At 41.9% G+C, this 109,054-nt stretch overlaps 3 protein-coding genes, 1 non-coding gene and 1 pseudogene across 6 annotated transcripts; 4 read left to right on the top strand and 1 right to left on the bottom strand.

The window, feature by feature from the left end:
- The first annotated feature begins 24,487 nt into the window (after positions 1 to 24,487).
- LOC149311418 (small ribosomal subunit protein eS7) lies at positions 24,488 to 33,691 on the top strand. The gene is made up of 7 exons (XM_089531017.1): positions 24,488 to 24,522; positions 26,680 to 26,761; positions 27,275 to 27,346; positions 28,986 to 29,129; positions 29,611 to 29,675; positions 31,563 to 31,713; positions 33,575 to 33,691. The coding sequence occupies exons 2-7, from the start codon at positions 26,687 to 26,689 to the stop codon at positions 33,650 to 33,652; spliced, it is 585 nt and encodes a 194-aa protein (XP_089387143.1). The 5' UTR covers positions 24,488 to 24,522; positions 26,680 to 26,686; the 3' UTR covers positions 33,653 to 33,691.
- LOC149311419 (small nucleolar RNA SNORA73 family) lies at positions 27,513 to 27,735 on the top strand. The gene has a single exon (XR_016281815.1). It is a non-coding gene; the product is annotated as a small nucleolar RNA SNORA73 family (small nucleolar RNA).
- A 10,457-nt stretch (positions 33,692 to 44,148) lies between the features above and the next one.
- On the top strand, positions 44,149 to 74,228 carry LOC149311416 (collectin-11). 2 transcript variants are annotated; one of them, XM_089531016.1, is made up of 7 exons: positions 44,149 to 44,229; positions 48,761 to 48,910; positions 55,887 to 55,958; positions 66,223 to 66,294; positions 67,545 to 67,598; positions 68,779 to 68,874; positions 69,054 to 74,228. In XM_089531016.1, exons 2-7 carry the CDS (start codon positions 48,781 to 48,783, stop codon positions 69,443 to 69,445), a joined length of 816 nt encoding a protein of 271 aa, XP_089387142.1. In that variant the 5' UTR covers positions 44,149 to 44,229; positions 48,761 to 48,780; the 3' UTR covers positions 69,446 to 74,228. The 2 variants fall into 2 exon arrangements, with proteins under 2 accessions (XP_089387142.1, XP_089387141.1); XM_089531015.1 differs by having other exon boundaries at positions 69,036 to 74,228.
- On the bottom strand, positions 65,108 to 65,289 carry LOC149311417 (signal recognition particle RNA; annotated as a pseudogene).
- Positions 74,229 to 88,655: 14,427 nt separating the features above from the next.
- On the top strand, positions 88,656 to 107,011 carry LOC149311415 (allantoicase-like). Of its 2 annotated transcripts, XM_089528568.1 has the most exons (11): positions 88,656 to 88,758; positions 90,858 to 90,908; positions 92,154 to 92,241; positions 93,957 to 94,082; positions 96,762 to 96,841; positions 97,732 to 97,864; positions 99,809 to 99,964; positions 101,542 to 101,615; positions 102,418 to 102,526; positions 104,300 to 104,421; positions 105,168 to 107,011. In XM_089528568.1, the coding sequence occupies exons 1-11, from the start codon at positions 88,669 to 88,671 to the stop codon at positions 105,315 to 105,317; spliced, it is 1,179 nt and encodes a 392-aa protein (XP_089384694.1). In that variant the 5' UTR covers positions 88,656 to 88,668; the 3' UTR covers positions 105,318 to 107,011. The 2 variants fall into 2 exon arrangements, with proteins under 2 accessions (XP_089384694.1, XP_089384695.1); XM_089528569.1 differs by lacking the exon at positions 93,957 to 94,082.
- The last annotated feature ends 2,043 nt before the right edge of the window (positions 107,012 to 109,054 follow it).

Here is a 109,054-nt window from a genome sequence, read left to right as displayed (position 1 = left end):
GACATAAATATCTAGTTGTAATCTACTGTCGGGGGTGGTGCTCATCTCTGTTACTAAGCGAAAGAGCCAGCGTTGTCAGCACTACTCTGGTGGTCATGCGACCAGCATAACTGCACAGAACGTTGTTACCTCTCCACTGTTTATCTACCCTTTTATCTACTTGACCTTGCATGCTTTCGAATGGCATTGACTACCCCTTTTACCCACTCGGTAGTCTGCTACCTATTGAGTGAGCCAGAAAGGAGTAGTATCTACCACACATGTGTTATGCTAATGTTGAGGTACAATAGATGCAAACTGCAGGAAAAGAGATTCCACCTCAACATTAGGAGGAACTTCCTACAATAAGGCAGTTGGACAGTGGAACATACTCCCTCAGAGTGTAGTGGAGTCTACTTTCTTGGAGGTCTTTAAACAGAGGCTGGATGGCCATCTGTCGATGGAGATGCTTTGACTGAGAATTCCTGCATGGCAGAATGGGGTTGGACTGGATGGCCCTTGTGGTCTCTTCCAACTCTATGATTCTATTCTATGTACTGGCTGTCCAAGAAGCTTGTCCATACTCCCAGGCTTTACGAACTGGGGAAAAATATTATAATTAAACAAGAAGGTTCTGAAGTTACTTTCCACAGGTCTGTTGGCAACTATAGTGTCCAAGTCGGAACAGATCCAAGCAGTTCTATCTTCCAATTGTATCCCATTGGCAGGTTATACGTTGTCTTGAGGACGCCTGTAAAGTGCCATGCAAATTTATGGTGCTATATAAATAAACAAAAAGAATAATGATAAGGACAGGCAAATTGTTCAGTGGGGGCTGTGAAGAGGTCTGAATTAACTTCGCATAGACTAGGAAGTCAAAGACCTCCTAGAACTTGAAACAGTTCCATTGGATGGCTCTTTGCAAATACAATGATAGTACAGAAAATTGTTTCCCTCCTCTTCCTCATAATGTCATGGAGGAGGCTTTGAAATTGGTTCTATCTAGCCTATGTTTGGTTGGATTTTCTGTTAATGTTACCAGAGTTGAAGTCTCGCCTCTTTCATTGCTGTCAGTTCCTTAAAAACAACAGTGGTTTAGTTGGGGTTCCACGCTGTGCGAAGGATTTTCCTACTGAGGATAGAGCAAGCTTGTTTTCTGCTAGCCCAGAGAATAGGACCCGAAGCAATGAATTCAATCTACAAGAAAAGAGATTCCACTTAAACATTAGGAAGGAAGTTCCTAATGAAAAGAGCCGTGGGACAGTGGAATATGCTGCCTCCGAAAGTGGTGGAGTCTCCTCCTTTGGAGGTCTTGAAACAGGGGCCGAATGGCCATCTGCTGGGAATGCTTTGACTGAGAGTTCTTGCATGGCAGGGGTTGGACTGGAAGGCCCTTGTGGTCTCTTCCAACTCTATGATTCTCTGAAAGCTCAGGACACATCATGCCTACCATCCTGGTCATTTTTTTCATTTCACAGCTCAACTGGCCTTTCACAGAACTGTGTGCTGAGGAAACAGGAAAAAAACCCGTGAACCATCAAATGATCATCCAGCTCTACCAGCCTCTGGGGTCAAGGAGCGATCTATATTGGTCCGCTAATCTTGTAAGGGCTACACATTCCAGCGGATCCAAACTACAGACAGATTAGCAGCCCACTACAGTAGGCCCTCCACATTCGCTGGGGTTAGGGGCACAGGATCCCCATGAAAGTGAAAAAACTGCAATTAAAAAACAACTACTATTTTACCTAAAGAGACCACCTCTCTAGGAAACTCTAGGTCCTCCAGCACAACCCTATGGTCAACATATGCCAAACGTTGGCCACAGAATCATGCTGGAGGACCTACAAATGCCTAGGAAGTGTTTTCTCTAGTCATCTCTAGATTCTCCAGCGCAGCTCTGTGGTCAGTTTCCAGCAGAATTTCCCTGGAGGACCTAGGGATTTCTAGAGAGAACATATTAGCCTGGAAGAAGTTAGAGCCCTCCCTCCAATCCATCTGTCTTGGTCCAGCCCTCAGAGGGAGAGAAGAACCACTGGACCTCATCCCCTTTCCCTCCACCATTCCCTTCTCCTTTTGTGTCATGTCTTTTAGATTGTAAGCCTGAGGGCAGGGAACTGTCTGATTAAAAATAATTGTAAGCTGCCCTGAGAGCCATTAGGGCTGAAGGGCGGGATATAAATACCTAAATAAATAAATAAATAAATATATTAATCAAATCTGCAAATAATCAAAACCGCAAATGTGAAAGGCCCACTGTACTTGCCTAAGGTTACTACGGCAAGTTAGAAGCATTCTAGTCTCTGAGAATTCAGGACTGACACGAGATGGAGACCTGTTGAGGTTACAAGCATCAATCGTTTGGTCAAAGTATGTCATTCATATAAAAAACAAAAATGTAAAATGGGGAAATAAGTTTGTAGCTGGAAATTATGTTCTCCAAGCCCTGCACTGAACAGAAAAGAGCCAAACTTTTCCCAACTCTCATTTTCTCAAACACAGCTTTTAGGAACACAAGGTTGTTGTAGTCTAACCCATCACAAGTCAGCACCGGCTGGGAAGGGCTTAATATATTGCAATATATGATCTTAGAGTATTTTAGTTGTTAAAATATATAATTTAAATGTAGCTGGAAGCCCTACTTGGGGAAAAAAGACATCCCAAGTCAGTTGCTCACATCGCATCCTGAGGGCAAGACAGCTCCCAGCTTAATACAACTGAAAGCCAATGCCATGTCTTCATTTCACTCAAACTTCATCTTGTTCTCTTTTTTAAATGTTTATACAACTTTATTTAATTTTTCTTGTTGCATTGTTGAATGTATCTCAAAGGTGATATTTTAAGGTCCTTGGGGCAAACTTTTGTCATACTGAAGATGAAGCAACTTTGTTTTTTGCTGCTCAAAAGAACAGGACATACAACAATGGATTCAAACTACAGGAAAAGAGATTCCACCTCAACATTAGGAGGAGCTTCCTTACAGTAAGAACTGTTTAATGGTGAAATATGTTGCTTTAAAGTGTGGTGCAGTCTCCTTCTTTGGAGGACTTTCAACAGAGGCTGGATGGCCATCTTTCAGGGGTGATTTGATGGCGTCTTTCTGCATGGCAGAATGGGATTGGATTGGGTGGTCCTTGGGGTCTCTTCTGGCTCTATGATTCTATGAATCCCTTCTACTCTGTATAAACTATGCATAGAACAATGCAAATAATGATGGTGATTGTGGACAATTTAAAAAGGATATTTTTCCAAAACATATTTATTGGTTTTTGAAAGCAGATTTTACAAGTAAATATCCAGACAAGTATCATCCACAGGTTCACAATGGGTTGAAATTGACTTGAAGGCAGTTAATCACAACAACAATCCAGACAATAGACAAAGACTGGCTTTGCTTCAGGAAGATGGCTGAATCACAGAGTTCTCACACCACAACAACGACAAAGCTTCTCGTTCCTGCAAGACAAGAATGCAAGAGGTAAGAGGGGTGGGCTCTGCCTTCCGCCAGCTTCAACCCAGACCCATCCCCAGCATCTGTCTGGAGACTTCATCCCTGGCTTCCACCCATGAAGATCCACTGGTTCATCATATTCACTCAGACAGACACAGACAAAGACAGACTCTCCGCTTCACTCACTCACACACACACAAACACACTAACACAGAGACACACATAGACACACACACACAGACACACGCAAACACACACACACTCAGTGTCAGAATTCAGAAGTATATGGATCTGTCATGATGGGATATAGTAATATGTTGATATAGTGATGTGGTAATATTTAGATACGGCAAAATAGGAGTACTGGCTAATGGTAAAACAGTGCTATGGTTGACCAGAGGGAAGCGTGAAAGAAGAAAGGCAAGCAGCAGAGGGGGACTGTAATCTGATTGAAATGCAAAATGGGAACAGATGGCCAATTACTGGAGAAGTTTGAGTATATGGCCCTGTTGGTTCCTGAGGAAAGACGTTGATGGTAAACAAAGGAATGCCTTCCTGGGAAAGATGGATTGATAGGTGATAAAGATTTGGAGGATAAATTTAAAGAATTCTTTGTTAAGCTAGAAAGAGCGCAGACTGGAGGCTGGACAAAGGACGGCTTGGGAAAAGAATCTGGGCACAAATCAGATTTGACACTTACTCATCTGCGAGAGAACCTCTGTTTGGAATTCAAATAAACTGTCAGTCAATTTCACTGCAATGTTTTCCTGACTTTTCAAATCTTGGTTCGTTGGCCCTGACAAAGTGTCACATTGGCCTCCAAAACCTCGTACGATGCAACTGTATTCGACCCGAGGCAAAACGGACCTGGAGGAGCCCTCCCAGGGCAAGCGAAGTGGAGGCCAGTGGCCACAGCCTGGGAAGGGCAGGAGAACTTTGGTCCAGGAGCTGGGGTGAGAAGACCCTGACATGCTGAGGAAGACACAGGGTGTGGCGGGCAGTTTGGGGCAGAAGCCCAATTGGCAGTGTGGAGGCAGAAGCACCCTCCACACCAGCCCGATCGATGTGCCTGTGGAAACCAGTCTTCAGTGGATCACAAGGAACAACTCTTTGGGTGTCAGCCCAAGCCCCTGCAATTTACACCCAGGACCTGACCTCCAGACAACTGGGAGTGCTGTTTGACTGGAGGGCAAGTCAGCTGTCCTGAAAACAGGAGGCAGTACACATGTGTGAGTGGAGTCCTAAATTTCTGAGCGAGGCTGTAAAAGTGAGGTGAATGACTTTTCATCTGGAAGATGAAGTGGCAGCCTGGCTCATACAACTTTTTGCTGCCAGAGCTGCTGAAATTCTGCCTGAATTTTTGATCGTGCTAATTTATGATTTATGAATGTATGATCGTTCGAGGAGCCCTTCCGGGTACAAAACACTCAAACCAAGTTGATGGTGCTCACGCAGGGAGGCTGCTCCATGACAGAATATGCAACCGAATTCCAAACGTTGGCTGTGCAAGTCCTGCATTTGCCTGAGGCAACCAAGTTACAGGATTTAAAGGTGGGCTGGCGCCCAGACCTGCTAAAGTGGGTTCAGAGGACAGACAACCCGCAGACCGTGAAGACAGTCAGGGACTGACGAGAGTCGAGGTCAGGCTGCCATGCAATCCATAAGACTCCAGAGAGTCAGGGACCAATGAGGGTGAATGTGAGGCTGCAAGCCAATCGGAATGAGTCTGGAATGTCATGAATATCGAAATCGGGCACGTATACAATTGGTATGACCCAGGAGAGTCAGGAATCGATGAGTTTCGAATTCAGGCTGCCATCCAATCGTTATGACTCCAGAGAGTCAGGGACCGATGAGGGTGAATGTCAGGCTGCAAGCCATTCGGTACGACTCTGAAACGTCATGGACGGATGAATATCGAAATCGGGCACCTATCCAATTGGTATGACGCAGGAGAGTCAGGGAACGACGAGGTTCGACGTCAGGCTGCCATCCAATCAGTAAGACTCCAGAGAGTCAGGCACCGATGAGGGTGAATGTCAGGCTGCAAGCCAATCGGTACGACTCTGAAAGGTCATGGACGGATGAATATCGAAATCGGGCACCTATCCAATTGGTATGACCCAGGAGAGTCAGGGACCGACGAGGTTCGAGGTCAGGCTGCCATCCAATCAGTAAGACTCCAGAGAGTCAGGCACCGATGAGGGTGAATCTCAGGCTGCAAGAAAATTGGTAAGACTCTTGAACGTCATGGACGCATGAATATCGAAATCGGGCACCTATCGAATTGGTATGACCCAGGAGAGTCAGGTACCAACGAGGTTCGATTTCAGGCTGCCATTCAGTCGATATGACCCCAGAGAGTCAGGTGCATACGAGGGTGAATGTGAGGCTGCAAGCCAATTGGCATGACTCTAGAACATCATGAATATCGAAATCGGGCACGTATACAATTGGTATGACTCAGGAGAGTCAGGAATCGACGAGTTTCGAATTCCGGCTGCCATCCAATCGGTATGACTCCAGAGAGTCAGGGACCGATGAGGGTGAATGTCAGGCTGCAAGCCATTCGGTACGATTCTCGAACATCATGGATCGATCAATATCGAAATCGGGCACGCATACAATTGGTATTACCCAGGAGAGTGAGGTACCGACGAGGATCGATTTCAGGCTGCCATTCAGTCGGTATGACCCCAGAGAGTCAGGTGCATATGAGGGTGAATGTGAGGATGCAAGCCAATCGGCATGACTCTGGAACGTCATGAATATCGAAATAGGGCACGTACACAATTGGTATGACCCAGGAGAATCAGGAATCGACGAGGTTCGAATTCAGGCTGCCATCCAATCGGTATGAGTCCAGAGAGTCAGGGACCGATGAGGGTGAATGTCAGGCTGCAAGCCATTCGGTATGACTTTGGAACGTCATGGACGTATGAATATGGAAATCGGGCACCTATCCAATTGGTATGACCCAGGAGAGTCAGGGACCGATGAGGGTCGATGTCAGGGTGCCATTCAGTCGATATGACCCCAGAGAGTCAGGGACATATGAGGGTGAATGTGAGGCTGCAAGCCAATTGGAATGACTCTGGAACGTCATGAATATCGAAATCGGGCACGTATACAATTGGTATGACCCAGGAGAGTCAGGAATCGATGAGTTTCGAATTCAGGCTGCCATCCAATCGGTATGACTCCAGAGAGTCAGGGACTGATGAGGGTGAATGTCAGCCGGCAAGCAAATTGGTACGAATCTGGAACGTCATGAACGGATGAATATCGAAATCGAGCACCTATCCAATTAGTATGACCCAGGAGAGTCAGGGACCGACGAGGGTGAATGTGAGGCTACCATCCTATCCGTGAGACTCCAGAGAGTCAGGGACCGATGAGGGTGAATGTCAGGCTGCAAGCCAATTGGTACGACACTGGAACGTCATGGACGGATGAATATCGAAATTGGGCACCTATCCAATTGGTATGACCCAGGAGAGTCAGGTACTCACGAGGTTCGATTTCAGGCTGCCATTCAGTCGATATGACCCCAGAGAGTCAGGTGCATATGAGGGTGAATGTGAGGCTGCAAGCCAATCGGCATGACTCTGGAATGTCATGAATATCGAAATCGGTCACGTATACAATTGGTATGACCCAGGAGAATCAGGAATCGACGAGTTTCTAATTCAGGCTGCCATCCAATCGGTATGACTCCAGAGAGTCAGTGACCGATGAGGGTGAATGTCAGGCTGCAAGCCATTCGGTACGATTCTTGAACGTCATGGATCGATCAATATCGAAATCAGGCACGTATAGAATTGGTATGACGCAGGAGAGTCAGGTACCGACTAGGATTGATTTCAGGCTGCCATTCAGTCGGTATGACCCCAGAGAGTCAGGTGCATATGAGGGTGAATGTGAGGCTGCAAGGCAATCGGCATGACTCTGGAACGTCATGAATATCAAAATCGGGGACGTATACATTTCGTATGACCCAGGAGAGTCAGGAACAGACGTGGTTCGAATTCAGGCTGCCATCCAATCGGTATGACTCCAGAGAGTCAGGGACCGATGAGGGTGAATGTAAGGCTGCAAGCCATTCGGTACGACTCTGGAACGTCATGGACGTATGAATATCGAAATCGGGCACCTATCCAATTGGTATGACCCAGGAGAGTCAGGTACCAACGAGGTTCGATTTCAGGCTGCCATTCAGTCGATATGACCCCAGAGAGTCAGGTGCATATGAGGGTGAATGTGAGGCTGCATGACAATTGGCATGACTCTGGAACGTCATGAATATGGAAATCGGACACGTATACAATTGGTATGAACCAGGAGAATCAGGAATCGACGAGTTTCGCATTCAGGCTGCCATCCAATTGGTATGACTCCAGAGTGTCAGGGACCGATGAGGGTGAATGTCAGGCTGCAAACCATTCGGTACGATTCTCGAACGTCATGGATGGATCTATATCGAAATCGGGCACGTATACAATTGGTATGGCCCAGGAGAGTCAGGGACCGACGAGGTTCGAGGTCAGGCTGCCATCCAATCAGTAAGACTCCAGAGAGTCAGGGACCGATGAGGGTTAATGTCAGCCTGCAAGTAAATTGGTACGAATCTGGAACGTCATGAACGGATGAATATCGAAATCGAGCACCTATCCAATTAGTATGACCCAGGAGAGTCAGGGACCAATGAGGGTGAATGTCACGCTGCCATCCTATCTGTGAGACTCCAGACAGTCAGGGACCGATGAGGGTGAATCTCAGGCTGCAAGCCATTCGGTATGACTTTGGAACGTCATGGACGTATGAATATGGAAATCGGGCACCTATCCAATTGGTATGACCCAGGAGAGTCAGGGACCGATGAGGGTCGATGTCAGGGTGCCATTCAGTCGATATGACCCCAGAGAGTCAGGGACATATGAGGGTGAATGTGAGGCTGCAAGCCAATTGGAATGACTCTGGAACGTCATGAATATCGAAATCGGGCACGTATACAATTGGTATGACCCAGGATGAGTCAGGAATCGACGAGTTTCGAATTCAGGCTGCCATCCAATCATTATGACTCCAGAGAGTCAGGGACCGATGAGGGTGAATGTAAGGCTGCAAGCCATTCGGTACGATTCTGGAACGTCATGGACAGATGAATATCGAAATCGGGCACCTATCCAATTGGTATGACGCAGGGGAGTCACGGACCGACGAGGTTCGACGTCAGGCTGCCATCCAATCAGTAAGACTACAGAGAGTCAGGGACCGATGAGGGTTAATGTCAGGCTGGAAGTAAATTAGTACGATTCTGGAACGTCATGAACGGATGAATATCTAAATCGGGCACGTATACCATTGGTATGTCCCAGGAGAGTCCGATGAGGGTTAATGTGAGCCTGCAAGTAAATTGGTACGAATCTGGAACGTCATGAACGGATGAATATCGAAATCAAGCACCTATCCAATTAGTATGACCCAGGAGAGTCAGGGACCGACGAGGGTGAATGTGAGGCTACCATCCTATCCGTGAGACTCCAGAGAGTCAGGGACCGATGAGGGTGAATGTCAGGCTGCAAGCCAATTGGTACGACACTGGAACGTCATGGACGGATGAATATCGAAATTGGGCACCTATCCAATTGGTATGACCCAGGAGAGTCAGGTACCGACGAGGTTCGATTTCAGGCTGCCATTCAGTCGATATGACCCCAGAGAGTCAGGTGCATATGAGGGTGAATGTGAGGCTGCAAGCCAATCGGCATGACTCTGGAATGTCATGAATATCGAAATCGGTCACGTATACAATTGGTATGACCCAGGAGAATCAGGAATCGACGAGTTTCTAATTCAGGCTACCATCCAATCGGTATGACTCCAGAGAGTCAGTGACCGATGAGGGTGAATGTCAGGCTGCAAGCCATTCGGTACGATTCTTGAACGTCATGGATCGATCAATATCGAAATCAGGCCCGTATAGAATTGGTATGACGCAGGAGAGTCAGGTACCGACTAGGATTGATTTCAGGCTGCCATTCAGTCGGTATGACCCCAGAGAGTCAGGTGCATATGAGGGTGAATGTGAGGCTGCAAGGCAATCGGCATGACTCTGGAATGTCATGAATATCGAAATCGGGGACGTATACATTTCGTATGACCCAGGAGAGTCAGGAACAGACGAGGTTCGAATTCAGGCTGCCATCCAATCGGTATGACTCCAGAGAGTCAGGGACCGATGAGGGTGAATGTAAGGCTGCAAGCCATTCGGTACGACTCTGGAACGTCATGGACGTATGAATATCGAAATCGGGCACCTATCCAATTGGTATGACCCAGGAGAGTCAGGTACCAACGAGGTTCGATTTCAGGCTGCCATTCAGTCGATATGACCCCAGAGAGTCAGGTGCATATGAGGGTGAATGTGAGGCTGCATGACAATTGGCATGACTCTGGAACGTCATGAATATGGAAATCGGACACGTATACAATTGGTATGACCCAGGAGAATCAGGAATCGACGAGTTTCGCATTCAGGCTGCCATCCAATCGGAATGACTCCAGAGTGTCAGGGACCGATGAGGGTGAATGTCAGGCTGCAAACCATTCGGTACGATTCTCGAACGTCATGGATGGATCTATATCGAAATCGGGCACGTATACAATTGGTATGGCCCAGGAGAGTCAGGGACCGACGAGGTTCGACGTCAGGCTGCCATCCAATCAGTAAGACTCCAGAGAGTCAGGGACCGAATAGGGTTAATGTCAGCCTGCAAGTAAATTGGTACGAATCTGGAACGTCATGAACGGATGAATATCGAAATCGAGCACCTATCCAAATAGTATGACCCAGGAGAGTCAGGGACCAATGAGGGTGAATGTCACGCTGCCATCCTATCTGTGAGATTCCAGACAGTCAGGGACCGATGAGGGTGAATCTCAGGCTGCAAGCCAATTGGTACGACACTGGAACGTCATGGACGGATGAATATCGAAATTGGGCACCTGTCCAATTGGTATGACCCAGGAGAGTCAGGGACCGACGAGGTTCGATTTCAGGCTGCCGTTCAGTCGATATGACCCCCGAGAGTCAGGTGCATATGAGGGTGAATGTGAGGCTTCAAGCCAATCGGCATGTCTCTGGAACGTCATGAATACCGAAATCGGGCACGTATACAATTGGTATGACCCAGGAGAATCAGGAATCGACGAGTTTCGAATTCAGGCTGCCATCCAATCGGTATGACTCCAGAGAGTCAGGGACCGATGAGGGTGAATGTAAGGCTGCAAGCCATTCGGTACGATTCTGGAACGTCATGGACAGATGAATATCGAAATCGGGCACCTATCCAATTGGTATGACGCAGGAGAGTCAGGGACTGACGAGGTTCAACGTCAGGCTGCCATCCAATCAGTAAGACTCCAGAGAGTCAGGGACCGATGAGGGTTAATGTGAGCCTGCAAGTAAATTGGTACGAATCTGGAACGTCATGAACGGATGAATATCGAAATCAAGCACCTATCCAATTAGTATGACCCAGGAGAGTCAGGGACCGACGAGGGTGAACGTGAGGCTACCATCCTATCCGTGAGACTCCAGAAAGTCAGGGACCGATGAGGGTGAATCTCAGGCTGCAAGCCATTCGGTACGCCTCTGGACCGTCATGGACGGATGAATATCGAAATTGGGCACCTATCCAATTGGTATGACCTAGGAGAGTCAGGGACCGACGAGGGTCGATTTCAGGGTGCCATTCAGTCGATATGACCCCAGAGAGTCAGGGACATGTGAGGGTGAATGTGAGGCTGCAAGGCAATCGGCATGACTCTGGAACGTCATGAATATTGAAATCGGGAACTTATACAATTGGTATGACCCAGGAGAATCAGGAACCGACGAGTTTCGAATTCAGGCTGCCATCCAATCGGTATGACTCCAGAGAGTCAGGGACCGATGAGGGTGAATGTAAGGCTGCAAGCCATTCGGTACAATTCTCGAACGTCATGGATCGATCAATATCGAAATCGGGCACGTATACAATTGGTATGACCCAGGAGAGTCAGGGACTGATGAGGGTCGATTTCAGGCTGTCATTCAGTCGATATGACTCCAGAGAGTCAGGGACATGTGAGGGTGAATGTGAGGCTGCAAGCCAATCGGCATGACTCTTGAACATCATGAGTATCGAAATCGGGCACGTATACATTTCGTATGACCGAGGAGAGTCAGGAACAGACGAGGTTCGATTTCAGGCTGCCATTCAGTCGATATGACCCCCCAGAGAGTCAGGTGCATATGAGGGTGAATGTGAGGCTGCAAGCCAATCGACATGACTCTGGAACGTCATGAGTATCGAAATCGGTCACGTATACAATTGGTATGACCCAGGAGAATCAGGAATCGACAAGTTTCGAATTCAGGATTCCATCCAATCGGTATGACTCCAGAGAGTCAGGGACCGATGAGGGTGAATCTGAGGCTGCAAGCCATTCGGTACGACTCTGGACCGTCATGGACGTATGAATATCGAAATCGGGCACCTATCCAATTGGTATGACCCAGGAGAGTCAGGGACCGATGACGGTCGATTTCAGGCTGTCATTCAGTCGATATGACTCCAGAGAGTCAGGGACATGTGAGGGTGAATGTGAGGCTGCAAGCCAATCGGCATGACTCTGGAACATCATGAATATCGAAATCGGGCACGTATACATTTCGTATGACCGAGGAGAGTCAGGAACAGACGAGGTTCGATTTCAGGCTGCCATTCAGTCGATATGACCCCAGAGAGTCAGGTGCATATGAGGGTGAATGTGAGGCTGCAAGCCAATCGACATGACTCTGGAACGTCATGAGTATCGAAATCGGGCACATATACAATTGGTATGACCCAGGAGAATCAGGAATCGACGAGTTTCGATTTCAGGCTTCCATCCAATCGGTACGACTCCAGAGAGTCAGGGACCGATGAGGGTGAATCTCAGGCTGCAAGCCATTCGGTACGACTCTGGACCGTCATGGACGTATGAATATCGAAATCGGGCACCTATCCAATTGGTATGACCCAGGAGAGTCAGGGACCGACGAGGGTCGATTTCAGGCTGCCATTCAATCGATATGATCCCAGAGAGTCAGGGACATGTGAGGGTGAATGTGAGGCTTCAAGCCAATCGACATGACTCTGGAACGTCATGAATATGGAAATCGGACACGTATACAATTGGTATGACCCAGGAGAATCAGGAATCGATGTGTTTCGAATTCAGGCTGCCATCCAATCGGTATGACTCCAGAGAGTCAGGGACCGATGAGGGTGAATGTCAGGCTGAAAGCCATTCGGTACGATTCTCGAACGTCATGGATGGATCAATATCGAAATCGGGCACGTATACAATTGGTATGACCCAGGAGAGTCTGGGACCGACGAGGTTCGAAGTCAGGCTGCCATCCAATCAGTAAGACTCCTGAGAGTCAGGGACCGATGAGGGTTAATGTCAGGCTGCAAGTAAATTGGTACGGATCTGGAACGTCATGAACCGATGAATATCGAAATCGGGCACGTATACAATTGGTATGTCCCAGGAGAGTCAGGGACCGAAGAGGGTGAATGTCAGGCTGCCATCCTATTCGTGAGACTCCAGAGAGTCAGGGTCCGATGAGGGTGAATGTCAGGCTGCAAGCCAATTGGTACGACATTGGAACGTCATGGACGGATGAATATCGAAATTGGGCACCTATCGAATTGGTATGACCCAGGAGAGTCAGGTACCGACGAGGTTCGATTTCAGGCTGCCATTCAGTCGATATGACCCCAGAGAGTCAGGTGCATATGAGGGTGAATGTGAGGCTGGAAGACAATCGGCATGACTCTGGAACGTCATGAATATCGAAATCGGTCACTTCTACAATTGGTATGACCCAGGGGAATCAGGAACCGACGAGTTTCGAATTCAGGCTGCCATCCAATCGGTATGACTCCAGAGAGTCAGGGACCGATGAGGGTGAATGTAAGGCTGCAAGCCATTCGGTACGATTCTCGAACGTCATGGATCGATCAATATCGAAATCGGGCATGTATACTATTGGTATGACCCAGGAGAGTCAGGGACCGATGAGGGTCGATTTCAGGCTGTCATTCAGTCGATATGACTCCAGAGAGTCAGGGACATGTGAGGGTGAATGTGAGGCTGCAAGCCAATCGGCATGACTCTGGAACATCATGAATATCGAAATCGGGCACGTATACATTTCGTATTACTGAGGAGAGTCAGGAACAGACGAGGTTCGATTTCAGGCTGCCATTCAGTCGATATGACCCCAGAGAGTCAGGTGCATATGAGGGTGAACGTGAGGCTGCAAGCCAATCGACATGACTCTGGAACGTCATGAGTATCGAAATCGGGCACATATACAATTGGTATGACCCAGGAGAATCAGGAATCGACGAGTTTCGAATTCAGGCTTCCATCCAATCGGTATGACTCCAGAGAGTCAGGGATCGATGAGGGTGAATCTCAGGCTGCAAGCCATTCGGTACGACTCTGGACCGTCATGGACGTATGAATATCGAAATCGGGCACCTATCCAATTGGTATGACCCAGGAGAGTCAGGGACCGACGAGGGTCGATTTCAGGCTGCCATTCAATCGATATGATCCCAGAGAGTCAGGGACATGTGAGGGTGAATTTGAGGCTGCAAGCCAATCGGCTTGACTCTGGAACGTCATGAGTATCGAAATCGGGCACATATACAATTGGTATGACCCAGGAGAATCAGGAATCGACGAGTTTCGATTTCAGGCTTCCATCCAATCGGTACGACTCCAGAGAGTCAGGGACCGATGAGGGTGAATCTCAGGCTGCAAGCCATTCGGTACGACTCTGGACCGTCATGGACGTATGAATATCGAAATCGGGCACCTATCCAATTGGTATGACCCAGGAGAGTCAGGGACCGACGAGGGTCGATTTCAGGCTGCCATTCAATCGATATGATCCCAGAGAGTCAGGGACATGTGAGGGTGAATGTGAGGCTTCAAGCCAATCGACATGACTCTGGAACGTCATGAATATGGAAATCGGACACGTATACAATTGGTATGACCCAGGAGAATCAGGAATCGATGTGTTTCGAATTCAGGCTGCCATCCAATCGGTATGACTCCAGAGAGTCAGGGACCGATGAGGGTGAATGTCAGGCTGAAAGCCATTCGGTACGATTCTCGAACGTCATGGATGGATCAATATCGAAATCGGGCACGTATACAATTGGTATGACCCAGGAGAGTCTGGGACCGACGAGGTTCGAAGTCAGGCTGCCATCCAATCAGTAAGACTCCTGAGAGTCAGGGACCGATGAGGGTTAATGTCAGGCTGCAAGTAAATTGGTACGGATCTGGAACGTCATGAACCGATGAATATCGAAATCGGGCACGTATACAATTGGTATGTCCCAGGAGAGTCAGGGACCGAAGAGGGTGAATGTCAGGCTGCCATCCTATTCGTGAGACTCCAGAGAGTCAGGGTCCGATGAGGGTGAATGTCAGGCTGCAAGCCAATTGGTACGACATTGGAACGTCATGGACGGATGAATATCGAAATTGGGCACCTATCGAATTGGTATGACCCAGGAGAGTCAGGTACCGACGAGGTTCGATTTCAGGCTGCCATTCAGTCGATATGACCCCAGAGAGTCAGGTGCATATGAGGGTGAATGTGAGGCTGGAAGACAATCGGCATGACTCTGGAACGTCATGAATATCGAAATCGGTCACTTCTACAATTGGTATGACCCAGGGGAATCAGGAACCGACGAGTTTCGAATTCAGGCTGCCATCCAATCGGTATGACTCCAGAGAGTCAGGGACCGATGAGGGTGAATGTAAGGCTGCAAGCCATTCGGTACGATTCTCGAACGTCATGGATCGATCAATATCGAAATCGGGCATGTATACTATTGGTATGACCCAGGAGAGTCAGGGACCGATGAGGGTCGATTTCAGGCTGTCATTCAGTCGATATGACTCCAGAGAGTCAGGGACATGTGAGGGTGAATGTGAGGCTGCAAGCCAATCGGCATGACTCTGGAACATCATGAATATCGAAATCGGGCACGTATACATTTCGTATTACTGAGGAGAGTCAGGAACAGACGAGGTTCGATTTCAGGCTGCCATTCAGTCGATATGACCCCAGAGAGTCAGGTGCATATGAGGGTGAACGTGAGGCTGCAAGCCAATCGACATGACTCTGGAACGTCATGAGTATCGAAATCGGGCACATATACAATTGGTATGACCCAGGAGAATCAGGAATCGACGAGTTTCGAATTCAGGCTTCCATCCAATCGGTATGACTCCAGAGAGTCAGGGATCGATGAGGGTGAATCTCAGGCTGCAAGCCATTCGGTACGACTCTGGACCGTCATGGACGTATGAATATCGAAATCGGGCACCTATCCAATTGGTATGACCCAGGAGAGTCAGGGACCGACGAGGGTCGATTTCAGGCTGCCATTCAATCGATATGATCCCAGAGAGTCAGGGACATGTGAGGGTGAATGTGAGGCTGCAAGCCAATCGGCTTGACTCTGGAACGTCATGAATATCGAAATCGGGCACGTATACAATTGGTATGACCCAGGAGAATCAGAAATCGACGAGTTTCGAATTCAGGCTGCCATCCAATCGGTATGACTCCAGAGAGTCAGGGACCGATGAGGGTGAATCTCAGGCTGCAAGCCATTCGGTACGACTCTGGACCGTCATGGATGTATGAATATCGAAATCGGGCACCTATCCAATTGGTATGACCCAGGAGAGTCTGGGACCGACGAGGGTCGATTTCGGGCTGCCATTCAGTCGATATGACCCCAGAGAGTCAGGGACATGTGAGGGTGAATGTGAGGCTGCAAGCCAATCGGCATGACTCTGGAACGTCATGAATATCGAAATCGGGCACGTATACATTTCGTATGACCCAGGAGAGTCAGGAACAGACGAGGTTCGAATTCAGGCTGCCATCCAATCGGTATGACTCCAGAGAGTCAGGGACCGATGAGGGTGAATGTCAGGCTGCAAGCCATTCGGTACGATTCTCGAACGTCATGGATGGATCAATATCGAAATCGGGCACGTATACAATTGGTATGACCCAGGAGAGTCTGGGACCGACGAGGTTCGACGTCAGGCTGCCATCCAATCAGTAAGACTCCAGAGAGTCAGGGACCGATGAGGGTGAATGTCAGCCTTCAAGTAAATTGGTACGAATCTGGAACGTCATGAACGGATGAATATCGAAATTGAGCACCTATCCAATTAGTATGACCCGGGAGAGTCAGGGACCGACGAGGGTGAATGTCAGGCTGCCATCCTATCCGTGAGACTCCAGAGAGTCAGGGACCGATGAGGGTGAATCTCAGGCTGCAAGTAAATTGGTACGAATCTGGAACGTCATGGACGTATGAATATCGAAATCGGGCACCTATCCAATTGGTATGACCCAGGAGAGTCAGGGACAGACGAGGGTCAATTTCAGGCTGCCATTCAATCGATATGATGCCAGAGAGTCAGGGACATGTGAGGGTGAATGTGAGGCTGCAAGCCAATCGGCATGACTCTGGAACATCATGAATATCGAAATCGGGCACGTATACATTTCATATGATCCAGGAGAGTCAGGAACAGACGAGGTTCGAATTCAGGCTGCCATCCAATCGGTATGACTCCAGAGAGTCAGGGACCGATGAAGGTGAATGTAGGGCTGCAAGCCATTCGGTACGACTCTGGAACGTCATGGACGTATGAATATCGAAATTGGGCACCTATCCAATTGGTATGACGCAGGAGAGTCAGGTACCGACGAGGTTCGATTTCAGGCTGCCATTCAGTCGATATGACCCCAGAGAGTCAGGTGCATATGAGGGTGAATGTGAGGCTGCAAGCCAATCGGCATGACTCTGGAACGTCATGAATATCGAAATAGGTCACGTATACAATTGGTATGACCCAGGAGAGTCAGGAATCGACGAGTTTCGAATTCAGGCTGCCATTCAATCGTCATGACTCCAGAGAGTCAGGGACCGATGAGGGTGAATGTCAGGCTGCAAGCCATTCGGTACGACTCTGACACGTCATGGACGGATGAATATCGAAATCGAGCACCTATCCAATTGGTATGACCCAGGAGAGTCCAAGACCGACGAGGTTTGACGTCAGGCTGCCATCCAATCGGTATAACCCCAGAGAGTCAGGGACATATGAGGGTGAATGTGAGGCTGCAAGCCAATCGGCATGACTCTGGAACGTCATGAATATCGAAATAGGGCACGTATACAATTGGTATGACCCAGGAGAATCAGGAATCGAGGAGTTTCGAATTGAGGCTGCCATCCACTCGGTATGACTAAGGAGATTCTGTGCGGACGAAGGTCCTGCAAGCGAATTGGTATGACTCCAGAGAGCCAGGGATCGATGAGGATCAACGTTGGGCTGCCATCCAATTAGTTTGACCCGTGAGGGTCATGGACTAATAAGGAGTGAAGATGGGCTGCCATCCAATTGGTTTAACCCCAGAGAGTCAGCAACCAGTGAAGTCTTAAGTCGGGAGCAGTCAATAATAACTCCTCCTCAGAGGTACGATGGCCCTTAGCCAGGCACAAAAGTAAGGCAAGTGACCATGAAGCAGATCCTGTCCAGCAAAAAGAGCAGCTCTAGCCAAGCAAAGAGCTAGACCAGTGTCCATTGAAACACGTTTCCTCAGAGATAGGAGGTGCAAAGTGCATCAGCAAGGCGGGCATCATTTTAAAGTTTCTCCTCAGGAGGTCAAAGGGACTTTACCAAGCGCATCAACGAAAGCAATTATTGGAGCAGTTAGAGTACAGTCGCACCTCCGTTTTTGTGGGGCATCTGTTCCACCCTCCCCTCCCCCCTCCGCCAAAATGGAAAGGCACCCCATTGGCTTGAATGTGGGCACACTCCTGTGGGTGGCTGCGAGTGCGGATCATGGGTGCATGGCCTATTATTTCCCCCTCCGTTTCCCACTCATGTATATGCAAGGGACATGGATTGCAAGTCCGTGGAAACAGAGGGGTGACTTTATATGACTTTGTTGTTTCCTGAGGAAAGACTTTGATGGTAAACAAAGCAATGCCTTCTTTCTTGGGAGAGGTGGATTGATAGGCGGTAGAGAGTTGGAGCAGCAAGTTGAAAGAGTTCTTTGTTAGGATAGAAAGAGGGCAGGCTGGGGTTGGACAAGTGGGGGCTTGGGAAGAGAATCCTTAAAGATGGGATGGTTGTGGACACAAACCAGATTTGACACTAACTCGTCTGGGAGTGAGGCTCTCTTTGGAATTCAAATAAACTGTCAATTTCACTGCAATGTTTTCCTGGCTTTTCAAATCTTGGTTCTTTGGTCCTGACACTCACACACTCACTCACTCCCACAATCATTCACACACTCATACACTCACACAGAGGGCAAGATCCTCCAAGAGCATCCTTCGCCAGAGACATCCACACACAGACATGCTCCAGTTTCAATCCACAGATATCTACTGGCTTCCATCAGCTGGCTTCTGATGGAGGACTTCCACCGGCTCATGTCTGCAAACCTCCTCTAGTTTCTGCCTTATGACATCCACCAGCTTCTGAATACAGACTCTACCAGTTTCTGTCCCCCAACATCCACCGGTTTCCACCAGGTCCATCAACTGACAACAGCCAGCTTCAGGGTCTGGATCTCCACTGGCCTCGGGCTGCAAACATGCCTCCCTCTTAGCAAGTCCACAAAAACAGTGAACTTGCCTTCTCCTTTGGGCCCAGAGGTGGCCAGCTTGACTTTCGTGGAGTGCCTTTATCCAGCGGCCCACTTGACTCCTCCGCCTGGCATCCACCATGGTCTGTCTGAGCGGCAACCTCCCTTGAGTCTGTGGCTGGGATGGGTCAGTAGAGTCCCAGGAGCATCATGGGTTGCCATGGTGGCATGAGCCACAATGGGACTGTTGACATCGCCATGGCAATGAGCTATTCTGATGTCAACAGTCCCCCAACATCAGAGTCTTGCTTCTTCTGCCCCATTTGGCCTTGCAATATGGCTCCAGATAATACATCTGACACTCAATCCAAAATAACTATACACCAAACAGTAGCACACAATCTTAGCTTTTGAATTAGAGTTAGGATGTAAGGCTCCCTCATTTGGGAGGCATTTCTGGCCATCACAATGTAGGCTTTTGACCAGGGTTAGGTCATTGGGGACCTTAGAGGTCTTGTTGAATTCCAGCTCTCAAACCAAACCAAAATTCTTTGGAAGCCAAGGATTGTCAAATATATCAATCAATCTCATTGCAATATAGTTAGAAAAACTGAACTTTAGTACAAGGAATAAACAGAGTCCATGAAAAGGTGTGCTTGCATATAAGATGTAAACATTAATTATTATACCAACAGAGTAAGGAGTAATCAGTGTGTTGCAAAAACATTGCATGGAATGATCAGCCAAAGAAACCGTGACCATTAAGCATCAAACGTCTACAAAACAGAAATAAGGAATATGGGCCCAGGGCAGTAAAAGACCAGGACAACATGAAATGTATCTATACAGGACTTCTACCAATTTATTTATTAATTAAAATATTTATATCCCGCCTTTGATCTGAAGATCCCAGAGTGGCTTGCAATAAAATGAAACAAGACATAATTACAAATGTTTTAAAAATATACCCATAGTGTAGGGGACTAGTGGGCTGTAGGGACATACAAATGGCTCTTTTGGATTAAGAGGGATGTTGTTAAGTGCAGTCACTGCTGGATCCTTGTTCTAACTTTAACAGCAATTAGCTTTACAAAAGACATTTATCCTGAGAGCGATGAAAATGCTGCCTTCTCTACCAAGGGGTTCTGGGGCTTCCCCAAACTACACATCCCAGGATAATGTAGGATGGATCCATGTTAATTGAAGTGGAGTCAAACTTGTTGGATGACACACACTTCCTCAGCCGATTTCAATCCATCTTCCGCACGGACCTATAGTACGTGCTCTGCACATACTAGGGTTAGAAACGGGTGTCACTTCCTGACACCCCTAACCCTAATACGCACGGAGCGTGCACAAAATGGCGGCGCCCATTCCACATGGGCGCTGCCATCTTGATGTAGCAGATGCGTTGCGTCCGCATGTGTGCAGCACACATGTTGCCGCGAGTGCACCATTGGCGCCTCACGCCGCCATAACCGCACCGCAAAGAGAAGCGCCATTTTGGCACTTCTTTTTTGCAGTACTGGGGAGCCCCGTGGTTTGGACACTGGCGCTCCTCCGTGCCGCAAATGTGTTTTGTGTATTTTTTTAATCTGTTGCAATTTTAGCCTGTCCTGCTACTGTAGAGTTTAAATATCAGTGTATAGAATTATAGAGATCTTGTAGCACCATTGAAGCTAAGTGAAAGAAAGAAGTTGGCAGCATGAGCTTTCCTAGACTTCAGTCTACTTCCTCAGATGCATTTGGATTTGGAGTTGCATTCTTCAAATGCATCTGAGGAAGGAGATTTTAGCCTAGGGAAGCTCATGCTGCCAACTTCTTTCTTTCTGTGAGTCTCAAAGCTGCTACAAGATCTCTCTATTTACTAATCATACAGATGAACACAGCTATATCTTTGAATTATAGAACTGGAGTGGGGTGTGTGTGTGTTGTGTATGGTTTTTTTGTTATTAATCTGTTGTATTTCTATACACTGAGACATGTTTCCCATTCCTGGTTTGTGCCCTGATTACATTCAGCCTCAATAACATATCAGTTATATTTCAATAACATATCAGTTATATTTCAATAACATATCAGTGTTATGTTATGGAAATATAACACTTATGTTATTGAAACTGAAATGTTCTCTACACTGATGTTTAAAGTCTACTCTATCCTATTACTGTAGAGTTTAAACATCAATTTATAGAATTGGAGGAGACCCCAAAGGTCATCCAGTCCAACCTTCACCACATAGGAATTTGTTGTTGTTGTTGTGTGCCATCAGGTTGTTTCCAACTTATGGCAACCCTCAAGTGAACCTATCATAGGGTCTTCTTGACACATTTCTTCAGAGAAGGTTTGTCAATGCTATCCTCTGAGGCTGAGAGAGTGTGACTTGCTGAAAGTCATTGAGTGGGTTTCATGGTCAAGCTGGGATTCAAACCCTGGTCTCCAGAGTCATAGTCCAATGTTCAAACCGCTATGCCCCACTGTCTGTCGCACAGGATTACACAATGTGAATACGGGTTGAGTGTCTTATCCGAAATGCTTTGGTCCAGAGGTCTTTTGGCTTTCAGCATTTTTTTGGATTTCAGAATTCCTTTATTTGAATATACTGGAAATAAGACCCAAGTCTAAACCCCAAATTCATTTTTGTTTCATAGAAAACCTTGTGAAAGGGTTGCCTTCGGGTTGCCATAAGTATGAAATGACTTGAAGACACACAACAACATTGCAACAAAGCTGGGTTTCCAACCTATCCCAAATCTTATATGCGACCCAGAATAGTTACTTCACACGTTTACAGTTAAACGAATGGCTCTGTCTCTCCCACTATGCCAGATATAAGTACCCAATCGTTGGGTTCCCCTTGCTTCTTTCACAGCTCTTCATTAACACTGAAAGTGTATCATTTGTGTGAGTGTGTGCCTTCAAGACTCCCTTTGACTTATGGGGACTCCATTAATTTCATAGGATTTTTTAAGGCAAGGAACATTCACAGGTGGTTTTGCCAGTTCCTTCTGAAATATAGCCTGCAGCTCCTGGTTTTCCTTGGTGGTCTCCCACCCTAGTACTAACCAGCATTGGTTTTGCTTAGCTTTCAAGATCAAGACAGGATCTGGTGCCTTTAGGGTGCATAAACTAGTTGCAACTACTGTGAAAGCTATAGATGGACAGACTTAATGAAGCAAGCTTTTACATCTTACCTTTATTTAAAAGAGCAGAAGATAGTGCATACTTTATGATCTTTCCCATTTCTATTCCCACAAGAACCCAGTGAGATGAATTAACCCGGGAGAGAGCGACCAGCCAAGAATCTCATAACCAAGCAAAGATTTGGAGTGAAGTCTTTCCAGAATTATTATTATTCCAGTGGTAAACCCACTGGCCCACCTTGGGGAAGAAGTCACACTCTCTCAGCCTCAGGGGAAGGCAATGGCAAACCTCCACTGAACAGATCTTGCCAAGAAAACCCTCTAAGTTCCCCCTTAGTATCGCCATACATTGGAAATGACTTGAAGGCACACAAGACTCACACGCACAACAGCCCCGTGCTGTTACCTTAGCCAGATAACCAACAGAGGAATGCAGTCCAGCAATATCTGAGGGCCACAGGATTCCCACCCATGGATTACAACTTTTATTAGTTTAAGGCTCACCCAAACTTTATCTGGGGTTCAGTTCCTGGCATTGACCCATATCCAGTGTTGCCAAGAAGCCTTGAAGATATTCCCCAGAATGTTTTAATCCAAAACCCCTGGAATTCCCCAATATTTACCGGAATATTCAGTCAAAATCCCTGGAAAGAAATTAATTAAACCCCCCAGATTCCAGGGAATTCTCCGGAAATTGGCAACACTGCCCATCTCACACTGTGCCACACACATAGCTGTGCTATTTTCATGGTTATTCTGGGTGCCATGCCTGCTCATGAATTATAGTGCTGTTATTCCATTTTAAATGCCATGTCCCAAAACTGTGCTCGTCGTTAAGGGATTTTGGACTTCAGTTCCCAGAATCCCAGACTGTTGGCCAATATGGCTGAGGCTTCTGGGAGCTGAAGTCCAAAATTTCTTAAAGGGCACAGTCTGGGGACCACTGTAAATTATGGAATACTTGTGGGTAGTAGTCTGGTATAATGGTTTGAGTGTTCGATTCTGGAGAACAGGATTTGATTTCTGGCTGGGCCATGGAAGCCCATTGGCCAACCTTGGGCAAATTACACTCTCTCAGAATCAGAGGATGGCTATGGTAAACCCTCTCTGACTAAACTGACCAAGAAAACACCATGATATTTTTGTCTTTAGGGTCGCCATAAGTTGGGAACAACTTGAAAGCACACAACAACAACAACAACAACAACAACAACAAAATCTGGAGGTCTCTCTTTGAGAACTCTAAATGCCTTTCCTTTAACTGACAACCCTAGGATTTCATAAGATGGAACCAGGGCAGTTAAAGTGTGGAGACATAATGCTACAGCTGTGCAGTGTGTGAATGGGCCCTTGGTGTTTACAAATTTTTAGTCATAAGCACCATGTACAAAGAGAATTTCCCTTTCTGTTTTGGTTTTGCTTTACTGCGTTATTGACCGAGTAAGAGCTCTGAAGAAGAAACCCAAAAGATTATTTACTATACTGTGATGTTTTACTAGAACATGAGCCAGCGATGTCATGCTGCACAAAAAATGATGGCAAACACTATCTGGGGTCCAAAACACACTGCAGAAATAATCCAGTTTGAGATTGCTTTAACTGCCCTGGTTCAGTGGTAGGGAATCCTGGGAATTGTAGTTTATTGTGGCACCAGACACTGACAGAGAAGGCTAAATGTCCCACAAAACTACAATTCCCACAATTCCATAGCACTAAGTCATGGCAGTTAAAGCGGTGTCAAAGTAGATTATTTCTGCATTGTGGATGCAGCCCAAGTCACATTTCTGTGTCCCCTTGCATTAACTATATATGTACATGCCTGTATTATATGTATATATATACACACACACATATATATACATATATATATATATATGCAAAATAATCCCCCCTTTCTTCGTTTCAAGGAGACAAAGGCCTTAAAAAAGGGAGTCAGAGAAATGAAGCTGTTTTCTGCCAGGACTTTTCACTCCTCTCTGCAGTGAGCATGAACCGGGCGGAAGTACTCTAGCTTCCAAAACGAGAAGTGGGCGTTCTCGCGGTATTTCCCCAGCCGCCGGGCGGAAGTATTCTTTCCTCTGGGCTTCCAAACGAGAAGTGGGAAGTATCGCGTTCTTTTCCTCCGCGCCGAGCGGGATCTTGGGGTGCTCTCGCGAGAACTCTCCCTCTTCCTTGGGCCGGCGCTGAGAGAGGTAGGTGCCGCCGGCCTGGGCCTAGTGGCGGCCCGGGGGTCGTTTTTCCGAAAGAAGCCCGGTGATACCGAGCCCAGCTGAGGAAACGAGGCCTCTCTGGACCGAGGGACCCGGGATGCGCCCGATTAGCCGCTCCTCAGTGTCGGATGGCAGCCGGGGACCGGGATCCGGACCCTGGTTGTGTGGTTCCCACGGCGGAAAGGGGACTGGTTCTCTCCCTTATTTGCCCGGCCTCCACACTGCAGAAACAATCCAGCCTGACACCGCTCTAATTTCCATGGCTCGGTGCTGTGGGATTCTGGGAACTGTAGTTCTTTTTGGGCCCAGAGCTCTTGACAGAAGGAGGTTAAGTGAAGACGTACTAAAATGACAGTATTTGCCCATAGGGAAACATTGAATACTTCGCCAGTATTTCCCTATGGGCCAGTATTCACCAATGATTCCCTATGGCAAACATTCACCAGTATTTTCCTATGGGCAAGTATTATCCAATGGTCCTCTATGGGCAAGTATCCCCCAGTGTTTCTCTATGGGCAAGTCGTTCCCAGTGATAGAGGTTCCCCATGAGCAAGTACTGTCATTTGTTTTAGTACGTCCTGGCTAAATGTCTCTGTATTATGGCGACCCTATTTGATAGCAAGATTTGTTCAGAGGAGCTTTTGCCATGACCTTCCCTTGAGGCTGAGGCTGAGAGAGTGTGACTCACCCAAGGTCACCCAGTGGGTTTCCATGCCTGGGCTGGGATTTGAGCCCTGGTCTCCAGAGTCACTCAAACCTAGGCCATGCTGGCTCTGTTGTTTCACACGCACAAAACTACAAAGCATTGGGCCATGGCAGTTAAAGCGGTCTCAAATTGGATGATTTCTGCAGTGTGTTTTGGGCCCCAGATAGTGTTTGCCATTTTTGTTGGCTCATGTGCAGTTAATGGCCAGTTAAAGTGGTGCCAGACCAGATTACTTCTGCAGTGTGGATGCAGCTTCTTCTCTACAGATGAAATGGCTTCTCTTGCACCAGTGGTGCAGCACATGGTTGATGGGAAATGTAGTCAACTTCAGCAGTGTGTGTAACATGGTTTATGGAGTGGAGGATGAGGCACCAGCAGCCTTTTGATTGAAACACTAGGGCAGTGGTGCTCAGTCTTCCTAATGCCGCAGCCTTTTAATACAGTTCCTCATTTTGTAGTGACCCCCAACCATAAAATGTTCTGCTAAGTGTTTTCCGATGGTCTTAAGCAGTCCCTGTGAACGGGTCGTGACCCACAGGTTGAGAACCGCTGCACTAGGTATCATGAAACCCACTGGGGGACCCTGGGCGAGTCACACTCTCTCAGCCTCAGGGGAAGGCAATGGCAAACCTCCTCTGCACAAATTGTGCCAAGAAAGCCCCATGATAGGCTTGCCTTGTTGTTGTTGTTCTTGTTGTGTGCCTTCAGGTTGTTTCCCATTCAATTGAACCAATGCTTGGGAATCCTGGGAACTAGTTTTCTAAGACATTTAGCTTTCTCTGTCAGAAAGCTCTGATGCCACAATAAACTACAATTCCCAGGATTCCCTAGCACTGAGCCAGGGCAGTTAAGGCAGTCTCAGACTGGACTATTTCTGCAGTGTGTTTTGGACCCTTGTTGTTTATGGGACTATACAGCCTTGGTAGGTACAGTTACTGTCATTGCTTATAGATGTGGAAGCTGCAATTAAAAACAGTATGTTGCTTTTTCCTATCTAGTAAACTTGTTGCCTCATTGAGATACTGGTTTTAGAACTAGGTTTGAATTCATACTGCATGGTTTATATGTTATTTAGTATGCATATCTAAATCAAAACTGTTGGCCTGTTACAGACTGCCAAAATAAAGCTGCTTCAGGTCTCTTTGGAGGTATGCTGTTTAAATGATGCATGTGTCCTAAAAATCCGGAAGCTGCACCAAAGCCGCACTCCAGTGCTTAGGAATGGAGTGTGGCTTTGGAGCGACCTCCGGACTCTTAGGACCCATGCATCATTTAAACAGCATACTTCCAAAGAGACCTGAAGCAGCTTTATTTTGGCAGTCTGTAACAGGCCGTTGTAAGTCTTCTCCTGCCATCTTACTTGTGCTCTCCCATCGTTGTAGGAGAAATCGTTCTAACAATCCTCTGAATACTTTGTCCCATTTTGAATGCAGAAAGGCCATGTTTAGTTCCAGCGCAAAGATTGTGAAGCCCAATGGCGAAAAGCCAGATGAATTTGAGTCTGGCATCTCCCAGGTATGTACACCTTTCAGCTGACCATGTTGCCTTCTTTGCTTGCAGTCAATAATCATGGTCCACAAGTAAACTGTTTAGGGACTGCCACTTTAATGTTTCCACAGCACTGTCTCAACAGTGTTTAGACTGAAATAGGAACATTTAGTTTTCTTGTGCATTTCAGCTGTAATTAGGGTAATTTCAGGTTGTGGTGCACAAGAGTTTTATTCCAGAGGATTCTGAAAGCACCAAATTTGGGAAAGCTCTCATAGTTGAACCTGCTGAATATGTAGTGGCAGTTAATATGCTGATCAGAATAACTTAGAGATTCAGTATTATTCCACTTAAATACTTTTCATGGCCAAGTGCAATTGCGGTTACTTGGTTGTTTTATTAATTATTATTATAATAATAATTGTATATTTTATCCATCTTTTCTACTAAAATTGTGCTTATGGCGATAAGGCAGTGACTTGCCTTTAACACTGCTTTGTTTAAAGTAATATAATTTTCTTTTTCCTTTATTTTCTCAAGGCTCTCTTGGAGTTGGAGATGAATTCTGACCTAAAGGCTCAGCTGAGGGAACTTAATATCACAGCAGCAAAGGTAGCTTAAACACATGCTTCCCTCTGGTGCAGATTGTACTTGGCTTTGGAGGATGCACAGTGTTGCATCCGTTTTGGTGTTTGAGCTCATGTATAATACATGATGTTTCTCTTAAAAAGTCATTTTAGCAGACAGGTACTTACACTGCTGCAGTGTGAAATAAAGCCCAACATGGGCATCCAGTGAGGTTGCTCTCACTTGGCTCTGCCTAAGTGGCGTATGGGAACTTAGCTCCATTAGGGGCAATGATGTATAGTCCCATTCCACAATGTTGGAGAGCAAGTTTTCCCTTCCGGCTGAAAAGGCTGTTGAGGGGAGGCGTCCTGTATATTCCTATAACTTCTCAGTATTTCTGGTTGCTGAGAAGACAAACCATGCAGGGCACATACAATCAAACTCAGCTGCTCAGTTTAATGAATTACATACTTTTATTTAATTATTTGTATTTATGTGGAAACTGCTAATGTATGTATACCACCCAGCCTTAATACGTTCTTGATGCTTGTAGGCGTTTAGAAGAAAGATCTTAAAGACTAGGGTGTTTCCAGGTACACGTACTTAGAAATGTATTGACTATAAACAGTATTGATATTTAGACCACTTCATGTAATAAAATGATAAAAATGGTGCACAAAATAACTTGATTGTTTCTATTGGTCCATGCCTCAATCTAGCTGGATTTGACCAATTAAATGGTTGGTATTCCAAAGTGCTATGACAAAATGGGCAACTGTAGTAGATTTAGGGACCAAACGTCTGCCTCTGAAGCCTTCCAGATACCGTACAGACTGCCAAATATTGGGGCAGGGGGAATGAAAATGACTTGAAGTCTAAATTAGTTAAATACCCAAGAAACAGAGTACCTGTAGTTCATTATTAGAGCAGAAGGTCGGAGTTGAATGATCATGTAGCAGACCATGGAGATGAATTCTGCTAAAGACGGAAGTTGAGAAGGAGCTACCTGCTGGTGGAAATAATATAGATCCGAAACACACTGCAGAAATAATCCAGTTTGAGACGTCTTTAACTGCTCTGGCTCCGTGCTAGGACTTCTGGGAACTGTAGTTTTATGAAACATTTAGGCAGGTTACAAACAGCCACTTGGGACGTCCGCAGGATGTCCCACTTTAAAAAAGGGGCATCTCTTCTAGACGCCCCTGGCTCTAATACGGACTCTGTCCGTACAATATGGCGCCGGCCGTTCCACATGGCCAGCGCCATCTTTACGTATCGGACGCTGTGCGTCCGAACGTGTCGCGGCGTCTGTGACGTTGCGAATGCGCCCCTGGCACCTTGCGATGTCACAGAGGCGCCGCTTAAAGAAGCTCCATTTTGGAGCTTCTTTTTCGGTCCGTGCGGAAGCCGCGCGGTGTGGCTGCTGTGGCTCCCGCACGGAGCAAATGGCGGCGGCGGCAGACCGCCTCAAAGCGGCGGCTTATAACCCGCCCAAGCCTTCTCTGTAGGAAAGCTCTGGTGCCACAATAAACCAAAATCCTCAGGATTCCCTAGCACTGAACCAGGGCAGTTAAAGTGGTCTCAAACTGGATTATTTATGCAGTGTGTTCTGGACCACAGACTAGCATTTGCAGTAACTCTTAAAATCTGAAACTAAGCACTTCCCAATTCTTTTTTTCCTTAGGAAATTGAAGTGGGTGGCGGTAGAAAAGCCATCATCATATTTGTACCAGTCCCTCAGCTGAAATCCTTTCAGAAGATCCAGGTGCGGCTAGTTCGAGAACTGGAAAAAAAATTCAGTGGGAAGCATGTGGTGTTCATTGCCCAGGTAGGTGGCAGCTTGTCATTCCTATAGAACACATACATGCTCAACATTCACAGATGTAGAACAGTTATCTCCTTGTGCAAGCTGTGTGAAACGGTAACATGGCTGTAGTTCCATGCATGCTTATCTGGTCAGAAGTACTGTTCTGTTTGGTCCTCATGCTAAGCATATTTGTCGTACATAGAGCTTTTTAGTAGCTGCCTTCAGGCTATGCTACTCCAGTCTGGTGCCTTTCCAAATGCCCTTCGGTCTGCAGTCACATTGCTTTTTGTTGAGACAGATTGTGATAAAACACTGCTTTAATCTGCATTTTAATGTATTCTATATTTAACTATACTTGTTTTATTTGATATATTGTTAGCTGCTGTCAGGAGGTGCAAGAGGGATACAAATCTGATAAAAATATTTTTAAATTGCCTTATTTTTATTTTAGGCCCACGAGAAGTTAAGTATTTTAATATGTTTCACTCTTTTCTTTTAAAAGCGAAGAATTTTGCCAAAGCCCACAAGAAAAAGCCGCACAAAAAACAAGCAAAAGCGTCCCAGAAGGTCAGTTCAAAGTTCTATTATTTGGTTTCTTGATATGACACAGAAACGCTTAAGTACATGTTAGAATCGTATGCTAGTTCTTTCCATTCCATGGGCATAGATGCTTAAAGATCTGATGTTACAGAAACACTGACTAGCAAATATACTAACTTCATCTGGCTGTTGATTCATTGATACTTGTCAAATAGCAATCATGGATAGATCCTCAGTTCAGTGATGGAGCTCTTGAATGATCGCTTTTTGACAAGTATCAATACTGGTGTGCTCCCAAAACTATTTAGAAATTATTTGTTTTCTCAGATCTGTGAGATGTAGACCTGGACACTTGAGCAAACTGATTTCCTTTGAGTTTGTGTAGCCTGTATTTGCAGCAGCTGCTGCTATGGTAGTATTTTACTAAGCCATTAGGGAAGACCATTTTTAACTTTCTATTTGTGTTTACTGTCTCACACGTAGCTTGTTATGTAATACTGACTTACCAAATTTCTTACCCATGTTAAGCTGAGGGACAGGGGCAAAAGCTGAGGGACAGGGGCAAAATGAGTACTGTGGCTATTTACATGTTTAGGATTTGTGTAGAGAGTGTGTTATATAGTGTCCTTTGATCTTCTCTAGTTGCAATACCAAATGTACCAAACACATAGCTCTTTTTATTGAACATCCAAAAAAAAGGGGGGGTTTCCTCTTGGTTTATGAATCCTGGCTGGTTTAGAGACAAGACGTCAGGAATCCTGGTTTAGACAGCACTTTCATACTTCCAATTTCTAGCTAGTTTAGGTCCTCCAATAACAGTAAACCAGAGTTCTGCAACTTTGGCATACAGCTATGTGAATATGACCACACTCGTCCTTCCCAGTTCGCGGACTTGGAGTCCACAGTCTCACTCCTTCATGGACACCAAGCGGGGAGGGATAAAATGGTGCGCAGGGACCGCGCCGCCATTGTGACTAATGGGGACTCAGGTATTTGCGTTTTTCTGGATTCGTGGCAGGTCCAGAACAGATCCCCCTGTGAATCGGGAAGGACGACTGTATATCGATTCTCATCCTAGAATTTAGCTTGTTATGTTATAAGTTCTGTCCTCCAAAGAGGACTGGTTTTACTGTGCTGTATTTTAAGAAGCAGGTAATAAAAGTATAGTTGGCATTATTATCAGCTTTGGCTTTATAGCTTGACTATTCAGTTTTCAGCTTTTTGTTTAGTAACCATTTCTGGGCACTGCACATGTAGATATGTTCCTTCTGAAAGAGAAAATTGTTATCAAACTGCCATATTGAATGTTTTTCTCTGTAAGAGAATGGATAATGCAGTACGTAGTGCTTAGGGAATTGAACTGGGACATGGGAAGTTCAGACTTATGTCTCCACTGACCCATGTAGTTTACTGGGATGGCCAGTCACTCTCTCAGCCTTTCCTACTGTATATACAGGGTTGTTAAGATGAAGCAGTGGAGCGGGGAGTCATATATATTGCCTTGAGCACCTTGGAGTGATGGGGTGGGGTGGGATATAACTTAAAGATAAAGAAAAAGGGAGGGGGAGGTGGGTATCCTGGAGCCCTTTCTGTGGTGTTTTGTTTGGTCAGTTAATTTCTATACTGCTTATCATTGAACTAGGACTCCCTAAGCAGTTTGCAGTGTGTAAGCCAATTGCCTCCAACAAGCTGTGTACTCGTTTTACTGACCTACAAAAGGATGGAAGACTAAATGTATCCTGAAGCCCTGCCTCGGATCGAACTCACAACCTTGTGGCTGTGAATGGCTGCAGTACCTGCATTTAACCACTGTGCCATGAAGGCTTAGTTAATCTAAAGGTTTTCTTCAGTAGAAGATGAAGACAGTTGTTATTAGTAAAAAATATTTGAAATCTGTACTATGTTTCTGTGTAGCCGTACACTTACTGCAGTGCATGATGCCATTCTTGAAGACCTGGTTTTCCCCAGTGAAATTGTGGGCAAGAGAATCCGCGTAAAACTGGATGGCAGCCGACTCATAAAGGTCCACTTAGACAAAGCACAACAGAATAATGTTGAACACAAGGTAGGAAACAGTTGGGAGCAACATTACCTTTATTGAGGCATGCTTTATAGAGATTGGTTCAATGAAGGATCCAACACTTCACTTGACTGAGCAGGCCGAATTAATAGTCAGGTCTTCGTAAATGATTAGCACAGACTTAAGTGCATTCTGGCTGCTCCAGTCCTCAAACTGTATTGGATATGTTTGATGGGATGCTTGCCGCTGTTGCCTTTTTGGGTAGCTAGAACCTGGAGATAAAACCAGAGAAGACTATATGCTTTTATGGATATTTAGAAGTACTATTGCTGCTTTTGTGCTGATCCTGTTGTAAATTTGGAATGGCAAGCATCCCTATGAAGATTAACATAGTTAACTACCATGTTGTGCATCTGGCTTGCTAGTGTATTGAAATAGTGTGCCCATCAAAGCCATGTGAAAGGTGGCAACATCCACTAAAAGTTGTGGAATAAAATGTTAGAAATGGGCTACAAATGAGCAGTTCTCTCTTTTTTTAATCTTTTTGACCTCCTTTATTTGTATATGTGGATGTTGCCTCACTTGACTAGTACATGAATACAAATATTTTGTTTGTTTAGTGTGTGTGTTTTCATTTGCACATTTATGTATATAACATTTTATAATTACACATTACTCAGAGACAAGTAATTTTCATCATACTGCCTCCATGTAGTGATGGAGGCCATAGGTTTTTCCTTGCTGCCAGCACAGCTGTTGGAACAATAATTTTTGTGTTTTTTTACACTGATTAAAAAGCATTTCTCTTTCCAAACAAGTACTGTTTGTTTTATAATAATACTTATACATTGACTGAACAGGAGAAAACAATGCAGAGGAGATGCCTCTATCTTCATTTCCCTTTTTGGCAACATAGTGCCTCAGCCTTTCTCCCATGCTGTTGCTTATCACCTTCACTGGCCTACAAGCCTTCCCCTTCACAAGGAGATGACACTGAAAGAGATTTCTGCAATAGCACCACCATTCTAGGAGGAGCAGGGGGGAAGGCTTTTAGACTAACAATGGAGGTGTGGTGGCTGTGTTCTAGGAGTCGGGGAGGCATTGAGGTGCCAAGGTGGGAAAAGGCAGAGAAAGGGATGAGGGCAAGCTGTTGCTGACCCCACCCCAGCCTTGCTTCAGCTGTTGCATAAATCTCCTTTAGTGTCCTTTTCCTTCTCCTCTACAGAGGAGAATGACACTAAAGGAGATTTCTGCAGCAGTCATGGCAGGGCTGGGCAATTTCTTATATCTGCCCTGCCTTGAGCAACTATCTTGTCCCTTCCCAAGGATCACACCCCACAGTTTGAGAAATCCTAGGGTAGAAGGTACATGTGATCATGGTTTGCAACTTCCTCCTTTAACTGTACTGCTAGTCCAAGTCCTGAGGCTGTTGGCCCCTTAATTTAAAAGTTCTTTTGTTTTTAATGAGAATGTAGCTCTTAGTGTTCCAGATTTGAAGATACATTTTGGGGTTAGAGTTGCCTGTTTCTAAGTGTGCGCCCTGGCCATCTGCATTGCTTGCCCAGCTCTGCTTAAAGGGTTCGTGGCAAGCAAGACTTCAGGAGTCACGGCTTGTGTTTTATGGCTGCAATAGTCCATTCTTCCATCTATTTTCATCATCTGCTATTACAAGCCAAATTACATTTGTGCTTTTCCTATTAACATGCACACTGTGGTTAACATAAAATGGCCATTTCCAGTTATTAATATGAATACTAGAACATAACATTGCAGACAGTGATATTGGTCATTTCATTTATAGACACATGACACGGTTTTGAATGACAATGTAATATTTGTACTAGAAGAACTGCTGTTACTGTTTTCCTATTGGTATCACTTCATTGATTTCTATTTCTCTTTACAGGTAGAAACATTTTCTGGTGTCTACAAGAAACTCACAGGCAAAGATGTTGTGTTTGAGTTTCCAGAATTTCAGCTGTAAAGTGCAAAATAATGACTGAATAAAAGTTAATTGTTCATATATCTTGCAAGTAATGTCTTCTTTGTTAATTAAACCACTATGAGAATGTTGAATGCTTACATGTAGTGTTTGGCTGTTGAAAGTAAAGGTCCCAGATTTACAGTAGCCCAAGGTAGGTAACTTAAATTTCATGAAGACCATTACTTCTGTGGTATGATCTGTGTACAGTGGAATAAGTGTATAAGCACTTCCCTAAAGCTAGATTAAAAAATTCTGAGTTGTTAGCTGGTAGTGAGTCTAAATAGATTCTTAAAAGCATTGCAAATCTGCCTTTCAGTTTGTTTCCCAAAGTGGGAGAAAGGGTTAACAACTGTGACAGCAAGGTGTCACAAGACCCTGTACAGTTTTTTTCTTTTTTCTTTTTTAAATAGTTATCGCTATTGCAGTCATCACTTAGCTATATGGAGTTAAGACACATGCAAAACATTGGGGTTTCAATTTTGGAAAAAGGGAATAAAAAGGATTTGAATTTAACATTTGTCTAGAATCTTATCATATTCTTCACCTCTAGTCAATTGTGTGTTTGTGCCTTCATGTTGCTTGTCAGCTTATGGAGATCCCGTGGATGCCATAGCGCTTTCTTAGAAGTGGTTTGGCTAGTTCCTTCCTTTGAAATATTGGGGCTGTTTGGGCCAGCTTGGGGGCAAAGTCAGGGTGTAACATCTCCGTCACAGTGCTCCTCCGGCGCTGTGAACAGATGCTTTTTGCTGCTCCTTTTTGTGCCCTGCAAAGGGCAGATTGGGACCGCAGCGTGTGGTAGCCGCAGCCCCAATCTAGCTAAAACAGGCGGCTACATGCCGCCCCTTCCAGGCTGTCTGTACAGCCCCATAGTTTACAGCACCTGGTAGTATCGGTCTCCCATCCAAGTACTAACCAGGGTTGATCCTGCTCCACAGGCTGCTTAGCTTCCAAGATCAGACAGGATCTGGTCAGCCTTCACGGTACTTAGGCTATATAGCCATTGAGGCTTCCCCACCAGTATTTCTGAAAGCAATTCAGCTGTTGCTAGTTAGTTTTCTTATTATGAATGTAGTTTTAGTCTTTAGTAGTTTCAGCAGTGTAATGGGAAATGAATTGTTCAGAAACACTAGCATGAAGATTGCTGCTTTAGTTAATTTGATGAAAGAGAAAGCACTTTCTTTGGTTACAGTTCTCAAGGTATAAAGTGTGCCAACAACCTTGAGTCAGAAGTCTTGAAATCAAGAGATGATGACTTGCCAAAACTGCCTGGTGAACTGCAAGGATGACTAGGGACTTTGCTGCATCACATCACTTCTGATGAATTTTGATAGTAGCCAATTGTGCTATGTAAATCTTTGCAGAAGGATATTGATATGTGTGTGCCACTCGTTCTGTTGGACCTGTGACATATCCATGAATAGTAATTATAATGTAATAATAAATACACTGGGCCTGCTGTATCAATGGGCATCTCATCTGTGATATTGACCACCTGCAGATCGCCATGTATGCGGAAGTATGTACATATACATCGCTGTCACTGAAAAATATGGGGTGTGATCACCTGCAATTTTTGGCATCTGCAGGGGGCTCCAGAACCAAAGCCTCACTGATATGGAGGGCTCCACTGTACCTATGTTTGAATTGAGCCCCCAAAACAGTTTAGGCTGCAGTCATACCCACTTATTTGGGACTTAGCCCCATTGAATTTCTGAGTTTACATGGATTGTTCTATAATACTTTAAATGATTTCCCATGGAGTTACATGGAGTTGCATCTCTTGATGCAAGATTATTTTTAAAAAATGCAGCATAAAACCGATTCACTTGTCAAGTTCTGCATTACACAAATGTATTGAACATTAGTACATGCAGCTTATTTGTGACTAGATACATGTTCCTGGACTAATTCTAATGGGAAATTGGAAAACCAATATACTGTCTGTTTTTCTTTTATGGCCAGTTTCCCAGGAACTATCGAAGGTTGATCCTAGAATTTTGGAATACCAGTGACACTTTGCTTTTTGTTTACTCAGTGCCAGATTCCTGCTTTTGAAACATTGCCATCTGGTATTCAAAGTTCCTTCAGGCCAAAAACCAGTTGGCTATGTGACATTGTGCAGAGAGGTAGATGACTATTTAAGGAGTAAGCACAATTATTGCTTTCATGCATGTAATTCATTGTACATGTCTTTTATGATGCATGTCTGAAATGTTTGTCAACAGCAGTACTCATCCCTTGTGTTTTCAGAATTTCCCAGCAATCTTCTAGAATTATGAGTTCTAAAAGTGTAGCCAAGATTGTAACCTTGAGAGGTTGAAAACATTTTGGATATTTAAAAAGATTGTTGGATTGCCAACATTTCACTAATACTAGGTAACAACCCTTCTGTCTGTATGCCCAGTTCCTGAGGGTGTGAACAGAGGTGAGCGGGATTTCAGTGTGCCTTCAGGACTGGTTATGGGACAGATGGTTTTGGTGGATGACCTACACCAAGAACTGGGTGAGTGGATCCCTTTTGGTTCTGCTAGACTTCTGGGTGACTCAGTTTGATTGACCATGATGTCCTGGTTGAAGGCACTGCTTTATGCTAGCTCCATCCTTTCTTGGAAGGCTCTTGGGAATACCGTTCAGTGCTTTGGCCATTGGCCTGCACCAGTCCCACAAGGGTCCATTTTGCCCTTCATGTTCTTTAACACATACTTGAATCTGCTGAATGGTTTTCAGAGTTTTTATTTAGATGTATTTAATATTTAGATGACACCCATCTATTTCTCTCTTTCATCTAATTTTATCTGAGGAAGTTGTTTTGGTTGTAAAGCAATGTTTGCCATCAGGAATGGATTAGATCAGGTTGAATAAATTGAAACAAGGTGCTCATGATGATTCAAAAGACAGAGTGGAGAATAGGTGTCCAGCCTTTTGCATTTGGGGTGTTTTAGAGTCAGCCTTGAGCCTAGCCTTTAATGTCAGCCAGCATCTCATTTCAACGTGGCTCACTAGCTGTTGCTATTCCTGCAGTGTCTGATTTGGCCAGAGTGATGCATGGTAGAGCGATATGAGCGTTGGACAAGGATTCTGGGAGACCAGGGTTTGAATGCCCGGTCAGCCAAGCAAACACACTAGGTGACCTTGGCAAATCACTCTCTCAGAGGAAAGCAAAGGCAAACTCTGGAGAAATCTTGCTGAGAAAACCCTGTGATAGGCTTACCTTAAGGTCGCCATAAAAAATGAAGGCACACAACAACATTGTGAGGCTGCATTTGGCAGGTGCTGGAAGACCCAAAGAGCTGCAGCCAGACGATTGGGATTGGTTGTGAAAAACACCAAACTCCCTTGGCACTACAGCTCCACTCACTTGCCTGTTTTTGGCTATTTATTACAAGGGTAGGTTATGACCAATAAAGCTTCACATATTTTGGGTCAAGGCTATCTAAAGGGCATATTTTTAAGTCTTGCCTCAGAAGCATGTCTGATAGGGACATGGAAGAGCATGTTTGGTGGCTGCTTCTAGACTGTCACTAAGAAAGAGACTGGACTGCCTTCTTCCACATGTTTTCATCAGCTAGTGAAGAAAATTTCTTACTCTAACAGACGTTGAGGGGCTGTTTAATGTTATTTTTGTTTTTAATCTGTTTTACTTTTTCTATGCTGATTTGAGTCCCAGTTATAGAGCAAAAGGCAAATGGGGTGGAAAATGATGATTCCCATGGATTCTAACATTTTCCAGTGTTTCACCCTTTGTGTATGTAGGACCTTGCTACATTGCTTCAGGACTAGTAGTTAATCATTCCACATGTTTCTTGGGCCTTTACTAAATATTCTGTGTGCCTTAGTCTTGAATGTGGAGTGCCTCCAAGGGACTTGCTGTTGTGTCCTGTCAAGTGATCCTATGGTAGGGTTTGCTGGGACAGAAAGTGTGTGACTTGCCCAAGGTAACGTGGTGGTTTTCCATGGCTGAGCAGGGAATTGAATCTTGGTCTCCAGAGCTTGTAGTCCAATGCTCAAACCACTATGCTGGCTCTTGGGATTGCTATAGTTCTACCCAAAAGTCCCCACAATTGTTTTTTCCCTCTCGTTTTTGTTAAGGCTTTATTTTTTCCAGGAATGTTCTCTCTTCTAAGAATATAAAAGAACCTTGGACTTTAACTAGAGTCTTGCTTATTGTTAAATGATTGTTTGGTCTTTTTTCTCTCTAGAGCTAGCATGCTGTAGTGGTTTGAGCATTGGACTACAACTCCCCACTGAGCCATGGAAACCCTCTGGATGACCTTGAGCAAGTCACACACTCTCAGCCTCAAAGGAAGGTCAGGGCAAACCCTTTTGAACAAATTCTAAGAAAACCCTGTGATAGAATCACCAGAAATGACTGGAATTTATACAGTATCCCCTCCCCCTTTCTGTCCACAGTGGGTGATCAAAGAACTTCAGTGTTTGGGTATCTGAAATGGAAAAGGAAAGATACATGCATCATGAACTTGTCATCTTTCCCAGAACGATTGCCAAAAGAAACTCTTTGAATTCAGCTTGCTGATGTGTTTTTAGGCTTTCTCAGTGGGAACTGTCAAGATGCATTTTTCAGTAAAAAAAACATTTTTGTAATAAAAAGATCTTTTTCAGGGTAGGGTCCTCATAAAGCTGATAGTTTTCATAACACTCCAGTTATAAAATGGATAATTCATAATCTAAAATAATTCATACTATAAAATCAAACATGAAAAAGTTCATGATGGCATTGTGAGAAGTTTCAGATCTGCTGAAGTTTTTAATAAATCTACTGGGAACTCTGCTATTTTGCAGAACTCTGGAGCCCTTTACATAGTTGTCCTTTGGCCCTACCTTGTTAATAAAATCACTAGGCTCTACATCAAGAATCTAGTATGTAATTTGATTCTTGGCACATGGGAGGTCTCAGTAATCTTATTGTGTGGTCCTATGCCTTGGCCGTTGTGTATCTCAAAAATCATGTTTATGTGGCTGCAGTGGCACACTGCACACCAAAGGCTCCCTACCATAAATCACTTCGGGAGCAATTTTGATTTCAAAACATTGGAGGGGGAGACCCCAAACAAGTAAAGATGCCCCTAAGAAATTAAGAATGACAGAACAGGTCTATGTTTTGTCTGCCCTATCAACACTTCCTAATTTCCTATTTACAGTCGGCCCTTCTTATACACAGATTTTTTATACACGGATTCAAGCATCCACGGTTTGAAAATGTTCCAAAAAAAAGTATAAATTTCAAATATCAAGCCTTGATTTTCCATTTTTATAAGGGACACCATTTTGCTATGTCATTATATTTAATGAGACTTGAGCATCCACGGATTTTGTTATCCATGGGGGATCTTGGAACCAAACTCCGGCATATAACAAGGGTGCACTGTACATTGGAAAATCTTGGGTTCTTTGCTTTCTTTTTCCCACTCCCGTTTTCTGAGAAGAGTTAGGCCTAGGCTTGACATATCATTGATGGATGGTACACTGCAGTGCAGTCTTCAAAAGCCGAGGAGTAAAATAATCTTATCACATTCTGAACATAAGATAGAATTCTTGACTGTTGCCATTTTCCGGAATCTTTTCTTAGTGTTGAGTGTCCACTGGCTCTTTGTGATCTGCTTTTATTTATTTATTTACAGTATTTGTACCTTGCCCATTAGCCAAAAAGGCTCTCAGAATGGTTTACAAATTTGTTAATTTGACCATTCCCTGTCCTCAAGTTTCTAATCTATAAAGATGCTGAAACAAGGAAAAGGGATGGCGATATGGGGAAGGGAGTAGGTCCAGTAAATACTGGCTGCTCTTGACCACGATTGTATGAAAGACTTTCAAACGATGTTGCACAGATCCCTTCATTGAAGCAGAATTGCCTGGCATTTTGCATTATCAGGAGTTTGCGTTAATGCAATGCAACTTCAAATGGCGGGACATTAGCACTGCGATCTGAAAGCCTTTAATGGTATCGCAATCAAAGACAGAATAAGGATGGAGGCATGATCCTGTCCTTATCTCTGTGTGATAATGCCCTGAGAGAGAGTGACTTGCCCAAAGTCACACAGTGGGTTTCCATAGCCAAACTGGTATTAGAACCCTGGTCTCCAGAGTCATAATCCAATGCTCAAACCACTACAAGATATATGCCATAATAAATGTTTTATTAGTCCTTAATGTGCCACAAAATGGTTCTTTGTTTCTCTCTCTTTTTCTTCTTCCTGAAATGAAGTACTATGATGATGCCTTTGCAAACAAATATATGTGGTTTCATTATAGTGAGGTGAATTATAAAGACCATGGGCCTTTTCACACTAAACAATTATTACACTATAATTCTATTAAACTGTCATGGCTGGATCCTATGGGATTCTGGGCTTTGTAGTTTGGTGATGAGGTATTAGAGAAACTTTCTAGCTAAGAATTTCTCTTTAAACTGCAAATCCCAGAATTCCACACAATGTTGCCAGAGCAGTTAAAGTGGAATCATAGTGTATAACTTTGTAATGTGAAAGGATCTTATCTGTGTTCATCTGTTATGGTAGTGTAGTCTTTTCATTTTACTGTGTTTAAGAGGAGAGAGATGAAACAAAGTGTGTGTGTTGGGGAGAGTTGTCTTAAAACTCATGTTTATCTACAGATCTAATAATGGTGTTCTGGGATCAAATAATAGTTTCCCCAAACATTTCATGCTTTATTTTTAGATGGCCACAGCAAGAGTTTTCAGTACAATCCAGAGCTCCCAAGATAATTCACATGACGCACATATAAGCACACTGGGATATACAAGGGCACTTTTCATAGGATTTTCCCCATAGTGGCCCCAGTAGTAGTATTAAAAAATTCTTTTGCATGGAAGATGAAAAGAGATACACTTGGTCTAAGTCCTCCCAAGGGTGATGGTAAAGTGCATATGAAGATCTGATAATCTGTGTTTTCTTCTCATTTTAATTGCTTTGAGGATCAGATATGATTTTAAAAAATAGGTTTTATTATTGCATGAAAGTAGAGCCTAACTGACCGTTATTCCTCTATGATGTTTTCTAGTGGCCATACTAAATTTGACAACTTTTGTTATTTTAATGTTCATTTGTAAGTGAATGCTATAACACATTTGTTTTGCCCCTATGAGAGAGGGATAGTAACATGGGGCTGAAACACATAAATGTATCACGAAAATTATTGTGAATTTTCAAACATTTGTATCAGTGCTTAATTGTCTTCACTTTCCTTTGCAAATTTGCATCTATTCTCCCTCCCTCTGCTGAAAATGTGCAACCATGAGAATCCATGAAAAGCAGGTGGATGCAACATGTTTAATAATGTGCATCCTCATAGATACGTTCGGATACTCCGGTAAAACACACAAATCCTTTTTCAGCAGTTTATGCAGTTCCCCCTTTTGAATTCCTCTGAATCATGTGTGACCAGATTGCAGTCTATTCAGTTCAAATCCCATGGATTAGGATGCAGATTTAGTCATACTGAGGGTTTTGAAACTGATGGGTCAATTCTTTGTCAAACCACATAGCATATTATGCTATTCCTTTGACACACTTGTTCAATAAATATCCAAAGTATGATGTCCCTGGACTATCACTTCACTTCCTCCTCTTTCTAGCATTGGAAGGAGGTATGTAAATTAGTGTGACCCCTTCTCAGGTTGCAGCCACACTGCAGAAATAATCCAGTTAGACACTACTTCAACTGCCAAGGCACAGTGCTATGAAATTCTGGGAATTGTAGTTTGTTTCAGCACCCAAGCACTCGGACCGAGAAGGCTGAATGTCTCACAAAAGTGCAGTTCCAGAATTCCATAGGATTGAGCCATGACAGTTCAAGTGTTGTCAAACTGGAGTATTTCTCCAGTGAGGATACAGCTTCAGTTAGCCTGTATTCAATACCATCCTGGTGATACTCTTCTTAAGAGGAGGAGACCGAGGAGAATGTGAGGTGAAAAGGCAAAGATTTGCACTGCAGCTGATTTGTCTCTTCTGCTGTTCACCCTGTTTTTATTGGAGAAAGCAGCATGGATATCCTTGCAGTGTGCCATCAAGAGTATGGCAATATCAATATTGCCTTTTTCTGGTGGCAGGAAGCAATGGTTTTCATATGAGGTCATGACTGTGGGAGAGTACATGAATGTGAAGTCAAAGGCTTTCATTGCTGGCAGGCATAGTTTTTTGTGGTTTTTTCAGGATATGTGGCCATGTAGAAAAATTTGTTCCTGACATTTTGCCAGCATCTGTGGTTGGCATCTTCAGAGAAATGAACATGAATGTGGCAGGGGGTTGGACTGGATGGCCCTTGTGGTCTCTTCCAACTCTATGATTCTATGATTGCATATCATACAGTTGCTTGGATATGGGCATGAGGTGTCAAGCTGTAATTGTATTTTACTTGTGCTTCCACCCTCCTCCATTTACTGCTTCATCTCTTCTCTCTCACTCATACATTTTCCTTCCCGTTAAGTAGGAAATGGCAGAATAGCTTTTGTTGTCTTTCAAATGGCAGAGATACAGTGGACCCTTGTTATACTCTGGTGTTTGGTTCCAAGATCCCCCGTGTATAACAAAATCCGTGTATGCTCAAGTCCCATTGAATATAATGACATAGCAAAATGGTGTCCCCTATAAAAAATGGAAAATCAAGGTTTGATAATTGAAATTTATACTTTTTTTGAACATTTTCAAACCGTGTATGCTTGAATCCGTGTATAACAAATCCGTGTATAAGAAGGGCTGACTGTATAAGCATACTATGACTGAGCTATTCCATTCTGTAAGAGAACACTTTGACAATGCAACTTGGGGTGCATCCACACTACACAATTTTACTGCTTTGATACCATTATAATTGCTACAGCTCCATCCTATAGAATCCTAGAATTTCATGAGGTACTTAGACTTTTCTGCTGGAGAGCTCTGATTCTATGGTTCAAAAGAGTGTGCTAGAGAATAATGACTCCATCACCAAACTTCAAATCACAGCATTTCATAGAATGCAGCTATGGTAATCAAAGGAGTATCAAACTATTATAACTGCAGTATAGATACAGCCCTGTACCAGAGTGAGAAAAGGTAATGCAATAAACTACAATTGATTTCTAATGGAGCTGTAGCTGTCTGCTTATATGAATCCTGAAACATCTGTAGAAGAGTCAGTACTCTTCAGGTAGGATAAGGTAACAGCCACAGTGAGTATGGTATAGTGATAGTCTAGGATTCCAGGAGATCGAGGTGCAAATCGACTGGATGACCTCGAGCAAGTCCCATTCTCAGCCTCAGAGGAAGGCAATGGCCACGCTTCTCTGAATAAAGCTTCCAAGAAAAAAAATCCTATGATAGGGTCACCATACGTTGGTGTCGATTTGAAGACACACAGTAAAATCAAAAGTGATAATGTCCTGGGCTGTACCAGTTCAAATGTTGTCTGTTATGATCATATTAAAACACACACACACACACACATATACCAAGTCCTTGTGAGTAGTGAACCAAACAGAGGAGAGAACTATGCTATATCTTTCAATTGTACCATTTCTTCTGGGACTGCTTTGCGAAGGAATAGTTAACATCTTGAGTGGGATCTGAATCACATACCCTCCAACCATCCTGATTTGGCAGAGATAGTCCCAATAAATCTTCTGTTGTCTCAGCTGCTTTTAAAATGTCCCAGTTTCTCTCTCATCCTCTCATTCCCTCTCTTGTACTTTGCTTACTTCAATTGCTGCAAATTGTGTTCAAAGTGCAAGAGTAACTTGCACTCAGTTAACTCAGTAGTTGGGAGAAGACAGGAGGGGGGGGTGAATTTTGCCCTTCTTGGTAAGCTCAGACTAAAGCAAACTGCTGCAGCTCATCCCAGGTCCTGCGTTCTTCTTTATTAATAATGTTTGCCATCTTGACCATGCATGTCCCATTTCTCATCTGCTAAATGTTGAAGGGTCTAGATGAATTTACCACTTGGGAGTGTGTGAGACGTAGGATGTATCCCTGTTGCATTGGAATTTTGCCGAAAGTGCTGTTAATTCTGATCAATTGAGCTGAAAGTTAAACCAAGAAAGCTGTACCTTTGCTCTAGTCATGGAACCGTCTAACTAAAAAGATTGTATGTACAGCGCTGTGTAAATTTACAGCACTTCATAAATAAAGGTTAATAATAATAATAATAATAGTCACTAGAATCTACTGGGATCCTGTTTATGTTACCGCAATAGGCCAAGCTTTAAACAGTTAACAGCCGGATTCTCTTCCTGGGAAGGAGAGTTGTGAACAGAGAGGCATTCTGCATTCCCCAAAAAGTGCCTTGCCAAAAGAAGCAGCTTACATCATGGGCTGCAGCAGAGTTCCCACACATTTAGTTCCTAATTACTGTCCGGCTGGACAGCTGAGCTGTTTCAAACAGGAAGCTGTTTATAGATAACGCTTCTGCAACTGTTGGGCCTGATTCGCTGGATGCTGAAGACAAGTCCGCTTCAAATTAAAAACCATCAGGCTTTTGTAAATAGTCGCAATGAGGCTCATTTGTGTGGCATCTCTTCAGACAGAGGTTGTGCTACAGTGTCTGTTTTTCCAGCCATCATAAAGGTAAGTGATGCTTCAAAAACTTTGGAAGAGCAGATAGAGGGTAGGCTGGGGACTTGCGTAGTGGATCGTGAGTTGTTAGTCACAGCTACCTTTAGCTGTGACTAGCAGCTGCAAGGTTTTTAAATGTGGAAGTTGGGTACAAGGATTTACTGTTCAGAACAGGACTGAAACTCAGCTTGGAAATTTTACTTTGGGGGACTGCAACTCCCAGAATCCCCAACCAATGCAACCAGTGACCATGGGAATTGTGGTACAAAATTTCCACGCTCTCACATTGTTGCCTGAAGCAAAATTCACCAGATACTGAAGGATGATGCATTATTTTTAAAATTAAAAATATATTAAACTTTAGAAATGGATTTCAGATTTCCCCCCTTCTTCTTCCAGGGTAATAATATATGGCTGTTTTCTAGTTTTAGTTCTGTCATCTTTAAAACAGCACAAGCATTGCAGTGGCTTTACAAAATACTGCAGGTTCAGTGTCCCTTATCTGGAAATCCGAAATACTTCAAAATCCAAAATTGTGCACATGGATGGCTGATACCTTTGTTTTCTGATGGTTCAATGTATGCAAAATTTGTTTCCTGCACAAAATTATTTAAAATGTTTTATAAAATTGCCTCCAGGCTATTTGTATAAGGTGTATATGAAATAAATTTCACGTTTAGACTTGGGTCCCATCTCCAATATATCTTATTATGGATATGCAAATGTATATTAGTTATCTTATGTATATGCAGATACTGGCATTCCAGAATCTGAGAAAAACCCAAAATACAAAACACTTCTTGTCCCAAACATGTTAGATAAGGAATACCCAATGTGTAGTTTACTGTCTCCTATGAAGAGTGTGAAGTGAGCATGAGGAAATGGATGAGTTGTCAATCTTTGGAAACTGGGAAGATGTTCTGACTCTGTGTAACAGCAGCAGCAAGAAAACCAATCCTACTCTCCCTTTCTGCTGCTGAAATGAAGACATGACAGCCCATCGATTGTTGTGTGGAAAGTTTCTGAGCTTCGTTCAGTTGTGAAGTACTACTCAAAACAAATTTGTTTGTTGAAATCCCTTAGTTCAAAAAATAATTTTTGTAAGTGGGCCTGGTTAGTGGACATCTGGGATTTAGCAAAAATGCAACTCCGGAGCTGGAAATCTGCCAATTCCCAGTCACTTAAACTAGTTATGGGTCCACTTGCTTGGCCACATGTGTCTCAGTGTTCGTCTTGAAATGTGGGAGGGTAAGTTGGAAGTTGCCTGTTGACTTTTTCTGCCACTGAGATGTCTGTTACCAGGGCAAGTATTTTAAGCGTCAGGCACTACTAGGTATTTAATGGTCTTAAATCCAATGCAGTAATTGTCTCCCTATTCAATAATCTGCTGAATCTATATAACTGAAGGACATCAAAGCAGTCTTCAAAAAGTAATAGCACAGTTTTCCATACAAAAGATCCTTTGGCCAGGAATGAAAAATAAATAATATGTGATTCCTCAGCTTAAAATCAAGTTTCAACCTTGAAACTTGTTCCAGTGCAGAATATAAACCTGAATGCATTCAAGGTTTCATCAAGAGCAAGCTGTCACACTGGTAGTGAAGTCCCTAGAAATATAGGATTAGGGAATTGGACCTTAAAGATAAAAGCTTGGTGCTTTGAATCTTGGCACACTGACTCCTTCTCCATTCATCAAGATTTGTGTTTACATCTGTTCATTTGAATGGACTGAGCCAGGTCCCATCTTATCTCTGCATTTCCTGTCTTTTCTGTAATAATCTTCCCATTTGTCTTTCTGCCCCAGTTTTGGGTGCACAGATTAATCCTGTTTCTCCAGATATACTAAATCCTATTTCATTTTACAGTTACATTTAGTTGTCATTCGGCGGTGTTGTAAAGACCATTAGATACAGGCACCAAATATGTTTTATATTGTTCTCTCTCTTGTAATGTTGTCGTAGGTTATCTGCAACCACATTTTCTTAGCTTGACTAATTAACTTCTCTGCACAACCTTTTGGATATCCAAGCTATCTAAAATTTGGATTCTGATGATTGATTTTTCCTCATATGGGGAAACAGATCTATCACTGAAGGAGGCATCACCTTGTTTAACTCCCTGTGATCCTCAACCCCTGTCTCAGTAGACAGTCCTTGGGTGTACTGTACAGGTATACTTCAGTTAACAAAGCAGGCGTGTTCCTGAACATTATGTCTTGGACAGAAAATTTGATACCAGAACAGAAATAATAATTTTTAAACCAAAATTTAAGAATATGCACTTAACAAATGAGACAACCAGGTCAGGTAAGACTTGCATAAATAAAAAATATTTTTATGCCTTCTAGAGACCACTTCAAATCTTACTTGGAAATGTATTCAGGGATGATTTTTTTAAATTTCACCAGCCTCCACTTTTCTTACGATTTCCACTTTTGGTGACCATACTTTTTAAATGCTTTTTTTAACATGCTGGTAGGGCAAGTGTATCTGCTTTCCCCTTTTCTCTTTGGGGCTGTCCGCACTGCAGAAACAATCCAGTTTGACTGGGAATAGTAGTTTTGTCAGACATATAGCTTTCTCACTTAGAGAGCTCTGGTGCCACAACAAACTACAGTTTCCAGAATTCCGCAGTACTGAGCTATGGCAGTTAGAGTGGTGTGAAACTGGATTATTTCTGCAGTGTGGATGCAGCCTTTGTTTGCTGTTCAGGCAAACACAGTAAGGGATTCTGGAGGCAGCTGTTGTTTGTCCTGCCTGTAGCAGGCAGGCAGACACAACTGCAATAGGATTAGCTAGACCAGAATACTGTTTTTTCTCACCTCCAGCTTTATTGCGTTGTTTACTGCAGATACCAGCTGCAACCCAGCTCCAAACGTTTGTGTTTCTCCAGCCTTCCAATGCCAATGCAGCTAAAAATACTTCCAGCTAGACAGAACATGAGGTGAAAAAGGAGCCTGAGAGGGTGTAAAGAGACTTTGTAAAAAGAACCTTCTTTGTTATAGGCTTTGTTAACTGAGTTATGCCTATTCTATATTAGCTGAATGCGTATCAGTTTTGAAAGGAGAAAAGCAGTAAAGACAGTTCTGGCCTTCTCTCTTCAGGGAACTTAACCTCCATTCTCTTGCCATCTTTGAGGTTAGCGCCTTAACCCTATCAGAAGGGACATTTTGATCCACCAGAATAATGCTTTTTTGCAAAATCGACACAGAACATGACCTGGAAAGTAGGCATTGTGCAACATTATCAGCAGCCTAATTGTAAATTGTGCACCCAAGTTGTAGATATGTACAGTTGTTTTAGGTTTTTTACAGCCAAAACCCAAAAAGGATTTTTTAAAAAAATGCCCCAAGAAATCTACTGCTTTTTGACACTGGAATAAATTTTGTCCTTGGTAATGTAATGTATTGGAGCAAGAACAACAGAAATTTCCATCCTGTGTTTTGGCAAGCCATGATGCAGAGAGGTGGTTGACACTGAAGCTGGCCCCATATGGAGGAATGGAGAGGACTGGAATTTTCCTTGGGTCAAGAAACATAAGGCATCTATAGGGAGGCCTAACTACAGCCCTAAATCTAACTCTAGCCCTCAGTACTTTAGCATTCTCATGGGAGTCAGAAAATATCCCCAAATTCACTCACTGTATGCATGTTTTTTTTTTAATTGGTTTGTTTTAAAATCTGGGTACATGAACACTTTCCTCCCCAGAGTTCTATCAAACAATTCTTTGTGGAGGATTGTTGCGGAGGCAGTCAGGATTTCAATGTCTGTCTGTCTCTGTGTCTCTGTGTGTGTCTCTGTGTTTGTGTTTATTGGCATGCCTTCTCATGCCCCCAAGGCTTACATTTTTAAATTGGGGAAATTCTCTTATCCTGGAAAGCAAAAAAGGCAGCGAAAAAGCAATGGGTATTCCGTCTTTTCAAAGCCCTCTCTCCCATATATTTCTACTTGGAATCTCTTTCTAGACTGCTTTCTTTCCCCTCATTTGAACTCTCCTGGGGGTTTTGAAAATGCAACTCAAGCTTCCCAAGGGGAATTGTGAGCTGACCTCTCCCACCATATGCATTGACTGGCCTGCTTGCCAGCCTTTTCCTTCCCATCTATGGGCTGATGGTCTCCCATCATGAGGCCCTCTTTTTCTCTTTTCTTTCCTTCCCTCAAGATTTTACATCTCTGTAACCTTTCTCTTCCATTTCATTGGTTCTGCAAATCTGAGCTTCTTCTGGACAGAGGGCAAAAGGGGATATTTTTCCAGTTCAGAATATTGAATTTTTGTGTTGCAAAGACTCACTCTAATGAGATTTGAGAATCTTTTGGAACAGCTTCCTGAAAAATTTATCAAATGACAGCAACATGTGATTGACAGCAACTTGTTATTGAATAATTTCTGTGTTTTCCCGCATATAGCAAATACACCTTTTGAAAAAATAGGCTGCAAAGGTACAAGGGGCTTGACTCTTGTTTTTGTAAAAAACTGCATACTTTTTGTAACTTTTGGAAGTTGTTGTAATTCCCATTAACTGTTTATTCATTCTTTTCTTTAGGAGTAAGGGACAAACTCATTATGAGGAGTGATCTGGTTTTCTTGGTCTCTGTAATTAGCCTTGCCTTCCTGTCTCTGTTAAGATCTGGATATGCTCAGCATATTGCGGACGAATCCTGTTCTGTGCAGATTTTGGTTCCAGGCCTCAAAGGTAAATGAGTCTATTTCTCCCCTTGAACAATATAATAATGCCCTTCTTCATGTCTGTGCCCTTGTTTGCTGTATATCCCCACTCATAGTATGTTCCAACAAGAATGGATTCCTGTGGCATCTTTAAAGACTGGCACATTTATTGTGGCATGGGCTTTTGTGCATTGTATGCAGCTGGTGAGTTATACTGTAGTTCACAAAAACTCATGCTATAATACTTCCATTTGTCTCTAAAGCGCTGTTTCCTCTGCTGACATTGATTAACCATTATGAGATGTTTGGTGTAGCCCAGATTACCTATTATTATGTATTATAATTGTTATCACGGTTACTTTATTTATTTATTTATTTACTTACTTACTTACTTACTTACTTATTGTTTTAACTCAGTGATTCCCAAACTTTGATCCTCCAGATGTTTTGGATTTCAGCTCCCAGAATTCCTGACTTTTGACCAAGTTGTCTTTGGCTTCTGGAAGTTGAAGTCCAAAACACCTGGAGGTCCAAAGTTTAGGAATCACTGTAATGTGTTGTGGGAAATGTGATATACAAATAAATTGCTTGTGCTTATAATCAGCCCTCCATTTTCATGGGGGATCCATTCTGGACCCCTCTGTGAAAACGGAGACTCACCGATATTCAAGCCCCATAGGCTTGAATGGGGCACATGCCTATGAACACTTGAAGGGCATTCGCCATGGGGGTGCACCCCACTGAAATTAAGGGAGGTTGTCCCTCCGTGAATAGTCCAGACCGTGGATCTCAAGTCCGCGAGAATGGAGGGGTGACTGTATATGAAGGTGTGTATTCCTAAAGCTTTGCTAGTAAGGGAATTGGGAAGCTTCTAGGCTCATGGCAGTGAATCAGCAAACCTTTAGAAACTACATGCATGGCTACTGATGGTTTGGGATGCTCCAAAAAGATCACTGCAGAATATTTAGTAGGCACCCACTCACACCATACCCTGCAGCATTTCATATATGCAAACTAGGCCACATGAGACCAAGGAACATCAGACTGTGGTCAAGATGGCAAGAATTGTTAATAAGGAAGAACTCACAAGCTAGGAGAGCCTGCAGCAGTTTGCTTTTGCCTGAGCTTAAAGGGAAGGAAAAGATTCTTCCCCTCTTCTCCTCTCCACTCTGCTGAGTTAATTGAGTGAAAATTACTTTTTCACTTTGAACTTGGTTAAATGAACATGAGAAGAAGAGGAAAGTGGGAGGAGGAGAGAGCAACTGGGACATTTTAGAAGCAGCTGAAAAAGTGGGACAATGCATTTTTCCTGCCAGTTTGGAACACTTGGAAGATATGTCACACCATAGCTCTTGGATCCATCCCTTTACCCAACTTCCATGTTGGTTTAGTTCCCAGACATTTCCTGCTAACCCAGTTGTGCCAAAATTAACAAGCACAGAACACAGAATTTGGACTGGGGTTGCCCAGAGGCTTTCTTCCTGATGTTTGTATTGGCTGGCTTGTACTCTGCTGTAGAATTACACATACTAACCACAGCATTACTTTATCATGTGTTACAAATACTTTAAACGTTTGCTTTTTTAATTTTAAACTTGCATTTTGTGAGATGTGGCATTCTCATCAGCCACTCATCACAGTTAGGTTCTCCACCAGATCCTGTGATTTAGACTTGTTCATTGGTCACAAGAAAAAAATATTTTAAAATTCTCTTACTTGGCCTCCTCTTGTGCTTTCAATAACATGCATATACCAGTATGCATAAATCAGCCAATAAAGATATCCACCTTATGGTGAATGTGGTGAATTAAGATCCCTTGTAATGTGTGGATATCAAGCTGTTGTTGAATCTACATTTATCTGTCATAAGACTGGTAATGGTTAAAATGTTACAAGGCAAAAAAGGGAGAATGTCTTTGAAATACCCTTTTATATTTTCAGTCCTGGAGTGCTTTATTTTCCCAAGGGCTAGCTCTGGCCAGTCATCAATATATTGCCCCCTTCCCCATTCCCTCATGTCCAAATAGTTTATGGGAAGCCATGCCAGAATATTCCACTTCTGACCTTGAAATCAGTGTATTTAAAAGAAGGAAAAATGAAAGGGACAACTGGAATTAATTAACGGATTTGACACCAGATCACATCATCTGAAGAAGGATTATGGGTGAGTGGTTTTGTTGCTACAAAGAGGTCATTGTCCCCCATTGCTCTTGCACCAATTTTTAAGTATTAATGCACTGGTATTCCAGCAAATTCAGATAACATTTTTGTTACCGAACATGTTTAATTTTTATCCCCCAGTTATCATTATATCATTGCTGCACTACTATTCTGGCTAGCTGTTAATCTTTTTTGCCATCTATCGTATGGTAATTCCACAGCTTTCTGAGTCTGCCCTATGCAATGTGTAGTAAAGAAGTAAATAAGTTCATACCCTTAGAAACATCTTCTGTAGTAAAGCTTACCGTATTATCCTTGACATGCTGTGTGTTTATTCCTGGGCAAATCTGTTCTCTCTCTTCTTTTTAGCCTTCAATTTATTTCTAACTTAATGGTAACCCTAAGGCAAACCTATCAGAGGTTTTATGGGGGCAAACTTTGTTCAGAAGGGGATTGTTGTTGCCTTCCTCTGAGGCTCAGAGAGTATGACTTTCCTAAAGTCACCCAGTGAGTTTCTGTGTCTGAGTAGGGTTAAAAAAAAAACACTACGGAACGGAACAGCTAGTTTGTAAACCCGCTCGCTCCAATTCAGCAAAAATCATAGCCTGATTCTCCTTGTGTTTTTTAAAAAAATCTGCTTCCTGCTGGATCCAAAGGAATTTATTCTCCAATAAGGCTGTGATCCCCTGCCCTCTTATCTGGAAGTAAGTCCCACTGAACTCAATTGGAATTACGTCTGTGTAGGAGCATATTATATCACATTGTTAATGAATGGCAGGACGGAAGCACTGAGCATTCATGTTCTCCCTCTGGCCCTTAGGTGGGCATAAGTGCTTGTGACAATGAATTCTGCTTCTGTCCAAGTAAAAGGGCTTGGAAGTACGACCTGATCCAAGACATCTATACTAGAACCTGGGATTAAATTCCTATTGTGTTTAATAAAATGTGATACCTTCTCCCCAACTAGCAGAGAATCTCAGACCTTCAAAAATGTGGTTATCTGTAGACATACACTGAATGTAAAAAAAAAATGGCAACACCATGCTTCCCAGATGATGCCAAGGTAACATCCACCAATCTGTCCTGCCCTCCAACCACCCCAACCCCTGTTCCACCCGATCCTGATTCGAGGCACAGGATACAATTGTGAAAACCATTTCCCCCCTAGAAATTGCAGAGAAACAAAGTTTTTTAAAAAACAAATAAAAGTCTCAAAGCCCTTGGGTAACTAAAAGAAGTGCTTTCATTTCAAAACTTGAAGAACGTCATGTGTTCAAACAGGACCGGGATTGCAGTAAGGACAAATTATTTTACAGGTGTGAATTCAGCCTGAATTCAATATAAAGCATATTTATTAAAGGAACTTCTTCTTGGTCATAGCTCAGTGTAGATAGATGGGGGGATTAATCTTTCTCTAGTTATGTCATCTTTGACCTTGGGAAAGCGTAGTTTTCCTGTTTCCAAGACTGAAACATAAGCTAGATGAAGGACCTCACCTCACTCACAGTCTGTCTGAAGTCATGTTTTGCCAAAAGTGCTTCTACAGAATATGCCACATAAATGCTAAGAATTATGGTTGTTGGCACATAAGCATTTTCATGCTTAAATGAGTTGCAACAATAATCTCTTTTGTATCAAGCAATCAGGAGCACAGAGATATAAAACAAAACAAAACAAAAGGAAGCCTGAAGGAATTTCCCCCCCAGAACTGTTTGTGCTTCTGCATATCCTATCTAATTAGAAGCTATAATCATAATGGTGAAGTAGATTGATGAAGAAATTCAGTGAAGCACAAAATGGCCTGTGAAGGCCACAGCTAATGTAAAATCTCTAAAAAGCCATCAGTGCCTGATCTAAGCTGTCAAGGGGGTAGCTGGCTAGCTTAGAAGAACACTAATGAGATATGGAGCCTTTCATCTGTTGGCTGAAATCCAGCTCATGTCCTCAGTTTCTATGCAGACTTGAGTTTTACTACTTTGGAGCAATCTTATTTCTACTTCTAGGGCCTGTCAGTGAGGTAGCTTCACAAAGTTTCACAAAGGGGCATCTGGAACGGACCTGTGACCATGGCTGTAGTCACACAGACACAAACAGTATTGGGCCAGGTTGGCCAGATGTCTTCCTTTTCCAGGACATGTCCTACATTTCAACCTTCTGTCCAGGAGGAATTTCAAAATAGCTTCCATTTTGAGCATGACTAAGAAGCACGAATTTACATATATATTACCGGTAGTCATTTTAGCTTTTATTTGGTAACATCCTATATTTTTCTTGAACGTCCTAAATTTTGTGGTTATGACATCTGGTCACCCTATATTGGGCATTCCTTTTGGGTCTCTTTCCATGGACATCACTAGGGCTGTGTGGAGGAATGCGGGAAGCACCTGGTGACCCCACTGATCTCCAAATATTTGCCTTTTGGCAGAAATGGGTTGTGTGGCATTCACCTGTATGCCTTCAGAATGCTGGAGATGGTGTGAGTGGAGCAAGGGTTAGTGGAAGAAAAATGGGAGACTTCAGTGTTGTTGTTTCTGTAAATTAAATTTTAAATTTTGATATTTAATTTTTTAAAAAACTCTTCTTTTACAGTTTTCTTTAAAAATATCACATCTTAACAAATTTTCACTTTAAGCACTTGAGACTGTACATGTAAATACATTTGGGCTGTGTGTGCAACATGGTATTTAAAAGTATAATTTTAATTTTGCTAGTCGTTTATGTCACAACTATTGCCATTGCATTCCATAATATATGGGAATTATGATTTATGACTAACATTAGTACAAAAAACATGGCTAAGGGCTCTGTATGGTGTGGTATGGGAGGAGGTCAGTGGTGGAGTGATACCATGAGCACTAGGTGATGCCAATCCTAGTGACACCACTGGCTGTTTCTAAGGGTACGGGTGTCTTCTGTACATATACCTTATGTAGACATGTATACATATACCTTACATACACTAATACATGCTTGCTTTCCCTCATAAAGGTTATGTTTGTGAATACATTTGAGGACATCTCAGAATTCTCCATTGCTCAGTATTATCCCCTATGGATATACCATGTTACATTTGGTGGTGCTTTAGGGTATGTGTGAGACAGAAATGCTCAGTATGTGTATTGTTTTGTTTTTCAAACTGGTAACAAAATGGAAACTCTGAGCAAATATAGTGGCTCTACTAGTCACATTGTCATTGCCTGGATGAGTTGTGTGTGTTTCAGTGCTTTTCTGTGGGCATATGGCATAGGGATGTTGTTGATCTCCAGAAAGACAGGTTTGATGGAAACAGTACCTTGTTATCTAAAACATCATGTTCTGCATCCCCCATTTCTATGAACTATGGTCCTTTCCAGCATCTCAGGAGGTTGTTCTGACAGGATGCTTGCTCTCAGCAAGGATTCCTTCCCCATTGATCACCAGTTCTTTCAGACAGAATAGCTGTGGATTATAAACTAGATTGGCAAGACTGTTTGAAATGTAACGTTAATAATGGAGTGATGGTATTAATGTATCAGATGTGATTTTTCCCTCCAATACAGATTGAGTAGCCCTTATCTAATACTATGAAATATGAAATGCTGTAAAATTCAAAACTTTTTGATCACTGACATAACACGTTGAGGCTTCGATTTTGGGATATTTTGGAATACAAGTAATATAAGACATTTGCAGTGCTAGAGAGAGATTTGAAAGACACATGGCTGGAGAGAAACCTAGTTGGAGAGAGACTCAAGGATCTATGAAAGGACAGGAGGTGTGGATTCGCACCAAGCACTATGCTTGGATTCCCATCATTTCACATATCCTCCTGTCTCTCTCCAGTCTTATGTCTCCATCCTTGCAAATACAGTCCATCCTATCCAACTTGTATTCTCATTTTTTAAAAAAAAAAATCACAGCTGCAAAACAATTCTGGTCCAAAACATTTTGGATAAGGGATACTCAACCTGTATTATATATCAGCTTCACTGGTGGTTTAAAACAGAGCTTGAAAATTAATGTCTTGGACTACAACTTCCAGAATCCCCAGATAGTATATCTGCTGGCCAGGATGGCTGCATGGAGGGCTCTGGAGTTGTAATCCATAGATAAATTTTCCAAGCTCTGGTTTAGAATGCCATAGATCATGAGATACTTAAGTAGTAAGGTTACAGAAAACAATTCATAATGTAATCAGTGGAATGCACACAGTACATGCACCTTGAAACTCAGCTCACTGTGGAGTAGCTCCATTTTCTTCATTGTGATTCAGATAATTTGTTTGTATTTGCTCAGCAGTTTATCTCTGAACTTTACAGTACATGCGTTTTCAGAAATAAAGAGATTTTACACTGAAAAGTAGAAATAAGAAATAACAGGAATGCCTCTGAATGGACATTCACATGTGGAGATTCTGTGACACTTGTAGCTGCATAGTTATGATGATGTGGAAGTACTACAGATGAAGAGCCAGAGTCAACTAATGGTTTTTGCTTAGTGGTTCTTTCCTTAGCTTAGTCTTTCCATTCCCTCCTTTACCATTATTCTTTGCCCACTGCCAAACTGAAAAGGTAAGATCCTTGGAGCATAAACATTGTTTTCAAAAAAACAAAAACCCAACAACAACTTATTTTAATCTTTTTCATTCTTGAAAATCTGCCTTTTCTCATTTGTAAAAACTTCCCTCCACAACACCTGTGTGCATGGCTCTTTTCAAATGATAGATGCCCACATAGAGATATTTTGCGGTGGCCATTGTGAAAAGACAAGTGATGATGACACTGGTGTGTGTTGTCAGTATGGTTGCTTGAATGAGGAATTCAGCGTATTTTGTTTATTTTATCTTGTATTTCACTACTTCCCAGGGGAAGCTGGAGAAAAGGGGGAGAAGGGTGTCCCAGGTCGCCCAGGACGAGTTGGCCCTCCAGGAGAAAAAGGTATATCTTCTAAAGATGTTATATTTCCTGCTGTATTATATATTCCTTTATATTTCCTATTGATGTGGAGGCTTAATCATTTATATCAAACTCTCTGAGAAGACCTTTCTGCATAGATGCTGTTGCTATGGCTGCAGAAGTAGGTTTGTAAGACAGTCAAATCCAACCTAGTTCAGATTTTTGGCTGCCTAAAACAACAGCTTGGAAGAACTTCACCATTTATTTGGGATTGTTTATTGGAGTATTCTGATGTGTCGATTCTGACTTGCAGCGAAGGGCATTAGAATACTTGAAGCATTTTGATCTGCTCTTCGTTTCTCCTGATGGTTTAGATTAGTTGAGAGGAAGTAGAGAGAAAATATATACAGAGAGACAAATGGTGTGATATCTCTTTGGCTCCCTCTGCGCTGCAGAAATAATCCAGGTTGACACCATGAACTTTATTGCACCCGTTTTAGTCTCTGTTACAGGTACAGAAAGAGGATGCGCAACTGGCCAAAACTGGATTTTATCGCACGCCAAAGCGCCCTCCAAAAGGCCCCATTCCGTCCCCCGGCACCAAGCCATCCCCATTCAGTGCTAAGGCGCATGAAATGTTCTGGTCGGACATCTTCTGACTGAGGAAAATGGCACCCCTCAGCACTGAACGGGGACGGCTTGGCACCGAGGGACAGAATAGGGCCTTTTGGAGGATGCTTTGGCATGCAATAAAATCTGGTTTTGGCCTGTCACGCGCGCACACGAGAATCCTCTTTCTGTACCCATAACAATGAAAAAAACGGGTGTGATAAACTTCTATGTTAACTGCCTTAGCTCAATGCTGTGGATTTCAGGGAAATGTGGTTTTGTAAGCTATTTAGCCTTCTCTGTCAGAGAACATGAGTGCCACAACAAACTACAATTCCCATAGTTTCATAGCATTGAGTCCTGACAGTTAAAATGATGTCATCCTGGAATATTTCTGCAGTGTGGATGCATTCATGAATGACAGACAGACCTGGATCTCTTGCATTTTCTGTTCCTTAATTTTTGAGCTTTAGGCAGAAAGGCTGCAGACTATCTATGCTCATTCAGTTAAGGTGCATACCATCCAGATCATGCCCAAGCTATTTGTCAACTGAGGTAGAAAATTCCAAAAATACTTTGCCCTGCTGGTAAAAACATATTAATAATAAATTTAAAAAGCTGACAATCTACTGCCCTTTTATGATGCTTAATATCAGCTGCCTAAGGCAGCTGTGTTGGTAAGCCTGATAGTAGGGCTGGTGGCATTATGAAAATGCTATAAAATAAAAATATAAAAATTATAATAAACATATAAAAATTATAATATATTATAAAATATTATTAAAAAGAGGGCATTCTCATTGTAGACAAAGAGAAAGAAATCTGAAGCAAAAGTCATTGTACACTATAAACCTTTTTATTTTAATTCCTTTTTATTTATTCTTCTTCTGGATTTTGAGTGCCAGAATCTCTTACTTGAGAAAGGTCTAGAAGGAGTCGTAAGAACCAAAGAGCAAAGTAAAACTAAACATGGAATTTGTGGTATCAGAGATGCAAGAGAGACATCTTTAAATACACACACACACACATACACACAGACTAACTAAGAAGTTTCTTAGTCATCATGGCAACAAAAATATCTTTATGGAAACTGAAACAAAACAGTAGATTACCTCTGAAAACACAATTGTCAGATCAGGGCTACCGCAAGGGTCAAAACCTAAGATTTCCCGTTGTGATGCCACAAGCAGTAAGGCTTATGCAACAAAGGGCAGCCTCTAATAATGTTGTTAAGGATGCTACCTTAGGACTTTTTCATACAGGCAAAAGAGACGGAAGCATAACGCCATGCTCCCATCAGTGTCACACAATTTGGTGAAGATTTTCAGATGACATTACGATAATCCTGCCATTGTCCTGTGAACAAAATGGAGCTTTCCAGCCGGTTTTCATTCATGAGAAATGAAATTCATTCTGGATTCAGATGGCTGTAGTGCAGGATGACCAGACATCCTCCTTTTCCAAGACATGCCCTTCTGTCCAGGAAGACAACCTTCTGTCCAGGAAGAATTTCAACATGTCCTCCATTTGGAGCATGACTAAGAAACATGAATTCAGATTAGTGTTTTGTGCTTTTATTTTGCAATGTCCTACATTTTTCTTTAATGTACTACATTGTCCTTCTTTGAAGTTAGGACATCTGGTCACCCTGCTGACATTTTCCCCAGCAGACTTAGCTCAAAGCTTTGAATTTCTCACAATGCCCCCGAGGAACTTTTAGGTTAAGGGCACAGTTCATTCAATTGTAGTCTTTTGCAACCCTTGTCCATCTGCAGCAAGCAACACCGATGTGTGCAAGGGTCTTGTTTGATCTTCTGACAGTGATGGCTTTGTATACATCAGTCTTCCCTAATCTGGTGCCTTTGGAGATATTTTGGACTTCAGTTCCCATCGGCCCCAGCTAGCATGATCGATGGTCAGGAATGCTGGAAGCTATAAAGTTTGGGAGAGACCAGTATACAGAAATAGCCTTAATGCAGGCATTTTGTAATATGTGAAGCACCCTGTAGTAATCATAACATATTAAATGCCACATAGAAAGACAATGATGATGGAAAACCCAATAAAGTATGGATCCAAACTTTGCCATAAGTTAAACCTGGGGGATAGAAGATAGGAAAGTTTCTTGGAATGGGAAGGTCAGTGTGTGAGAAGATCAAATTACTTGTGTTTTTTAAGGTTATGAGATAACCTATGAGAAGCCCGCAGACTTCCTTTTGCGGGCTGCTGTTGCTAAATGTTCTGTATAATGTTTATAAGAAAGGACATGAAGTCACAGAGAGCAAATTAATTGTGTTTATATAAATAAAGTTTCCCTGATGGGCTCGACACATGGCTGTTTAATTTCAAATACAGCTGCCTGCAACAACATACTGAAGACAACCAGTAGAGGACCAAGGGTTCAGATATGCAGTGTATGTCTTTGCTTTATTTCCAATGGCTCTTTATGCTGCTCTTCATCGAGCACCAGCAATCTACTAATGTCTTTCCACAGCAAATATTTTCTGAACCTTCAAAACTTCTTTTCTTCCTCGTATCCAGTTAAAACTATTATTTTGTTACTGTGAAACCTCAGCACAGACGTGTGCAAAATTAAAAACAGCCGAACAGCCAATAGCCAACACTGGAAAATGCCACCCAATGGGTAGGTAGTTGGGCATATTTTGCCAGTGGTTGAATTTGTGTACTAGGTGAGCCAGGTTTGTTTAGAGAGCTCTAGAAAGATACACTTGTATATTGCCATAGCCTATTTAAAGTGAGCAGAGGCTAGAGTTGTTTAACTAATTTCTTAATTGATTTGTCATCTTTCCTGAAATATGCTCCCGAAGCCCAATAGGAGGTCTTCGCTCAGTTTATATTTACAGAGGAATTATTAGTACTTTGATGTTGTTTCAGTGAGTCTGGTCCAATTTTTGGTGTACTTTTAAATATCTTCATGATGTCATTTGAAACATGAGGGAACAGGTCAGGGGATTCTTCTTTTGCTTGTTTTCGTAAAGTTTGTCTTGGAAATGTAAGTGAGTAAACAACATTCTCCACTTGTAACCCTTGCTTGTTTTTCCACTCCTGTCATTTTCCTCACTGGGAAAAATTCAGTTAAATAGAAGGATTGCGCCGCACCTTCCAATTGCTAGTGTGAGCACACTTTGATCAGGAAAATGCTCTCAGTGTGCAGACTTGAGATGTTTCCAAGAAATAGGAGAATTATAAGAAGAGGTCTTTAAATGCAGTCATTGAGTTTCCATGATTGACCAAAACTTTAATTCAGGTAACCAGTAGGCATGATCTTTGTTACACTCAGCTGCAAGAGTAAAAATAATTATGTTAAGAGCATAAAGCCTTTTTACAGTATAGAAAGAGCCTCTTTAATTATGTCAGTGTGTTTTGTGCTGAGAGATGCAGCATCCATTTTGTGACAGCAAACAGGCCTGGTGTTAGGGAATAAGTTCATCAGGCTCCTTTTGAGATTGCTGCTCACTGGCCACTCCTCTCCTGTATAAATGAATCCCTTGCCAAAAGGAAAGTATGAAGTGAATAAGCGAAGCCTTGCTAGAAACAATAACGGGCTGTCAAACCTAGACAAATTATATTATTCTTGTGTCTCCTTTTGTAGCTATGAATGTGCCACTGCAAAACAAAACTAGTCTGCCACTTTAATTTTCCTGGAGTTTTATCCCTTTGGACACTGTGGCTGAGATCCTATATCACAGTCTACCTAACTATACTGCAGAAAGACAATGAAACCCAGTTAGTGAATTGCAGAGATCTGAGCACCAGAAAGAGTTCTCTGTTGTGCATGGGGCAATTCTGATGTGTGTCTGATAGTCCTGATGTGTATCAGGCACTTCAGAGGTAGATCTGGTGTTCCTGTTGTCCTCTGACACTTCCTAGCCTGTTTATGGAAGCACATTGGGGAGAACCCCAATGCGCCTTGGTGCCCCTAATGTATCAGTCACTCCACTGTCTTTCATTGTGCAGTGGATGTCCATATGTTGTAATGTCCCAGCAGCCCCTATGTGAATAGGGACACTGTGTAACTACTGAGATAAATTTTATGCATATTAAGGCCATTTTAAAAGGCATAAGCCCCAAGCAGAATGCTATCCTGTATTTCCCAGCACTTCATCCAAACCACAATTCCTAGGATTCTTGGAGGCAGCAATGACCATTGAAGAGATACATACACTTATTTCTTCATAGTGTGATAGTGTGCTCTGAATCTTTATCTGCAGAATTATTATATGAAAGAAGCATTATGGTTAGAAATGCTGTTGTTTCAGCAATTTGCACAGATGAAGAGTCACTGATGTTCTTAAGAATACGGAATTATTCTGCATTTATTGTACAATTATCCTGTAACTGAACAAAAAGAAAGCTCACCTGCATTTCAGTGCTCCATGCCTTGCTATAAGAACCTTTTAAAGTTTTGCTGGCCCATGTGGTAGCCTTGTATGGAGTGATAGGAGATTATCAACCTGATTTTCTATGTGTGGCAGTGAGGTGCAAACTCACAGTGTCCATGTAGTAATCTGTTGCTTCAGTTATCTTTTCTTTGTAGTTCCATCTTCCCTGTATTAATAAAGAGTATATGACAGCCTCAGATATGCCCTCTGGAAGATGTCACAAAATAATCATTGGATATCTGCAAGAGAAACTAAGGAAGTTTTAATGAGCTTTTCTTCCCTCCCAGTTGTAATTACACTAGCAGAGATGTGACAAAATGAGACACTTAAAATGGGCTGGCTCAGACTTTTTAATGAAAGAGAGATATGTACAAATAGTTTGGTATAAACTGGGTATAAATATTGCCAAGAATGTTTTCATAGTTCTTCATGTCTTTATTATTTGTCCAAGGCTGAACCTTGGCCTTAGTCAGTGAAGTTGTGTCTTGACTGACTTGTGGAAAGCATTGGAACACACTCAGAGTGTGGTGGAGTCTCCTTCTTTGGAGGTTTTTAAACAGAGGCCAGATGGCCATCTCAGGAGTGCTTTGATTGTGTCTTCCTTAATGGCAGAATGGGGTTAGACTAGACAACTCTTGTGCTCTCTTCCAACTGTATGATTCTATGATTCTCTGTGATTCTGTGAGTTGGGAGTGAATCCCACTTATGTTCAAATGATTTACTTATGAGTATATTTGTTTTCAGTTATATCCCCCTCCCTGTTCCTCCAACTAAGAAGGGAATTCAAGAGCCTGAGAGCCACCACTGATATGATTCTGTCTTCTGTACCAAAAGAGGTGCCTGGGAGGTGGCAGAACCGAGAGGAGGGCCTCTCCCAAAGACTGGAGGACCCAAGCAGGTCTGCTTGGCAAAATACGGTCCTTCACATAGCCTAAACCCAGGCTGGTAGTTTTTGTGACAAGTGAATTATGTAACCTTGTAACCAGTCCTGGTCAACAGTCTGGCTGAATCTTTTTTGACCTGCTGAAGTTTCCAAACACTCTTACCTATTTTTTAAAAGTATAAATGCCAACTAGCAAACCTTGATTCTGCCATTTAATGTAAGGGACACCATTTTGTCATGTCACTGTATTTAATGGGACTTGAGCATCCACGGATTTTGGTATCCACAGGGTTCCTGGAACCAAACCCCAGTGGATACCAAGGGCCCAATGTATTACTTTGTCCAGCTCAGACACATCAGGGAACAGGCACATTTAGCTTACTAGCTTTAACTGTGCAAATGTACTCCCAGTCACTGCCAGAGTCTGGGCATTTAGCCTCAGGGCAGAATCCAGAATTACACTAACAGCAAACCTGCATCTTTAGGGACACGCCCAGCTTTATCCAGGCAAAACTCTGCAATACAAGCCAAACTGGCATGCGCTGAATAGCTCTTGTTTTGTTATTCTCCAGCCTGGCATTCAGCATTTTTAACCAAATGGACTACTGTCAAGGCTATCCAGGCTATTAGAACTGGAGACAGTTTGCGGGCAACCAGCACCCTTTTGCTATAATTTCTCCCATTAGATTTGTCCTATAAGATACCTGACGTCAAGCAAGACCTCTGTGTGTTTAGGCTCTGGGTAGCTGTAGTAGTTGTTGGTTCTGATGGGTGCGACATAGGCCTCTTTCTGCACTACTTGCTCTCTTGCATTCTGCTGCTAAAAAAATTCTCCCTGCAACACCAGAGAGAAACAAGGCAGCTAGGATGGGAAATATGACTGTAGCAGCTGTTCCAACCAATACTGGCATACACCAGTTAACGAAAGAGATGTATTCCTGGACTTTATTTTTCACAAAAACTTTGGTACCAGAGGTAGAAATAACATGGAAACAATAGGGATAGGTTCCTATACCTCAAAAAAGAAGAGCAATTCAACAGTCTTTTGGCAAATGCTTTATGTGCGTGTAAAATGAAACAACCAGATCCGGCAAGCCTTGCATAAGTAAACTAAAACATTTTGAATCTTCTACAGACCACTTGTAAGCTTCTTCCAAAATGCAACCTGGGATGATTCCCCCCACTCTCTACTTTTCTCACAATTTCGCTACTTTTCGCATGATTTCCATTTGGGGCCTTGAGTAGATGGGCAATAGCTGAGCTATGCTATCCTGGTCCGGGTGCTCACCTGGGTTGGTTCTGGGGCTGGCATAAGGACAGAGTGTGTGTTATGTGCTTGTCTGTGAGCTGACCTAGGGACCCATTACCAGCACAGACTTCGTATCTTTCTGCACCATTGCTCCTGTTGGGAAGCCCCTTGTTGCTGCCTCTGATGTAGAAATAGGGTGCCTGGCTGCATCCACATGGCTAGGTGCCCCATTTACATGTCAGACATGGTGACGGGGGCTTCCCAATAGGAGCAATGGTACAGAAAGGTGTTAAGTATGGGGGGGGGGGGACTGTTTAAACAGCTGGGGTTTGTTGTGGAGTTTCTAAGAAACCCTATAGCAAGCCGGGGGTCAAACTGACCTGCATTTAGGGCTTGTTTATTCTGGGATTGGGTTGGATCCACTGGATCTGTGTCTGGTTGCCAAGATCCAGTCCAGTCCTGACCCTAGGGCTTTGGCCTGTGTTGTCCAAACAGGGTGATGGGAGGCCAGGGGAGAAACGGGCTTTTGGGCCTGTGCAGCCCTTGGCCCTTGGTGGTGAAACTTATATATCTAAGTCTTCCAACATGCCAGGGTAACAAGTGAAGCAGGTTAATCTGCTTCCCTCTTTCTTTCTGTTTTGCTCTTCCCACATGCTCAGTAAGTTATTCTGGAGGCAGTTCTTTATTTTGCCTCTTGTACATAAGCATATACAGCTACAGTAGCATCACTAGAGTAGAGTCTCATACTTTTCCACCTCAAGCTTTATTACATTGTTTATTGCAGGGCATGCTGCTGCAATCTATCGCTGAAAGTCTTGTTTTCTCCAGCCCAACTTCACCATCCTCTCAATGCCAGTGCTTTAAAAAATCCTTCTTGCTAGACAGAAGAAAAGAAAGGGGGTGGGTGGGCTCCCACAAAATCACTTTGTAAAAAGGAGTTTCTTTGTCAGAGGCTTTGTTAACAGGAATGCTTGTATTGACCACAGTCATTTGGAGGCTTCCAGCCAGCAGGAAACTTTTCTTGGGCTTCATGTGTAAATTCAGCTTATTTGTTAAGTAGTTCTGATCTCTAGCTTTCCACATATTAATAGGTATTTTCATGGAACAGAACCTGGACATAAGAGAGATCAATTGATGGTTTCCATTCTTGAGCTCATTTAGAAATGCTATAAAATAATAACATTTCTCAAACCCACATTCAAAGAATGACAGATGCAGAAGTGTCACACACAATATTTCTGTCTGATATGTGCTATAATGTGCATATTAGTATTTTGTTCATTAAAAAAAGGCTTGGGCGACCAATTTTATTTTAACAGGCTGTTTTTGATACAGTTCGGGTATAAAATGTCATGTAGTGTTGCTATTAAAGCTGACAAACCTGCTTGGTTCCCACTGCTATTTTTGTGGGATCTTTGGGAGGATATATCTGAGGATGCTGTGCACTTCTCATTAATATACACTTCAACTGGACAGTGAGAGAGAGAAAAAGATGAGCCATATTGCTGCATTGCTTATCGTCAGAAGTTGCATCATGCATCTTGCCTGCCATGGTTTTAAGTGTTAATCTAGAATGGTTTAGTCATATTGTAAGGTGCAACTGAGTCAGTGTGATATACCATACTGAGGAAAAATGATGGGATATGCAGTGGGGTTTCTGCGAGGAATTGTAGATCACATTCCTTTGTGCTGAAAGAGCAGAGAGAAGGGAGCTGTGCTTGGCTCCAGTTGTGCTTGGTCATTTTCCTGGGAATGCAGCAGAAGAAATAAGAGGTGAGGGGGGAGTGTAGTGGGAACTGAGAGGAATAAAGTTGTTTTGATTTTGTAACAAATGAGAAAATAGCCTGCCAATGGTTTGAAATTGTGTGTTCTATAATTATGCTTTGCTAACGCTTGCCGTTTAGTCCTGACAATCTGTTTGGTCCAGTAACTTCCTTAGTTCAGAAATTCAAACTTCAGTAGTAAAACTAAGAAAATCTTTATTTGGAAACTAACAAGCTACACCAGACACATTTGAAAAGAGAGAGACTGAGTTTTGTTCTCTATGCTGCTGCAGCTATACACAGACACAATCCCATTACTGATCAGCATGGGCATTTTGACCTACTCTGTCTCCAACCTAGGCTGGCTCACCCTTCCTGAGGTGACCTGGCAGCCCCTGGCTTCCTGAGGCTCACCATATTGGTGCTGAATTTAGTATGGACACCTGATCAGCATAGCCCACAGCAGTTTTGAGCCCAAGCGATCCATAGGATTATTGCCAGGTGTGGTGGCACGCACCTGTAATCCCACAACTGGGAGGCTGGGGCTGGTAGATTGCTTGAGCTCAGGAGGTCTGGAGTGCCAGGGGCTATGCCAAATGGATGTTTATACTAGGTTGCACTGAATAAAGATTTTCTGAGTTTTACCACTGAAGCTTGGATTTCTGAATTAAGGGAGTCATTGGACCTGACGCCTACAGTCTGTAGAAGCATAGTTATCTCAGACCTGTTTTGTGAGGACATGGCCTCTTCATTCCAATGGGATTTAGGCCAATTCTAGGCTTTGGCAAATGTTTTCTGTGTCCTATTTCCCAGCACAGGACCATACGGTGAATCTGATTTGTTTTGTTCTACTTAAAATTCAGCTAACCTTTGTTCCCTCATAATAAAGATAGCTTTACTTTTTTCCCCTGAAGCACTATTTTTAAAAAAATAGGAATGGAAGGATATGGTAACTCAAATAAGGAGGGGGGAATCAAAAACATTATGCCCATAATGTTTTCTTTCCCCTATTTGGGCTACCATTTTCATCCCTTTCCTTTTTTTTAAAGGTAGCATGCACAGTCCAATATAGATGTATTGCTCCCTCTCACCAAACCATAACTTATCAATTGGGAGTCAGCCCCTTGGAAAACTCTCTTCCCACCCTTCCCTCTCTGACAGAAATTTCTTTGTTACTGTCCTGTTTAACTATAGTATAATGTTGTATTTGTACCAGCACTAACTATGATGATTGCTAATCAGGTTTTCTCTGATTATAAAATGATCATGTGTAGACAGAAATATGAATGGAAAATGCATCTGGAAGTATGCATATATACATATATGTGTATATGCATAAAATGATTCCATGTTTTAAATTTATTTGCTTTTTTAGTCTTAGATTTCTCTTTTTTTCTAGGAGAAATGGGTGACAAAGGACAGAAAGGCAGCATAGGAAGACATGGAAAAATTGGCCCCATTGGTTCAAAAGGTATATTATTTTCAGTATTATACAGGGATTTACATTTCTTGGATTTGATTTGTTGTAATGAAAAGTGATTTACATTTTTTAAAGAAGTCCATGCTACTGACAACAACAACAACAACAACAACATATTACGACAAAGTCTCATGCCATTATGAAATCATAAATATATAAATTTGCTCTCAGTCTCACTCTATGAAAGTTAGGGTTTATAAGAGAAGCCCAGAGCCAGTCCTGCTGATGCCTCTGCTATTTTACAGAATGGATTATTTGGTTAAAAAATCTGGTAAATAAACTTCTTGATTTTCAGTCACCTGAATAAACTGATTATAACCACCTGCCAATTCTGTTAAAAACGTGGATGTCTCTTGTGTCAGTGCTGGGCCTAGTTTTAATCAAGGCTATATTTGCGCAGATGCATACTATTAGTGACAATGGCTTATATTGTCAGAAAGATACAGATTCACTGTAGCATTTTGATCTGGTTCCAGATTGTACAAATCATTTGCAGGCATTTACAGCAAATATAAATGTCTCTAAGCTGAGAACCTGTTTTTGCTTCATGCATTTGAAATATTAGCTTGTATCTGAACAGTGTTCTTATAGACGTTCTATAAATTGTTCATGTTGCAACAGTAGTGACAACAACAACACAGCCGTAACCTCATTTATTATGGCATCAACTTATAATACTAGTAACTATGGAAAAGGCTAACCCATTTATTGTGATCTCAGATTCTTGGATTAAAGCCCATTTTGTCAGCTGCATTACATGTTAATATTGTACTTTCTTCATGGGACTGATGTTGTTTGCTGTTGTTGTTGTTGCTGTGTGCTTGCAAGTCCTTTCTGATTTATGGCAAGCCTGAGATGATTCTATTATGGTGTTTCCTGGCAAGATTTGTTCAAAAGGGGTTTTGCCCTTGCCTTCTTCAAAGGCTGAGGGAGTGTGACTTGCCCAAGGTCACCCGTTGGGTTTCCGTGGATGAGAAGGGATTTGAACTTTGGTATCCAGAGCTGTAGTCCAGGTCTCAAACCACTACACCCTGCTGGCCCTCAGACTGATGGGTTTTGTCTCAATCTAAGCTTGGTGTACTTAGATCCTGAAACATATTGATGTGTGAGTTAGTCACATTAATTTCGTTAGGCATTACATTAATATCCTAAAATGCTGATGCTGGCATGTTGGTTTTAGATAGAAACAAGAGCTTTAACAATTTCCCAAGAAGCTTATCTTTTTTTCCCCACTTTCATAGGAGAAAAGGGAGATAATGGAGATGTTGGGCCACCTGGTCCTAATGGAGATCCAGGTAAACAATATCAACACTGGCTTTATTCTTTAACCTATCCCCAACCCAACCCTAATGCTACTAATAGCTGTTGCCCTGGCTCTAGACATAACCCCAATGTGAACCTGAACCCGAATCCTAACCTCAGCAATAGCTCTAGCCCAAACCCTAATGTCAACCTGAACCCTAATAATAATAATAATAATAATAATAATAGTTTATTTTTATCCCGCTTTTCCAACTTTTGATCAAAGCAGCGTACAGATTTAGATAAAAAATACATCAAGATAAAACCCTAACCCCAATCCTATCGCTAACCCTAGAAATAGAAGTTTCCCTCGCTCTAGCCCTAAACCTAATGTGACCGTGGCCCCTAACCCTAACCCAAGTAATAGCTGTTGCCCTGGCTTTAGCCCTAACCCTAATGTGAACTTGAACCCTAGCCCTAGCATTAGCTGTTGTCTGGCTCTAGCCCTAATCCTAATGTGAACCTGAACCCAAATCCTAGCAATAGCTCTTGCCCTGGCTCTAGCCTCAAACCCTAATGTGAATTTGAACCCAAATCCTAACCCTAGCAATAGCTCTTGCCCTGGCTCTAGACCTAACCCTAATGTGACTCCTAACCCTAAACATAACAATAGCTCTTGCCCTAGTTCTAGCCCTAACCCTAATATGAACCTGAACCTGAATCCTAGCAATAGCTCTTGCCCTGGCTCTAGCCCTAACCTAACCCTTGTTGTTTTGTCTTGTTATTCCTGGGGTGGGTGGGCACAATTTCCTCATGTTCAGTTCATCCATGTGGAGTCACTTATTTCCTCTACACAATTTCTACCATAGATGGGATTACATGAATGTCAGTGTTAAGCCATCTGTACATAGATATAAGACACAACTGCCATTACTGTGATGCATTGGCCCCATAGCAGAAATCGTTGCTGTATACTATGGGCTTTATCAGCTTAGTTCATAAAGATTTATTGATGAGGTCATTATGTAGGATGGATTATATAAGCAACTGTTTAACATGTTTTTACAAGCTTTCAGTCAGATCTGTGAGTTCACTACCTTCAGTGGAACACTGAGTGACAGGACAGAATAGATCAGTAGGTCAAAGCTGTGAAATGTGCACTGATTTGGTGTGGAGGAGGGAAAAATATAGATCTGTTGTGTAAATGCCTACATATGTACATGGATTTTGCAGGTATACCTTGTGAATGTGGCCAACTACGGACAGCCATTGGTAAAATGGATAACCAAGTGACCCTTCTGACAACTGAGTTAAAGTTTATTAAAAAAGGTAAGAGTGTCCATGTAATGTAAACATTCTCCCCCTATTTGATAAACAGTTGCAGATTTAAAAATCTTGCCTGCTCTGTAGTTGGTTGATTGTGTCTGTGAGTCTGTCCCATGCGGTGTGTATTGAGTTGGTTTATAGAAATGCAAGTGGTCACTTTTCAGCACTGCCCTCCCCTGCAGCTGTCGCTGGTGTGCGTGAGACGGATAATAAGACATTCTTGTTGGTGAAAGAAGAGAAGAGGTACATGGACGCCCAGCTCTACTGCCAAGGAAGAGGAGGGACGCTGAGCATGCCCAAAGATGAGAGCACCAATAGCCTCATTGCTTCTTACATCAGCCAAGCTGGCCTTAGCCGAGTTTTCATTGGCATCAATGACCTTGAGAAGGAGGGCAGTTTTGTGTTTTCGGACAGATCCCCTATGCAGACCTTCAACAAGTGGAGCAGCGGTGAACCAAATAATGCTTATGACGAGGAGGACTGTGTGGAAATGATAGCCTCTGGGGGGTGGAATGATGTTGCCTGTCATATTACAATGAATTTTGTTTGTGAATTTGACAAAGAAAATGTGTAATATTCATTCTTTCATTCTCCTTACTTTGTACCTGAACTTACCATCAATGTTTTGCAGCCCAAATATGATCCTGATCAGTGCTCCATTTTTTTTGAGTCCTTTTTGTGAAATTTAGTACCATGTTCAGGAGGTACTAACTTTCAAGTGATCTTCTTCATGGTGGTCTGGACAAATATCCCAGAACATCCTCAATTATGCTTTAGCGCCAAAGTTTGTCAGCCACCAAGAAGAACAGTATTTGTTGTGTACGTAGTGTTAATTTTGTGTACATCCATGATACTAAAAACACTATCTGTGTGTGTGTGTGTGTGTGTGTGAGAGAGAGAGAGAGAGAGAGAGAGAGAGACAAAGAAATATGCACACTGAACAAGATCCAGGTGCAGCATGTCTCACCATTTTGGAGTGTACATGTGTGTCTTTTGGTGCACTATAACATTGGTTTACTTTGCTCACGTTTGGCACTGCTGTGCTATATTCTGAAAGATCAGTTTTGGGTTATCCAAGCAGTACTTCTGTTTGCATAGTGGAGAAGTGTGTCATGTGGGTGGCCTGTTGTGTGAAGTGTGCATGACATGTTGACACCCAATCACAAGGTTATTCAATGCAGCTAGTACAGTATTTCTCCCTTTAAAAATGAGAGAGAGAGAAAGTTACATGACTGGAGTGTTGGTAGGAAGGACTTATTTCATAGTTGCATACATGTGGCAGTTGGCTGGAAAGCCAGCGAGCAGCCACTGGATATTGTGCTCAGTATTGTGCTGGGACTTGGGAGATCCAGGTTCTAGTCCGCACTGACCCATGAAAAGTACTGGTCTTGGGTGACCTACTTCACTTTTATTATGAAGCTAAAAGTGGGGAAGAGAAGAGCCATGTGTCCCATCTTTTGCTCCTTGGACAAATGTATTTAGCAAGTAATAAAATGAAGGAAACATGCTCACTTTTCCAACAGCCAGAGAGGAATAACTTTGGGGATCACCTATCATCTGTAGCACAGTGGCTCAGCATAATCTGTTGGGAAGGTCTCCTTGTCAAGCCCCATTGAAATGAAGATCCCTGTTTTATTTCAAGAGGGCTTTGACGGAAGAACTTCTTGATGGATTATATGTCAAAGGAAAAAAAAGGCCAAAATTCTGACAGGAGTTGGCACATGTAAACATGAAATACATTAACAGCAGTAACACTGAGGGATTAATTAATGATCTTTTTAAAATGTCAAGGAATACTGGTCCTTCTATCTACTCCAAAGCCTGCCTTAATTACACTTCATTGATAAACCATTATAGTGATATTTTTAGTATATGATATTACTTATTGTACAGCTGTAAATATAATATGGGTATTTCAAATATCAGTATTTACCCTTTAGAAGGGAAGATCAGAATTAACATACATGATTTGCATGATTGTAAAGAAATATGACCATAATCTAATGCAGAGTTAAACATACATAAACTACTTTAAATCAGCAGGCTTTAAATTGCTTAACTCTGAATTAGATTATGACTTATTGGCCTTTGGACAGGTGATATACTTTGGATCCTTTGTTGAGATTAATGGAGATGTACAACTACAGTGGAGAGTTAAGTGTAGATTTTAGGATTTTATTTTTGAAGACATATCTCTGGTTTCTCTTTTAAAAAAATAATTGATATTGTTAATATTAAGTGCTCGCAATGGAGTGTAATTTTTATGCTGTTTCATAAATATAAAATGTCTTACAGAGAACATGTATCACTTTCTGTACAATAACAGTCTATTTTCTCAGGTCTTCCATTACACTTAAGAACAACTGTCTGCAAATGTGGGTATGGTATACAGAACAAAATTGCCTAAAATGGATTTAACTGATCATAATTTGGGAACAGAAATGGAAAATGAAATCCAACATTATTTACAGAAAGCATCAATCCAATTTCCTGGTTTTCTTATGTATTCTTAGTTTTAGATGGGGTCTTAGCATTGTATTGTTGTTTGATGACCAAAACAATTTATTAATTTCCTCCAGTTTGAACTGATGACCTGTTCAGGCTTAAAGCCATCTCAGGAGCCCAGTCCTACCATGAATTACACATGAATCCACTGTAATCAAGAGGATAAACAACCAGATGTCAAATGGCTACCCTGATTTTATTGCATATTTGCAAGCTGCTGCTGTTAGATAAAAATTAAAGCAGTCTCTTCACTGTATTATGAAATGGAAAATGTCTTTGCTATCCACTAACAGAAAAAAAATAGTTTAAAGTTTGTCCTCCAGTTTTCCAGCCTAGATACTGTATAGAGATGAATAGAAATGAAAAATCTCTCTACAAGTATTAAATGGAAGCAAGTTGACTTAATCAATTTAATGAATATTATCCATTTATTCCCCTTGAGGATGAGGCTAGTAGTTATTACACCTGTAGGTTGTCCATTTATGAAGTTCTCAGTTTCAGTTATGATTACTGCGATCTTAATCCTATAAGAGTTGATCCAACTGATGTCTCTTCTAGTCCAGTTACATATCAAAGAGGTGCACAGGAAGTTGATGAAATTAACACTGAATTTACATATTATTTTCCACTTCATGTACATAAACAAATCCACCCTAAGTCAGATACAGATCCTAGTCCTATGCATGGGGCAGCAATTTGACTGACTTGTCAAGACTGCTAGTGCTACAGTTAAACACAGATAAGTATATTAATATGGGTGAACTGTAAGATTCAGTCTGGTATGGTAATACAAGTTAAACATAGCTCACTGTCTGCTTAACATCTGGAATAAGCCTAATGCATGGCTTCCCCACAAAGAGTTATTGGCTCATATCTCCCCAGGAGTACAGACAGCAGTTCACAATCACAACCAAAACGTTTCTAGTCTTGCCTATGCATAAGCTGTTTTAATAAGTTGTTTAATAAATATAAAAGATTTCAATATTTGCTGTAGCCATTATTTACTTCCATTTTAGGCTCACTTTGCAATGTTGCTGGCTAGCATGCTTCTTTGTAAATCTTTTTATTTGTACAGGCATCCCATAAGTTTTGTGACCAAGCTATGCCTACATTTATTAGCAAACTGTCTTTCACAAGGTCACAGAAAGTTTAAGTCCTTTCCCAGGGAGGTTTGTGGCTTTAAAGCTTTGTGCTTTTTTTTTTGCCTGGGATAAGAAAATAAAATTGGGGCATGTAAAAAATAGTGACTGGTGCTGAATCCCAGAGCTTGGAAAAGTTAGCTTTTTGTGGCTTACAACTCCCAGAATCCTCCAGCCAGCTTGGCCTTTGAGTATGTTGGATAGAGTAGATGATCTGGGAATTGTAGTTCCCAAAATCCAAGCTCTTCCCATGATGTTCTGTGGATAAATTCGTACACTTGAATAATTCTAACTCAGGGGTAGGCAACCTTTTTGAGCCGGGGGCCGGGTTGCTGTCCCTCAGGCGACTGGGGGGCCGAAGCTGGGGGTGGAGCTTCAACCCTCTGGCGCGGGGCCACATGCCAGGGGTGGAGCTTCCACCCTCCGGGGTGGGGCAGTGTGCCGGGGGTGGAGCTTCCACCCTCTGGGGCGGGGCCGCATGCCGGGGGCGGAGCTTCCACCCTCCGGGGGCGAGGCCTCCCCATCTTTGCTGGCCCCTGATGGGGCCCCAGGCCCCGTCAGAGACCGACAAAAAAGCTGGGGGGGCCGCCAGCGCTGGAGGGCCCCCTGGAGGGCCCCCTGCCGCCCTTGGAGCCCTCCTGGAGGGCCCCAGAGACGGCGAAGGGCCTCCCAGAGGCTCCCTGCCACCCTCGGAACCCTCCTGGAGGGCTCCGGAGACGGCAGCGGGCCTCCTAGAGGCCCGCCGCCGCTGCCGCTGCTGCTGCCCGTCACGGCTTTTCGCCGCTCTGGGCGCCACCATTTTGGGCGGCAAAATGGAGGTGCCCATAGCCCCAGAGGCCGCTATGGGTGCCGCCATTTTTTCGCCCAAAATGGCGGCAACGTCTCACACGACCTCGCCGCCATTTTGCTGCCCAAAATGGCGGCGCCCAGAGTGGCGAAAAGCCGTGATGGGCGGCCGCCGCCGCGGCGGCAACAGCAACAACAGCAGCCAGGGGCTGGTCACCCGGCCTCCGCGGGCCGCATCCGGCCCGCGAGCCGGAGGTTGCCGACCCCTGTTCTAACTCATACACATACTTAATTGGTATTAATTCTTACTGAAGAAACCTATTTCCTTTTAAGTTAGAGGTGGACATCATGCTGCCTTCTAAATCTTCTTGCACTGCAAGTAGCCGGAGTCCTAGAGAGCATAGCATAGGTTAAAAAATGCTGGGAACGACAGTATAACAAGAGCTGAGGAGCTGTCTGCTTCCTACTCTTGCTTTAACTAAATGTAAAAACACACAAAGTGCAACATTAAACTTATCTACATTAATTTTAATGGCACATCATAGATGTGCTTTGTCAAAGTAACATTCCAGTGGGTTATGGCAAACACTGAGGAATATGACAAAAGGGGTATGACTTAAAACTGCCATTTGGTTAATTTTCTGCTCATATCATAGAGGACATAACACATTGCATTGTGTATTCAATATTTGTTTCTTTACTATGACACTACACAATGACCTCTCTGTTGAAATTATGAAAGTGCACCAGGTAAAACTTAATACATATTCTTCCAATAAGCTTCCAATTAGCACATGAATGCAAACGAATAACTAATTTACAGCACTGCAGTTATTAAGGGATTTTGTATGTATCATTTTTTGCTCTCAGAAATAAAGTGTTCCAGCGTCTGAAATTACTGCATCATTTTATGTTTAAGAAAATAAACCGTTTTATCTCAACACATTTCTTGCAAACTTTTTTCCCTTGGTGTAAAAGCAATAACATCTTGCCACTAATTCCCATACTTTAACATTACTAGAATTTAAAGAGAATTATAGAGGTGTCCTGGGATTTGAGCTTTCCAACATATACATTTTTAGCCTCTGGGATATAGGGTGACTACACAAATTTATTTGGATAAATTAATGGAAGGACGGTTTCCAGATTTCTTCCCAATTTTGGTATGCTCCCCTACACCAGAAGCCTCCCAGTTCCCATCCCATTTCATTCATGAATGTCTCTTGACCTTCTGGAGAAGGTTTTTCGTGAGGGTTCAATTAGCTGGGGGAGCAGTGGATAGGAAGTGTTCCTTCTGTCAATTTAAAGATAGCTTTGGATCTGAGGGCTTCTCCAGATGGCCAACAGTCCTGGTAAATGCTGGGCTATTATGTTCCTGGGTTGTACACCTCGCAGTGGTTGTTCCCATCCCTGTATCCCATCATACTGGTGTTGTGGCCTTTTTGCCTTGCTTACTTGAGGAATAGTGTGGGTCACATTCCTCCCTGGAAATGCAGATGAAATACCAAAATGTAGGAAAGTTCATATTCCCCTTTCAACACATCATCAGTGGGACTACCCAGGAATTACAGGAGGCACTGAGATAATAAAGATGGGTTGGGACTTTAATGTATTATTATTTTTATTAGTAGTAGTTTTATCTCTGCCTGTACTGGAAAATCTCAGAAGAGGAGAAGGAAAAAAACACTTCCTGCCCTGGGTTTAAAAAGTTGTAGCTTTTCACAAATATTAGACAAAGATAGGACACACAGTCAGGTCTCCATATCTAGGGATTCTGCATGCATGGATTCCACCATCCATGGCTTGAAAATATATTGATTTTTGGTCTTGATTTAGCCATTTTATATAATTGATACCATTTCAATACACCACTGTATATCTTAGGATTTGAGCATCCATGGATTTTGGTATTTATAAGGGGGTCCTGGAACCAAACTCCAACATATACCAAGGGCCAACTGTATTATGTTTGAATGTTGAACACCCTCTGGATACCTACAGGTACTACGCCCACCAAATCATGAGGCTTTTGCCCAGTCTGGATGAGCTCTAAGGCCATATGACAGGAACTACAATTGAGATAAACACATTGCCCACACCATGGACTGGAAGCCTTGTCTGAAAAGCAATTGCCTGGATAGCTTCAATGATATCTCAACCAAGGAAGGAAACCATGGCTTGGATTATAGGCATCCATAGACACACGAAAAATGCACATTCCTCAAGATCGGGAGCAAGGTGAGTTGAACTAATACACTTTCACTTTCTAAAAAAAAGAGTTCCATGGCCCATCCTTGCTACTTTTGTTTGTATCCTTTCATAAGATGAGACTATATCAGACCCAAGCCCTATCTGTTTACAGAATTGCCAACGAGTCTTTCCAATAGCCCACATAGGTATTTTATAGGTAGTAATCTACACTTTAAATTGTGCCTCAAAGCAAACTAGTAGCTATACTCTCAAACAGTCCAGATTTGGCAGGGAGTTGATCCATCCATCCAGACAGGGAAAATGAAAAAGTCACTGGATTTTGTTCCTGGCCTTTCTGATTTATTTATTTGTACCTGTACATGATGCCCCCCCCCTTCCTGAGGTTAAATTAAAGCGTTTTAATACTTTAGAACCATAGAATCCTAGGAGATTATTGCACCCAGGAAGAGACGCAGGATCTAAAAGACAAAAACTGATGTTATCGCATTTACCTCTGTCTGGACTGTAGGCAGCCTGTATCCACTTGGGCAGCCCACCTGCAACCCAGACTTCTCCAATAGCTTTTTCAAGAATGGAAAAATCTCATTCTTTGAAAAAGCTGCAGGAGAAGTCCAGGGTGCAGACAGGCTGCCCAAGTGGATATGGGCTGCCTACAGCCTGGGCATGGGTAAAAGTGCTAACACTAATTTTCGTCATTTAGATCCCGTGTCTCCCCTGCTGGGATTCCTGGGTGCAATAATCTCTTTAGGCTGTATCCACACTTCAGAAATAATCCGGTTTGATACCACTTTAACTGCCATGACTCAATGCTATGGAATTCTGGAAATGGTAGTTTGTTGTTGCACCAAAGCAAAGCTCATATGTTGTAACCAAAGAACCACTGGAAGAATCAACCACATGAGAGAGAGAGGTGTCAATGTTATATTAACTCACCAGAGCGACTATTAAGTACTGATATTCGTAGGATGGCCATTTTTCTTTTTAAAGTTCCCTTTCATAGGAAATGTAGAAGATGGTTTTCCAGCATGTCTCCACAACAACTAATATACAGTTGACCCTCCTTACCCATGGATTATTTATCCACAGATTCAACCATCCCAGGATTGAAAATATATATATTAAAAAATCCAAAATTGTTACCATTTTATATAAGGAATACCATTTTATTATGCCATTGCATATAATGGGACTTGATCATCCATGGATTTTGGTATCCATGGGGAGTCCTGGAACCAAACCCCAGTGGATATCAAGAGCCCACTGTACATGAAAATGAGATGCAGGTATATAGTGGTGGACACCAACTGAGTCTCTGCAGCCCGTGGCTATATCCCAATGTATCTGCACTATGTGCCCCTGTGAATTAATATGGGACTGCTCGCCTCAGGCTTCAAACCATTAAGGTTGTCACCCTGAGTCACCCATCACACATGCTATGGACATGTCTACATTTCTACAATGTGAAGCAGCCCTGACTATTGCAAGAAAGATGCATTCTGACTCCGCCATTCCTAACTTGGTGTCCTCCAGCCGTGTTGCTGTGCTTCTGGGAATTGTATTGACATAAAATTTGAGGGCACCAGGTTGGGGAAGGCCTATCTAAGTAGTTTAAGGTGTAGTTTAATAATCTCCATGTTACCATGCTGCCCTCTAGTGCTAGACTCTAAGGAAACAAGCAGCTCTGCAACTGCTTTACTGCAAGTGCTGGGCTTGAACACTGAGAGTGACTGCTTTGGAATGTATTATCAGTAGTATCAGCGCTATGGTTTCTATTTCTGTTTTATTTGCATTTGTGTGTGTGTGTGTGTGTGTGTGTGAATACTTGCACACATCAAGTATCACAGTATATGCTTTATTTTGTATACTTCAGCCAGAATCCTTTTGGGCAGTTACGAATGCGCAACCTAGAGTTATGCACTTGGGATTGTTTTGTATTAACTCTTCCTATGTAACCTCTAGTTTAGTTTAGGGGCTACATAAGGATTATGGGAGTCCCCCAATCTCCACTTACCAGGAATCAGCATCAACAGTGGTCTGTTCCTCTGCTAATAAGGAAGCAGAAGACCAAGAATCCCACTCCCTGGGTGAGTAATCTCCAGCACAAGGGGGAATTGTGATGGGGATCTTACTTCTTCCTGTTACCCCAGAGATCAGCCATGGAAGGGGTATGATCTTCAGTCACCAGCTTCCCAATCAACAGAGGAGTAGATCCCCATCCATTGCAGAGGCTGCTTCCCATAAGTGAAAATGGGGTGTCGGGGTCAGGATGGGATTAATTGTATAACAGCACAACTATGGTCTTTATATATGTGCAAATCCCCAACAGGATTTTGACTATCAGTTCAATTGAAAAACTTATATATCTGAAATAACCCTAAAAGAATATGGTCTGAATTTTCTTTTAACCCTGACTAGAGTAGACCCATTGGCTCCATTAGATTTATGTCTGTGTTGACTCACCATTAAACAATTGGTTTAATGAGTCAAGACGAGGCTAATGAACAGGACGCCAGCTTGTTTTTGCCACCTTCCCGTCTCATACCGTGCTATGGCTCTTGTGTTTTGAGCTAGGGCTAAACAAATAGAAATGTATGAAGCCATGCCTCCCTCATCATAGAGAAAAGAATATTGTAAAAATATTGTCGGATGAACTTTGATGCACTGTTAAGCAAGCATTTCAAGAGGGACCTTCACCCACTTCCTTAGGCATTCTGTCAGAAAATAAAAATGGCAGCACTTTTTACAGCCTGGGGGTGGGGAAGAGCATTAAAAAAGGCTTGAGAGGTTTATGGTGGTCTGAGAGATTAATCTGCCAACTTTGCTTTCTAGCAGGGTTCATGTGTTCTTAAGAGTCAAAAAATCTAAACTGTTTGCCAAGATTTTGTTTCCACAAAAAATGCCACTTGTTAATTTTCACCTGTAATACCCTTGTTAAAGAAGAGGCAAGGACCTTGCGAAGGAAAAGAAGTGGCAACTTTAAAAAGGCTTTCCTATCTCAGGCATTACTTTAGGGAAACTATGGCCTGTTACAGACTGCCAAAATAAAGCTGCTTCGGACCTCTTTGGAGGTATGCTATTTAAATAATGCATGGGTCCTAAGAGTCCGGAGGTCGCGCCAAAGCCACACTCCATTCCTAAGCACTGGAGTGCAGCTTTGGTGAAGCGTCCAGATTCTTAGGATGCATGCATCATTTAAACAGCATACCTCCAAAGAGACCCGAAGCAGCTTTATTTTGGCAGTCTGTAACAGGCCTAAGCCTGCAATGCTACATATATTTACTAGGAAATAAGGTCCATTGAGGATAGTGGGGCTTACCTCTGTGTAAATATGTGTAGGGTTACACTGCAAACTAACCTATGCGGCTCAGCCATTTAAGAGGCAAATATGTGAGGTTTATATGCAAAATAAAGCACGTGGATATTGTAAGTGTTTCCTGTGGTGAATGTTTATTTCAGAAGAATTCTGCCCTGGGCACTGAGCTGAAGATGGCGCCAAGCTGAAGATGATGCTGGTGTTCAGTATACTATTCTGAGAAAGCTAGGGCTGATAACTATAAGCAGTAAGTGTCTATTATTTTCCCAGCATTTTCAGTTTGCTTGGTTACTTTGAGCAAAAGTAATCTTCCATCAATTAGCTTAGAAATATTGGTTGCAGTTCTATATCATGGTCTACCCTGCATAACTTCACAAATGCTTAACTGTGTAGCAGAGATGCTGTGTGAAGATGTATTTCAGGGCAGCAGCAAAAGTGTCTTGATGTGCATTGGGCTCTACCATTGCAAGTTGGAAGTCCCTAGCTGTTGCCTGGATGTGCATTAGTACCATTGTACAATGGCCCCGATGTGCAATGGTCATTCCACAGGCTCCTCTATGTAGTAGTGTCATGGTAGCCCCTTGCTGAGTACAAACATTGTGGAACTGCTTACTTCTATTTCCAGTAGGAGTAATCCACTTACCTAGATCTAAATCCCACACTGAAGTACAGTCTTTTCCCCCCTAATTTCCAGTTTGATGTCAGCAATGCCTATATTTACTTAGAAACAGCATTACTAAACACTACAACAACTACAAATACTATGTGTACTATGAAAAATAAAGAAAAATGGATGAGGGTGGGGAAGGAATAGGTCTGAAGAATCTCTTCACCCAAGGCATTTTCCGCCAGGCAGAGTTTGGAAAAACTCCATTTTGATCTACAGTTCCCTAAATTCCAGGATTCTGAGAGTTGTATGCCAAAAAAGAACATTTTTCAAGTTCTGGGCCTGGCCCAATTTGTGTCTTCCACAGAAGGACATATCTGCATATTATATTACAAGGTTTGGTCAAAGAGGTTTGAGACTGCTGCATTACCCAGTAGTATTGCCAGGTGAAACACAAGACAGGGCTCCTGTATGTTGCATTAGTGAACAGAAGCAGGAATCTCATCAGGTGTTGCTTTTCGAGCAAGCTGCACCTGTGAAATTTCTTCTCTCTGTGTGTGCACACATGTACACTTTCAAGTCATCTGTTGATTTATGGCAACCATATCAATTTCATAGGCTTTTCTTAGACAAGGAATAATCAGAGCTAGTTTTGCCAGGTCCTTCCTCTGAAATATAGCCTACAGTACCAGCTATTCATTGGTGGTCTTCTGCACAGCCATAAAAGTACAGGTGCCCTGCTCTGTTTTTCATCTGGCAACCCTAGCCTAACAATGTGGGAATGGGAAAACAGAACTCTAAAATGTCAGGGTGCAGTAAGCAAAGTTGTGGGTTAATTTATCTTCAGAAAGAATAAAAATATATCTTGTCTTCTTCTGTCCTCTCTGCTGAGCATCTCTCAGGGTGGAGGACAGTTCAGCACTGAGTCACTGGTCGTGAGATGATGAGTGGTGTATACGCATGAGTGCATGTACCATTAAAGTTCATTCCCACTGGCAGGTACTAATTTGGTGACTCATATGAGCTGCCTCTCTTGCAAGGCATTTGTGTTTGAAGTATTCTGAAGTGGTACAGAAATTCAGTCTGAGCTGTTTGATCCGCATGTGATTTAGCACTTAGACTGCAGCCACTGCATGACAGATATGTGTGTGGCAATGCAGACATTCAGAATGAGAATGCTTTGAGGCTGAAGAAGCTCTGCATAAATGTGGAAAGAGGAGCCAAAAAGAATCCCAGTTGTTTTCTTTAAAATAATATTTCTCTCTGTGTGTGTCTGTGCAATCCTACCACCCACATTTTTGAACCTGTCCAGCCCACTTTTTGTCCTCCAGTGACTTGCTGTTATTGTGTGCCTTCGAGTAGTTTCCAACTTATGATGACCCTAAGGTGAACCTATCACATGGTTTTCTGCAACTGAGAGAATGTGACATGCCCAAGGACACTCAGTGGGTTTCCATAGCTGAACTGGGATTCGAATGCTGGACTCCAGAGTCGTAGTCCAGTGTTCAAGCCAGTACATTGTGCTGGCTTCTACTCGGGGGGGGGGGGGGCTACACAGTGTAATAACACCCACAAATAGGTTTAAAAACCATTTCTGGAAATCTTGGGGTTCCTTTGACCTACAGATACCTCCCTCTTGTGTGTGGATGGTGACAATTTGGCTTCATAAGGACTGGTGCTGTCACTGTTAATATATATGATTTGCCCCTGTTATGTCCCTCCAGAGGATCTGTTGGAGCACAGTATTACATATGCATGGCTTATTACCAAGAGTCTAATAAAAGAAATTAAAGGCAAACACTCAGTAGGAAAAGGAAGTATTTTAAAACCCCATTCTTATGCAGCATTAAATATAATGCATTATTATGCATAGGTGTCTCCTTCAAAAGAAGAATTAAAAAGGAATCCAATATGATAAGCTGTTTAGTTTAACCATTTTTCATTTAAAACAGGCAGTGGAGGATATAATTGGCTTGCTATTTGCTTCATCCAATGGTAGGGTTTTGTTTTGTTTTTACCTCCAATAGCTCTTAGCCAGGTTCTGATGGAATTTTGTATGTCCTCATCATCTTGTTTTATTTCTGTATTGCTCATGTGCCATTCATTTTATGGCACATTTGAACAGACAAAAGTATAACTGCATTTGTCTAACCAGAGCTCTTGAATTTTTGTTCTCAGTCCATGAAATTCCTCAACACAATCACCTTCACTTTCATAAAGCACCCACCACTTAGAAGGAACATGAAAGTTTTTTTTTAAAAATAGCATTTTAGTTGCTCATCCCATGAACAAATAAGCCAGCCATCTTACCTCTTCCGGCTAGAATTTAGGATCTAAGATGCTCCCGGATGTTATCATACCTAAATCGTCACCAATCTAGGGGGGATGCCACCGACCTGAGGCATCCTAGGTTGAAGCCTTGCTCAGCCGGCTAATTTTTTAAGTTGGAAGCTCCCTGACTTCAAAATAGTACTGGCTGAGCGAGGTTTCGACCTGGGATGCATCCAGGTGGCATCATCCCGCGTAGATAGGTGGTGATTTAGGTATGATAACATCCGGGGGCATCCCAAATCCTGAATTTAAGCCAGAAGAGGTAAGCCAATTTATTCGTTCATGGGATTAGCTTCTTAGACAAAACTTGAATGGGTAAAGAAGAGCTCTTATATAGCTCAGCTGTAAACAAGGCCTTTTGTGGCTGGAGATTCAAGTTCATCCATATTGTCATAAGGGGCTTGGAGAGCACTTGAGGAGCTTGGAAAAATTACTTACTAAACTACAGCTTTCCAGATTCCCAGGCAGCATGGCTAGTCATTATGCTGGCTGGGGAACTAAATGAACTGTAGTCCAAAAAATAACTTTTCTAAGCTTTGTATACATGAGCCTTTCCTTGATGCAACCATTTGTCATTTTTTGTTGACAAATAGTTGAAGGTAATTTGCTTTCTTTATACCTTTTCCTACAAATTTTAATCACTTGAGCTTAACTTGTTCCAAGAGTTCTGAAAATGTGTTCCCAGGACATCAGTAATGGTGGGCAAACTTCCCAGAAAAAGTTTGGCCACCACCAAAAATTGCACCACAGACACTTTGCTCCCTCCCACTACTAAGGCATCCCTCCCACCACCTGTGGACCAAATTATTTTGGTATATGAAGTCGAAAATCCCACAAACACTTATCCCTGGAAGTAAAAATGCAACAAAATTAAAACTAAACAACAAGAATTTGCTTGTTCTGTTACAGCATCTAAGCTCATTCATTTGAGGTGACTTTTTCATTGTACTAATGTTGGGGTCAGTTTGGTCATTTTCAGAAATGTGCAGCTGTGCAAAGGTACGCTGAGTGTGTTATCAAGCACACACTTTTATTTGTTATTTGTTATTTTTATTTGTATCCAGATTTGGCCCTGCAGCTTTCAGTGAATCCAAGGTTCATTTAATATTAAAGACATTGATTGAGGCCAACCAAGTAGTCAAACCAACCATATAAATTTCTGTTATCTATAAGTAAATGTGACATGTGAGGCTTACAAGAATGGAATAGAGAACTAAATATCCAGTTCTGACTAATCAATGGGTGTTGGTTTTAGCATCTATAACTAATATGGCTATAGCTCTCCAACTACATCTTATACAGCAGAAATGGCTCTTTCTGGTATTATGCTCACCAAAATGTCTAGTCAAGAAAGGGCTTTCTAAATCAGTAAATTGTTGGTGATACGATACTGCCAATGCTTCCTTAATTCATATGTTTTGGGAGGAAATTATCCCATGAGTAAATTGGATTTTGTGCATGTCCTTTTGAATTATTTACCTGTTTCTTGGAAATTAACAAATGGCCAACAGAAGTGGATTTTTCACACCCTTTTGATTGCTAGAAGATTAACACTGTATTTCATTAATGGAAATATAATTCTTCTCCACCATTCAATGGATAGAAAATCTAACAACACTTGAAAGAATGCTGAATCAACAAAATTTACAACTGGACATATATTTGGACCTTTGTTCAACTTTTATAGAAACATAAGACTGAATGTGGTTATTTTTCCTCCTTTCACATGTACATTTTCCTACTTTTGTTATACAGGTACTAGAACATTATTGTGTATCTAACAACAACAACAACAACAACAACAACAATGATGATGCATGCATGCACTTGTTCATACAGGTTGATACTGTGATACAGGCTTGATATTTGGAATGAGCATATCTCCTAGAACATATTTTGGGATCTTTTGTAATCTATTACAGTTGCTAGCACATGAAGGGAGGTAGAAACAGTCTCTGAAAGGAGAAAGTCTGAAACTGATGGCTAATTAAAAGAATTTGTCTGTGCAGCAAGCAAACTGTTTAGAACTATTTCTTTCTTAACTTCCTTGTCATCTATATTGAATTTCTGCAAATCCTCTGTGGTCACTATTTTTTTCCTTAATGCTCAACATGAAGCCTGCCTTGTCACTTCTTTGTTTTTCTTTAGCAATTGTTAAAAGCCTCTGATATAATATATAATGTTCTTGAAATTTAGTCTGTATTGGCAGGACCACTAGAAATGTGCGGATCTGTATTTGTCAACATAAAAACTGCATCAGAACAGGTCAAACACAGGTGCCATTAGTAAAGCATGCCCTTGATTTCAAACAGGATGAGAAGCCTTGCCAAACTATGGACCTTATCACACGGGAGGGAAGTGCCCAAATCCTCTGCATAAACAGGATTTAAATCCGGGGAATATCCTGCAAAAGCAGGATTGTTTTCAGACAACATTGGGCAAATTGAGCATTAAGGCAACATTAACCCATGCAGAAAGAAAGCAAAATCGGCTACTTTTTACTTTCAGGATTTTCCCGATAGTAAAAAGCGACCAATTCTGCCCACTTTCTGCACAGGTTAATGTCAGGTTAATGCTCATTTAGCCCAACATGCCTGAAAACAATCCCAATTTTTTGAGATTTTCCCGGGATATAAACCCCGTTTATCTACGGGATTTGGGCAATTTGCTTCCCGTGTGATAAGGTCCTATATCATAAGGAGATAATTTATTATAAATACAAAAATGTAGCAATACTGCCTCCTGTGCAAAATTGGGGTATGTGGAAAAGTGAGGGATATTGGGGAAAGTTTTGGACCACAAGGTTTACCATTTTTTGGAATGTGTTTGTGTGTGTAACCTTCCAAGGTCGCTGGCAACCAGGAGGGAAACTCTCTTTAACTCCAGACAGAAGCTTCTTCTGTTGTGTCTGTAATAGCCCTCTCCTCCCACAACTTCATAAAATACTTTTGTTCAATTTATTCATTTATTTTTAGCATGGCATCTATCTTATTCTCATTTGTAGCCTTGATATCTTTAAAGAGGGGATTTTTTTTTCTTGATGACAAAATCCATATTTTAAATCCTTTACTCCCAATAGGGCAAACTTGTCACAATTAAAGTCTCTTCATTCTTCCACTCATGGAGAAATAGTTTCTTCTGACTTGTCAGCTGCTGTTAGTTGGGTTAAAATGTGTTTAGGTCAAACAAATCATTTTTATCTGCAGCTATTTGTACAAACCTGGTTTATACTAATGACATATTTGTATGTCTTTTTTGTTAACACAAATCAAGCAAACCATGGATAACTGGTGTAGTATAATACATTTATGCCTGTCAAGCTGCTCCAGTTTATGATATTTTGTTTTGGATTTATGTAGTTTCTCCTGCTCTTTACTGATTAAAAAAAAACCCTTTAAATCTACAGTATTATTTTTCTTGCTTTCCTGAGTTTTTTTGTTTTGCTGGATTACTTTTGAAGACAGTTTGTACTCTTGCCTTGTTGTCATGAACTGGTCAGTTCTATCTCCTCCATTTCTTGGCCTTTGGCAAAACTAGCAAGGCCTCTTCCTTTTCTGAATTTTATTGCTCTTTGCAAGAAAAGACTGGCTGCATGGTTGGAGGCTATGGACTTTTTGCCACGCCAGCTTTGGGACCTTGGGAAATGCCTGGCCTCTGGAGCCAAGCCTGGCAGTGTGCATTAACAAAAAACAATGTGAAATAGCAGGGCTGAGTTTCATTTTTCAGCAGATGGGGTAAGGTGGGGATATATTCGCTTACAAAATAATAGGGTTCTTTCCAAGGCTGGGCCATGCTACAAGGGAAAGATAACTCTGTGGTTGCTGTGTTCATGATAAGAGATGCCATTTCAAGCATGGTTCCAGGAACAAAGTTTGTGCAGCCAAAGACCAATGTACAAATATCTGTACCAAAATGTGTCACAAATGCTGTTCATCTTGGAATGGATTAGGTTGATTTCAGATGTGCTCTTTGAATCAAAATATTAATGAACTACGTGAGTGAAAAGTGAAGATTTAATAAGAACTTTTTAAATGGAAAAAACTGACTATTCTGTCTTCGTATTTGTTTGAGTAAGAAGAGTGGGGTGGATATTTGGAGAGAGGAAGATGTTTTACAGAATCAACAAAGCTTAATGATTGTCTAGTGGTTTTGCAATGCGCTTATTTTAGATTGCGGATTGTGAACCAACCCCTTTAAAACATTGATCTGTTCATGCTGCAGATTCTTCAGAGTTGCTGAAAGACAAAACTAGCAAAAAAGTAAGCTTAATTGATTTCAATCTATTTTTTTCCTGAAATGTTATGAAATAAAATGTTATGGGAAAGATATTTTAAACTGAACTGTTAAGAATATGCATCAGATTTTACATATTCTTCCCTGCTTTGAGACTAATTATGAAAATATCCTATTTAATAATTTCAAAGAATTTTCTTTCCAGTTTCATTACGTCTCAAAAAATTACATTGCTATGTATAGCATTAGCTTCCACTGCCAAAATATTACTGTTTGTACTAATGTCTGGGTTGTACAATTAAAGGATTACTTGGAATTTTAGGAAGATACCTGAGTTAGTCAAGATATGAGAGGGCCTGAACAGACAGGCCAAAATAAAGCTGCTTTCGGTCACTTTGGAGGTATACTGTTTAAATGACACACATATTTTAAGAGGCCAGAAGCTGCGCCAAAGCTGCACTCCAGTCCTTAGGACTGGACTGTGGCTGTGGTGCGGCTTCCAGCTTCTTAGGACACATGCAGCATTTAAACAGCATACCCCCAAAGTGACCCAAAGCAGCTTTATTTTGGCCTGTCTGTTCAGGCCCAGAGTATATGTGTGACCATACTGCACTTGGATTTTGGATTGGGATGAAAGTGTCTCTTCTCAGGTTTGTCGTGAGTGTAACAGCCAAAGATGGTTTTGTAGGAGGATGGTTGTTGTTCAGTAAAGTCCGCTCAAGTTGACTCCCACTTAGAGCGACCTTTTCCTAGGGATTTCTTGACAAGATTTCTTCAGAGGAGGTTTGCCATTGCCTTCCTCTGAGGCTGAGAATGTGTGACTGGTCCAAGGCCACCCAGCATATTTTTGGGTGGCGGAACAGAGATTTCACCCCCGCTCTCTCAGAATTATAGGCTAACACTCAGAGTACACCATATTTGTGCTTGTTGTTTCGTACTTCTAAAGTTCATGTATCTGGTAAGTTCTTTTAAAGTTCAGTGAACTAATTAAGCAGGCAACTGAAAATTGGAATCAACTGTTTATATAATGGAAAAAAGTAAGCAGTGGGTTCCTAGAAGAATCAATGTTAGAACCACTGCTGTTTAAGCATTTGTAAATTACTTGGATTGACTATAGAGTAAATGAGGAGGTAGCTAATTTGCAGAGGGCGCATATTTTATTTGAGATATTGGAGTTTATCGCACCGCTAAAAAAACCCCGGCTGCCCTCTCCTGAGTCGAATTCTAATTCGGGAGGCAGACAAGTTCTATCCCACGTAATTCACTGCTGAATCCGCCGGCCAAATGCAGCCCAGGTCCCAGGCATGCTCAGAAAGCCACTTTTCAAAGTTGAGAGTTTACCGACTTTGAAAAGTGGCTTTCTGAGGGCTCTTGGGATCGGGCTGTATTCAGCTGGTGAATTTGGCAGCAAATTATGTGTGATAGAACCTGGCTGTCTCCGGAATTAGCTCAGGAGAAGAAAGCCAGGTTTTTTAGCAGTGCGATATGCTCCATTGAGTCCTCAGATATCTGTGATTGTTATGCACCTTCAAGTCAGTTCCACACAGGCCCATAGCTAGGACTTTAGGAGGCCTGGGGCAGAAAGTACAATTGGAGCCCCTATATTTTTTCTTGTATTCTCTTTGGGGTCCCCTTTGGATGGGGGCCCCGGGGCAGTGCCCCGGTTGCCCCAGTCTAGCTACGGGCCTGGCTCCACATGACTTCATATACCCTACAACAAGTTATAGGTGAAAACTGGAACATGCGGGGCTAAACAATATCTGAGTGTGGTCATGACAGCCAATTTTATTAACACGGAAGGAAAACACAAGTTAGAGGAGGGTGCAGCAGCTGGTTTTTGCCTGAGCCTACTGGGAACAGCAAAATTCTGCCTCTTCCACTTCTCTTCCCCCCTCCCCCCTGAGCTAGTTTTGCACTTTCATTTAGTTTGCATCTATGAAGGCAATCTGAAGACAAAATGGGAAAATGTGAGGAGAGGCGGGAAACTGGGATATTTTAAAAGCAGCTGAAAACTGGTATGGCAATGTTAATTTGGACTGTCCCTGTCCAGCCATGATGGCTGGAGAATATGCTATGTTAGAGTTTTCTTGGCATGATTTATTCAGAGGAGATTAATCATTTTCTTATGAGGGAGCCTAATACTCTAAAGACATCAGATACTATCTGATCTTGGAAACTCAGCATGGTCAACTCTGCTTAGTACTTGGATACCAATTAATACCAGATATTGTAGGCTATATTTCAGAGTGAGGCACTGGCAAAACTACCTCTGTATACTCCTTGCCTAAGAAAACCCTATGAAATCCATGGGGTCATCATAAGTTGACAGGCAACTTGAAGGCACATACATACTCATAGGTGGCTGTGGGGGTAACAGCCACCTACAGGAAGTAACAGGAAACTTTCCTTCGGTGAGGTTTTCTAAGTTAGTTTACTCAGGGATCCTAGCATATGTGTGTGTGTGTGTAAAATAAATGTGAAAATTAATACAGATTCAGTCAATTAAAAACCAGAAATCATTAAGATTTACAATTTTTCCAACAAGTGATAGACCTGGTTAAGAATCTCCAGTTCTTCACTGGATGACTGCTTACCCTCCCTTTATTTTTCTCTCCTTATTAAGGAATACAGGTGTTTGTTTTTTTAATTGCAGCTGTAACGTTTGGGGGAAAATGATGGCTCACCACAAAGAAGAAAAGCCCAATGTCTTACCTGACTTTCTACATCTGAATGACTTGGGATGTGAAACTGTAGGAGGAAAGGTACATTCAGTGGAATTTGTTTAAACAAGCAAGGTTTAAAAATGCAGATAAAGATTAGCTTTCATGGTTTTATAAAATGATTCTTTAAAGAAAAAGAAACCTGACACACACAAAAAAGAGCAATTGTTTACAGTCGGCCCTCCTTATCTACGGATTTTTTATTCACAGATTCAAGCATCCACAGCTTGAAAATATTCCAAAAAAGTATAAATTCCAAATAGGGACCCCATTTTACTATGCCATTGTATTTAATGGGACTTGCACATGCACGGATTTTGTTATCCATGGGGGGGGGGGGCGCCTGAAACCAAACCCCAGCAGATACCAAGGACCTATTGTAATTATTTTATCTGTAATCTGCCCTTTATCAACAGAAATCAAAGGGTAGTACAATCAGTAAGAGTACCTTTCATAGGTTGGTAAAATGATTTATTCATTCCTTTCCTAGGTCGGTAAAATGAATACCCAGCTTGTTGGGGGGCAATTGGCTTACGCATTGTAACATTGTAAACTTACACTTTGTAAACCACTTAGGGAGCGCTAGTTAACTGATAAGTGGTATAGAAATGTACTAGCTATTGCTATTGCTACCTAGAAAAAAAAATAGCAATAGCAATAGCAGCTTCATTTGTATACCTCTTCATACTGCCTAAGCAGTCTCTAAGCGGCTTACAACTGTAAGCTAATTGCCCCCAACAATCTGGGTACTCGTTTTAGTGACCTCGGAAGGATGCAAGCCTGATTTGAGCTTGAGCCCTTTTGCTGGTATTGAACTTGCAACTTTATGGCTTGTGAGTGAGTGGCTGCAGTACAGGCATTTAACCACTGCACCACCAGGGCTCCAGTTCAAGAATTTAAAACAAATAAAAACAATTAAAAATGTAAATTTCTTTAAAACCATTTAACATTTCAAACAAAACATTACATTTGAAACTGATAAATGCAAAATGGAGCCATGATCTCATTAGGCTGCAAATGCTTGGATGAACAGTGAGGCACTGAAATAAGGGCAGTGTTGGCACGAATCAGCCCAGAAAGGGGAGGGCATTCCATAGGTTGAATCACTCTTATCTGAAACCCTTGGGACCAGAGTCATTTTGGATTTTGGGATGCCTGTATATGCATATATGTACATAATGAGATATCTTGGAGATGGGATCCAAGTTTAAACACAAAATTAATTTATGTTTCATATACGCCTCAAGGTAATTTTATACAATGTTTTAAAATTATTTTGTAAATGAAGTGAGGTGCATAGCCATGCTGCAGAATTAAAGCCATTTGACACCATTTTAACTGCTATGACTCTGTCCCACAGAACCCTGGGATTTGTAGTTTGGTGAGGTATTCAGCCTGGTCTATCAGAGAGCTCTGGTGCCTCACCAAACTACCAATCCCAGGGTTCCATAGGATAAAGTTGTGGCAGTTAAAGTGGTATCAAACTGCTTTAATTCCTCTGTGTGGCTACAACCAAGGTTTATGTAAACTGAACCATCAGAAAGCAAAGGCGTCACCATATCACCCATGAAAAAAGATTTGGTTTTTGGAGTATTTCTGATTTTGGAACTTTGGATAAGGGAGACTCAAGCTGTAATTACCTTTTGAAAGTACGTTCAAATAAAAGTATTGAATAAAATATAAAATCAGAAATGGCTCCTATATATAGATTTATAGTCCAGCAAACATACATACATAAGTAAAGAAAGAGAAAGTGATACTGTGGCAAAGGATAACTTGGATATTGTGAAGGCATGGTGGGGGGCGGGGGGATGAAAATGTACAGCTTTATCATGGAAACAGTATGCACATTAATAAATCTAATTAAAATTAAATACTGCTATAGCTGTATACACTCCTGGTCCTTTATTGTTTTCCCACTGAGTACTGCTTTCTATCTGCAGGCAGGTATGAGAATTCTGCATACAAAGCAGTGCAAATGGGAGTGGGAGGGATGATGTGCCACAGTAAGAACCGACCCTTGTTTTGGTTATCTATAGTGCTATGTGTGAAATAAAGTTGCTAGTAATTTGTAAATTAGATTCTGTAAGTAAATTATAAATTTCTTTTAACAATTCATAATTCTAATTTATTTTATACAGGTTTTATTTGCAACAGATGACTTTTTTGCTCCAGCAGAAAATCTCTTAAAGGTAGGTAAAATGCATCTAGAGATGCGGTGACTTAGTGATTAAGACGCCAGTTTTGATGATGAGAAGATCTGAAGTTTGGCAGTTCGATGACTGTGTGCTGTATGATGGGGTGACCTCCTATCATTAGTCCCAGCTTCTGCCCGCCTAACTGTTCAAAAGCATGTAAATGCAAGTAGATAAAGAGGTACCACTTCAGTGGGAAGGTAACAGCATTCGGTGCAGTCTTGCTGGGCACATGACCACCAGAGCAGTCTTTGGTCAATGCTGGCTCTTTGGCTTAGTAGTGGAGATGAGCACTGTCCCCTACAGTTGGTTATGACTAGACCTTTTCTTTTTTTAAATGCACCAGGTTCTAGCCAAGACTCTAACAATGCACAGTTAAGACTATTATGTTTATGCCCTCCAACTGTCCCAGTTTGGCAGGGACACTCCTGATTAATCCTCCATTGTCCCACTTTTTCAGTTGCTTTTAAAATGTCCCAGATTCTTTCTCCTCCTTCTTTTCCCTTTGCCCCCAGCTTACTTCATTGCTGCAACATTACCTGAAAGTGCAAAAGTAGTTTGTACTCAACTCAGCCATGGGGAGAAGAGATAGGTAGGTGAAACCTTGCCCTTTGTTTTAGGCTCAGGTCAAAAGCAAACTGCTGCAGCCTCTGTGATCTTGTATATTCTTCTTCATTAATAACTTTTGCCACCTTAACCACATTCTGATGTTGCTTGGCTATACGTGTCCCATTCAGCCATGAAATCTTGGAGGGCATGTTGTATATCTCTTCAAGCAGTGAGTAGTCAAAGGGCAGAGAGTAACTTCCTCTTGATAAGAGAATGCATTTGAAATGTAGAGTTCCCTAGCCAGTGTGGGGTAGTGGTTTGAGCGTTGGGCTATGACTCTGGAAATCAGGGTTTGATTCCCAGCTTGGCCATGAAACCCAGTGGATGGCCTTGGGCAAGTCACATGCTCTCAGCCTCAGGCAATGGGAATCTCCCCTGAACAAATCTTGCCAAGGAAACCCTGTGATAGGTCTTAGGGTCGCCATAAGTCGGAAATGACTTCAAGGCACACAAGAACAACAATCCATGCCTTCAGTAGCCATGGGTGCTAAATGAGCACAGGGATCTCAACAGCATGCTACGGACAAGCAGAATGTGATAACCTGAAATCTTGTTAAATTACTTGTTTATGACAGAAGTTGTTTTGATGAAGTGTTGGTTTTCAGACATTTAGATTGTTATTTGTTTGTTTAGAAACCAAGGCCAGTATTTCATGCAGACCTGTTCACTGAATATGGGAAGTGGAGGGATGGATGGGAAACCAGGAGAAAACGGATTCCAGGTAAAGCACTGTTTTAGTAACTAAGCCACAAATAAGAAGCAGAAGAGAATCTAGCTTTGGAAAGACTAAATTGAATCTATTGGGGTTTTCATTATCACATAATGGAGACCATACAGAGCAAAATTTGAAGAATCTTCCTAAACTATAGGTATTAGTTGTTTATAGGATCAGTGTGAACACTGTAATGAATAGCTAATTTTCATGTATAATTTCTCATTTAATCTTATGTTTTCTGACAAGTAGTCAAATTAATGGACAAGTTGAGAGAAGAAGGAACCCCAGTCAGTAGTTTATATATTAGGATAATCTTGCATTTAAAAGAGGTGACAGTTAATAATCTATTTACATGATTTTTTTTTTAAAGCCCATTTATACTTTACATTATACCTTTACTTTCTGGATGCATTACACTTACACTTCCAGAAGCCCTAGCCAGTATGGGTCTGCCACCTTGAATTGCATAGCTGCCTTGAATTCTATTTTGGGAGAAAGGTGGGATATAAATCCAATAAACAAATGGGTTTAGGATTCTGGAAGCTGAAGCCCCAAATGTCTAGAGGTCCAAAATATAAGAACAGTTTGTGATAGATGGGTGTAGAGTATAAAAATATTGCTCTTAAGTTGCGAAATAATGCTGTTGAAATAGATGCAACTGCATATGAAGAGCAATTTAGGCGCGGTACAGACCGCCCCTTTTTGCAGTGGATTGGGGCCAGAGCAGCCTCACCGGCAGCCCTGTGACCCCAGTCTGCTGTTTTTCCAGGCCAAAGAGAAGTGGCAAAAAAAGCGGACACACTGGCGCTAAAGAAGAGAAATAGGGGGCCACTGTGGCTCCTTTCTCCTCTGCATTGCTGGCATGGCCGTTTGGTTGCCGCGCCAATGATGTGCACGCCCAAAAGAAGCTCCGTTTTGGAACTCTTTCCCACGTCTCCGCCAGGCCGCCATAAATGGCCTGGGGTGGTGCAGAGACATCACGCGTGCGTCATGCCATTTGGACATGGCACATGCATGCTGTTCTCATCATGTTCCCTGTGTGGATGGCGCCACATAACGATGGCACTGTCCACACATACTAGGGTTAGGAAGAGTGCGGTTGGTGCGCTCTCTCTAACCCTAGAATCGGCAGGAGTATGCCGCTTTATGGCCATCTATACCACACCTTAGATAGTTCTGATAACTATCTCCTGATTGGTTGTGTGAAACATATCCTCTGTGACTCTCCAGATGTTGCTGTTGTTTAACTCCTATCAGCCCCCAGCAGCATAGCTAGTGATGATAAGAGCTGTACAACTTGTGGAGGACCACAAGTTCCTCATCACTGTTCTAATGGTTATTAGTAAACCAACAGTACATACAACAAATGGTTTTGATACATGTTACAAGTTTTCATCTTGAGGTTATAAATAATTTGATTACAAGGTTTATATTTTGGAAAAGGTTATAAATAAATAAATATTACAAATACCGGTAAATATATTTTGGGATGGGCTTCATAATTTGAATATTTTTCACAGTACCACATTACTCCATTTTATTTCACAAAAAGAAAAGAGATATCCAGGCACATTTCTCTGACTACACTTGGATTTCTTGTATGTTTGTGTTTTATCTGTCTTGGCTATATTACTTTCACTTTTTCTCATTTCCAAACTTACACTAACTTAAGAGAGGACTAGCTTAGGTGCTGTCCTTTAAAATGTACCTATCTTTTTAAGGTCATGATTGGTGCATCATTCAGCTGGGAGTGCCAGGTATTATTTATGGGATTGAGGTGGACACATCTTATCTGGCAGGAAACTGTGCTCCTCAGATATCTGTCCAAGCTGCACACTTGAAGCCAGGTAACTAAGATCTTACAAACTTTGACATAGAGCAGAAGGCTTGTGGTGCTTTGTTCAAAAAGGAAAAGACCAATTGCTTGTGAACTGGGGTGCTTACAGACAAGGATTGAAATCCTGCATTAGAGGCTATGATGTATATCTTTACAATGGCAGATCTAAATCGCTGACACAATGCACAGCCATGCTAGTGAACTGCAGTGATGCAGAATACTACACAGCGCAAGATGTCCTGTTGTGCAATGGGACACATTGTGCATTGGGACATATTGTTTATTGGAATATACTGAGGCCATTGTCCAACAACCACACTGCTGGCTGCCCTTGTGAAGTGGTCTTGATGGCATAGATATGGTTCCACTTCCCTACTGAAAATATAAATGTTGTGCAATGGCCCAGTTCAGCTTTACATGACCATAAATCATTTTACAATGATATAACTTCCCAATAGGATGCCAGCCGTGGCTTTTATAATGCAGTCATTTTACCAATTCACAGAACATCACTGGGCAAGGAAATCTAGATGTTTTCTACTTGTAACTCTCTAGTTTTTCCCAATGCTTCTTCCATCCTTTTGAATTTCATAAATAATCTGTTAAGGAGGAAGAGATGGAATAGCTGCACAGCACCTTTTGTGACTGTAGTGCCAGGAGTCCTTCTCCTGGAAGTACTTCTCATGGGAAGAGCTTTACCAGTGAGAAACTGTTCTTTAAGGCAGGAGTGGGCATCTGTGGTCCTCTAGATGTTTTTGTCAGCGCAACTGCTGGGGTCCAACAACCCTTGTCAGCAACTCAAACGAGTCCTGGGGTTAAATCAGACCCTTGGAGCAGAGCTGGCAAATTTCCAGAAGCCGAAGCGTGGCTCCCAGAGTCCAATTGGGATGACAGCAACTGGATGTCTTCCAGGAACTACAGCAATGCAGGAACCTCCAGGGACACACAGCAAACCGATGCTGTAGCTTCTTCTGATGAACCACCAGAGAAACAAAAGTCCCCAAAGTGCTCTTTATTCACAGTGCTATAATACAAAACTAGATCTCTCAAACTCCACAACATACCAATCCAACTCCTACTTCAAACCCACACCACACCCTTGCAACCCCTGGGTTTATATAGACTCCAGACCATGTGGTCTCCCAAACCCAGTGAGTTCAGGTGTGTAACCATGTCATGTGTCTCCTGTGCAATCCAGACACACGTTTCATCATCCATGGCTACGTGCACTTGGACACTGAAGAGTCCTTGACACAATGAGCATCAGCTGTGGGTGATCAGCCTGGCCACTCTGCTGAATGCTCATGGCCAAACACACACACACACACACACACACACACATCAAGCATTTCCCTGTGTGCTGTGTTTTAACCCTTCAAGTCCTCACAGTTTTTAGCCAAAAGATATTCACTGTGGGCATGGGAGAGAATTAAGCAGGCTTTTTCAGGTGCTATGATAATATTTAATTTACACTGGGATGGAGTAAGTGAGATCTGAAGGTCAAATGCAGCCCCAACCTATTTCTTGGCTCTACACCCGCAATGCGTGGAAATGTTTTTGGTTTAAAAATAATGGCTGCTCCAGTGCCCAAATCTCCCTTGGCTGGGAAATAGGTGAAGATAAAACATGTCATTTTCAGATTCAGAGGCATCGTGTGACCTGACAGTAGAACAGAAATGTGGGGGGAAATGGTCTTTGCATCAGTCCAGTCCAGTCGCCAACCCCTAAAGAGAGCAAACTGAGGGTTTCCAGATATTGTTGGACTTCAGCTTTCAGCATTCCTCACTATTGACTATGATGGTTTGAAGTAATGGGAGCTGTAGTACAGCAGCATCTGGAGGGCCAAATTTTATCTATCTCTGACACCATATCAGTGTGCAAATGTAAAAACATGACTGGATGAATATGGAGGATCTGTGAATGCATCTTTGATATCTTTTATTTTTGCTAAAAGTAGTCCTTAGGGCAAGCATGGAATTTGGATGGGGATTGTGCTGCGACCTGGGGCTAGGGCTGGCAGGTATCCCGTATCATAAGAGATGTCAACCCTCCCCTTATAGTTTGGAGTATGGGCTTTTCTAAAAGACAGAAATGTAGGCAAAATGTAATATATCAATGGGGACAAAATACATGGCTATATTAATTGCAAATGATACTTTGGTATTTAGGTAGACCACAAACCTGTTAATAACTACTGATTTTAGTTCTGAATGTCATGTATTTTGATTTTCCCTTACTGCTATTTTGAAAACCTGGCAACACTAGAAGGAGTTAATTCTCAGTTGCCCTGGGTAGGGGAAGACATCAAGAAGTGTATTTGTGTATCTCTGCTGCCATATCTAATTTGGTCCTCAATTTCCCAAAGTAAATCTTTCCTTGGCCGAGTAACATGAACAGTTTGTCAGGTATTCTATTTCTTGTATGATATGCTATAATTATAACAGTGATTCCAAACTGTGAGTAAGGGAACTTGTGGCATTCCACTTATTTTGGACTATAACTTCCCACAAGCCTCTATAATTCATCCTGATGGCTAGGGCTTCCAGGAGTTGAAGTCTGAAACAGCTAGAGAGCTAAACATTCCTCATCCCTGTTATAAAACATTATCTGTTTGGAAGAAGACTTATTAAACAGCTGGGTTGTGATACACTTCTCTGTTACACTTCTATTGAGCATATTGTCTTTGCAGAGGAGGTACCAGCGCTGCCATCGAGAGGGAACAGAATAGGGACTGCATCTTCAGATGAAGAGTTGAAGGTTGCAGAGGAGGTACTGTGAACCTGAGAGCAAAAAGACTAGATCATGGCTCACTCTATGATTTTCATATCAAAACAATTGTGTGGTGTATGAAATTGCTGAGGCACTATGTCTTGGCTGTCCTCAGTTAATTGGTGTGGTATTTAACAAAGCTGTGGCTTAGGTGTTCCTTGCTTACCAGTGATCAGGAGAGAAGGAAAAGGGGTAGACATTTCAATTTAATTGGAAAAGTAACCGAGAAGCTTTTCAACATTTTCCCTCTCCATTGGCAAATACCCATCCCCCCCCCCAAAAAAAAAACCCCCTGGGGCTTGTCAGAGAAGCTGAGAAGAAAAAACTTTGTGCACTGTTCCCCACCCTGCCTCCTTTTGCAGCCAAGTGGCCCAGTTCCTGAGTCTCACCCACACATTTACTCATGACTTGATATGTAAATAGGCAGGTAAAAACAACTTTTATTTCATTAACCTGGTTCTGCTGTTCTTGTTGTTCAACTTCAGATTTGATTAATCTCTGGCAGATTAATTGCTGCTTTGGCTGTTGGCTTTCATTTGCAAGTAATTAATCAAGTCTGTTCCAAATCAGGAAACTGCCCCCACCCCAGGAAACATAAGACTGTTTTAAACATAAGACTATTTTTGTTGGTGATTGTAAAACAATAGTATATATTTTACAAATGAATAACTGAGTTTTACTGAAAAGGTAGTGGCAAGCAGAAAACAAACTGTAAAACAAACACGTGATTTCAGTTAATCAGAGTAAAGAGTGGAGTCTTCATGAAACAGCTATAAAAAGGGGTGTGTGAAGCCCAGTGTAGAATGGTAGTTAGAAATAGTTTTTTTGGCTATGTGACCATGTTCTAGAAGAGTACAATCTCATGATAAAGTCCAAGCATTTGTTTTCAGATGAGATCAGATGAATGGACATTCTTGGTTTGCATGTCAGAAATAAAATCTGGAAACCTTGATATTGGCCACAACTATTTTTCTGTGACTTCAAAGGAAAGGTGGACTCACCTAAGACTCAATATATATCCAGGTAAGATCTATATAGTTTGTGTGTCAAGAGACTTATTTGGGAGCTCTATTTCCACTCAGTCCTATCTATTAACAGCTAATGGCAACCTAAATGCAAACTGTAGGTTTGTGTTTCTGACTATTACATAAGTCCCTGTATATGTAGACATATACAGTGTACCTGCGTCATACATGGGCATTCTATACACAGCATGACATACAGGAAATGGTGTGTATGCCCGTGGTGTGCATGGTGCGCACTGCCACATACATGAGCCCTATTATTTTCAAAGGGGCTCGAGCATACGCTAAATTTGCCTTACATGGTGTGTGTGTGTGTCCAGAACGGATCCCCTGCATAAGGCAAGGGCACACTGTAATAACCTGTATATGTCTATGGGCTAATATAAACTATTGCAATGATAGAGCAAAAATTAACTCCTACTACAGAACAAAGAGTGAATCTGAGGAACTTGTAGTAAAAATGAGAACAAAGTGAACATTTCTCAGCCCTTATGAAATGAATCTGAGTCTATGGAAAGTGCCTGTACACTGACAGTTCCAGGAATAAATCAGCAACTCAGTGTTAGCATTAATGCACTTGTTTGTCCCCTTCCAGTAATTTCTTTCTTAGTCTAACCCTGCAGTTTCCTATAAAGCACTGCTATGCGCCACTGTTTGCAAGAGTGAGCACCAGCAAGTCAATATTCTATTTCAAGTAGGCATCCATTGGGACTATATGCCTTGGTACTGATGACTTTTAAAGTTAATATTGATGTTCTGTAGCTGCAATATTGCAGTAGCAATATTCTCAATAAATCCTTGGGCTTATTGACATAAGCAAGAGTGGACATTGGATGGCCTTGCCTTGCAAATCTTTTGAATTTCTGGACAAGATCATCAGCTTGGGTGTTTTGATCCGCTGTGCTGCACACTCAGATGGGTCCTTTTAGTTAATTGTCTATGATGTGGGGTTAGGTGTATGTGTTTATGTTGAATTTATAATTGTGTGTAACATGCGTTTGTATTATATGTGTTTGAGTGGAATATATTTGATAGTGGATGTCATGTGCTATGTGTGATGTGTTGATAACCAATACAAATATATTATATATATATATATATATATATATATATATATATATATATTTAAAAGGCAGGGGAGGAGTCTTGGCAACCGTTGCTGCTGCCACTTCTCCTTCCCAGCTGGTCAGAAACCCCATCAGACCCAGATGGGGCTCCTGGTTGTCAGCAGCACCTCTGCAACAGCCACAGTGGGTAGAGTGTCACTCCTTCTCTGACATATCACCTGGCACAGCCTGCACCACCTAGCATTTGAGACATAAAGCATGACAAGGCAGCAAACTTTTGTCTGTTGTTAGAAACAAAGGCAATTCCTTTGAGATCTAACCATATTTGTCCTGTGTGAGGCAGAATACAATGAGTCCTTTAATAAGGTGGTACTGGCACATCTGGAGACAAATGTAGGGGCTATAAAATGTAAAACGTGCCAATGATAGCCAGTTTCAAACTGGTTTTCTTGAGATGGAGGCAAAAATCTCAGAGAGTGAGTCCCAATCCATGTGGCCCCTCTATCATAGAATCAGTTAGAAGAGAACTCAAAGGCCATTGGTCCAACCCTCTGCCAAGAAGACATCACTTATAAGAGATATGAGCAATTAACTGTTTTATTCAGTCGTTATTTTGCCCTTTGCAACTGAAATTCTGGAAACTGAAACCCAACATCTTTGCCTGTGAGCTTCTTGTAGACACCAGAAAATGTTAGTTCAGGTTTATATAAGTGACATCATTTTACTATGCCATTCTATTTAATGGGACTTGAGCACCCATGGATTTTGGTATCCATGGAAGGGGGGGCTTGAACCAAATCCCAGTGGATTACCAAGGGTTCACTGTAGTTACTTTCTCTCCTTACCACAAATTAAGTATTATTTTCCTCCTCTAGATGGTGGGATTTCACGTTTAAAAGTCTATGGCACAATGCTGAGAGACTGGTCACTTTCTGGCTTGAATGACCTCAGTGATTTGGTTGCAATGGTGAATGGAGGTATCTGTGTTGGATACAGTGATACTCAGTTGGGTCACCCTCAAAATATCTTAGGTAAGAAAATATTGCACTTTGTTTATAGTCGTTGTTTGGTTTCATTTAATGTAATATGTATAATCTGACATTGGCCAATATCCTGGATCACATCAGTGGCACCTATATTTGGCTCCTGGTCCTGGTCCTGGTCCTGGTCCTGGTCCTGGTCCTGGTCCTGGTCCTTAAAGGTGATAAAAAACTATACAAAGTAGTGTTTGATGAATCTATCATTAAAAAGCCTGCTAAATCTATGGGATATAAGAGTTCAGTGATACTGTTGAGCATGTCCAATATATAGTTTTCTTGTTATTGCATGACTTGTGTGCCTTCAAGTCATTTTCCAACTTATGGCAACCCTGTGGCAAACCTATCAGGGGGTTTTCTTGGCGAGATATATTCAGAGGGTGGTTGTCATTGCCATTCTCTGGGGCTGAGAGTATGTGACATGCCCAGGGTCACCCAGTGGGTTTCCATGACTGAGCCGAGATTTGAACCCTGGTCACTGGAGTCAAATCCAGTGTTCAAACTATTGTGCCACATTGGCTCTCCAATAAAAGTTGCTTCTACATGTTATACAGCTCTTGGTAAAGCAAGTCAAATTTTAGGGATGTAATGTTTCAGAGGACATTATCAGACAAGGGAAAATGGAAGTATAATCCAATGGCAATCCGAATGCAATCATGGGGTTTAACATTATTGCGTGATAGACTACCACACGCAATTTCGGGCAATGGCATGCTATTTTCAGGCAATGGGAAGTCAGTTCTAATGCAATTCGAATTCATGTAAATTTGCTGAACTAGTGAATTCACGTGAATACATTCTGGCCCCAGTTTCTTTTCATTCGAAATTAAGAGACATTCCTCCCGTGTGATAAACTCTATTGTTTCACACTCCCCATTTCTCCAAGCAATAAGGAATTTCAAAGAATAGTTAGAATAATCCAGGGAAATAAGGTATTAATGAATATAATATGGATAAAATTAAGTGTTATTTGTTATACAAGAGCTGCAATAATTGATTTATGAATAAGTTTAATTAATAAACTGAAAACCTTTTTTATCAACTAAAAATATATTTGCAATTAACTGGTCAACACATCTATAAAGGAAGGTATTTCCATTAAGATGCAGTCCGCTGTGAATAAAAATAAGAGTAGAGATCAACAAAATTGTATCCTAGATTGTGGCATGATTAGTTAAACCTTTGGCTCCATTTCTTTGAGCAACAAATCTATATGCCAGGTCACAAATTATGTGAAACTGCTCGAAATTTCCAAGTCATGGGCAGTTGGCTTTTTTTTATTTTCCTTTGACATACAAACTAATTTAAATTTGAATTCAAATTCTGGCTATAGAGTGCACTTCTTAGAAAAAATATTGCTATATCCATAGGCAAATATATGCTGATTTCATCCAATTCATCATAAACCAATTATTAAAACATATACAATTGATTGTCTATGATTTATTTAAAGAATTAGTTAACACTCTGTGTTCAGAAGTAAGCCATCCCCCACAGAACTGGAAGAAATAATTGCTGGTGTTTTGTAGTTAAGAATGTTGAATTTCTCAGATATCACCTGCTTTTTGTAGGCATAGGAAGGCCAAAGTCCATGAAAGATGGATGGGAAACAAGAAGAAATTTGGAAAGACCTCCAGTTTTGAAAGTAAGATAAGATGGGTTCAAACACCTAATATCAAATTTCTGAATACCATTCTTGCATAGCAGCATATTAGAAAGTAACAGAATGTGATTTTGCATGTTCCTTCACTCTCTGTAATCTCTAAAGTGTTTTCTTGGGATGTCTCCAAAGATGAACTTACACCCTCATCCCCATCTATTGGAAATTGTCCAATAATTGTTTCATATGCTGCTGTTAAGAGGAGGAGGGTAGTTGGAGAGCACTTACTTATCAGAAATTGAAGATAGCAGGGACTCAGTTTGGGATCCCCGACTCTTTCATGCAGAACATGTGCTGTAGCACTGATGTATGAAGGCCATGTTTCTTGATTCCAAATTAATAGAGAGGCAAAAGATACAGTGTTTTGGTAAGGAAGAAAAATACTCTGCATATGGTCAGAGGTATTTCAGTACTGCTGATGAAAAATAGTCTAGCCCTGATTCACCACCTGATCTTTCTAGCCACTTATTGCAGTACAGTACTTTAGTATTGCACTGAATCAGTATCCTTTAGCTGGACAGAACACATCACTCCTTATTCATTTTTCCAGTCCATAGTGTTTGAAGGGTAAGTGAGCAGCAAATATGTTCGTGGGGACAGAGTGGGAGGGCAGGTGGATCAAACCAATACAAATGCAAATCTCTCTTTCCCCCTTCTGAGCGGTATAGATACCCTCCATAAATGGATGCTGTGACTGTTTGGGGAGCAAATAGTACTCAAGATCTTGGAGGGGGAAGGGAAGTAGCAGAGATTTCTTTCATTTCTTTTCTCTTCCTTTTACTCTTAGGTTGATGACAAAGGGATCCTCCTTACTCCTGGAAATGAGTGGGCAATTTTTCGATTGGGCCATTCAGGTCTGATAACACACATAGAAGTAGACACAACTTACTTTAAAGGTAAGCATCTTTTAAATCCTCTCCATTTTTAGAACTCTGTAAAATCTGTACTATGGTCCAATACGTTTTCTAAAATTTAAAGGCAAACATATTTTAGCACATGGTGTTCTTTTTTCAATTGTTTTTATTAATTTTGCAAATACACACACACACACACACAAATATAGTCTGTATACATACATATTTTTATAGTAATATAATACCTTGAATATAATTGTCAATATCTTTATCTCAGCTTTTATCAATACTTCTTCCTTTGTTTGTTTCCAACTCCGTGTTTCCATTTCAAAAGCTTCACTTCCATTTATAAAACCTATCGCCATTTCTCTCAGTGTATTTTTAAGTCAGATTGTCCAGTTCGTTCCATTAATTGTATTCCTTAAATATTTTTGCCCTTTTTAACAGTTGTTTATATTCAGTTCCAAACTTTTAAATTATATTATCAAATTATTTCTATTTAATCAAAAATTATATTTGTAAAGTTTCCCTTTGCTTCTTTCATATAGATTATTAATGGTTCCCATGCCTTGTAAAAGTCATCCATTGATTTATTTCTAATAAAAAATAATAATTTGTCAATCTCCATATAATCGTACACTTTAAACAATCAAGAATCTAATGAGGGGGTTTCTCAACTTTTCCATTTAGAAGCATAAAGAATTCTGGCAGCACCTATCATACAAAATAACAATTTACCAAACCTCTTTTCCAATTGCTTGTCCTCCACCATATTTTAAGATATATAATTCAGGGTCTTTTGTGAAGTTTATTTTTAAAATTTCTATAATTTTTGCATGAATTTTGATCCCGTATTCACGGTCTACTTTACAACCCCACTAACAGTGATACCAAGTTCCTACTTCTTTTTCACATTTCCAACAAGTATTTTTTACATTTATTATCTATTTTTGCCAAAATGTGGGGAGTTAAGTGCCATCCGAAATGCATCTTAAACATATTTTCTCTTAAAGCATAATTGACAGAATATTTTATTTTTTCCCCCAAGCAGATGGTGTTCTGCTAATGAATATTCATAGAACTCATTATCTTAAAATTTCTTTTGAAAATATCACCTGCATGCAGTTTCACTGAATCCAGGGGAGTTTCCCCTGTAAGTCAGTGTTTGTAGAAGTTTTTACAGCCTTACATGCCAATCCGGTGTCTGTCTACTCACAAATAAATCCTACTGGGCTGAGTTAGACATAATCCCAGGCAAGCAGGTAGAGCAAAGGAGGACAGCTTCCAAAGGTCAGTGGGTCACATATGCCCCGCATGACTTGGGAAGGCTGCATTTTCCATACTTTGCCCCTGCACCTTTTTTTTCCTAACTAAAAAACCTTCTTGTACTCTCTCGTGGATATGGGATGGACAATTGTGTGATGTTTTTAGCCTCTCCCGCAAGGATCAGGACTGGTTAATATTTCAAAGCGGGACTGCCAAGGATTACCTGGTGCTGTAGACTGTAAATCAATGAAAACCACTTCTGAGCATTCTTGCCTAAGAAACCCCTCTGAAATTCATGGGGTTGCCATTCATCAACAGGTGACTTGAAGGCACTTAGAAACAAGATGTTTTAACCACTTCTCATTTGTAGTAATACCTTTACACAAGGTGAACGGACAAAAATGTGGCCTCAAAATGTGTTTGGAAGGGCCATACACGGCCTGTCAGTCACATTTTGCCCAAATTGATTTACAGAATTGAAACTCTAATTTATATGGTTATCGATCATATTTGCATGTCCTTTTTCTTTTTTAAAAAAATACTTATTAGGAAACTTTCCAGATGCTTTTAAACTTGAAGGCTGTATTTTGAGCATACAAGAAGAAAAAGACTGCATAACACAAAAATGGAAAGACGGTTGTAAATGGAAGATTTTGTTGCCTACAACAAAAGTAAGAATATCTTGATCATTTCAAGAAGAATACATCCATCCAATAAATACAGTCTTGATAACCCATAGCTTAATAGACACTGTTGGCTTCCAGTTTCCACTGCTCTCCATATTGGCTAGATTGATGGGAATTAGGAGTCTAGCAACATATGTCAATAGGAGAAGGCATAGGCTTCCTATAATGTATTTTTGCAGAGAAACACTTCTAATGAAGCTCTAATTTTCAGGGGGGGGGGGACTACAACCATACAACATCAATAGGGTTGTCAGTTGTCCCTCTATAAAAGATCTCTCTTATTTGAGGCTCATAATCATGTCCATTGTGAGGTTGCCAGGTATCCCTTAGAAGTGATGTCCCATTTTTGAGGACTGAAAAGCTTTCCCTTTCATATAGATTGAATAAGATGTCAAAAAATTCCCATATTTTGTGGGCCCTTTATTAAGACAGAAATGTTGTGCATCATGTAATTTGTGAATTTGGATAATATGTTTCATTTTACAGAGAAATACAGGGCTGTTAACTAAAACCAGTACTTTCATTTGGTATTTAGGTAGAACACAATATTGTTCATAGGTACCTCTTGACCCTCAGCCTCGCATATTATAAATTTTGGCTGTGCCTTTTTTTTTTGAAAACTTGGAAACACTAAACATTCATAATAGGAAAATGAATTTGAAGCTGCAATGACAGCTACTAGGAAACATTATTTAAATGTTTTGAGTTTATCATGTCCTTCTCTCCTGCAGCTTAAACCCCACAAGAGACACTTTTTTGATGCTACCATCATAGCAGCACTGGATGTGTTTACTCATGTGAGACTTACTCTTGTCCCAGACGGAGGTATAAGTAGGATGCGTCTCTGGGGCTTTCCACGAACTCTGTCACATGAGAAGTAATAAAAATCTTCAAAGAAAAAGGATCTGCAGCACTTAACTCACTGCTTTACAGAACTCAATGTATTCATCTCTATATGTTGAAGTATTCCCCCAAGTTGTTGGTTCAAACATAATTTGTTTATAAATAACAGCATCATTTCTGTGGCTGAGTGAATAAAATATATATGTGCTTATTGGCTGTCTAATGAGGGAAGTTGTATAATTTGTTAAGTTGTATTGAATTATTTGTTAAGAGACAACACATGCATCCATAAAGCATATGTAACATTAAGGGAGTCTTGGTGTGTAAGATCATTTGACAAAATGCCTTGACATTAAAAAAAAAAAAAAGGTTAGCATTGCTCATATCTGTGAAAAAGCTTATGTATAATTATATTTTTGGTAGCACTGTACTGGGAAAATCAAAACATATATTCATACATGATGCTATATGTGTATGAATTTGCAGCCTGATTCTATTAATGTTCTTTTGAATTTGATAGGACTTATTTTGACTAAACATATTTAGATTGCAAGTAGCCCCCCTCGATCTTCCATTTTGCAGCTATTTAACCAAAACTTAGATTCCCAAGAGGGACCTGAGATGTCCATCCTTCATCCTTGGGGTAAAAGTGTAAACTATGAGAGGTAACAACAACAACCATACTATAGATGGATCTATCAATCCAACGTATCTTATCAACAGAAGCTATGAGCCCCAGAGAGAATTCAGACCATACTTGAGTCTCTCATAGAAGAATTAATTGTGAATATTGTGGCCATGCAGACTCAAGGTCCACCGGAAAATAATGAGTGTCTTTCATGAATAGAAAGGATCAGATTCAATGGTCATCAGATGGTGCAGATGGAAAATTTTAATTAACAGATGTTTGACCCTGTGACTCCATTGTAAGTTATCAGGACATTTATTGGACTGCAATAAAGGGTACACAGGTGGAGGAAACATGGACACCATTCATCATGTTCCTCCATCTCTTTCTACTCCACTTTCTGCTTCAATCAAAGAAAGCTCCTTCAAGTGACAAGTAGGAAGAGGGCTAATCATTTAAAGCAATAACTTGAGCATGGAAAGGCTGAGCACTGAGTCACGTTTATCATTAATTCGACTCATCAGACCCTCTAATGAAATTTCAGCAGTAAAACCTGACAGAATTAGAAGAGGGATTAATGGGCTAGTCTACACTATAAGTATATTCTGCCAGTTGCTGAGGATTTTCTCACATTCCCATCTACGACTCTCAGTTGTTTTCACTTTTCTGCACATATTGCCATCTGTTTGTCCTCCCTCTGCCAAAAATGAGCAGCCATATGAATCCATTGTACAATGCACATCCTAGTGGATACTCTGGTAAAAATATGTATCCTTTTCCCGTTGAGTTTATGGAGATTGTAAGCCTGAGGGCAGGGAACCATCCAATTAAAAAGATTGTATGTACAGTACTGTTTAAATTTACAGCGCTTTATAAATAAAGGTTAATAATAATAAAGATTTAAGGGGGCATGCAAAAAGCATGAATTGCTCCAGGGCAGATCACATTCTATTCATTTGGGATAAGGAGTATTTCAGTTGTGTAGCCAAGCCCAGTGTCTCAACACCATATGCTTTTAGACCTACTAGGATTCTTTCTTAACATTGCAGGCTCCCCAACTTGTGTGTGTATGTGTATAATTAAAATATTTCTATTCCTGCTCTATATCATGGGATTGTGTGCAATCGATTGAAAAACGTACCATTAGTTTAAGCATACTAGAAGCATATTAAACAATTTGACAAGTTTAGACGAGACAGCTTAAAGTCATTTAAAATAACGCACTTGTTACATGTGGGATGAAATCAATCAGGCCCCATATTTTCAAATATGGTGATAGGCTTTGAAGAATTAAAGAGGGAGCTGAGAAGGGCAGTGAGAAGTGAAGTAAGGTCATGTTCACTTTTTGAGACCAGAAATTCCACATGTTTTGAAAAGCAAGAAATCCCTGTTCTGTCACTATGGAGACAGGACACAGTAGACAGAGGTGACTGACCTGCCCATTGCCACCAAAACTACTGTCAAGTGTAATAGACATACATGTGTCCAATGTAGGAAGATCCGACTGCTAATCCAGTCATCTGCTATACATGGGACAATGGGAGATGCCATCTTGTCCTTCACCTAAGGTAGCAAGATTTCTTGGTCTCAAAGCAGGGCTGGAAGGTGATGGTTTTTCAGTAGAGAAGTTGCTAGTGAAAGTAGAGTGCCTTCCAGCTCTGTCATTATCAGATTTTTCCCCTCCCAAACAAAGCTCTACATTCCTGTTGCATTGGAAACCTTTGCATTGCATCTTGAAAGGACCCATCTGCTGGAGGAATGGGTGGGGTGACTGGTTTTAGGAGGCAAGTTAGCAAGAAAGGGTTAAACACACTTTTTTGAACTACTTCTCTTCTAGACACAGTAACTGCCCATTCCATATTGCAAGGATAAAGTGTTGTTTTGGCTTTGAATAGAAGAATGTACCAAAATGTGCGAACGTCTTCCTATATTTGAGGGAAAGAACTGAAGATGTGAATGTAGGACAAAGTGAAAGTTTTAGCATAGGACAAAGTGAAAGTTTTAGATTCATCCATCCAAGCAGAGAGCTTTGAGTGCTTAGTTCTTTAAAGCCTTGCTAGTCTAGCTTTAAAGCCCTGTGTATTCAACCATGTTTGTGGCACTCCAATAGGGTTGCCACTTCCTTTTCTGGCAGACATCTCAAGTGCAACTCCTATATGGCAGGCAGATAGAGGAGTATCTTCTGTTCCTTGGCCCACAGGAGTACAGATGAAGTTATGAGGCATTTTCATCCTGTAAAATTTGGGTGTGTGAGGAGTCATATGGTTACCTGGGGTCCAGTGGATCTCAGGGTCCCAACTTCCTTGTTGTATGGTGTGAATGCGATGAGTCAGAGTTGACAATGCTGAGCAGAGTTGACCAATGTTCTTATCTTGCCCTTGATGGACATCAGTTTTAGAGTTCTACTTGGGATATTGGTCAATCATCATTAGGCCTTATTAATTTTATGCTTTGGAGAAAGAATGTAGGAATGGGTGACAGGTGGGAAATTCCTTCAGTCCAGAGTAAATCTCTAAAAAATAAACCCAGGCAAAGAGGGGAGAGAGCAAGATGAACTTATAGAGTTGTCAGATCTTGACACGCTTGCTTAAGCCTCCAGATTGCCTTGATCAGCTCTAGGAAGGAGGCAAGGGTGCAGATTCACCAGCGTTTGTGTGGTCAGGCAAGAGGCAAGGCTTGCATGTAAATCTTTAGCTGAGAATAGCAATAGCAGTAGCAATAGCAAGTACATTTTTATACCACTTATCAGTGAACTAGCAATCCCTAAACAGTTTACAGTGTGTAAGCCAATTGCTCCCAACAAGCTGGGTACTCATTTTACTGACCTATGAAAGGATGGAAGGCTGAGTGGACCTTGGAGCCCTGCCTGGGATCGAGCTCACAATCTTGTTGCTGCAGTACTGGCAGTTGACCACTGTGTCACCAGGGCTCCCTGTTAGCCATGTCCTTGTGTCTGTCTTTCTTTCCCCCACTCCCTTTTTAATTTTCTTTCTTTTTTAAACTGTGCTCTTCTAAGCTGGCCATGTGCAGCTTGTTTCAGTTTGCAAAGCTTGAGTTGTTGCAACTTGCAAAAACTGTGTGTTTACTTAATTAGATGAGTTTCCTTGGTTCTCTCCTTTGACATCACCAGGGCTTGCACCATAACAT

Source organism: Sceloporus occidentalis, unplaced genomic scaffold (genome assembly GCF_023333645.1).
Source record: "Sceloporus occidentalis isolate IW3139 unplaced genomic scaffold, rSceOcc1.0.p SCAF_6, whole genome shotgun sequence".
NCBI classification, from domain to species: domain Eukaryota; kingdom Metazoa; phylum Chordata; class Lepidosauria; order Squamata; family Phrynosomatidae; genus Sceloporus; species Sceloporus occidentalis.
Note: the sequence above shows the minus strand (reverse complement) of the source record. Positions and strands in the feature narration are given on the sequence as shown.

Excerpts from the sequence above, each read along its gene's own strand:
- LOC149311415 (XM_089528568.1), top strand. The coding sequence starts at position 88,669 with ATGATGGCTCACCACAAAGAAGAAAAGCCCAATGTCTTACCTGACTTT. Across the intron at positions 92,242-93,956 it reads CAGGAGAAAACGGATTCCAG|GTCATGATTGGTGCATCATT; the intron begins GTAAAGCACTGT and ends TATCTTTTTAAG. Across the intron at positions 97,865-99,808 it reads AAGACTCAATATATATCCAG|ATGGTGGGATTTCACGTTTA; the intron begins GTAAGATCTATA and ends TTCCTCCTCTAG.
- LOC149311416 (XM_089531015.1), top strand. The coding sequence starts at position 48,781 with ATGAGGAGTGATCTGGTTTTCTTGGTCTCTGTAATTAGCCTTGCCTTC. Across the intron at positions 67,599-68,778 it reads TGGTCCTAATGGAGATCCAG|GTATACCTTGTGAATGTGGC; the intron begins GTAAACAATATC and ends TGGATTTTGCAG. Across the intron at positions 68,875-69,035 it reads GTTAAAGTTTATTAAAAAAG|CACTGCCCTCCCCTGCAGCT; the intron begins GTAAGAGTGTCC and ends GTCACTTTTCAG.
- LOC149311418 (XM_089531017.1), top strand. The coding sequence starts at position 26,687 with ATGTTTAGTTCCAGCGCAAAGATTGTGAAGCCCAATGGCGAAAAGCCA. Across the intron at positions 27,347-28,985 it reads TTAATATCACAGCAGCAAAG|GAAATTGAAGTGGGTGGCGG; the intron begins GTAGCTTAAACA and ends TTTTTTCCTTAG. Across the intron at positions 29,676-31,562 it reads AAGCAAAAGCGTCCCAGAAG|CCGTACACTTACTGCAGTGC; the intron begins GTCAGTTCAAAG and ends GTTTCTGTGTAG.